General features: G+C 45.4%; 8 protein-coding genes across 9 annotated transcripts; 4 read left to right on the top strand and 4 right to left on the bottom strand.

The window, feature by feature from the left end:
• Window positions 1-22,158: 22,158 nt before the first annotated feature.
• Window positions 22,159-31,568, top strand: LOC136315222 (acidic mammalian chitinase). The gene is made up of 11 exons (XM_066246654.1): window positions 22,159-22,219; window positions 23,949-23,978; window positions 24,558-24,759; window positions 26,396-26,452; window positions 27,592-27,757; window positions 28,064-28,188; window positions 28,590-28,713; window positions 29,401-29,586; window positions 30,054-30,173; window positions 30,278-30,419; window positions 31,168-31,568. The coding sequence occupies exons 1-11, from the start codon at window positions 22,195-22,197 to the stop codon at window positions 31,452-31,454; spliced, it is 1,464 nt and encodes a 487-aa protein (XP_066102751.1). The 5' UTR covers window positions 22,159-22,194; the 3' UTR covers window positions 31,455-31,568.
• A 7,022-nt stretch (window positions 31,569-38,590) lies between these two features.
• Window positions 38,591-43,457, top strand: CIMAP3 (ciliary microtubule associated protein 3). The gene is made up of 6 exons (XM_066247003.1): window positions 38,591-38,609; window positions 38,822-38,964; window positions 39,575-39,670; window positions 40,435-40,565; window positions 41,432-41,549; window positions 42,933-43,457. Exons 1-6 carry the CDS (start codon window positions 38,591-38,593, stop codon window positions 42,999-43,001), a joined length of 576 nt encoding a protein of 191 aa, XP_066103100.1. The 3' UTR covers window positions 43,002-43,457.
• A 7,828-nt stretch (window positions 43,458-51,285) lies between these two features.
• Window positions 51,286-60,293, bottom strand: LOC136315337 (pepsin B-like). The gene is made up of 9 exons (XM_066246854.1): window positions 60,175-60,293; window positions 59,427-59,583; window positions 58,142-58,259; window positions 57,527-57,645; window positions 56,630-56,829; window positions 55,191-55,313; window positions 52,668-52,815; window positions 51,822-51,920; window positions 51,286-51,590 (listed from the first exon to the last, which is right to left on the bottom strand). The coding sequence occupies exons 1-9, from the start codon at window positions 60,237-60,239 to the stop codon at window positions 51,438-51,440; spliced, it is 1,182 nt and encodes a 393-aa protein (XP_066102951.1). The 5' UTR covers window positions 60,240-60,293; the 3' UTR covers window positions 51,286-51,437.
• A 4,431-nt stretch (window positions 60,294-64,724) lies between these two features.
• On the bottom strand, window positions 64,725-75,011 carry OVGP1 (oviductal glycoprotein 1). Its single transcript, XM_066246894.1, has 11 exons — window positions 74,987-75,011; window positions 74,598-74,627; window positions 73,962-74,166; window positions 72,914-72,970; window positions 71,148-71,313; window positions 70,545-70,672; window positions 69,118-69,226; window positions 68,839-69,024; window positions 66,746-66,862; window positions 66,198-66,333; window positions 64,725-65,014 (listed from the first exon to the last, which is right to left on the bottom strand). The coding sequence occupies exons 1-11, from the start codon at window positions 75,009-75,011 to the stop codon at window positions 64,725-64,727; spliced, it is 1,449 nt and encodes a 482-aa protein (XP_066102991.1).
• A 9,376-nt stretch (window positions 75,012-84,387) lies between these two features.
• Window positions 84,388-91,780, bottom strand: WDR77 (WD repeat domain 77). Its single transcript, XM_066247639.1, has 10 exons — window positions 91,500-91,780; window positions 91,071-91,256; window positions 89,941-90,082; window positions 89,707-89,756; window positions 89,036-89,106; window positions 88,845-88,899; window positions 87,450-87,521; window positions 86,650-86,758; window positions 86,064-86,132; window positions 84,388-85,550 (listed from the first exon to the last, which is right to left on the bottom strand). Exons 1-10 carry the CDS (start codon window positions 91,612-91,614, stop codon window positions 85,391-85,393), a joined length of 1,029 nt encoding a protein of 342 aa, XP_066103736.1. The 5' UTR covers window positions 91,615-91,780; the 3' UTR covers window positions 84,388-85,390.
• Window positions 91,781-91,875: 95 nt separating this feature from the next.
• On the top strand, window positions 91,876-103,976 carry ATP5PB (ATP synthase peripheral stalk-membrane subunit b). Its single transcript, XM_066247640.1, has 7 exons — window positions 91,876-92,029; window positions 92,306-92,342; window positions 96,297-96,442; window positions 98,400-98,563; window positions 98,968-99,093; window positions 102,083-102,262; window positions 103,503-103,976. Exons 1-7 carry the CDS (start codon window positions 91,990-91,992, stop codon window positions 103,578-103,580), a joined length of 771 nt encoding a protein of 256 aa, XP_066103737.1. The 5' UTR covers window positions 91,876-91,989; the 3' UTR covers window positions 103,581-103,976.
• An 11,538-nt stretch (window positions 103,977-115,514) lies between these two features.
• LOC136315489 (heterogeneous nuclear ribonucleoproteins A2/B1-like) lies at window positions 115,515-116,798 on the bottom strand. Of its 2 annotated transcripts, XM_066247134.1 has the most exons (2): window positions 115,913-116,773; window positions 115,515-115,792 (listed from the first exon to the last, which is right to left on the bottom strand). In XM_066247134.1, the coding sequence occupies exons 1-2, from the start codon at window positions 116,631-116,633 to the stop codon at window positions 115,608-115,610; spliced, it is 906 nt and encodes a 301-aa protein (XP_066103231.1). In that variant the 5' UTR covers window positions 116,634-116,773; the 3' UTR covers window positions 115,515-115,607. The 2 variants fall into 2 exon arrangements, with proteins under 2 accessions (XP_066103231.1, XP_066103232.1); XM_066247135.1 differs by having other exon boundaries at window positions 115,515-116,798.
• Window positions 116,799-125,045: 8,247 nt separating this feature from the next.
• Window positions 125,046-137,775, top strand: C11H1orf162 (chromosome 11 C1orf162 homolog). The gene is made up of 6 exons (XM_066246628.1): window positions 125,046-125,208; window positions 129,318-129,386; window positions 130,536-130,599; window positions 136,606-136,703; window positions 136,965-137,014; window positions 137,234-137,775. Exons 1-6 carry the CDS (start codon window positions 125,097-125,099, stop codon window positions 137,396-137,398), a joined length of 558 nt encoding a protein of 185 aa, XP_066102725.1. The 5' UTR covers window positions 125,046-125,096; the 3' UTR covers window positions 137,399-137,775.
• Window positions 137,776-140,461: the final 2,686 nt, after the last annotated feature.

Raw genomic sequence — 140,461 nt, 5'->3', positions numbered from 1 at the left:
ATTTAAGTCTGAATGATGTTTTATTTTTATTTTATTTTTTTTACACATTTTTTTTAAATTTTTATTAATTTTACTAGGGTGACATCAATAAATCAGGGTACATATGTTCAAAGAAAACATGTCCAGGTTATCTTGTCAATCAAGTATGTTGCATACCCATCACCCAAAGTCAGATTGTCCTCCGTCACTTTCTTTCTTTTTTTTTTTTTTTAAATAATTTTATTTTTTTAATGGGGTGACATCAATAAATCAGGATACATATATTCAAAGATAACAAGTCCAGGGTATCTTGTCGTTCAATTATGATGCATACCCATCACCCAAAGTCAGATTGTCCTCTGTCACCTTCTATCTTGTTTTCTTTGTGCCCCTCCCCCTCCCCCTTTCCCTCTCCCTCTCCCCCCCCCCCGTAACCACCACACTCTTATCAATGTCTCTTAGTTTCACTTTTATGTCCCACCTACGTATGGAATAATGCAGTTCCTGGTTTTTTCTGATTTACTTATTTCGCTTCGTATCATGTTATCAAGATCCCACCATTTTGCTGTAAATGTTCCGATGTCATCATTTCTTATGGCTGAGTAGTATTCCATAGTGTATATGTGCCACATCTTCTTTATCCAGTCATCTATTGACGGGCTTTTTGGTTGTTTCCATGTCCTGGCCACTGTGAACAATGCTGCAATAAACATGGGGCTGCATGTGTCTTTACGTATCAATGTTTCTGAGTTTTTGGGGTATATACCTAGTAGAGGGATTGCTGGGTCATAAGGTAGTTCTATTTTCAGTTTTTTGAGGAACCACCATACTTTCTTCCATAATGGTTGTACTACTTTACATTCCCACCAACAGTGTATGAGGGTTCCTTTTTCTCCACAGCCTCTCCAACATTTGCTATTACCTGTCTTGCTAATAATAGCTAATCGAACAGGTGTGAGGTGGTATCTCATTGCTGTTTTGATTTGCATTTCTCTAATAGCTAAAGAAGATGAGCATCTTTTCATATATCTGTTGGCCATTTGTATTTCTTCCTGGGAGAAGTGTCTGTTCATATCCTCTTCCCATTTTTTTATGGGATTGTTTGTTTGTTTGTTGTTGAGTTTTATGAGTTCTTTGTATATTTTGGATATTAGGCCCTTATCTGAGCTGCTGTTTGAAAATATCACTTCCCATTTAGTTGGCTTTCTGTTTATTTTGTTATCAGTTTCTCTTGCTGAGCAAAAACTTCTTAGTCTGATGTAGTCCCATTCATTAATTTTTGCCTTCACTTCTCTTGCCATTGGAGTCAAATTCATAAAATGCTCTTTAAAACCCAGGTCCATGAGTTGAGTACCTATGTCTTCTTCTATGTACTTAATTGTTTCAGGTCTTATGTTTAGATCTTTGATCCATTTTGAGTTAATTTTTGTACAGGGGGAGAGACTGTAGTCCAGTTTCATTCTTTTGCATGTGGCTTTCCAGTTTTCCCAGCACCATTTATTGAAGAGGCTTTCTTTTCTCCATTGTGTGTTCTTGGCCCCTTTATCAAAAATTATTTGACTATATATATGTGGTTTTATTTCTGGACTTTCTATTCTGTTCCATTGGTCTGAGTGTCTATTTTTCTGCCAATACCATGCTGTTTTGATTGTCGTGGCCCTATAATAGAGTTTGAAGTCAGGTATTGTAATGCCCCCCGTTTCATTCTTTTTCTTTAGGATTGCTTTGGCTATTAGGGGTTTTTTATAGTTCCATATAAATCTGATGATTTTTTGCTCTATTTCTTTAAAAAACATCATTGGAAGTTTGATGGGAATTGCATTGAATTTGTATATTGCTTTGGGTAATATAGCCATCTTGATTATATTTATTCTTCCTAGCCAAGAACAAGGTATATTCTTCCATCTCATTATATCTTTTTCAATTTCCCTTAAAAATGGTTTATAGTTTTCATTATATAAGTCCTTTACATTCTTTGTTATGTTTATTCCTAAGTATTTTATTTTTTTTTTGTTGCAATCGTGAAGGGGATTATTCTTTTGAGTTCGTTCTGAATTGTTTCATTGTTGGTATATAGAAAGGCTATTGACTTCTGTATGTTAATTTTGTATCCTGCGACCTTACTGTATTGGCTTATTGTTTCTAGAAGTCTTTTTGTTGATTCTTTGGGGTTTTCGATGTATAGGATCATATCATCTGCAAAAAGTGATACCTTTACTTCTTCTTTTCCGATATGGATGCCTTTTATTTCTTTGTCTTGTCTGATTGCTGTGGCGAGAACCTCTAGTACCACATTAAATAAGAGTGGAGAGAGTGGACAACCCTGTCTTGTTCCTGATTTAAGGGGGAAAGCCTTCAGTTTAGTGCCATTTAATATGATGTTAGCTGATGGTTTATCATATATGGCCTTTATCATGTTGAGATATTTTCCTTCTATACCCATTTTGTTGAGAGTCTTAAACATAAAATTGTGTTGTATTTTATCAAAAGCCTTTTCTGCGTCTATTGATAAGATCATGTGGTTTTTGTTCTTTGTTTTGTTGATATGGTGTATTACGTTAACCGTTTTACGTATGTTGAACCATCCTTGAGATTCTGGGATGAACCCCACTTGATCATGATGTATTATTTTTTTAATATGTTGTTGTATTCGATTTGCTAGTATTTTGTTTAGTATTTTAGCATCTGTATTCATTAGAGATATTGGTCTGTAGTTTTCTTTTTTTGTGCCATCCTTGCCTGGTTTTGGTATGAGGGTTATGTTGGCCTCATAAAATGTGTTTGGAAGTATTGCTTCTTCTTCAATTTTTTGGAAGACTTTGAGTAGAATAGGAACCAAGTCTTCTTTGAATGTTTGATAAAATTCGCTGGTATAGCCGTCAGGGCCTGGACTTTCATTTTTGGGGAGGTTTTTAATGGTTTTTTCTATTTCTTCTCTACTGATAGGTCTGTTTAGGCTTTCTGCTTCTTCTTGACTCAGTCTAGGAAGGTTGTATTGTTCTAGGAATTTATCCATTTCTTCTAGGTTGTTGAATTTAGTGGCATAAAGTTTTTCATAGTATTCTACAATAATTCTTTGTATATCTACGGTGTCTGTGGTGATTTCTCCTCTTTCATTTTGGATTTTGTTTATATGAGTTCTTTCTCTTTTTTCCTTGGAAAGTCTTGCCAATGGTTTGTCAATTTTGTTGATCTTTTCAAAGAACCAGCTCCTTGTTCTATTAATTTTTTCTATAGTTTTTCTGTTCTCTAATTCATTTATTTCTGCTCTGATTTTTATTATCTCCTTTCTTCGGCTGCTGTTGGGTTGTCTTTGTTCTTCTTTTTCTAGTTCCTTAAGGTGGGAAGTTAAGTGGTTCACTTGGGCTCTCTCTTGTTTGTTCATATATGCCTGAAGTGATATGAACTTCCCTCTTATCACTGCTTTTGCTGCATCCCATAGATTCTGATATGTCGTATTGTCATTTTCATTACTCTGTATATATCTTTTGATCTCTGCACTTATTTCTTCTTTGACCCATTCATTTTTTAAAAGTATGTTGTTTAGTTTCCACATTTTTGTGGGATTTTTTTCCTCTTTTTTGCAGTTGAATTCTAGTTTCAAGGCTTTATGATCAGAAAATATGCTTGGTACAACTTCAATTTTTCTGAATTTGCTGATGTTGTTTTTGTGGCCCAACATATGGTCAATTCTTGAGAATGATCCATGTACACTGGAGAAAAATGTATACTCAGTCACTTTGGGATGAAATGTCCTGTAGATGTCTATCATATCCAGGTGCTCTAGTGTTTTGTTTAAGGCCACTATGTCTTTGTTGATTCTCTGTTTGGATGACCGATCTAGAGCCAGTGTATTGAGGTCTCCAAGTATGATTGTATTTTTGTCAGTTTTTGTTTTAAGGTCAATAAGTAGCTGTATTATATATTTTGGTGCTCCTTGGTTTGGTGCATATATATTAAGAATTGTTATGTCTTCTTGATTCAGTGTCCCCTTAGCCATTATGAAATGGCCATTTTTATCTCTGAGTACTTTTCCTGTCTTGTAGTCAGCATTATCCGATATGAGTATTGCTACACCTGCTTTTTTTTGGATGTTATTTGCTTGCAGTATTGTTTTCCAGCCTTTCACTTTGAATTTGTTTTTATCCTTGTTGCTTAGATGAGTTTCCTGTAGGCAGCATACAGTTGGATTTTCTTTTTTAATCCATTCTGCTACTCTGTGCCTTTTTATTGGTGAGTTTAATCCGTTTACATTTAGTGTAATTATTGATACTTGTGAGTTCCCTATTGCCATTTTATAGATTGCTTTCTGTTAGATTTGTGTCTTGTTTGATCCTTCTCTTTCGTTTTTCTATCTTTTGTTTTTATTTGGTTGTATTCCATACATCTTTCCTCTGTTGCTATCTTTTTTATCTCATGTGCTTCTGTGGTGGTTTTTTCAATGGTGGTTACCTTTGAGTAATGAAAAGGGTCCCTACCCTGTTCATTGTAGCAAACTATTTTGTGAGTACTTTTGCACTCCATCGTCCTTTGCTACTGTTAATCTCCATCTTCTCCCCCTCTTTCTTTTTGTTGTAGTCACAGTTTAAATTTGGTTTTATTGCGTTCTTCTTGGAGCTTTTACTTGTGGCTCTGTTTTTTTTTTTGTTCTTTGTATCTCATTGGAGAACCCCCTTTAGTAATTCCTGGAGTGGGGGTTTTCTGATAATAAATTCCCTCATCTTTTCTGTATCTGTGAATGTTTTTATTTCTCCTTCATATTTGAAGGATAGCTTTGATGGGTATAGTATTCGTGGATGAAAGTTTCTCTCTTTCAGGACTTTAAATATTGGGGTCCACTCTCTTCTAGCTTGTAGAGTTTCTGCTGAGAAATCTGATGATAATCTAATGGGCCTTCCTTTATATGTTGTATTCTTCTTTTCCCTGGCTGCCTTGAGAATTTTTTCTTTGCTGTTGGTTTGTGTCAATTTCATTATGATATGCCTTGGAGTAGGTTTGTTGGGGTTAAGAAAATTCGGTGTTCTGTTTGCTTCTTGAATTTGAGGCTTTAGTTCTTTCCACAGGCTTGGGAAGTTCTCATCTATTATTTGTTTGAGTATGTTCTCCATTCCATTTTCTCTCTCTTCTCCCTCTGATATACCTATTATTCTTATGTTATTCTTTTTGATGGAGTCAGATAATTCTTGTAGGGCTATCTCATTTTTTTTTAATTTTTGAGTCTCTTTCTTCTTCTCTCTGTTGTGCCTCAAGTTGCTTGTCTTCTATTTCACTAATCCTCTCTTCTATCTGACCTGTTCTATTAGCTAAGCTTGTTACTTCGTTTTTCAGCTCGTGAATTGAGTTTTTCATCTCTGTTTGATTTGTTTTTATAGTTTCAATTTCTTTGGACATATATTCTTTGTGTTCATTGAGTTGTTTTCTGAGCTCCCTAAATTGCCTTTCTGTGTTTTCTTGTATATCTTGGAGGATTTTTAGGATTTCTATCTTGAATTCTCTGTCATTTAGCTCCAAGGTTTCCAATATATTAAATTTTTTCTCCATAGATTTTTCCTCATCTAGCTGTGTTACCTCTCTTTCTTTTGTATCCATGATATTCGATTTTCTCTTCCTTAATGGCATCTGAGGGTGGTTTTGTTGATAGTATTAATGAGATTTAATAAAGAATAAAAAGTTAAAAAAAATAAAAAATCAAAAAGAGTTGTGTTTTTTTTAAAAAAAATTAATAATGAAATAAAGAAAAATAAAATAATATTTTTTTTAAAAAAGGAAATTATTCCCCCTCTCCTTTTTTCCTCTCCTCTCCCCTTTTTCTTGAGAAAATCTTGTGGTGAACTGTGAATTATAACAAACAATGCCTGTGATGGAGGTCCTGAATTGGGGAAAAGTAATAAAGGGGCAAAAAAAAAAAAAAAAAAGGAAAGGGGGGGCGGTATGGACCCACAAAAAGCAAATAAGGAAAAAATTTGGGTTAAGAATAAAATTATTTGCTTTTAGGTGTTGGTTGTCTAAGAGTTATGATGAGAGGAATAAAAGGAGAACAGAAAAATGGGGGGACAAATTAAAAAAAATACTATTGTATTTAGTGGAACAAGAACTAGATAAAATGGAGAGCCAGGGATGGGAGCACTGCTAGTGAGTTAAAAAGGTGAAGTAAAAACCCCCCAAATTGCCACAAACATAAGTTTGAGTCCCAGATAAGATAATTTGTTTGTTATTGAGGTTTGAATAAGAGGAGATGTAAAGGAGAAAGGAAGAAACTAATATAGAGGGAGAAAAGAAAGAGAGAGAGAAAAAAAGAGGGAACCACTAAAAGAAGAAAAAAGAAAGGAGAGAGAGAGAGAGTTAAGGGTTTTGGAGTGCAACCCTCATAGAGAGAAAGGAAGAGGAGAAAAAAGATAATGGGAGATGTAACACTTATGGGTAGTGTAGTTCAAGGAGAGGAGAGAGTAAGACCGGCAGAGAGTTAATCGGCCAAATTGGAGGAGGAAAGAAAGTATCAAGAATGAAGATAAGAGAAACAAACGAACAAATATAATAAAATGAGATAGGTTATAAAGTCTGCAGATTATTCTTGATTTTGAGAGGTTATCTTCTTGTTTTTTCTTTTCTCTCCCTCTTCCTGGTCGGTGACTCTGTACCCCAGGTTCTGCCCCTTTGGCACGCTCAGGTAGAGGTTTGCAGTTGATAAGTCTCTATGGCAATGTCATGTATTGTGCTTTATTCTCGTTGGGAGTCAAGGCTCATTAGTATTCATTGGCTCCGACAGTGAGAGAGTCCATGTTCCTGGAGCCTTTCTCCTAGTCTTTCCTTCCTCAATTAGTAGCCTGATAATCCAGCTATGGGGTTGTTGCTGCCTCTGCCTGGATAGTAAGAGGTTCAAAGAGCTGGCAACTCCCTACTCTATTCCCACTCAGCACAGGGCTCTGGGTAAGGCTCAGTCAGTCAGAGCTGCTAGCATAATCAGGCGGGCTTTCCGCCCACTCAAAGACCTCTGACTCCGCCACTCTGTCCGGTAACACAGGCGGGCACCCACTTCCGGGGCACTTGGAGGAAACTCTCATTCACTATCTGCGCGCGCAGACCAGGATATCCGGCCAGTAGTCTCACGCTCTGAGTGAAACCCCCAACTGCATGGAAATTTGCAGCGCTGGAATTCGCTCTCGCTTCGTCCCCGTGCGTGGCTTTTGCAAGGCGCTGGGGCGGCCCGAGATTCCGCTTTTGCCCACACAAAGGCCCCTGACTCTGCCCCTCTGTGCGATAACACGGGCACGCACTGCCGAGGCACTCGGAGGAATCGCTCACTACCTATCTGCGCGCGCACACCAGGATATGAGGCCGGCCGCGTTTTCCTGAGTGAAACCCTCACCAGCACGGAAAATTTCCACTGTTGGAATTAGTTCTCGCTCCCTCCCGTGCGCGGCTTTCCCAGGGCGCTGGGGCTGCCCAGAGATTCTGCTTTCGGCCCACAGAAAGGCCTCTGACCCTGCCTCTCTGTGGGGTAACACGGACACCCACTTCTGGGGCTTAGGAAGAGATCTCTCGCCCACTAACTGCACACCAACCAGGAGAACGGGTAAAATGGCTGCCCCGCTTGTCTTTCTTTCTTTGGGTTTGGCGCGAGTGTTAGCTTGTATTGCCCGGCTTGCCACAGGATCAGTTTTTCCTCCGCTAGGATCTCCGTGCCACAGCCTGGTTTGGCCGTTTGTGCGCGGCCTGGATGTATTCACCCCCTTTGCCCGCCTCAGTTTCTATATTCACAGTTACCAGAGAAAGCCGCCCTGTTTAGGTTAGTGAGGAAGGCGGAGCATTTCTTACTCCCTATTTCCTTCAGGATTTGGTTATATATTTAGCCAATTTTTCACTCGACCATACCTTCGGGTGTATTGTGAAGCATCTGGAGGCTCCAAGTATAGGTTTTTCTGTTTCTGGTTGAAGATCTTGTTGAGTTTTGGGGGAGATTTATCGGTATCGCTTCCTACTCCGCCATTACTCTCCTCCGTCACTTTCTCGATGTTTTATTTTTTTAAAATGACCAGATTCCCTCTGTTACATCCATCTAAGACTCATTCTTGACACTTGTCTCGTAAGTTCGACAATTATATAATATTTAAAAATACTACAGTTTTTATACCGGTCACATAATTTTATTTTGTGCATTTATCCGTCCCACCCTAAAGGCTGGTCTGTGAAAATATTTTCTGACATTAAACCGGTCCATGGCCCAAAAAAGTTTGGGGACCATTGTTCTTGATGACAGCCATTCTCATGGGTTTGTGGTGATATCTCATTGTGCTTCTGATTTGCATTTCCCTGATAGGTAGTGATGTTGAACATCTTTTCACGTACCTGTTGGCCCTTTGGATGTCTTCTTTGGAAAAATGTTTATTCCGTTCCTCTGCCCATTTAAAAAATCGGATCATTTTGTTGTTGTTGTTGTTGTTGTTAATGAGTTGTATGAGTTCTTTGTGTATTTTGGATATTAACCCCTTATTCGATATATGGCACACAAATATTTTCTCCCATTTCCTAGGTTGCTTTTTCATTTTGTTGATTCTTTCGCTGGGTAGAATTTTATTTGTTGCTTAATTCCTTTGGCTAAGACTTCCAGTGCAATGTTGGACAGTGCAGAAAGGTGGCATCCTGGCCTCACTCCTGATGTTATGTTAAAAAAAAAAAGGTTTTTAACTTTTTGCCGTTGACTATGACATTAGCTGGGAGCTTTTCATACGAGGCCAGGGGCCTTAGTTTTTAACAACAAATTATAGTCTGGCTAATTTAAGGAGTAATGGGACTTTTAAAAAGGTATTTGTTCACTCATAGACTCTCTGAAAAGTCAAGATAGCTAGAAACAAGTGCCAGTCTCTACTATGGGAGTGGCTTTAGTTGTGACACCAGAGTTCACTGTCTGGCACCAGAGTTCAACCAATGGCACCCAGCAGCTCCCCAGAAGAACAAGTCTCATCCACCGTTGCACCTCCGTATGTGGCCACCTCTCACAGTGCTTAATATAAAATCCAAGACTCACACATATTGGCAGAGTCTGGGTCACAAGCCTGCTCCATAGTTGTGAACAAGACAGGAAATGTGAGTTTTCTGACTTCTACTTGGGAAGATAGGATTCATAAAGCAGAAATTATCAAAATATAGGGAGTGTACAAAGACAATGGGTAGCCACCAGTGGCACTCACTACAGAAATAGAAGGAATAGGGCTAGTAGGTGTATTTCAGGTGAACAGCACACTTTCTGACTCCAGTGGAATTCAAGAAAATTTTCAGTGTGGATAGTACAAACTCCTCTAGAGATTGAGTGCCACTGGGAGGGCAGGGGAGTGCAGATCTGGAAAGACAGGAATTCCTCAACACTTACAAAGTTTTGCACAAGTGAGCAGATCAGATTGGAATCAAATCAAAGAGAACTGTAGAGAATGAGTTACTTTCTAATTTTGCCCATATTTACCACCAAGATCATCTCTCTAATAACCAGGAATGGTTCTGTCTGAACAGCTTTATGTTGGGGGTTTTGAAAATAAGATTTCTTTTTTTTTTTTTTTTTTTTTCACTTTTTTTCTGAAGCTGGAAACGGGGAGAGACAGTCAGACAGACTCCCGCATGCGCCCGACCGGGATCCACCCGGCACGCCCACCATGGGGCGACGCTCTGCCCACCAGGGGGCGATGCTCTGCCCATCCTGGGCGTCGCCATGTTGCGACCAGAGCCACTCTAGCGCCTGAGGTAGAGGCCACAGAGCCATCCCCAGCGCCCGGGCCATCTTTTGCTCCAATGGAGCCTTGGCTGCGGGAGGGGAAGAGAGAGACAGAGAGGAAAGCGCGGCGGAGGGGTGGAGAAGCAAATGGGCGCTTCTCCTGTGTGCCCTGGCCGGGAATCGAACCCGGGTCCTCCGCACGCTAGGCCGACGCTCTACCGCTGAGCCAACCGGCCAGGGCCGAAAATAAGATTTCTTGAGACGCTGGCCAGTTAGATCAGTCAATTAGAGCATCATCTAGAAAAATACAGGCTTGCAGTTCAATCCCTGGTCAGGGCATATATGGGAAGCAACCAACATGAATACTTCTCTTTCTCTCTTTCTCTCTCTCCCCCTTCCTTTCTCTGTCTCTCTAAAATCAATTAAAAAATTAAATTTAAATGGATTGAATAATCCAATCAAAAGACATAGGGTAGCTGTGTGGATAAGAAAACGACCCATACATATGCTGTCTACAAGAGACACACCTTAAAACAAAAGATGCACATAGACTGACAGTAAAATGATGGAAAAAATATTTCATGCAAATGGAAATGAAAAAAAAGCTGGGGTAGCAATACTTATATCAGACAAAATGGAGTTTAAAACAAAGTCTATAGTAAGAAGATAAAGAAGGTCATTACATAATGATAAAGGGAGCAATTCAACAGGAAAATATAACCATTATAAATATCTACACATCTAATATAGGAGCACCTAAATATATAAAGCAGACTTTGATGGATATAAAGAGTGAGATCAACAGCAATACTATAATAGTAGGAGATTTCAATACCTCACTAACATCACTAGATAGATCCTCAAGAAAGAAAATTAACAAAGAAACAGCAGACTTAAAGGACACACTAGATCAACTGGATTTAATAGATTATCTTCAGAACCTTTCACCCTAAAGCAGCAGAATATAAATTCTTTTCAAGTGCTCGTGGTACATTCTCTAGGATAGACCACATGTTAGGGCACAACAGTGGTCTCAACAAATTTAAGAAGATTAAAATCATATCAAGCACTTTCTCTGATCACAATGGCATGAAACTAGAAATCAACCACAACAGAAAAACTGAAAAATACTCAAACACTTGGAAACTAAATAGCATGTTATTAAATAACAAGTGGGTTAACAATGAGATCAAAGAAGAAATAAAAAAATTCCTAGAAATGAATGATAATGAGCATACATACAATAACTCAAAATTTATGGGCCAATGCAAAAGCAGTACTGAGAGGGAAGTTCATAGCACTACAGGCATACCTTTAAAAAAAAAAAAAGATTTGTTGAGGTCTATGTCAATTTAATCATTATTACTTTCCTCCTTCTCAGGTAACTTTTACCATGTCTCTTCATTCTTGAAGTTTTGCACTTCCTATAGTTTAATTTATTTTTAGTTGTATGATTAAGTGTTTCTTCTTCTTCTTCTTCTTCTTCTTCTTCTTCTTAGTTCTGAAGGCTCACTCTCAATCTGAGGACGCAGATCTCTTTTTAAATTCTCAGCCTTGATCACTTTTTAAATTTAAATTTTAGGTTTGGTCAGTATAATACATGGTATATAATTAAAAAGTCAAAAATACTTCACAATTCCCTAGAGGGTCAATTTCATCCACTGTATTTCTTAGTATTTATTAATATTATGTAACTACTAGCTATTATATGTATAAGTGAAGAAATAGCCAGACAGAAATAATTTTGTATATTCTAGTAGAAATGCTTTTTTTCAACAAAAATTGTACACTTAATTTTATTTTTAAGATTAGAAAAATAAAACAAAATATGAATGAGATAATTTGTTGAATTTCATGTACTTTTTTCAATAAAACTTATTACAACTACTTATTGAGCATCTACTATATTCCAGGAACTATTTTATATATTTGGGATACAGTAGTGAAGGAAACAGACAAAAATCCTCATCCACATGAGTCTTATATTTTTAGCAGGGAGAGACAGATATTAAATAATAAATGTAATAATACATAAACCATATAGTATGTTGGATGCTGAAAAGTGTTATAAAAAATGTAGAGGAGAGTAGGGGCTTGGAGGCTGATGGTGAAGGAGTTGCAGTTTTATTTATTTTCTTTTTTATTTATTGATTTTAGAGAGAAAGGATGAGGGAAGAGAGAGTAATATCAATTAATTGTTTCAGTTATTTATGCATTCATTAGCTGATGCTTATATGTGCCCTGACCAGGGATGAAACCCACAACCTTGGTGAATCAGGACAGTGCTCTAGTCTAACCAGCTGAGCTAACCGGCCAGGGTGGGGTCTCAGTTTTAGATGAGGTGGTCATATAGACCAGTGGTCCCCAACCTTTTTTGGGCCACAGACCGGTTTAATGTCAGAAAATATTTTCACGGACCAGCCTTTAGGGTGGGATGGATAAATGTATCATGTGAACAAGACAGGCGTCAAGAGTGAGTCTTAGATGGATGTAACAGAGGGAATCTGGTCATTTTTAAAAAATAAAACATTGTTCAGAATTAAATATAAATAAAACGGAAATAATGTAAGTTATTTATTCTTTCTCTGTGGACCAGTACAAAATGGCCCACAAATCGGTACCGGTCCATGGCCCGGGGGTTGGGGACCACTGATATAGACCACTAACAAGAGGATATATGAGCCAGACCAGTTTCTCAGGTTCACGACCTATACACTCAGTTTTGTACTCTATTGTTGACATCTTGGAATTATTAATACTTTCTGAGGATGGGGTCCCGTATTTTCATTTTATACCAGGCCCACAAATTACCTGAGCAAAAAGATAAGGAAGAGAAGCTCTTAGCTGTCTGGGGGACAGCACTATCTTGTGGCTATCTGGGCAGTGCTATCTTGTGGCTATCTGGGGACAGTGTGGCCTGCAGAGGGAAAGATCAGTACAAAGGCCCTGAGGAAAGAGACTTCCTGGAGTCTTAAAGGAACACTAGCAAGAAGGCCCAGCTGGTTGGAGACAAGGGATCAAGGTTGGAGGAGTCTTGGGGGACGTCATTGGAGATGTGGTCAGGAGAAAGCAGATCGGCACATTTTTTCTATAGAAGGCCAGTTGGTAAATATTTTAGGCTTTGTGGGCACATGATCTGTTTGTAACTACTCAGCCCTACTGGTGCGGTAGCGTGCAAGCAGCCAGAGACGATATGTAAATGAGTAAGCATGGCCATGTCCCAATAAAATGTTATTTATGGACACTGACATTTGAATTTTGTATAATGTTCATGTGTCACAAAATATTCTTCTTTTTATTTTTTCCACCCATTTAAAAATGTAAAAATTATTCTTAGCTCACAGGCCACTGTAGAAAAACAAGCAGTGGGTTGGAGCTGGCTATCAGACATTAGCTTGCTGACCTCTGGTTTAAGGCCTTGTAAGACTTCTGCTTTTACTCCAAAAGAAACAGGAGCCTTTGAAGGTTTTTAAGTGAACAAATAATTTTAATTTTTTTTTTCTGAAGTTGGAAACGGGGAGGCAGTCAGACAGACTCCCGCATGCGCCCAACTGGGATCCACCCGGCACACCCACCAGGGGGCGATGCTCTGCCATCTGGGGCGTTGCTCTGTTGCAACCAGAGCCATTCTAGTGCCTGAGGCAGAGGCCACAGAGCCATCCTCAGTGCCCGGGCCAACTTTGCTCCAATGGAGCCTTGGCTGCGGGAGGGGAAGAGAGAGACAGAGAGGAAGGAGAGGGGGAGGGGTGGAGAAGCAGATGGGCGTTTCTCCTGTGTGTCCTGGCTGGGAATCGAACCTGGGACTCCTGCACACCAGGCCGATGCTCTACCACTGAGCCAACCGGCCAGGGCAAGTGAACAAATAATTTGATGTGATTTTTGTTTTTAGGTCAGCAATGTAGCTGCTTTGCTGAGAATGCCCAGTTTGGAGGCTGCTGCAACAATCTGGGAGAGATGAAGGCTCAGAAGAGGGCAGCCAACATAGAGGTGGTCGGAAGTGATTGAATTTAGGCTTTTTTTTCTTTCTTTTTTACAGAGACAGCGAGAGTCAGAGAGAGGGATAGATAGGGACAGACAGACAGGAACGGAGAGAGATGAAAAGCATGATCAATTATTAGTTTTTCATTGCGACACCTTAGTTGTTCATTGATTGCTTTCTCATATGTGCCTTGACTGGGGGGCTAGAGCAGACCGAGTAACCCCTTGCTCAAGCCAGCGATCTTGGTCCAAGCTGGTGAGCTTTGCTCAAACCAGATGAGCCCACGCTGAACCTGGCAACCTCGCGGTCTCAAACCTGGGTCCTCCACATCCCAGTTCGATGCTCTATCCACTGTGCCACTGCCTGGTCAGGCAAGATTTCTCTTAGGTTTCTAAGTAGAGATGTTGAGTAGGCATTTGGACATACAATTTTTGGAGGTACCATATTTTTTGCTCCATAAGACACACCTGACCATAAGACGTACCTAGGGTTTTAAGGAGGAAAATAAGAAAAAAAAAATATTCTGAACAAAATGGTGTGTTAAAATATTTAATAAAATATACCACAATATTATTTCCACAATGTAAACTCAACAGCAGTATTAACATCCATTAGCACTGTTATTAACAAATACAGTTCAAATACAGTTTAATGTTCAAATACTCTTCTAGTTGTCCATGAACCCCAGGAACTCATCATCGCTAGTGTCAGAATTTAAGAAGCTCAGTAGCTCACAATCACTGGTATCACTTTCTTAGCCATTTTCATATATGATACCATCTTCAGTGACATCTAAGGTATTGCTAATGCCACGTGTTTTTTTTTTGTTTTGTTTTGTTTTTCTGAAGCTGGAAACAGGGAGAGACAGTCAGACAGACTCCCGCATGCGCCCAACCGGGATCCACCTGGCACGCCCACCATGGAGCGACGCTCTGCCCACCAGGGGGCGATGCTCTGCCCATCCTGGGCGTCGCCATGTTGCGACCAGAGCCACTCTAGCGCCTGAGGCAGAGGCCACAGAGCCATCCCCAGCGCCCGGGCCATCTTTGCTCCAATGGAGCCTTGGCTGCAGGAGGGGAAGAGAGAGACAGAGAGGAAAGCGCGGCGGAGGGGTGGAGAAGCAAATGGGCGCTTCTCCTGTGTGCCCTGGCCAGGAATCAAACCCGGGTCCTCCGCACGCTAGGCCGACGCTCTACCGCTGAGCCAACCGGCCAGGGCAATGCCACGTTTTTTGAATGACCGTACCACGGTTTCATTCTTCACTGACGGCCATGATGTTTTCACCCACTCACAAACTTGAGTGATAGTGGGTCTCTTCATTGGTCCAGCTGGTGTCAGATCATGGTTACCAGCAGCCATCCACATGTTCCATTCTTCTCACACAAAGACTTTAAATGGTTTGTTGATGGAAACATTGAGAGGTTGCAACTGGCTGGTAAGACCCACAGGAATTACAGCTAGATGAGTCCTCACTTCTTTAAAGTTTTGGGGTGTTTTTTTTTGTGGTTTTACTAATATGTGCTCTAAACTGGTCAAGCACTAATAAGGCAGCAAGTGACATCAACATTTCACACTGAGCTCCAGCAGCTGCAGCGCAGCCCTCCACTGCTGCAGCGCGCCTCTTGCATCTGCCCTCAATGATGTCAGATGAATGCACTCACACAACATTGCTCACCTTCCCTCCTATGCTGCGTGCAACTGTGGAAACTGGAACCAGGAGATCACTCAGCAGATGCTGGGGTTCCCCACGCTGCCATTGGAGGTATGATTACGCTGCTGTTGGCACTTATTCTACATATGTTTACCAACACAGCGCCCACAGCAGCTTAAAAAAAAAAGAACATTCACTCCATAAGACGCATGGGCATTTTCCCCTCCACTTTGGGGGGGGGGGTGCGTTTTATAGAGCAAAAAATATGGTAGTTGCTATGTAGTTGGTGTTTACAGTCAATAGGTTGGAGAGATCAGTAAGGGTGTGACTATGGATAGGGAAGGAGAGAATCCAAGGACTGAACCCTGGGCATTCCAGCATCCAGAGGCTGGAGATAAGAGTAGGACTAAGAGAACTGGGATTAGAAAAGTCTTTCTGGAGTGTTGTGGCCCATTCCCTTCAATGATTATTATGGCATGAAGTGCAGATGTTGCCGGTTCAATCCCCAGTCAGGGCACACACAGGAATAGCTTGATGTTCCTATCTCTCTTTGCCTCTCTCTTAAAAAAAAAATTTAATTGTTACGGCAGTCACAGAGACTAGACCCCCAATTTCTTATGGATCCAGAGTGATGAAAAGAGATTGGATGGTTAAGATCCATGGTTGTAACCCTGGCCAGTTGGCTCAGTGGTAGATCAGCCTGGCATGTGAATGTTCCAGGTTTGATTCCCGGTCAGGGCACACAGAAGAAATGACTATCTGCTTTTCCACTCATCCCTTCCCCCTTCATTCTCTCTCTCTTTTTTTCCTCCCACAGCCATGGCTTAATTGGTTCAAATGCATTGGCTTGGGCGCCGAGGATGGCTCTGTGGCATCTCCGCTTCAGGCGCTAAAGAGAACTCTGTTGTGAGCATGGCCCCAGATGGGCAGAGCATTGGCCCCAGACGAGGGTTGCCAGGTGGATCCCAGTTGTGGTGCATGTGGGAGTCTGTCTCTCTAACTCCCCTCCTCCCACTAGGAAAAAGCAGAAGAAAAAAAGACCCATGGTTATTATTAATGACGTTGCAGGAAGTTGCTCAAAGGAGGACTGAGGGGAGCATGAATCAGTATCTCTCTGATGAAATAATTTGAAAGCTCAGATTGATTGAATGTGAAATCATTTTTTAAAAATACGACCTTGCCCTGGCCGGTTGGCTCAGTGGTAGAGCGTCGGCCTGGCGTGCAGAGGTCCTGGGTTCGATTCCTGGCCAGGGCACACAGGAGAAGCGCCCATCTGCTTCTCCACCACTCCCCCCCTCCTTCCTCTCTGTCTCTCTCTTCCCCTCCAGCAGCCGAGGCTCCATTGGAGCAAAGATGGCCCGGGCGCTGGGGATGGCTCCTTGGCCTCTGCCCCAGGCGCTAGAGTGGCTCTGGTTGCAACAGAGCGATGCCCCGGAGGAGCAGAGCATCGCCCCCCAGGGGGCATGCCGGGTGGATCCCGGTTGGGCACATGCGGGAGTCTGTCTGACTGTCTCTCCCTGTTTCCAGCTTCAGAAAAGAAAAAACAAAACAAAACAACAAAAAAATACGACCTTATGCAAACAGGATCAAACAACTAGTCCACTTCTCTGACTCTCTTCCTGTGACTGGTAAGATCAGTTCAACATGGTGCAGGTTGTTAGGATGTTAAGGTTACTTATGTTATTAGCTCCCCAATACATGTGAAGGCTAACCCCAGGTAGGGGCGGGCTATCCTTCAGAACTGCTAGACTCCTACTGACATTCCATCTTAGAAGTTTATGTGATTATGGCTTTGAGATTTAAAAAAAAATGTAAACATGATGAAATTGATGATGGTTCCTATCCTTATTTTTTTTATCCTTAATACCAGTTGGTGGTACCCTTCCAGTGACTGCTAAAGGGACGAGTGCAATTGGACTGATCACTCAGTGATTAAACCAGAGGTAGGATGAGGGAATGGAATATGCAGAACTTGTGATAATGAGGAACTAAAAATCATCCCCAATTTCTATAAGATTGGAAGTGGTTGATCAAATGGGGTGGAACAGATGGCTTGGCATAGCCAACCCTTGCCTAGCACCTCCTGACTTGATGAGTTGGAGGTATCATTAACTTTCTGACTAGAGATAATCTCCACACATGTCAAGCATTGAAGAGATTATTTTAATGTCTGTTATGGACAGAATAGTGTCCCCCCAAATCCTCATGTTGAAGCCCTAACCCCTGTGACCGTATTGGATAAAGAACCTTTAAGGAGATATAGTATTTTTTGCTCCATAAGATGCACTTTTTTCCCCCAAAAATGAAGGAGAAAATGCCTGTGCATCTTATGGAGTGAAAAATACAGTATTTTATTAAATATTTTAACACACCATTTGGTTCAGAATTTTTTTTTTCTTATTTTCCTCCTTAAAACTCTAGGTGTGTCATATGGTCAGGTGCATCTTATGGAGTGAAAAAATATGGTAATTAAGGTTAAATAAGTTCACAAGGATGGAGCCTTGATTTAATAGTACTGGTATCCATATAAAAAGGAAAAGACACTTGATATCTCTCTCTCTCTCTCTCTCAATCTCTCTCATTCTCTCATTCCCCCTCCCCTCCCTCTGAGGAGGCAGCCAGAACGTGGCTGTCAACAAACCGGAAAGAGCTCTTACCAAAGATTGAGCCCTGTTGGAAACTTGATCTTGGACTTTCCAGCCACCAGGACTGTGAGAAAATAAATGTTGGTTCTTCAAGTCACCCAGTCTATGATATTTTGTTATGACAGCCCAAGCTGACTAAGGCAATGTCCAAACCTACTCTGATGGCTACTTCATCTCTTATTACCCACAGAGGGTGAGGACAAAAGAATGCCATAAAGTCAACTCAAAGGCAAATCGCTTAAGCCTAGTGTTCACTTCTACATGGTAGGCTAACTAGATTGCTTGCCCAGGGCTATAAATGTCCTAAATAGAGCCATTCCCAGCAACAGTCCATCTGTTCTCAGCCATCTGTTAGAAACCTAGAAGTCTGAGGACAGGAAGTTTTCTGGTGCCAAACAGCTATGATTTGAGATCCCAATCCAGGTATTTTTTTCCTTTTATTCCCCCAGCCCTGCTGTCCTGGTATTGAATATGAAATCAGAATCGCACCCTGTGCTAAGGAGTGAGCGGGGAATAACCGGCATCACTGCTATCTCTACCTGGCTGTTGATGGTCTACCCAGCTGCAGCCATGTCCATTATTTTACCTGTATTTCGAACTCCGCCATGTGGACACTGAGAAGTCATTCTCATCGTGGTGCTGGTGCAAATAAAGAGCTCCAGCCATTGCATGACCACGGGAATGGGAAAGTGTGGGTGCAGGGTTTCCACCTAGAGATGGCTCCAGGTGGAGGAAAACGGCATGGATATTTACGGGAGGAGAAAAAGTCTCTTCCTAGGTAGGAAGGACACGTCTGAAACCACGGGAGGTGGGGTGGTGATGCATTCTCAGCGCCTTGCTTTAGATCTGCCAGGTCATTTGTCACCCAGGTCGCCCCAAGATCTTAGATGCAACCCTCACTGGTGGTGGACTCATCTGCTAAACTTCACAGTGCTGAGTCTGTCACCTGATGCTGATACCACAATCCTGAGTCGGCACCCACAGAATGAAGCGCAGTCAGGGAAAACTGGTGGCCATTTCAGTGTCTCCTAACATCACTATCTTTCTAGAATATTCTATTGAGTTACAGTACTCAGTACATGCCAATGGAACAAACTATCAGAGGATCCTGACAGTTCTGCTGAGTCCTAGGCCTAGCAGGTCATGCAGGAGGAATTTTCTTCCCTGTGGGATGGTACTGGCTTCCTGGTCACTGCAGCTGATTGGAAACTAATGCTGTAGTCATTAGCCAGTTACTTCTTGACCTTTGTACTGTAACTACCAATGAGGACCTATTCAACTCCACATAATGATTGTGCCTATCAGTAAGGAGAGCAACTAATGGCTAGTTGACCCTGGTTATACACAAGCTTCTCTGGGCTGTATAACTTAAGAGATATAAACTGAAACTACCCACCACAAGGACACAAATTTTGAAATCTGATAATACCAAGTTTTGGTAAAGATGTGGAATAATAGGAACTCTCAATTATTGTTGGTACTACAAACTGATACAACTACTTTGGGAAAAGGTTTAACTAATAGTAAATTTTAAGATGCATATGCAGTTTCACCCAGCAATCCCATTTCTAGATGTAAACCCTGGAGAACTTTGCAAATGTCCAGCCAGAGACATGGACAGGAATGCTTATTGAAGCATGTAGGGGGGAAAACTGGAAATAAGCCATAGATTGTTCTATGCAGAGAGGATAAGTGAATCACAGCATATTCATACAATGGAATAGCATGCAGTATTACTTAGGGACACGGGCATATATGTTAAAATTCTAAATAAAGCAAGAAAATGGTTAGCACACAGTCCAGGGGAGTGAGAAGTATTTAACTGAGAAAGGACATCTTAGGTAATATTTAAAGATAAAATTATCTTATTTAAGCTGGCTGGTGAGACAGGGTTTTTTACTCTAATATTTTTATTTAAGAGTATATCTGGCCCTGGCCGGTTGGCTCAGAGGTAGAGCGTCGGCCTGGCGTGCGGGGGACCCAGGTTCGATTCCCGGCCAGGGCACATAGGAGAAGCGCCCATTTGCTTCTCCACCTCCCCCTCCTTCCTCTCTGTCTCTCTCTTCCCCTCCCGCAGCCAAGGCTCCATTGGAGCAAAGATGGCCAGGGCGCTGGGGATGGCTCCTTGGCCTCTGCCCCGGCGCTAGAGTGGCTCTGGTCGCGGCAGAGCGACGCCCCAGAGGGGCAGAGCATTGCCCCCTGGTGGGCAGAGCGTCGCCCCTGGTGGGCGTGCCAGGTGGATCCCGGTTGGGCGCATGTGGGAGTCTGTCTGACTGTCTCTCCCCGTTTCCAGCTTCAGAAAAATACAAAAAAAAAAAAAAAAAGAATATATCTAAACTCATGTGAATAGCACATTTATCATAAAGTTGGGAGAGACTAAAAATAATACAGACTTCTTGAAAAAATGGAACAATATGAAAGGATACATAATACCAACATTTTGAAACTTCTATTTATTCTACAAATCTTATGATGAGAGTCATTCTTTCCAACACACAAGTGCTCAGATGCGGGCAAGCTTGCTGGGGAGTCACCTGGTACTCTTTAGCAGTTATCACGAAGGGATGCTTTATCTGCAGGTCATTCATATAGCAACAGGGGTGCCAAATTCAATAGAAAATATATCACTAAGTCTACACAGCAGCTAGACCTGATAGCCAGAGAGGATAAACCTGGGACTACTGCCTTGCTCCTTGTGTTGTTTTTTTTTCAAATCCTTGGTATAACTTTGATTTGACACAATTCTGGCTCTTTGTCTCAATGATATTTTCTTAGGTACCTCAGGGAAATGCCTATTCCATTTCAACCTAGATCACTAACCAGCCTACTTAATTAATATAAGTAGTGCAGTATAAATATTAGATTACCATTCTAGTGGCAGCTAATTTGGGTACTGAATCCTGGATCTGATGCTTAAGGTCTGACCCATTTTCTCATCCATAAAACTGAGCTGGTAGTAATAATCCTTTCCACAGGCTAAATGAAATAATGATGTGGAACCTACTGATGAATGTTCGTTGCTTTTCGGTCAGTCAGTATTCACTCTCCACTCTTTTAGATTTCATTTTGTGAACAGTCCTGATGAAAATGGAAGTCCAAGTGCTCCATCCTTTCCTGCATCTAGTCTGGATTCACAGTGAGGCTGCTAGGGTGCCCACATTCCACGATGGGGCTGCCCACCAACTGCATTCCAGGTGTTGCCACAAGAACGTAAGAAGTACGGATGATACAGATTAGAATCCATGAAGCATTTCAGCAGAAGGAGAGATCACGGAGTTTTGAAGAGAGGATCTGAGCTGGGCTTTGAAAAATTGTAACGTTGGGTTAGGTGGTGAGGAGGAGGGAAGACGTTACAGCAAAGGATAAAGGAATAGTGGGAATAAATGCATGCGACATATTTAGGAATAATAAACTGACCATTTTGGCTGCATCAGAAATTTATTATAAAATAATGGTAATGGATAATGTTTGGAAAGGTGGGTTGGAATAAATTTCAAACAAGATTCTAGAAATAGTCAAGTAGCAAATATTCCTATTAAAAGAGACTCCTTTCAATATGATAACCATCCTCTCTATCAGCAACATGAGATATTTTTAAACAATTTGGACCTAGGGTACACTAGAAAGCTTTTGGTGACCTTTGGAGGAGATACTTAGGGTAATTATACATTCTTAGATAAAATTATTATATAATAATGACTTAAGGTCATTCCAAAGAACAGGTGTAGGTAGAATGTTTGAAAAGTAGCACCTAAAGTGGAAAAATTCCTTAGGCACTGATTGTACAAATTACATATAAATAAACCCATTTAAAATGTTTAAGAACAGCTAATAACTTCCAAAGGCTTTTATTATGTACTTTCCAATAAAGACATGCTTTGATGCCAGGTACAAAATGTCCACAGCATGAAAATCTCACCACAATGTTGGAACAGATGCTTATCAGCCCTGGGAACTGCCAAAAGGGCTATTAAGCATGGTGATGGTCTCCACCACCCTGTTGCGAGACATGGCATTGTTTTGTCCTCATGGTGCTGGGAAAGTAGTGGTTGTAGGAGAACGTAGGTCGGAGGTCCACCAAGTCATGTTTGTAGGAAAGGAGATCTGTTAATTTACTGATTAGCTATCAGTACATCTGAGCAAAGCGCTCTCCATCTGGAAAGCCTCCTGATAACCAACCACTCGAATGGCATAAAAAGTCAATCCGGGCTCTGCTAGACCAGTACCGACGGCAACCATGGCAAAGCTTATTCTCCTCACAGGTGAGCTTATCACCAGAGATAGAGCCTCACTCTTTTTTGTCTGATTTCTTTTTCTCTCTAAACCAGGCAGCCTTGAGGCAGTCTTCACATTACACCTCAATTCTCTTCCATCCGTCTTCATCGTTTCAGATCTCCAGGAGATCCTGATATATACGGACCAGTCTACCTCTCGTTCTCTTCTTTGATTCTGATCACAGCTCCGCCTTCATTCATCCCGTAGGCGTGGTCCTAAAAGAAAGTCTTGTTGTCTTCCAGTGTTTGTCTTATTCCCTCATCTCTTATTGGGTTGCTCCTTTGCCCCATTCACCTTCCTGCACCCCTCATTTTAAGGGTATTATTTTTACTATACATGCTTGTGTCCTTGGTTTAGCATTCCGGGATGGAAATCAGTAGGAACTGAGACAGAGGTTAAGCAAGTTATCTCTTTTTTCTAAGGTTTTCAGAATTATTTCTCTCTCATCCCCTACTGTCCTACTGAGTTGTTGATATGTCGTAAAAATGGCACAGTTAGAAATTCAAACATTCAAAGCCATTGATTCAGTAAATTGTTTAGAGCCAAGTTGTCCCATAGTTTATTCATTGCTCTGGAGCTGTGATTTACATTTTTTATAACTTCAGAAACTTTTTGAAATGAAAGCCTCTGGCTCAATTTGTAAAACAATCAGATCGCAAGTGCTTTCACAGAAGCCAGGGAGAGGCTGGAGTCTGGCTTCACAGTTTCTCATTCTCTTCTGTTATAAGAGCTCCTAAAAGTTGGTTCCGAAAAATAAAAAATTCAAAGGTTCCAGGAGATACTGAATTCACTGCTTCAGAGAATTGTTTTATCTCTGGAAGGCTGTACTCATCCAATTCAGGGGTGGGTAGTGAAGCATATATGCATATGTAGTCCTTCAATAGACTGAATTTCGGGTAATTTTAGTCAGCAGAGTTCCCATAGATAGTAGACATTGGACTCTTTATTCAATAGTAGTTATTTCTGACATGGAAGGTGGAAGAAGAGAGAGCCTTGGCCACTTTTGACTGAGAGAAGGGAAGGGTAGGTCTAGTAGTGACTTCATGGAGAAACCTACTCTTCAGCATGTCCCCTAAGTGCCACCTGGGCTGTAACAACCTATGACAAATAAGATGACATCCAAGTCCTCAGAATTAGACTCTACAGCAGTGGTCCCCAACCTTTTTTGGGGCCATGGACCGGTTTAATGTCAGAAAATATTTTCACAGACCGGCCTTTAGGGTGGGACAGATAAATGTATCACGTGACTGAGACAAGCGTCAAGAGTGAGTCTTAGACAGATGTAACAGAGGGAATCTGGTCATTTTTAAAAAATAAAACATCGTTCAGCCTGACCTGTGGTGGCGCAGTGGATAAAGCGTCGACCTGGAAATGCTGAGGTCATCAGTTTGAAAACCTGGGCTTACCTGGTGAAGGCATATATGGGAGTTGATGCTTCCTGCTCCTCCCCCTTCTCTCTCTCTCCCTCTCTTCTCTCTCTCTCTCCCTCTCTCCTTTCTAAAATGAATAAACAAAATAAAATTTAAAAAAAAAACATCGTTCAGACTTAAATATAAATAAAATGGAAATAATGTAAGTTATTTATTCTTTCTCTGCGGACCGATACCAAATGGTCCACTGACCGGTACTGGTCCGCGGCCTGGGGGTTGGGGACCACTGCTCTACAGGATAGAGAACTGGTTCAGAATACATGTTTTGTTTTGTTTTTCCCTCTAGGTCTGGTCCTTCTGCTGAATGCTCAGCTAGGTAAGTTATGGACTCTGTTTTGTTTTTGTTTTTTTTTTATCTTTGACATCATCTTTTCCTGCCAGAAACCTCAAATTTTTATGGATTACTCACATTGTAATCGTCTCCTAATATAGTGATTTTTAAATATTTTAATAATACTTTCTTAAAAAGTATATCCAGTGATAAGCCATACTAGGGAAAGAGAGCTCCTATCTACTTCACGGACAGATGGGTTTGACGTTGAGAGAAGCTAGGGGTTGGATTGGCTGTCATTGCTATCTTCTTTGGCATGACCACCTGACAGCTGTAAACTGGTATTCACCGGGCTGCATAGGACTACTGGGCATCTCTCCTCCAATGGTCCCCAGGCTTATACAAAATCCCCAAATGAATCCGTCAGTGTTAAAAATAACCAATCCCAGTCTGTGACTAGTTCCCAAGTCAGAATCTTTGAACTTGTCTGCAAGAGTGTTTCTACTCAAGGATCAGGCATGTGAGGCAAAGAGGGGGGAGGGGAACAGAGGCGGGGCCAAAACCCACAGCATATTTCAGTGGTGCCTAAATCAGGCCATCATTCTTACTCCTTACTACCCACAGGTTCTGCCTACCAGCTGATATGCTACTTCACCAACTGGGCCCAGTACCGGCCCGGCCTGGGGCGCTTCAAGCCTGAGGACATCGACCCCTGCCTCTGCACCCACCTCATCTACGCCTTCGCCGGGATGCGGAACAACGAGATCACCACCATCGAATGGAACGACGTGACCCTCTACCAGGCTTTCAACGGCCTGAAGAACAAGTAAGAGAAGGGGGAGAGATCTAATTTGGTATCTCTTAGTGGAGTACTTTCCAAACATTATGTGCAAACAGATCACCTGGGGTCTTCCTGAAATGCAGTTCCAGTTCCCCGAATCGGAGCTGGGGACCAAGAGGCTGCATCTCTAACAAGCTCCCAGATGCCAGGATGCTCCTGGCCCAGGGCCACACTCTAAGTAGCACAAATAGAGAGAACAGAGCACATTGCCTGCTCTAGCAGGTATTCAAAAATCTTACCTCTGTTTCTTCCCTTCTTTGTCAATATCTTATTTATGACCCAGGAAACCAGCCATCTCAGCTACTCGCATCAGAGATCAGAAGGCGGAAGATACTAACAATTAGGCATTCATTGTCAAACCCGAGAAATCAGAAGAGTTTGCTGTATTGGAAGAGAGTTCTGTTTTGTGTAAAAAAAAAACAAATCAATTAATCAAACAAACCAAAACCCTGGTGCCTTTCCACTTCTGATTTGTTCAGTTTAGTTAAATGTAGGAGAAGTAAGGCTGGAGGCCATTGCTACCTTTAGGAGTAGCACATAACTGCAGCTACTTGAATCTCAGTTATGACGCCTGAGAGGAAATAAGTGCCCTTGGAGTGGTGTTTCTTGAAATGTGGTCCATCTGACTACTTGCATGGGCATCACCACCTGGGGCACTTGATAAGAATGCCAATCCCTCCGCCACTCCACCTGCATCAGAATCTCTGGGAAGGGAGCTATGAACACGGCGTTTTAATGTTGTCTTCCTGCTGTGACCACTGCATTTAATTCTTACATAAACTAATATTGAGGGCCCTGGCCGGTTAGCTCAGCGGTAGAGCGTCGGCCTAGCGTGCGGAGGACCCGGGTTCGATTCCCGGCCAGGGCACACAGGAGAAGCGCCCATTTGCTTCTCCACCCCTCCGCCGCGCCTTCCTCTCTGTCTCTCTCTTCCCCTCTTGGAGCCAAGGCTCCATTGGAGCAAAGATGGCCCGGGCGCTGGGGATGGCTCTGTGGCCTCTGCCTCAGGCGCTAGAGTGGCTCTGGTTGCAACATGACGACGCCCAGGATGGGCAGAGCATCGCCCCCTGGTGGGCAGAGCATCGCCCCTGGTGGGCGTGCCGGGTGGATCCCTGTCGGGCGCATGCGGGAGTCTGACTGTCTCTCCCTGTTTCCAGCTTCAGAAAAATGAAGACAAAACAAAACAAAACAAAAAAAAACTAATATTGAGAATGCATATAATTCTAAGCCACATAAAAGCTAAGAAAGTAACTGTGTTCAAGCAATATTTAGCATTTTATTTGATGAAATTTATGCGCTAATTATGCTGATAAAAAAAAGATAGCTATATATGGATATAGATTTCAAAATTATTGCCAATACATTTCTTAAAACACACACACAAACAAAAAACCCAAATCCATAATTTAGATTCCCCAAAAGAATCTTGAGTTAATTTAGGATGGTCACAACACAAAGAATTTTTACAAAGAAAGTTTTCAGTAATGGAGGAAAATTGTTCTGCAATATAACATGTCAAGGCAACATCAAAGGGCCAGGCCCAACACCAAAGCAAGGTTATTTTAAATAGAGAGAGGCTCGTACATTTTGAAGTTTCTCTTTTCTATCTTTTACTTTACAGGAACAGTGAGCTGAAAACTCTCCTGGCCATCGGAGGCTGGAACTTCGGGACTGCCCCGTAAGTCCTTTACGGGAAGGGCTGGTGATTATTTGCTATTGAAAACAATGTAACTTAGTGTGACCTGTGTCCCTTTAGACCTCACAATCTCATACAGGGGATTAAGGACACATATTAAACAAATACACTGCTGGTGTAGTCAAATAAATGACTACAGCAGAGCCTCTATGTTACGTAGGACACAATATATATATTTTAGACATCTAAATTTGGATGGATATTCTAGGACCCTCGTGACCTAGTCGGTGGTCAGCAAACCGCGGCTCACGAGCCACGTGCAGCTCTTTGGCCCTTTCGGTGTGGCTCTTCCACAAAATACCACGCACAGGTGCTAGCTACCTCGATAAGGAATGTACCTACCTATATAGTTTAAGTTTAAAAAATTTGGCTCTCAAAAGAAATTTCAATCGTTGTCCTGTTGATATTTGGCTCTGTTGACTAATGAGTTTGCAGAACCCTGACCTAGGTTTAGTTCACGAGATTCCAAAGTAATCTCTTCTTGAGGTGTTTCCAGAGTGTAACCTCTGAGGAACCGGTTAGGACAGTGGTTCTCGACTTTTCTAACGCCGTGACCCCGCAATACAGTTCCTCATGTTGCGGTGACCCCAAACCAAAAAATAATTTTGGTGGCTACTTCATAACTGTAATTTTGCTACAGCTATGATTGGGAATGTAAATACCTGATATGCATTATGTATTTTCTGATGGCTTTAGGCGACCCCACCGGGGTCGCGACCCGCAGGTTGAGAACCGCTGGGTTAGAACAATGTTCCCTATTTGCCTGCTGGGGGAAGGGAAAAGAAAGTCATATAAATAAACAAGGCTTCTCTGAGGGCATATGAACCTGGGAGACTATTAGGGGAGAGATCGTGGTAAGCAGACACATCCAGGCAGTCAAAGCAGCTCGTGCAACTAGAGAGAAAGATGAGAGTTAGGGTGATAACACAATAAAGGCGCCATTGAGGTACTACGCACGGACAAGGTAGTGATTCCAAAGGAGAGGAAAAAACCAGGAACATACTTTTGTTTGGGTTCTGGGTCCTACTGAAGAGCTATGAGGCAAAAATGAGTTTGATGTCATGAAAAGGTGTTGGGACCACTGGAGCACACCCTCACCCACCTTCCTGGGTCTCCCTCAGCTTCACTGCCATGGTTTCCACTCCCGAGAACCGCCAAACCTTCATCGCCTCGGTCATCAGGTTCCTGCGCCAGTATGACTTTGACGGGCTGGACTTCGACTGGGAGTATCCCGGCTCCCGGGGGAGCCCCCCTCAGGACAAGCACCTCTTCACTGTCCTGGTGAAGGTGAGCTGCGTTTCATGGCATTTTTCAACAGTTCAATTTCATTTTAAAATCAGAGTTTACACTCAATATTATTTTGTGTTTGTCTCTGGAAAGCACACAACCAATCTCACTCATACGGAAGATCACTGAGCCCGTACAGATCACTTAGCTCCCGACAGTCTCAGTGGGAGGTGAGGACTGGATACCCTATTCCAGGGAGAATGCTGAAGAAGGAAAGATGGAAGATGAATTGAGTTAAATTCAAAGAGTTGTCATGAAAGTCGACTTAGAGTTCATGTTCACAGACGTTCTCCTACTCTTGTACAGGAAATGCGTGAAGCTTTTGAGCAGGAGGCCAAGCAGGTCAACAAACCCAGGCTGATGGTCACTGCCGCAGTAGCTGGTGGCATCTCCAACATCCAGGCTGGCTATGAGATCCCCCAGCTGTCCCAGTGAGTGTCTGAAAACTCCTCTGTGTGTCACTTTATAAGACATGCTTGTCCTTAGTCAGTCTTGCTATTCAGGGACCTTGTTGAGGTGTTTGGAAATGGTGTCTTAGCGTGCAGAGGTGTGGGAGATGACCATCAGGGATGTTTTTAATACAATTTTTTAAAGTATTTTTTTTAATTTATTATTTATTTTAGAGAGAAGAGTGAGAGAGAGAGAGAGAGAGAGAGAGAGAGAGAGAGAGAGAGAAGGGGGAGGAACAGGAAGTATCAACTCCCATACGTGCCTTGATCGGGCAAGCCCAGGGTTTTGAACCAGTGACCTCAGCGTTCCAGGTCGACACTTTATCCACCGCACCACCGCAGGTCAGGCAGGAATGTTTTTAACTCCTTTACCTGGACTGCAGGTACCTGGACTACATCCATGTCATGACCTATGACCTCCACGGCTCCTGGGAGGGCTACACGGGAGAGAACAGCCCCCTCTACAAATACCCCACCGACACTGGCAGCAACGCCTACCTCAATGTGGTGAGTCCCTACACAGACACAGTACACACCATACACGGAGTCATAAGTCACATGAAGATTCGGGGACAAAACAAACATAGATTCTGTAAATGTCTCACTTGTTCTAATTATCCTCTGAAATGGTTGATCCAGTCTCCTTAACTATAATTCCACCAAAATGTTTTTTCTTTTAAATACTAAAAATTCTCTGTCATTAACATCAATTAATTACCTGACCAGGTGGTGGCACAGTGGATAGAGCATCCACCTGGGATGCTAAGGACCCAGGTTTGAAACCTCAAGGTGGTCAGCTTGATCATGGGCTCATCCAGCTTAAGCATCAGGTCACTGGCTTGAGTGTGGGATTGTAGACATGACCTCATGGTTGCTAGCTTGATCCCAAAGGTCACTGGCTTGAGTCCAAGGTGGCTGGCTTGAGCAAGGGGTCACTGCTGGAGCCACTGCCCTCCGGTCAAGGCACATATGAGAAAGCAATTAATGAACAACTAAGATGCTGCAACAAAGAAGTGATGCTTTTCATCTGTCTTCCTGTCTATCTGTCCTTATCTGACCATCTCTCTCTCGCTCGCTAAAAAAAAAAAAAAAAAAAAAAAATTAACAATTTATCTGCTAGAACAGGGGTCTAACATAACTAAGCCCTGGGTCATCAGCCTGGTGGGGCCCCTCGCTAACACTCTGCCATTGCAGGATTACGTCATGAACTACTGGAGGGACAATGGGGCCCCAGCTGAGAAACTCATCGTTGGATTCCCAACCTATGGACACACCTTCATCCTGAGCAACCCCTCCAACCATGGAGTTGGGGCTCCTACCACCGGCCCTGGTCCTGCTGGACCCTACACGAGGGAGTCTGGGTTCTGGGCCTACTATGAGGTATGTATGCTCCTTGAAATCGTAGACAGACAGAGAAAAGTGGCTTTCTGCAGGCCATAATTGAACAATATCAACAATTCAACACTTCCTGGCTCACTTAACAAGGAGTTGAGGCTGAAAGTGGATGCTCGTGGCTATTTGCAGGGAAGGCAAGATAGGGGCTAGGCTGGTTTCCAGATACAGAGAGAAGATATCATCACTGAGATGATATTAGTGTAGAGGCACTTCTCACTGCCTGCCAAAGCATTCTTTGATTTAAGAGCTTCTTCCACATTGAAAAGAAATGACCCAGATGGGACAAAGATTCAAAATCCTAAGTGAACTGAAACATTTGCTGATAGAGCTCAGACCTTCCTTCTCAAGTAGCTTTCAGTTATCCCTTCTCTATTTCCCACCCTAGGCCCTATTCCCGCTGTCACATGGGTAGGCACAGCCTACTTCTTGACTTTTTCCTTCTCTTCTCTTAGATCTGTCCCTTCCTGAAGAATGGAGCCACCGAAGTGTGGGAGGGTGCTCAGGATGTCCCCTACGCTTACAAAGGCAATGAGTGGCTTGGCTATGACAACACCAAGAGCTTCCAGATCAAGGTAGAACGTGTTTCTTGCCTGTGAGTTTGTTTCCATCTGGAGCCCTGGAGCCCCAGGCTGGCCTTGGCGTCTGCGCTTCATGGGGTTTCTCTGAATGACCACAGGCTGACTGGCTGAAGAAGAACAACTTCGGAGGCGCCATGATCTGGGCCATTGATCTGGATGACTTCACAGGCACCTTCTGCAACCAGGGCAGATTCCCCCTGACCACCACCCTGAAGGAGGCCCTGGGCCTGCAGAGTGCAAGTGAGTGACAGTGGGAGGGTGCTCAGGGACCTGTCAACACTCCTCCAACTCAGAAGACAGTTTTCACCTTCTCGCCTCCATTGTCCAGGGAACCTTTGCACATTCCACCTCCTTGCTCTCGAGAGACGGTTGCTATAATCTTTCCCTACCATTAAACTTCCATGTCAGACGTGTCAGACTGTTATGGGAAACCAGGCCAAGCTGGGTGGGTTTTCCAGGGCTTTTATGTCTGAACGGTGTGGCAAAGCCTCAAGTGGTTAGGCTGCCCTTGCAGCAAAAGCATTTACTTTTTTATGATTCCCTTCTTAAACAGTCTCTCTCAGCCCACCCGGGGAAATTTAACAAGAAGCCCTCAGCAGTGCTCACATATTTCTAATCTGTAATTCAAGAAAAGTACCAGCTCCCTGCATTTTTCCTAGATTTTTCTCTTAGAGCTTATTTGATCAAGACTTAAGACTGAGATCCTAGAAAAGTCTTTGGCACATTTGGGTGCTCAGTAAATTTAATGATTTTGACATAGTAAGGGAAGAGAGAATTTTATAAATTACAAACCAGCCTGGCTTGAAGTTACAGCTTTCTCTGTTCCTGAGAATGGAGCTATCCTGCGGTCTTTTCAGTTGTAGGGATCCAGCGCTAACTGTACCCCACCTCCCAACCTCGCCCCCAGGTCCACTAGGCTCTGCACCTCCAGGCAAAGCTGGGAGCCGCTACCAGGCCGGGTCACTAGTCTGCTCTCGTGTTGTTCCAGGTTGTACTGCCCCACCTCAGCCCATCTTACCAACAACTCCCAGCAGTGGAAGCGGAAGTGGAAGCGGGAGTGGAAGCGGGAGTGGAAGCGGAAGCGGAGGCGGAAGCGGAGGCGGGGGCAGCGGCTCTGGGGGCAGTGGGTTCTGCGCCGACAAAGCCGATGGCCTCTATCCTGTGGAGAACAACAGAAATGCCTTCTGGCACTGCCTGAATGGAATCACATACCTGCAGAACTGCCAGGCCGGGCTTGTTTTTGACACCAGCTGTGATTGCTGCAACTGGCCATAAACTGACCTGTCTCTGTTCCCTAGGGTTCTCAGTAGTGGCCTTTGTCTAGCACAGCCTTTGTTGAACACGTCTGGCTTCTACCTGGAGTTCTGCAATAAAATCCATCAGTCAAAACATGCATGGGTTTGGTGTTCAGTGAGCTGGTTTCACCTCTCTGGAGGTGAAATCACAGGCTGGGGAGGGGGGGCGGGGAAGAAGGGAGTGCGTGAGGCAGTGCTGGGACAACCACACAGGTCTGTGTCTGCCTGAAGGTTGGAGGCTGTCAGGAGGAAAGGTTTGAAGGTTTGGTGCTGGGATAGGGTGAGGACATGAGGATGTATCTGTAGCCTGGTGACTGTCCTCAAGAGGACCAAAGTGATTCCCTGAGACATAGGTGGGGGGGGGGGGGACTGGTCTGTGTGGCTCACTCAGAGAGAAGACCGGGGAGTTCCCTTCTTGTCTACGGGGGGTCTCAGAGCTGGCCCAGCACCTCCTGGATTGGCAGCTTTGGGAAGACCTATGCAAGGGGACTCCTTTTGGGGTGTCTGCCTAGCCCTTGGGCCAAAAGTGTCCCTTTCTCAGGAGATTGCCCCTCTTTTTTGAGCCCAGAGCACCAGCATTATGTCTTACACTGCATTGCGTCCTCCCCTGGCTCAGCTGGTGCACTGAGGTGGACATCCGACTTCTCGGAGTCAATCAGATCATCACCTCTTGGAATCTGCAACCAGGAACAAGACTGGTTGTCAGTCCTTGAGTGTGGCTGGGCCTGTAATACGTCAGCTGTAGTAAAAGACTGAGAAGGGAAGGTTGCCCTGGACCAGAGCAAGGACACGAAAGGGGGACTACAGAGAAAAGCCACCACACCATGGAGCAAGAACACTTACCAATGGCTTCCCAGCTCAAGTCTAGCCCCTTCCTGAGGCCCAGATGCGTTTCTGCCTGTGGCCTTTGAAACTCCCCCATAACTATATAATAAGTGCTTTGCTGCTTAGGATGGCTCAAGGTTCTTTCTTTTATTTGAAACTAAAAGAACTTCAACTAATAGAAAACAAATGCATTGGCTCCTGTTTTCTTCCTGGCATGCTTCCCATGTGTCAACCTCTGTTTTAAGTGTTTTACATGTATTTACTTATTTAATTCTCCTGGCAACCTTGTGAGAAGATACTATTAAACCCAGGACACCGAGGCACAAAGGAAGTAGGTGACCTGCCCAACATCACACAGCTAATAAGTTGCAGGGCCAGATCCAAAGCCAAGCAGACTGGTTTCAGAGCTCACAGTCCTAACAACTGCGTTTTATGGCCTCCCCTGACACAGACCTCAGTATCCTCCTGGCAGGGGCAGCATTCTGGTAGTGATGAGGATGGATACACAGGCAGCTTTCTGGGCAATGACTATTCATGAGCTCACGACACTTCCTGGTTATTTATTATGCACCAGCTAATGTTCTAGGTACTAAAGAACATTAGCTTTGGTCGGTCAGGTTTGGATGTTATTATAAGTGAGCTGCGAAGCCATTAGGAGGATGTAGCAGGGATGGAGGGGTGGTCACAATTCAACATTCAGAAGAGAAGACTGAAATAATAGAGCCACAGAGCATAGGAAAACAATGCTCACTGTGACTGCAGCTGATATGTTGACTTCTGAGCTCTCACAGGACACACCTTGGAGATCGAAGACATAGATATGGAGGACTAGGATCCTCAATGGGCAGGTGAAGGGAAGAGCCAGTCATTTTTGGTATTTTTATAAATGTAATTGCATTTCTAGCCAAAGAATGATAAAGCTAGGAGAAAAATAAAGCATAGGAATTGTGAGGAGTCTTTTTGGAAGGAGTTTCCTATTTAGATCACTACTAAGATAACAGCACTGAGGAGGGGACATGAGAATGTGGGGCGTTGGACTTGATGAAGCACTTGAAAGAAGCTGATGACTGAGGAAAAGCATCTTTGAACAACATAGTGGCCAGTGGCTATCAAAGTGGTTTCCAGACTAATGCCATTTCCAATGTCACTATTTTCCCATAAAGATGAATTCTGTCACCATTTCTAGAATGTAGATATTACTGCAGCCTAAAATATGGTGCCTTCCCCCATTTCCTGCTACATTTACATCAGTGGTCCCCAACCTTTTTTGGGCCACGGACTGGTTTAATGTCAGAAAATATTTTCACAGATCGGCCTTTAGGGTGGGACAGATAAATGTATCACGTGACCGAGACAAGCGTCAAGAGTGAGTCTTAGATGGATGTAACAGAGGGAATCTGGTCATTTTTTAAAAATAAAACATCATTCAGACTTAAATATAAATAAAATGGAAATAATGTAGGTTATTTATTCTTTCTCTGCAGACCGGTACCAAATGGCCCATGGACCGGTATTGGTCCACGGCCTGGGGGTTGGGGACCACTGATTCACATGTTACTATCTCATTCAGATGAATGTTTACTGTGTACCTACTATGTGCAAGAAGAGGATGGACATGATCTAGCCTTCATGACCACTCTACCTCACCTCCCTGCCCTCCAATTTAACTATGTTGAACTCTTTGCTGTTTTTTCAAATACTCTAGGTGTGTTACTGCCTCAGGACCTTTGCACAGCCAGAGCACTTTCTCCTGAGACTCTCATTTGACTTTCTATTTTACTTCCTTCAGGCCATTCCTCAAAGCCACCTTTTAATGACAGCACTCCTAGCTATACAACCTAAAAAAAACTCCTTTCTCCTCTCTTTGGTGCCTATCAGTACCTGACATAGCATACATCTTATATATTTACCATTTTATTGTCTGCCTACATTATGAGAATTAACCTCTACAAGGACAAGGATTTCTGTTCAGTGCTATATTCCCATTGCCTAAAGCAATGCTTGACATATCACAAGAATTTAAGAAATACTTGTTGAATGAATGAATCAAAGAAGGCAGAAAAAAAAGATAGGATCTAACAAGTTGAGTATTTCAAGCATTGGACTAGGTACTTTATATAGGTTATCTTTTGTGTGGTGACGAAATTGAGATCTTGGGTAGAAAAGTCTCCAAGAACGTGTAGGTAATAAAGCTGCTTTTCAAGGTTGGGCCTTTCTGGCCCCTTTTACACCACAATGTGTTGGTTTGCAGAAAGCCATGTCATAATGACTTGCAAGGGGACTTCAAGGGTGGGGCTATTTATTGCCAAGCGACCAGTTTTATTTATACCCTTCATTTTTCTTAGTTAAAGTTCCGTCAGGAGAAGGGTGATTCATGAAGACTGAATATGACAGACAGAACCTGGAGTTTTGAAAGCTCCTCTGAGGCGGAGATCTGGCCCAGCGCTGAGTGGATCACTTCCAAGTCCCTGCCATTTGATCTACCTAAGAACAAAAAGGGCAACCAGTTGAGGCAGGCGAACTCCCTGCCATTCCTTTGGAACTTTGCTAATGGTAATCGTGTTCCTGAACTCTAGCGCACTATGAAAAGGCATTCCTTCAGTAATGAAGTCTAACTAGAAAGAGGTGCAGGTATGCACAGGATTACGTAAGGACCCTGATCCAGGTGGAGACGGGGAAACGCTCTTCCCATCAAGTCATGAGCCTTGATGTGGGGTGGCACCCACCCAGATGCAGGGGCATCATTTTTTAAAATTTGCACAAATGTCCCCTTGGAGTTAGCTATAGCCCTGAGCATAGAGGTGACAGATTGGAAGTGCACTGATGTTTGTTAAATGCCAGCTATATATAGGTCAGTCCCTTGTCGTGCAAGATTTGCCTCATGTTGTCTCCTAAATTCTCATGGCAGCCTCAAGAGGTAAGGATGAATGGAGTCATTTTATAGAGGAACCAAGGCTTAGGTAGATTGAGGAACCTCCACAAGGTCCTATAGCTAGTCAACAACAGGCTAGGTCCTGTTGGAAACCAGTTCTGAGTAGCTTCCAAGCCTATGTTTCTTCTACCCCCAGATGAGAGAGGTTGGTAGTTAAAGCTATAAAGTGGGATTTAGAAAGTCTATTTTCCTCTCTTCTAGTATAGATACATCCATCCTTCAGCAGATCTGGGTCATGGCTTCTCGATCCTGTTCAGACCCAAATCCCCAAATCCTGCTTTGAATGACAAATTATTTTGTAACATTTTGGGTAACATTTCAAATTATTATTTTGTAACTATTGATATTTTCTCCTAAAATCAAACTCTTGGATAACATAACTTGCCACACAGAATTTCATAAACAACATAATGCCATAATTTTAATGTAAAGGTGAAAAGTAATTCCTAATAAAATCAAGTATATAAATGCTCAGATATGACTACATTAGAAGACAGTAGTCTGGCTCTTGCATTGTGTAATGACTAATGAGTAAGTCTAGAATTAAGACAGATGTTCAAATGCCATTTTGTAAAAGCAGTGTAGGAAAATAAAAGCAGAATTATAAATGTTAGGGAATTAATAACACTCCAGATTTACTGGTTTCTGGTAACAGAAAATGGTAAACAGCTTTAGTTAAAGTAGGGGCAATACTCGACAAATTACAATTGAAGTTTTAGAAAAGGAAAAAGGTGTCACTATGTTATTTTTTAAAAAATAATGTTAATATACTGCTCACAAAAATTAGGGGATATTTCAAAATGAGTATGAAGCAATAAAAAAAAGCATTTGATTTTTTTTTTATTAAAGAACATCAGAAAAGCAAACGACAAGTCAAAGAAAGTTCAATTATGCAAATGAGATGCAAAACTAACTATGATTTCATTGGTGAAAATGCACTATACAAAAGACTGAAAGTACTGGAGTCTCTGCACGTTCCCTGATCTCCTAATTTTTGTAAGCAGTGTATGTTTCTTCGAGGGTGGTCAGATTTTTAAAAATAAACTTGAATTCGTTTTTCATATATACCAAAGAAAAGGACCAAATTATAACTGAACGGATTGATGAAATATACAAGTTGAACACAGGCATTAGCTCCCTGTACCCAGCCCAAGAAATGGACATCATCACTATCACTTCAAAAGTCCCTCTGATGTCCCTTTTCAGCTACTCCTGTCACCCTCCTTTATAATGCCAGTGTCATTCTAACTTCTAGCACATAGACATTTTTGCCTATTTTTGAACTTTATGTAAATTTGGTGTATAAATGTTCATGTCTGAATTATTTCGATCAACACTGTGAGTTTACTCTATCTCAGATGCAGAATTTTATCATCCTCATTGCTGTATAGTATTCCTGTGTCTGAATATTGCACAACTTGTTTCAATTCGACTGTTTCTGGACAATTGGTTGTCCCAGGTTGGGACTACTGCGGATAATGTTTTCAATGTTCTCATCAATGTCTTTTGGGAGGAGAAATTATTAGATTATAGGGATGTAGATGTTAAGCTTTAGTAAATATTGCCAGTTTTCCAAAGTGAATGTGTCAATTTACACTTACACTAAAAGTGTTTTCAAGATTTCCAGTTTGATGACATCATTAGCAGCACTGTATCTGTCTTTATAACAGACCAATAACTATCTGGGTATCTCATTGTGGTTTTCATTTGAATTTTCTTTGGGACTACTGAAGTTGAGCACTTTTCATATTTTTACTGGTAATTTGGATAGTTGTTTTTCTGAGGTGCCTATTGAAGTCTTTTACCCATTTTTATTAGGTTGGTTTTTCTTTATTAATCTGTAATAATATTTCACATATTCTAGATGAGCATTATCCAATGGCAGTATAATGTGAGTAATGTATTTAAAATTTTCTAATAATCACATTAGAAAGAGTAAAAAGAAACAAGTACAGTTAACTTTAATATTGTTTAATTTAACCCAATATATTTGAAATATTATTTCAACATATACCAACAGAAATTGTGTGTGTGTGTGTGAGAGAGAGAGAGGGGGGGGGGGAGAGAGAGAGAGAGAGATGAGAAGCATCAACTCGTAGTTGCATCACTTTAGTTGTTCACTGATTGTTTCTCATATGTGACTTGCTGGTAGGGGGGGAGGGTTTCAAAAAGAAGCCAGTGACCCCTTCCTTGCTCAAGCCAATGACCTTTGGGTTCAAGCCAGTGACCATGGAATCATTTCCATGATCCCATCCTCAAGCTGGTGACCCCACGCTCATGCTGTCGAGCTTGGGCTCAAGTCAGATGAGCCCACACTCAAGCCGGTGGCCTCGGGGTTTGAACCTGGGACCCCAGTGTCCCAGGTCAACTCTCTATCCACTGTGCCACCACCTGTCAGGTCCTACATTAGATTTATAAAAATCATCCCCTGCATACAATGATAGCCCAGGGTAAGTGTGGATCCCAGGGTCATCCTTAGGGGCAAAAATGTTGTGTGGACTAGTCAAACCATGTGTTCTGTTGCCTGCCACACCGGACAATTCCTAAAGCCATCCTAAAATCAAGTTAGCAATAAGATCCAGGACAAAGGTAAAGAAGTCAATACACACCCTGGCGCTTCTTGGGTTAGGATGGAAGGGAGTGCTCCTGAGCTGGCTGGATATTGTCCTCAGGAATAACAACCTCTTACATTGTCACCTACCAGGTACCAGACACTGAATTGCTTTAATTTCGTTATTTCAACCCTCTCAACAACCCCATAAAGAGGAATTATTCCCAATTTAGGAAACTGGGACTTAAGACACTTAAGTGACTGCCCAAGGCTTTACCGTTTGAGGGTGGGGCAAGGAGACAACCTTGGGAAGAGCTTATGTTAAAGGGAAAAGGGGTCCAAGCTGGGCCTAATACAGAACATCTAGGCTTCATTCGCTCTCCACCTCCCCAGCCCTGCTCCTCGCCCTGGAGCGAGGAGCCCACCTCCATAAGCCATCCCTGCAGCGGCTGCGTTTTCCTCGTCCCTGATCCCGGTAGCCCGAATTTCCAGGCACCCTGAGCCCCAGTGTCCGCTCTCTCCTCAGCCATTTCCCGGTGGCCCAGTATCAAAAGTCTTTCGATGCACCCTTCACCCCCGCAGCTCCCATAACCACGGGTCCTGCAAAGCCATCTACCGTCACACCAGCCGCAGAACCTGCGCTCCCCGGGGCTCCCGCCGGGAGGGTGACTTCTCGGGCGCCCCAACTTGCTGCGCAGGCGCGCTCGGGGCCTTTCTGAGCCAGGGGGTGGCGGGTAGAGAGGGCTGCCAGGCTCGCCGCCGTTCCCTTGGCAACGCAGTATACAATTACTAACCCAAACGGCGCGCGATGGGCTTCACCAGAGCAGGTGAGCAGGGTAGAGGTGGAGGGGTCGATAGAGGGAAAGACAAGTGCAGGAAATGCAGTTCGCTCCCGTCGTGGATTGGGTCGGGTTTTTGCTAAGAGTTCTGTGGGGCCGGGTCCCACGCTCCACCCTTCCCACCTCCCTACCTGCCAAAGAACTCACTTGGGTTGGGGTCCTTTACTCACGTGGAGTTGCTCCTCTTCCTTGATCTTCAGAAAAGCCGGGTAACTACTCCTTTGGAACATGTCAACATAAGAAGATTTTTCCTCATGATCATCCCCACAACTTCTTGGGGAACAAGTTTCTCCCTCTTAGGGGAGCACCCCACAGAGGGCCCGGATGTTACACAGTAGAAAATGTGAGTACTGACCTCCCCTTCCCCATCTATTATGAAAGACAGCAAGTTTAGTGGAAGAGAAACTTCAGAACTTGTGATCCCAACATGAGAAAGTGGCCATGTTCTCCGCAAGCAGCTGTCAGGGTCCATGTCAGAAACTGAAGGACCATTGCTTCCCCCTTCCAACCCCAACCAAATGCAAGCCTTGCTTCTATAGTTACCAGGAGAGTGCCCACTCCATTACCACCTCTAAAGACTGGTGAACTAATGCCAGTTATCCTCCCAGGAGTCCAAACATGGATTGTGGATGTGCTGGTAGATGAGTTTGTGAAATAATACCGTCAGACACACTTGCGTTAGAGCAAATTCTGTTCCGTAGCCCAGAGGACTGAATTCGAGGGAAGGCATAGAAATGTCACTTTACCTATCCAGGGACACTTCTTTGCAGAGTTAATTAACGTCTACTTATGTAATTGTTTATATGGTCTTGACTCAGAAAAGTCAAGAGAGAGCAACTTTTTTGCAGAGACTTAAAAAAAAGAGCATTCTAAGGTTCCTTGTTTTGCAGATTATAACATTCTGTGTTTTTCTTTCTTTCTTTTCTTTTTCTTTTTTTATATTCTACCCAAAGAGGTATAACTGGGTATACAATCTCTCCAAGATCCCAACCAGTAAAAAAGGATACACTTTGGGAGCCCGAACAACTGCGAGGTTTAAGACAATCAAGGTTAGAAATGGCCGCCTGGGCTTAAATTTTCGTGTGTGATCCATGGTGTTGCAGTATTTGCACAGGGCGGTGGGTGGGAGGTTACCTAAACAATATGCTCTGAAATTCAAGAAAATAGACACTTAGGCAAAGGCTATTAAGCCTATCTGAAAAACTTGGGTGTGGTTAGCATTGCAAATATGTGTGTGAGTGTCCTGGGAGAGTTGGAAACAATTCTTGGAAGAAGCATTACGATACCAAATCAGAGTTTCAGTGCTGACTGAGACACTTGATGTTAAAAATACTGAAAACTTTGTTTATATGCAGAATATCTTGTCAGTTAAAAAAAAAAAAACACAACAAATTCTATTTTTTTTTTTCATCCTTTTGTGTGATTGGATTTCAAGTCTAAAAACCTTCAGTATAGCATCCTAATCTCTTGGACATTTTCCTAACACTTAAGTTCAAGAAGTTGAAGGAGAGGGATCTCTGAGTGGGATGGTGAGGATAGGAGCTGCAACAAGTTACCTTGTGTGTCTTCTTGGTGGAGGTAGGGTTGTACAACCTAAGCATGGTATACCTTTAGGTAGCTTGGTTTTCTACTCATTGTAGGCTTATTTCTGTAGCTCGAATCCTCTTCCGGTTCATGGATCAGCTATGGTTTAAGCTGATTCATGAACCAGAAGAGGATGATACTGGTTTGTTTGTTTGTTTTCTACTTAGAAAGCTGTCAATGCATACCTATGGACCAACCTCTAATATATCGATCTTTTTCTTGGAAACAGGATGTAACACCTCACCCTGGCACGTACCAGACAGTAAATCTTCAGGAGCAAAAATGTAAACAAAATTTTGCTCCATTTAATGTCATATTGCCTCGATTTAGGACATATTCAAAGGACATGTATAACCCCGGGTACGTCTCCGTCTCCTCTTTTCTGGGGCACTTCGACAAAGAGCAATGGGAAAGGAAGGACAAAAAGGGGTTACATTCAAACCATGCCAGCTGAACAGCCGCTAGATTCATTCAACCTCCTGCCTTCCAGATCTTTGGCATCATAGAAGTGTAAATCATAGTGATCCATTTAATAAATACTTAGAAATGTGCCACATAATTTTGTAAGTTCCAGCGATTTGCATTAAACCTATCATGCAAGGCTTCTGATTTCCTGGAGCTTACATTCTAGGATCCAGATAGATGAGAAGCAAATAAACAAGGAAAATAGTAATGAGGAGAGTAGCCCTATAATTCACTAGTCTGAATGTGACACATCTGAGGGTCAACGGGAGCCTTCTGAATAATTACACCAAGACAGTAGCCATAAGCTAGGACTGTTATGAGCAAATGATGACCTGGTGATGTGCTCTGAAGAAAATAGAACAGCTCCAGCCAGGTAACTCAGTTGACTAGAGCATCTTCCTGACATGCTGAGGTTGCAGGTTCGATTCCCTGTAAGGGCACTTACAAAATCAACCAATGACTACATGAATGAATGAAACAATAAATCGATGTTTCTCTCTCTCTCCCCACCCCCTCCTTTCCCTTCCTCTCTCTCAAATCAATAAAATAAAATAAAATAAAATAAAACAGGGTGATGATAAGAGTGAGGGCCTGGAAGCTCTCAATGCTTTATTTAAAGATTGTCAAGAGAGTTCTTTCTGAGAAAATAACATGATCTGGACCTAGAGCTTCCGACCTAATTCAGGGATCGCTTTGGTACTGATGTGGTTCGCATACAGTCACTAACTCATAGACATGATGTTACATATTTTTATTTCTAGCCCTGGCACATACAACCCAAAGATAAAGCCACCCCCAAAAGTCTCCTGGCCAATGAAATTTGGATCTCCAGACTGGGCTCAGGTTCCGTGTCTTCAGAAAAGAACCCTAAAAGCTGAGGTAATAAGACTGAACTTCTGTAGTACACTACCCTGTTCTTCCTTAGGGGTTCCTGCCTGCGAGTCTGGGAGTGAGCTTTAGAAAGTCCCTGTCCCCCTGAACTTATATGCACAATTTTGTGTGTCTAGGCATATGGGAAAATGGGGAGAAAGTTGCATAATTTTTAGATTTTTTAAAGATATGTATGACTGCCCAAAAGTTACATTTTTAAATTTACTCCTGTGGTAGGTACAGGAGAGTTATATGGTAGAGCAGGAAATTGAGACTCAGGTGAGTTAAGTAACTTGTGCAGGCTGCACAGCATGAATCTAGATCTTGTGACTCCTCAAGCCCCTGCCCTTTCCATCACACTGAGTGAGTATTAGATCATTAGGGGCCTGTAGAGCATTCTAGAAAGAGCATGGATTCTGGTGACAGACTGCCTAGGTTCAAATCCTAGCTCCAGTACTTATTTGCTGTGTGATCTTGGAAAAGTCCCTTAATTTTTCTAAGCTTCAGTTTTTTAAAATCTTTAAAATGAGTATAATAATAGAATCAATCTGATAAGGTTGTAAAAATTGAGATAAGATAGAAAAGCATTTATAGTACATATAACGTAAGAAATGGTATCTATCCATGTTAGCTCTCATTATCCCAAAGGTGCCTTTTATTTGCTGGTGGCATTTTGTACTCATTTCACAAATATTTATTAAATGCCTGATGTATTAGTATAATTGTGCTAGAGCCTAGAGGTAATATTCAAGAACATATCAGCGCTGGTCAGTTAGCTCAGTGGTAGAGCATTGGCCCAGTATGTGGACTTCCCGGGTTCAATTCCCAGTCAGGGCACACAGGAGAAGTGATTATATGCTTCTCCACCCCTCCCCCAGCCTCTCTCTCTCTCTCTCTCTCTCTCTTCCCCTCCCACAGCTATGGCTCGATTGGTTCTACCGCATCGGTCCCAGGCACTGAGGATGGCTCAGTGGAGCCTCCACCTCAGGTGCTAAAAATAGCTTGGTTGTGAGCATTGGCCTTAGATGGGCAGAGCATCAGATGGGGGTTGCTGGGTGGACTGGTCTGGGTGCAGGCAGGAGTCTATCACCCCTCCTCTTAGTTGGAAAAGAAAAAAGAAACATATTATCTTTTTTTTCAAGAAGTTTACCAGCTAACTCTTAGAGATTTACCTAATAAAAATAACTCTTAGTGCCATAGACACCAGAGTAAGATGACTAAGGGTCAATGTACATAGAAAAATTGAGAGAATCCCCGAGGCTAGACGACTACAGGGTGGGGTTTGGCTAGGCCACAACAGCTGCAGTGAGAGGTTCTATTTTGCACAGCTGGGAAGACCAGAGATAAGATTCTCATCACTATTCGGTCTGAGACCACATTCTTTCATTGCAGCTCCCCACCGACAAGGACTTCAGAAAACATCGGAACCGTGTGGCCTACTTGAGTCTGTTTTACAATTGAGAAGCGGATGCTTTCTTCACGTGCTCCTCCTGACCGCAGAATTTTCTGGATGGAGGACAGGGCGGCTCTTCTCCCTCTGCGTGGCTGCGGTCCTCTGGTCTGCCAGCAGGGGGCCCAGGGAGGGGCAAGGGCCTCATAACTACCACGGGAGAGCATAAAGATGAGTTCGGACGGTCTCTCTCCATGCGCTGGTTTCTTGTGTACAAACGTGGATGGGTCTGGGGGTTCCTATTGTGTGTTCCGTGAGGTGGCAAGTAGTGCTAATCATCTGTCAGTCTCTGAATTGTCAGCACGGGGTTTGACTAAACGCAAATCATTTGAAGTTGGAAGGGAAATCAAATCATTTGCATCCCTGGACTAGACTATTGGCATCTTTCTGCCATTGACATGGACGTAATAAAAGTGAGTACAGCTTCGGGGCTGTGGGAAAGATGGAGCCATACACTTCAAAACCCCCAAAAGAAATTCTGGCCTGACCTGTGGTGGCGCAGTGGATAAAGCGTTAACCTGGAAATGCTGAGGTTGCCGGTTCAAAACCCTGGGCTTGCCTGGTCGAGGCACATATGGGAGTTGATGCTTCCTGCTCCTCCCCCCTTCTCTCTCTCTCTCTCTCTCTCTCTCTCTCTCCCCCTCTCCCTCTCTCTCTCTCCCCTCTCTATAATGAATAAATAAAATCTAAAAAAAAAAGTTACAAATCTTAAAAAAAGAAATTCAGATTGATTTTTTTAAGTGAAGCCATCAACCTGCCCATTTCCAGCCTGTTTACGGTCAGAGCTGTGAGAAGACAGGGTGTGGGATCTCAAGAGTAGAAGGGTAGAAAGAGGACATAGAGCAGGGGTCGGGAACCTTTTTGGTTGAGAGAGCCATGAACGCTACATATTTTAAAATATAATTCCGTGAGAGCCATACAACGACCCATGTACTTTATGCATTATCCAATAAAAATTTGGTGTTGTCCAAGAGGACAGCTGTGATTGGCTCCAGCCACCCGCAACCATGAACATGAGCAGTAGGAAATAAATGGATTGTAATACATGAGAATGTTTTATATTTTTAATGTTGTTATTTTTTTATTAAAGATTTGTCTGCGAGCCAGATGCAGCCATCAAAAGAGCCACATTTGGCTCATGAGCCATAGGTTCCCGACCCCTAAGAGAATAAAAGGATTTTCCCCAGAGCATTTTCAACCTGAATTGGCATTGTTGATTATTTATAGTAAGCCCAGATGTCAGCCTCGTGTGTGTCAGAACCGCATGACCCTGCTCCAGAGTCTGGGGCACAGACTAAGGGGTCACAGTGCCAAGACAGCCGGAGGGTCCTCCCATCGGAGGGGAGCCCCATGATGCGCTTCCTCTCAGGGACCCCATGTCTGCCCAGAACTTCCTGGTGTATTCCTGAATCAGGCAGCATGGACCTTATTTCCTCACCAGTGTTTGTCCTGTTTGATGAACAAAGTCTAGCTACTTGTTCCCCAGAGAGAAAGCCTCTTTCCCAACAGCAAGGCTCTCCTGAATCTGCCCTCTTCTTATGACTTGAGGCCATTCTTTCTTACGCAGTCAAAATAAGGCACGTTGCCTTGTGCCTTGAATCCTAGATGTGGGGCACTGTTGTGTCCTAGCCACTTGGAAGTCATAGGTCATCACATGAAACCAGGGAACCTGAAAGTGAGATTTTGAGCCATCAGGATCCTGGAAGGCATCATTTTATAGACAATTTAAGAAATGGTAGCAATGGAAAACCATAATATCAGGAAGATGTCCATATGGCCCCATCAATGTGGCTTCCTGGGGGCCTCCGGGGAGCAGGTTATTTTCTGTGATCCTCATAGGGCTACATAGGATGTCTCCTTTACCTCCTTGGAAAAACAAAACAAAAAAACAAAACAAGGAAAACCAGAGCTGAAGGTTAGAAAATTATGGGTTCTAAGTCTGTATCTAAGAAATGCCTTAGGGCCCTGGAAATCATGGGTGAGTAGCTCTCCTATTGCTCTGCCAGTAATAGCTTCCTTCATTTTAGAGCTTTTTTCAAAAGAAACTGCCAACGAGGATTGCTATTATAAGGATTTGCTGTGGTTTTAAATGATGTTCCTTTTCTTCCCAAAGCCCACCACAGTGACAATTTAAAGGGGCCACCATCTTATACCAAAGCTACTAAGTGCCCAAACCTATTTGGCAAGCTCTCACCTCTCAACACGATGTTTAACACAACTGCTTGGGATGCTGCCCTGAAATGTTTAGGAACGTCTGCTCTGGGTTTTGGAGGCCCGGGGGACCCCGTGCACTCCCTTCTCAGTCTGTAATTTCACATCCGGTATCAATGATCCTTTTGCCAGCAGATATAGCCGCTGTGATCAGGAGTCTGGGGTGTCCTGTTTTCTTTAGCTTCTTCTCCATAAGCCTAGAGCATTTCCTGGAGAGAGAAAAGAGGGTAGGTTTTAGTGGCTGTCTTCATTATCTATTTCCTCTACGTAGTAAGTACCACCTGGGTTCATTTCTAGCTCATAGGAATTCCCCTGTTTCTGGAAAAAGCCTGTAAAAAAAATAAGGATAAGTCTTGGTATATACTTTGGAACAAAGAGACAGAGACACCAAGAGTCCTTAAATCCAAGTCACATTTAATGGCAATTCTAGAGAAAAGGCCCCGGAACTCCTGGCCAAGGGTCTAGGAGTTGTCTGACTACTGTGACTTCACCCTCCTTCTGAAGCTCCAGCCTTCTGTTTGTCTGTAGCCACGCCAAGCTCTGTCCTGTCTCCAGGCCTTTGCTATGCTGTCACCACTTCACTAGAAAATTATTCTTCTTCTTCTTCGTCTGCATGGTTCCTTCTAATTCTTTATATCATAGATCAAATGCCATTTCTTCTAAAAAGACTCCTCTGACCATCCTATTTGCTGCCATCATTACTCTTAGCACCATTTGCAATTACTTGATGCTTTCTTTGGTTCTCTGCTTCTTTCCTTCCTTCGTTCCTTCCTTCTTTCCTCCCTTCCTCCCTTCCTCCCTTCCTTCCTTTCCTGTCCTTCCTGCTCCGTATTCTCCACAGTGCTTTAAGCTCCACAGAAGCAGGGATCATGTTTTTGTCTGCTGCTCTATCTCAGTATGAAGCACACATCTGGGTCACAGTAGTTGCTCAATAAATACTTACTGAATAAATAACGAATGATTCCATCTCCTCAATTCAAGAATCTCTTTCTTGTGTTCCTTCAGATACCTATATCTTCCAAGAAATTTTTTTGTGGGCTTAAGCCAGCCAGAGAGTCTATGTCTGTTCCTTGCAACCACAAACACCTGAACCGCTGTACGCTCCAGTGGCAGTACCTTTTGCTATCCCTGGGAAATGCAACTCATAGAATATCTACTAAGAACACCCAGAGCTAGTGCTCTATTCCCACCTTAATCAAGGTGGTAAATCACTGTTTGTTCTCAGGTGGGCTTCCCTGGGTCCTTGGCTATTGCATACCCAGGTCAGTGCCATCAAATCCATGTTGACAAAGGAAGTCAATGACAGGACATGAGATCTGTGGTCGGCAGCTGTGAAGACCACGGTGGTGAGTTAGACAGAGAGTCTGTCTGTGGTGACATCCTCGGATCCCAGGAATCATCTCTGATACCAGTTTTCATTATGCATTTCATAATAACCCCTGTTGAATTTTTACAGTTAAGACAAACTCAAAAATGTTTATGTTAACCAATAAATATTCTTAATTGAAATGTAGTTCCCTTCAGTATACACATTGAATAGTTTTTCTTTTCTATTCTTAAGATAAAAGGTTCATGTTTATTTCCTGTACTAGCGGGACCTCTCAGACACAGTGGTTCAGATATTAGATTTCTTTGATTCTAAGATGTTCATTTTTTTTTTATATTTACTATTTCTAAAATTAAGATGTGATTTACAATCTGTGAATACATTTAATAAAGCACTTCTGACCCAAAGAACGTACGATTAAATATATTCTAAATTGCTTCCTCAAAAAAATGTTTTTAGCAGTGCAAGAAGGTGGTATATTTCTCCATTTATATTTTCTTTCATTCCTCAGTAAAATGTTGCAATCTGGGATGGATAAGCTTTGCACATCTCTCATTAGATATAATTCTATTTCCTCAGCTTTAATGTTTACTCCAGTACTTTTTATTGTGTGGCACGTGTCCCTAATGATCTTTTTAATGTAATTTCCACTTGTTTTTCTTTCTGCTTCAACTTTGGACATTTTCTTTTTATTTCCTAAATTTTTAATCTATAATATATTCTTAAATCTATCTAATACACTTATGTATGTATATATTCTAATATGCCACTGTGAGCCTTTTGAATGGATTTGTGAGTCTTTTTTATATGGGTTGTGTTGAATTTATAGTTGATTTGGGGCAACATGGTCATTTTAACATTGGTAATTTTTCCAAACCATTAATACAGGGTAACCTTCCATGGGCTTGTGTCTTTCTCAATTTCTTTCATCAAAATCTTGCAGTTTTTTTGGTGTATAGCCTTTCACTTCCTTGGTTGTTTAGTATTTTAATTTTGATACTATTATAAATGGAATTGATTTTATTACCTATATGATTCTTTGCTTGACTTCATTCAGGTAAATATTTTTATTATGTCATTGTTCTCATATGTTGGCTACAGTCATATATATACATATTTCCCAGGGCTGTGGTAACAATTAAGTCCTAAGTCCCTCACTCAATAGTCTAATAGAAATAATTACTTATACCTCCTCCTTTAGGGGTTAATACCTTAGAACACTTTGCATTCTCTTTTTCCCTTTTCCGCCTTTTTCATTATTCATGTTGTGCATTTAATTCTACTTATTTTAATCTTTATGTGACACTCTAGTATTGCTTTATAAACATTTGTTTACATTTTTGTAGGTTTTAACCCCCTTCATTTGCATTTGCAGTGGGATCATTGTCCTTGGGCTAGAGAACTCACTATTACTTTTTTCTAATTTAAGTCTTCTAACAAAGAAAAATTTAAATTTAATTTTTCTGAAGATGTCTTTATTTCACCTTTGATTTTGAGCAGTATTGCTATTGGTTTATTAGGTACTTCTTTTAGCCCTTTGACTCATTCTTTCTTTACTGATTGCCATGAATTCACATTTCTCCATACTTAAGGCAGTGGCTGGCACAATTCACCTTGTATTTAAACCCCCTTGGTAAGTGTCAAGTGCTGATACCTTCTCCACTCCTACCCCGAAGGTAAGAGGCAATTAATCCTGCCTCAGATCCAGTTTTCAATTTTACCTCGTAATTCTAACATGCTGAGAAACTTCGAAATGAGAGAAGTGCCCTTCATCTTTCAGTCAAAAAGTTTGGAGTTCTTCAAAAAAATAAATTTTGATTTCCTGGCCCCTGCCCAGCCATTGTGATACACTTGGTGAGAATACGCCCAGTCACCCTCTCGTTCAAAGTGTGTTTCATGCAAACCAAGGTCAAGAACCACAGCCTCCAAAACAGCATGAGGACACGTGTCATCCTTGGCTGGCTGTCCTTTGGGCCCTTGGAAATGGTAAAGTCCTGTACACCAGACTGCACCCCACATCGGCAGCTAAGAATGCCTGGGACTGGACGCAAACATCAGTGTTTAAAACTCTCCAGCTGGTCCCAGTGAACATCCAAGCTGAGAACAATTCAAGTAGATTGTCTAACTCCAACCACAACTGAAATCAGGTGATGCCAGATGGTAGACCTGGATTTTGCCATTTTCCCGGGGGATTGATCTGCAATGGGAACCAACTCCCTTTTCTCTGCACGTGCACGTGAGGACACGCACGTGAGGACAGACACCCGGGCTTTGGGCTGCTTTGAGAGGAAACAGGAGTTTTGGAGGATAGGCTCTGAGATCAGAAAGTAAGTACCATGAACACACAACAGAGTGCTAAGAAGAACCCCCAGGTAAGTGGGCTTCTGGGCCCTCCACGTCCAGTGATGATGCCGCTGGTCACTCGGTGCTCCCTGGGTACTCACTGCCCCTGGGTACTCACTGCCGGGATGCAGAGTTCTCCGGATCATCAGAACCGGCTCAGATGTCTAAGGAATCCCACCTCCTTGCTTTACTCCACTGAGTCTCAGGTCAAACTGGGGAGTCTCTGGCTGGACAGGCTTGTCCTGTGCTGTAACAGGACCACAGATTAATTTTAGTGTTTTACGTGCATGCAAGGGACCCAGAAGTATTTACTGTCCTGGGAGGGATTCCTGGTAGGTGTGTGGGGTGACTTCTCAATGTCGTGTCTGCTGTTATTTGAGAATTTCTATTGCTGTGCGCAGTTCCGTTGGGGGCCGCGAGCACGGGATTTGTTCGCTGTCCTGCTGATCAGTCGCTGGTTGGTTCACAACACAGCACTGTCATGACCCAGGTGCTGGGCCACACCAGTCCATGGTAAACACGAGCACACAAGTATGTTGTGCTTTTTTGTGTGCAGGGAACAGGGTAAGCATAAATACAACTTAAGTAGATGCTGTTAAAGATGTTTCCAAATTAAACCAAAGATAACCAAATTGGCTCGAGGCACACACTCCCACCAGGTGCACGTGAGTGATCTGAGGAGCCATCACCTGGGTTGCACAGGCATAAAGACGTGTGTTTATAAGAGTATCTCATTATGATTTTTATTAGCCTTTCTCTGAAGCTAAAGATGTTAAACTATTTTTTAACATTTTTATTGGCCTTTATTTAACCCTTTTTTTGTAGTGTCTATTCAAATTTTTAACTCAATTTTCTAATGGGTTCTTGATATAAATATATATATAAATATAGTTTATTTTAAAAAATTTTTATCTTTCAATTACAGTTGACAGTCAATATTATATTTGTTTCAGGTGGAACAGTATAGTGGTTAGACATTTATATAATTTACAAAGCGATACTCCAATAACTTTAGTACCCACCTGGCACCATACATAGTTAATACAGTATTACTGATTGTATTCCCTGTGCTGTGCTTTACATCCCCGTGACTATTCTGCAACTGCCAATGTGAACTTCTTAATCCCTTCACCTTTTCACCCAGTCCCCTAACTCCCCTCCCCCTGGCCACTATCAGTCTATTTTCTGTATCTATGAGTTTATGTTTATTCATTGTGTTCTTTAGATTCCATATATAACTAAAATCATATAGTATTTGTCTTTTCTATCTGACTTATTTCAACTTAGCATAATACCTTCGAGGTTCGTCCATGTTGTCGTTAATGGTAAGAGTTCATTCTTTCTTATGGCTGAGAAGGTAATATTTTATTGTAAATATATGTACCAGTTGTCTTTTGATGGGCTCTTGGGTTGCTTCCATATTTGGGCTATTGTAAATAATGCTGCATATATCTTTTTCAATTAGTATTTTGGATTTCTTTGGATAAAGACCCAGAAGTAGAATTGCTGGGCATAAGGCAGTTCCATCTTCAATTTTTTGAGGAACCTCCATACTGTTTTCCACAGTGGCGGCATCAATTCGCAATCCTACCAACAGTACACGAGGGTTTGCTTTTCTCCTCCACATTCTCGCCAACGCTTGCTGTTTGTTGATTTATTGATGATAGCCATTCTGACACGTGTGAAGTGATATCTCGTTAAGTTTTAATTTGCATCTTCTGGTGATTAGTGACGTTGAGCATGTTTATGTCTACTGACTATCTGTATGTCCTCTTTGGGGGGAAAAATGTCTATTCAGATCCTATGTCCATTTTTTAATTGGATTTTTTGGTTTTGGAGGGGGTTTTTTTGGTGTTAAGTTGTAGGAGTTTTTAATATATACAATGTTTTGGATATTAACCATTTATCATATGTATCATTGGTGAGTATCTTCTATTCTCTAGGTTGTTTTTTTGTTTTGTTGATGGTTTCCTTTGCTGTGCAAAAATTTCTTCGTTTAATGTAGTCCAATTTGTTTGTTTTTCTTTTGTTTCCCTCACCCAGGGAGACATATACAAAAAACATATTGCTAAGAGCAATGTCAAAAAGTTTTCTTCTAGGAGTTTTATGATTTGAGTTTTAAATTTAAATCTTTGATCCATTTTGAATTTGTTCTTGTATTTGGTATAAGAAAGTGGTCTGTTTTCATGACCCCCAGCCGAGTGCCTCATACAGACACCCCCCCAGACACACACACACACACACACACACACACACACACATCCTTACCATCTGAGCCCACACCCGGTGTGCAGAGACCTGCTCTCCTGGGTTCTCTCCTGTCAGTCAATCAGCAAATCCCCTGAAATAGCTACTGCTAAGTTTCCATTTAGAATGAACTACTTAAAGGAGAACACACATATAAAGACATTTTGGAAGGGCCTTCAAAGGCGTTTATTGGTGCAGAAAGTAAGACTGTAGCGAGCAGAAGGAGTCAGGGTAGTCACACGGGCTGCTCTGAGCCCACAGAAACAGTAGGGCAATCCCAGAGTCCTCGGGGAATGTGCAGACAGCTGCCTCTCGCTATCTAGGCGGAGAAAGCAAAGCCCACCCTGTTGTTGGCCATGTCGTAGATGGAGTAATACTCCTTGAGGAAGACATCTCCCAGAATCCACAGGGGCTGCCCACTGGGGGAGGGCAGGTAAGTGGCCTCAATGCCAAGCCTGCAGTAGCCATTGTTCTGTGGAGACAAAGGACATGAGGATATAACATGCTGCACTGTAGAGACCTTTACCCACCGGAACTCCTCCCACCTACATTCCATGGCACCTGTTGAGGTCTCTAAATTCTTGTTCACCCTTAGCCCTGCCCCTGGGGGGGCCCTCATAGCTGCCCAGGTGTGAGCTGGGACACGGGACAGCTGTTGGGCCCATCCAATCACACGTCCAGGGAGCCTGGAGTGCCTACGTACGTTGAAGACATAGGCAGAGGGAGGCAGAGGGAACTGGGACCCGCTGATGATGAAGGTGATGGTGGGCAAGCTTGGCACGGAGTTGCAGTTGACCACAAACTGGGGGACAGAAAAGGCAAAGCTGTAGAGTTCCAAGGGTATGGAGCCCCACGCAGGGCCTGAGCCCCCCTTGACCTGCCGGCAGAGGCTCTTTCATGGACTGCAGGGCCCGACTTCCAGGCACAACGCTAACCAGACCCTCTCGCTTCCTGAATCCTCGCCCTAAACACATCTCAGCTCCTAGATGTGGGTGGTACTGATATGGCCATAAGGAGTTAGGCTCATTCCAGAACGCAGTCTCTAACCTCAGAAAGTACAAGTTACAGAACAAGGGCGTGGACACACACTTGTAGAAGCATATTCTCCCATACTTGTGTAGTATGGGAGGGAACAGGAGGCTTCTCGGAGTAAAACCCAAAGATGTGTTCCTAGTGAAGACGGGGACCCAAGGAATGGGAAAATGCATTGTGCCCTGATGACAGCACAGTCAAATGGCAGTGGCCAGACCAAGCTGTCAGGGGTTGCTAGGACCTGTAATGAATTAGCAATACCTCCTGACAACCACTGAGCCCTTACTCACGGTCTGGATGGAATGGGTGTTGCTCATCCCCTTACCCTTCCTTGCATTGAGGTTGAGGGTCCATGCCTGACATGCCATGTGGGGTCCCCACCTGACCTGTCCAGCCAGGGGCTCAGGGGCCCACCCATCCCTTCCTCCTCCCTCTCATGGACCCGCTACCTGAGCTCGGGTTCCTGTGTTGGCGCTGCCAGAATGTACAGGGAAACCCACAGCTCCCGGTTACTCACGTCACCGTTCTGCGCCTGCTGGGCTCCTGTGGCCTGCAGGAAGGAGCCCATGTACTGCTGGGGAACAGCCAGCAGGAAGGTGCCCGTGTCCACGATGGCCTGGCAGCCCTGGGAGCACCAGCCCGTGGCCTGGTGACCGATGGCGAACCTGAGGGGACACCAGTGCAGAGTCAGGAGCCCCTGCTGCGGACGTCATCCATGACACCCTCATCCCCCCAATGCTCGTCCCCCCAACGCTCATCCCCCCAACGCCGCAGCTCCGACGGGCTGGCTCTTCTAGGAAGGCAGGCCACCCTGAGCTACTCTGCCAGCTCAGGCTTCTGTGCCCCTGTGATCGCTGGAGTGAGAGCCTCAGTTTTAGGCTGGCAACCCCGCCAGCTCTGGCTGACAGCTCCTGGAAGACAGGAAGACAGGAACTGGATCTTGTCTTCTTCTTCTTCTTCTTTCTTCTTTCTTCTCCTTCTCCTTCTCCTTCTCCTTCTTCTTCTTCTTCTTCTTCTTCTTCTTCTTTCCCCCCCCCCCCGAAGTGAGAGCAGGGAGGCAGTCAGACAGACTCCCACATGCACCCGACCGGGATCCACCCAGCATGCCCACCAGGGGGCGATGCTCTGCCCATCTGGGGCATTGCTCCACTACAATTGGAGCCATTCTAGTGCCTGAGATGGAGACCATGGAGCCATCCTCAGCACCCAGGCCATCTTTGCTCCAATGGAGCCTTGGCTGCAGGAGGGGAAGAGAGAGACAGAGAGGAAGGAGAGGGGGAGAGTGAAGAAACAGATGGGCGCTTCTCCTGTGTGCCCTGGCCAGGAATTGAACCTGGGACTTCCACATGCCAGGTTGATGCTCTGCTGCTGAGCCAACCAGCCAGGGCTGGATCTTGTCCTCTTGACTCTACCTGTATGCACCTGTAGGGAGCCCAGAGCCCATGCCAAACAGTCAGGGCTTGGAATCAATGAATAAATACATTTTGAGTACCTACCACGTGACAAACACTCTCACAGGGATCAAGGTGATGTAAGGAGGGAGTAAGATGTACCTACTGTTTTTAAGGATCTCATTCTAATAGAGACGAGACCACAGAACACAGTAAGCCATGGCTAACACCATGAGGCGGTAGCTGCTAATTTCCCTATTGTGGTGCCTAAAGCCCTATGTGTTTCAGCCCCTGGTTCCTCGTCCAGCTTTTTCTGCTGCTCTACCTTTCCTCCTTATTCCCATGTGTTTGTTCAGCGCTGTCATGAGCCAGGGCACTTGGAGACACAGTGGTGCACAAGACGGACATCCCAGTCCGAAGGGAGAGCCAGGCGCTTCACAGAAACACACAGATAACGCAGCCCTGACGAGCGCCGAGCGCCATGAAAGAAATGCCGCATGCCAGAGGAGAGGAGGTGCGGTCTAGTCTGGGCTGGGGATCAGGCAGAATTTTTCCTGAGCAAGTGACACTTTGAAAAGGGTGAGAAAAAGATGCCTCTATTCCAAGCACATTAAACTAGTCCTCAGACATACCAAGCTCTTACTTCTCTTTCATACACAGTGGGCCATTTCCCAAAGTCTTAACCAATGATTAGGACATATAAATTGTGACATGAGCACAGGTAAATACTACAGGCTTGAGGGGAGAGAGAGAGAGAGAGAGAGAGATATCACTGTGGACTTCCTGAGAAGACTTTTTGGAAAAAATAGGAATCAATCTAGGCTCTGAAGGATGCCTAAAATTCAAGCAAGCACAGAGGAGAGGAGTCAGCCACGTGTCAGGTGATACATCCCAAAGAACAGAAGCAGCGAACTCTTGGCAAGGGGCAAGGGCTTGGCACTCTCTGGGCGGAGCAGGCAAAGCCCACCCTGTTGTTGGCCATGTCATAGATCAGGAGTCATGGGACGACTGTATAGACGGACAGAGCCTTGCTTCTGTATGGTCTTGAGGACAGGCCCAAGGTGTTTTGTCTTTGATTTGCACATGATGAAGAATTTTGGAGGACCTTGGGTGTAGGCGTCACTCAGTCATGATCGTGAGCTTTGGGATCAAATATACTTTTGCTTGAATTTTGATATCTGTGAAATGCGTGCCTCAGGGAAGCTGCTTAACCTCTGAGCCTTGGTTTTTTTTTTATCTGTGGAATGAAATACACATTCTGCTGACCTTCTTATGTAGTTGTGGAAATTATATGCAATCGTATATGTAAAATACTTTGCATTGTATCTGGCATGTAGAAAGCACCAATGACAGCTGTTACTTTTACCGATGATGGAAGTGGTAAAGATGATGCCAATTTAAATAAAGAAGCTTCCAAGAATAAAGACAGGCACTCACAATGCCTAAGAATGGGCCAATCAGCTTGCATGACAAGGCTCAGTGACCAGTTCAAAACAGCCGGTCGAAAGCTAGATGCCGGAGTCTATCTCAGCCTGAGGGTTTGGTGATTCTTCAAGAAAACCATTCCATGACAGGAACAAGAATTCTGTCACACAGGAGAAACACCCTAGGCATGTCCATCATCCATAGGAACTGTCCTCTCTACTTACTCCTGGATGGCAATCTGCCAGTACAGTTCCTGGGTGACAGGGGCCCAGATGATCTGACCGGAATAAAGTCGGTTGTCCACGCCTCCCAGGATGAGCTCTCCGCCGTACTGACGGGTGGGTTGTCTGAAAAGAAACATGGATGAGCGTGAGTTCCCATAATACAAATGGGTCAGCCATCCCTCTCTCTCCTTCCCTTCCTCCCTCAGACACAGAGGGACCGTGGAACAAGCTGGTACTCTTCAGAATTCACCTGGCTCACGCTACAGTGGGAAAGGCAATTCTCAGAGAAACACTCCAAATATCGGAGAATTGGAAACACAGACTGTCGCTAGAGAAGATGGAGTTGGAGACCGGGCACCTAAAAAGTAACTAGAAAAGTACCCCAGGGAACCCCTGCCAGGGGCACAGTGAGACTTCCCTCTGAGAGTGCCTCATCCCAGGTGTGCTTTGATGGGGATACTTTTGTGGTGAGGCTGGTCACGAGACAATGTTACGAGGATTTAAGTTAGTGCGTTCACTACCCTGCACCTGCCAGTCATGGGAGAAAGGCATTTGGACCGCTGGTACCCTGAGGATCATGTGTTTAGGGATAAAAGGGGGGAGAGCAGCATGTCACAGAAGTTCGAGGCCAGATGGAGAGGGGACAGCACTGGATTTCAGGACAAGGTATTTGTGTCTGAGTCTTGGCTTTTTCCCTCCCAGTGGGTGACTTTTCTCAACATTCACACCCTGTCCGAGCTTCCATTTCCTCACTGGCAGACTGAGGCTAATAACAGGATTTTTAAGACGCCATTCGAAGTTATTGCTACAGGGGCCCTTTGTGAAAGCCACAGGTGTCATTATAATTATCATCTCATTATTGTTCTCTTCACTAGCAAATGTCCACAGGGCTTGTGCCAATCTGACAGCAATCTCCAGATTCACCAAACAAATATTGAGGAACTAGTGCTTATTTTTACAAAAATAAAATAAAATAAAGTCATCAATATTCTTTATGACCATTGTGACCATTGTTTTAAGTTTTTCCAGCATCTTTTCTTTTGTGTGTGTGTGTGTGACAGAGAGAGAGTCAGAGAAAGATACAGATAGGGGCACACAGACAGGAAGGGAAAGAGATGAGAAGCATCAGTTCTTCACTGCAGCACCTTAAGTTGTTCATTGATTGCTTTCTCATATGTGCCTTGACTGGGGGGGGAGGGAGGGCTCCAGCAGACTGAGCGACCCCTTGCTCGAGCCAGCGACCTTGGGATCAAGCTGGTGAGCCTGTGCTCAAACCAGATGAGCCCACGCTCAAGCCGGCGACCTCGGGGTCTCAAACCTGGGTCCTCTGAGTCCCAGTCCCATGCTCTATCCACTGCATCACCGCCTGGTCAGGCTCCTCCAGTGTCTTTAAAATAAAATTTCCCCTAAAGTGTGAATATGATTTTCTGGCTTCTTACCGGGAGAAGTAGAAGCTGAAGATGGGCAGGCCGAGCTGGCCCTGCTGCAGCATGCTCTGCATGACCGTGGGGGCGTTGCCCACCGCCATGTTGGGGTAGGCCATCCCCAGGATCCCATCAAAGTCTGAATAGTAGAAGGGGTTGCTGGGCTCGTTCTCGCTCAGGCCAAACTCCTGGTTGCTGACGACGACGTTCTGAACCTGGGGCGAGCAGACAGGGGGGCTGAGCAATGCACGTGGGCGAATCCGCCCCGGACGGAGGTGCCCAGGGCCTGGAAGCCAGCAGCACCTCTCCCCAGAAGACTTGTTGTTTTTTTTTCATGCTGAGCTCACTCGTGGGCGTGGGCGTGGGTGTGGAAGGACAACCGCATCACCCAACCACGCGTGTTTTGGAAAACGTGTGGGCGCTGGGAAGGCAGTAGCGGTTGTGTTCTGGAGTTACAGTTTCCACATCCAGGGTTTCATATTGAACAATCTGTGCGCAAGAATGATCTAGAGAAACCGTGGGTGTTCGATGTAAAGACAGAAGAGACCAGTGAAAGGACAGGTCTTCAAAGATCCAAAGTGAAAGTGTGGGCGGGAGGGTGGGGGGTGGGGGTGGCGGATGTGTTCTGTGTGGCTCCGGAGCAAACAGGTAAGACCAGGGAGCAAAGTCACAAGAACACACAATGGCTTTAAAACAACAGGAAGAGCTTTCTGTGGCCAGGACTGAGAAGGGAGCAGTTCCTTTCTTGGGAGGAAGGTTGAGATGGATGGCCTTCACCATCTTTTCTAGCTCTCAGCTCCTGGGAAGGTTGTACCTGACTTGTAATCATGAACTTCTATGACAGCTCAAGGCTCTAGAAGCAGGACAGGAGCCAAACTGCAGACCCTCAGAGGCTCTGAGAATATCACTCACGGTCACCGTGTCATATCCCAGGACCACGCTCAGGCTGCCACTGCCGTAGGACAGGGTGTAAGTCTGCCCGTTGTTTCTGAAGGTGGAAGACAGGCTGGGGTTGAACCTGTTGTGATTGGCTGTAGAAAGACAGAATGAGCCATTAGCATCATTTACTGCTTCCCAAGATACTTGGAAGCACCACACCCTCAATGGCCTGGGATCATCAGACCAAGACTGGACTGGGGCTCAGCCTGAGATCCTCTGTGACAAACTGTGTCACCCCCAGCACAGTCTGTCCCCCTGGCTAACAAACATTGCCCAAATTCCTTCAGGGAATGATGGATGGGTCCCTCAAAGATAGCAGGAATTCTGGCTCACTGGAGAGGGCTGAGTGGAAGGGACCATAAAGAAAGAAAGGGAGGTTGTAGTCTATTTCTGAGGTCTCTCCAGTACTTTCAGCACCTCTGAAACATAGACTGAGGGCAAGATTTCTAGATGTTCTGAATTTAACAAGGATCAGACAATGGATACACACCAAGAACTCTGGACTTGGCGTTAGAAGGCTGGGCTGACTCTACCCCCCACCCCCCACCACGCCCATTCGCAGGCAGGTGGCGATGGCGCCCTACTCACCGCATGCCGGGCTCTGGCAGTAGGTGGAGGGCACCCACAGGTTGGAGGAGCCCGTGTCAAAGAGGACCAGGAAATTTTGGGGTGGTGTCCCAATGCTGATCTCCCCAAAATAGAAAGCCTGCCAAGAAAAGTATGTCACCATCATTAAGCAGCTCAGCCTTGTCTTATGGAGGGAGAAGTTGACCCACCGGAAGTTACATTTTACCCAGGTCACTTCCTTGGGGGAGTAAGAGGCTTCTCCCACACATGTCCCATGTCAGCTCCTCTCAGTGTTTTCCTTTTTTTTTTGTCTCTAGTTGTCAGCCTCTGACCAGCTGAGACCATCTTGCAGAAAACATCCTCTCCTCAATGTGTTTTCTACTTTGCAATATGGTGACACCACCGCGGAGTTAGCGTGCTACGCCAGAACACGCAACGGTGGGGAAGCAATCACTTTTTCTTCTTTCCAAGTGTTGATCTACCCTTTACATCTCTCTTTCTCTCTCTCTTACACACACACACACACACACACACACACACACACACACGCTTCTCCCCTTCTCTTCCAGCGTTAGATACTTCCACCACCATTCTCCTCCCTCCTGGTCACATACTAGCACAGAGTGCCCGGATATCCAGGATGAGAGGTCATGTGGAAAGCAAGAAACGAATTTCACTGAGAGGCAGTTTAAGTTCTAAGTGAATGGGGGCCAGTCGTGCCACTTCCCTGCCTCTGGCACCTCCACCTATTATACAAGGAGACACCCCTACAGTGGCTTCCAGCTCGGATGCTCTATGTAACTCCTCGCTAAGAACAGTCCACAGGGCACCATGATAGTTGAGATGCCCTGAGCAGACGTTGTTGCCCCAAGAACATCCACATACTTTCTCTGGACACCTGTGTATCTTTCCCAAGGCGGAGGGATGTCGTCTGCAGCCACTGGGGATTTTTTTCCCTGGTGGTCCTGCCCGTGTTTTCCTTCTGTCTCCTGCAGCTCAGTGCTAGGACATCCTTGGCAATTTCTTAACTGAATTGAACATTTCCACTGTGAAGCTCTTACCCGTATCAATGGGGCTTTGTAGAGACGGGTCAGCAATGAGAGGAAAGGGGGGAAGGGAAGGAAGCTACTGTCCTATTGGATGGTTCAAATTCATAATGTATTCAGATACTTTCCATAGGAAAGTGAAACTTAGCTTTCCTATGGAAAAGGAAATCAGAGCTACTGAGAGATGTACATGAGCACTTAGAAATGGTTACCAGCCCCGAGTTATGTATGGACACCCCCCGCCCCCGCCCCTCGCTCACATCCAAGTAGTTGGTGATGGGTTCGTAAGCCACAGCATCGTTGTTGAAGTGATACTTGGCGGCTGGGTCAGCTTTTGGGTGGTTCTTTAGAAATGTCTCCAGGACACCCTTCTCCTCCATCGTCTGGCGGATGGACTTGCCTTTTTTCAGAATGATTCTGCAGGGAATAGGGTGAAAAAGAGGCATGAGCTTCACCTTGCCCCAGGAAAGCCATTTCTTCACTGATCACCCAGAGTCTGCAAACCTCCCCAGTGCTCCACTCAGGAAGAGCCGTTACAGGAAGTCCTCCTGGATTCCAGCCAGTGCTGACCACAGCAGTCACCCCGGGATTCCCAGCACAGAAATGCACCACATGATAATGTTGGGGGGGTTTAAGCTTATATATTGTTCCTGGAGAATAAATATATTTTTCTTCCTAGTCCCTCCTCTAAGCTGGGAACAGGGATTATCCATCCTTCTAAGCCAACAAAATACCCAACACACCCTTAAACACACACACACACACACACACACACACACACACACACCATCCATCCATCCATCCATCCATCCATGCATCCGTCCATCCATCCATCCATCCATCCATCCTTTTCAAGTCCTGGCCCCCAGCGGGTGTCCAGCTCGTGGTACCAGGAGACGCTCTGGCTGCCTGTCCAGGGGACGTGCGGAGGAAGCCCTCTGCCCTTCCCTGGCTCGTCACGCCCCCCTGGGGCTGGAGTTCACGATGAGGCTGAATCCCCATACACACCTCTCCACACCCTCTGAGAGGTGTAGACAAGCCAAGACCAAGGCCAGGATCTTCATGGTGCTCATTCTCCAGTGCCCGCCAGCACGCAGCACAGTGACAGCCGCACGTATTGGGACGCGTGGTGGGAGGTCGGGTCCCTCTCTTATACCCTGATCTCCCTGAACTTATCTCTGGGCACGTGGGCTTTTCCGCCTTGGTAACAGCCTGCTTCCCTCCACACCCACGGACTGTTTGTCTTTCCCTTCGGCAAGCCTGAAGGACCTCCGTGTCCACTCTGGGTCTATTTACTCAACAATTAATGGCTTTGCTGATGGAATGTAAAGGCTGGGATGTGATAGCCAATGGAAAGTGTACCGGGACAAGAGACCCAGGTGCTCATGTCTACTGGAAAGCAGGTGCTGGCCCCTTCTGCCGGAGCAGTGGGACGGCTTTCCCCTTAGCTCCAAAGGGCACGTGCTTTTTTGAGATTTGCAGTCTACTTTCTACTTCTTCTCTTTTTCCTCCCCTTCCTCTGACTAGTCACATTCATCGCTTTCCTTGTAGGATTCTCACTGTCCCTGACTCTATGCTCTTTATTGTCAACTCAGTTCACAAATTAGCCAACATGGATGGAATGCCTGCTCTGTGTTCGCTCACCTCTGTTCTAAGCTCTGGAAGTGCAAAGATAATTAAGAAACGGTCCTTGGGCCCTGGCAAGGTGGCTCAGTGGTAGAGCATCAGCCTGGCATGTGAATGTCCCAGGTTTGATTCCCAGTCAGGGCACACAGGAGAGGCATCCATCTGCTTCTCTACCCCTCCTTCTCTTTCTTCTCTCTCTCTCTCTCTCTCTCTCTCTCTCTCTTCCCCTCCTGCAGCCATGGCTCTATTGAGCAAGCTGGCCCTGGGTGCTGAGGATGGCTCCATGGCCTCCACCTCAGGAGCTAAGAAGAGTTTGGTTGCTGAACAATGGAGCAACGGCCCCAGATGGGCAGAGCATCACCCTTTAGTGGGCTTGCCAGGTGGATCCTGGTCAGGGTGCATGTGGGAGTCTGTCTCTGTCTCCCCTCTCACTGAATAAAACAATTTTTTTAATTAAAAAAAAAAAAAGAAATGGTCCTTGGATACAAATGCCTACATTCCCACTGGAATGACCAACACATCATCAAATTATGAGGCAATGCGATTATTCTAGGCGTTCAAATGTGTGTTGAATGAATAAGTGGTGTAATAACAGTTTTCATAAAGCATGCGGAGAGAGAGACGATGGCTCCTGGTGGGATGGGGAAGGCTGTACAGAAGAGGTCATTTGAGTAAGGGCCATGCAGGACTCCAGATGGGGAAGTAAGAGAAGTGGAAAGCCATCGGAGGCAGGAGGACAGCTTGACCGATGGCCCAAAGGAACAAAGAAGTGAAACTGGTGTTGAATGCAGAGAACATTGTGACCCATGTGGCCGGAAGAACAGTTCTCACTGCGTATCTGCACAGTTCTCATCATGCTGTTGCTCTGAAATGATCTTCTCAAGAAGTCATTTGAAGTGGAAAGGACTGTAATGCTAAAACAGCAATACTCTGAGTCTGCAGTGCTATATTAAAGCAGTTCCTATTTAGTATTGTAACTATTATTCTACCAAGTTACTTATGACGTGCCTCATAACTGATTACAACACACCATGGATCAACCCCCTAGACGGTAGGAGGTGTCTATGTGGACATGACCAGATTGTGAGGTAGACCCTACATGTCATGCTAAGCAATATTGACTTGATTCTGTAAGTGGTAAAGAGCTGTTAAAGTTTTGTGGTTTTTTTAAATCCAGAAAACAACACACTTAATACCTTCTATCTATCATTTTATACAATGTGGTGTTTTAGAAGCATTAGTGGAAAAGGTCAGTTGCCTACATAATTCTCTAAGTGACATCGTAGCTGGCACGAGAGAAGTTACTAGAACTTGGTCATGAATCTACCCTTGAAGCTGTTGAGCTATGCACAAGTGGAAAGAAGTTTGCAATTTCATGTGTATGATTAAATGTTTCTTTACAGAAATAAATTCTTCAAGGGAAACAAGAGTGACAGAACATCTGCTTATAAAATAACTCCCACTGAGTGAACACTGACTTTGGCTCAGGCACGTATTTCATGTAACCATTGCTAATTTAACTTCCTCCATGATCACATAGTTAGTTAATAAACAGCAGATCTGGGTCTTAAATCTGATTTGACTGAACTGTCAGCCTCTATCTAACCACAGCCCCTCCTCTAAGCCTGGTGTGCACAAGTTCTCTTTGCCTTAACGTACATGAAACTATTGACTTTGATGATAATAACAATATAGATATTTATTCTTGATCTCCCTTTTTTTGTAGAAAAAGACTCTAATTGTTTTTTTCATACTCCCAAGTTTTCTTCCTGTCCACATAAAAAGTGTAACCCTGTATGCTGCTGCCCCCTGGTGGCAGTATTTCCAAGTTACAAATACAGTGTTTCAAACATTCACATTGATGTGACAAAAGCTCCTAACATCTTCACCTGGGCTCACTTTTCTGGCTGTAGACACTGTGCCTGTTCATTATTAGTCTTTCCTGCTTGAGCCTGCACCCTGCTCCTTTCCCACCCACGTCAATCAGCCAAATCATCACCTCGTCCGTGGTCCCGAGACTTCTGTCCCACAGTAAAATTCCTTAACACCCCGGACTCTTTCTTCTACATTTGTTAACTGACACTCTATTGTAAGGAGCAGCTGTCACTTCTTCCCCATTTGTTTAGTCAATTATTCATTGATGACATATGAACTTATGATATTTATTTTATGAACTATAATCCATTATTAGCCGTATTTTACTGCTCAAATTGTCCACATTTTGGCCATTGGGGACTCCTTCAAGGTGACTCTTGTGTCCCCCTGATATAGCCTCATCATTCTTTGAGTACTTTCTCACTTCCTGAAAACGTAAGACATTCCAGTCTTGTCTTATACCTTTCCTGCTCCAGCCCAAGAACCAGCCATCCCTTCGAGGGTCCCCAGTTCCTTTTATTGGAAAACAAGATTTAGATATCAAGTTCTGAGCATTAGATGTACTTACCGCTTCTGAGATGCCATTACTTCTCGGCCCTCTCAGAGGTCCAAGCTAGGGATGTATTTATGTATATACACACTGTATTTCTATAGGAACTTTTCTATTGACCGATCTGCATATATTTCAGAAGGATGAGATTGATACCTCTGATTCCAACATCACAGAGTTCATTCTAGCCTCTCCCCATCTCTCCTCTTTCATAAGTCACTACGTGTTGGGGTTGGACTGTTATGCAACTTAACTGATTTGTGATTTGTACTGTGGTGACACGGGCCTGTGACCCTGAGCCCCCACTGTGTGGGTACACCCTTTATCTGTTTCAGTCACTTTCGATAGGTGCCTGGCTCCACGGGCATTTTAATTTGTGACTCCTATCTTAAAAACTAGGAGGCTGCACTTCCAAACAAAAAGGTAACACCGGTGTCGGTGTGACACCCACTCTGAGCATCATCGTTCCCTAGAAGGGGAGAATTAGAAATCGGTCCCGTGTCTATGCTAACTTACGAGCGCCCATATGCCCAGGAGACACCCCCTGGGGAGACCACAGTACGTAGTAAGTGAGAACTGGTGTTTCTGGAGGAAACTAGAAGAATCATGCAGGTAACACAGAAATACTAGGTTTTGCCTTCCTCTCAACCACTTCTTATGGAAAGAGAGCATAGGGATAGTTTTTCAGAGACAACTAAGATTGTACCAATCAGGGAACGCACTGGGAAGATTCAACCTTTCCTCTCCCAGCCTCCCTGGAGGATGGTGGAACGCTCTAGAGGAGGTTCCGGGTCCGCCACCGTGAAGTGAGAGGCGGCTCCTGGCGGAGAGAGCAGCGCAGTGGGAGCCGGCAGTGTGGGCGAGACGCACACCCTCTTCGCAACAACAGCAGGCGGGGACAGGGGCCCCAGAGAAGCTGAAATCGGGTCGCACAGGCCATTTCAGGAAAATAACTTCAGAGAACACAGACAGATTCTTGCATTTGCGATTTATTCAGCAGGAAAGAGATCATGCTCAGTGTGGCTTTGGGACCCGCTTTGTGCCATGCATGGTTTATGAATGGCTGGACACAGGTGGCTTCTGGCAGGTGACCTGGAAGAAAAGACAAGGGCTTTCCCCAGTGCCGGCCACCAACAGAGCTTAGGCTCCTTGATCCACAGCAGAGTTTTCTGGGTTCCCTTCCTTTAGAGAGAGAGGACTTGTTGGGAGGGTCACCAAGTTAACAAAATGGTGTCCGTCCACAGGAACAGAGAGACCTTGTCCTGGGGACTAGAGAGTAACACACTGTTTTCAGCTTCCGTCTAAAGACCGGAGTAACCTAACAGGGAGTCAGTGTCCACCTCCGATGTCAAACTGTCTCCTCTTAGAGTCTTAGTCTTTCCATCAGGGGGACGGTCACCTCTCCCAAGGGGACAGTCATCTTTGCAGGTGCTACAGCCTTTCTTCTATGGATCATGATCTTCACTTCAGAGGTCTCGGTCGGAAGACGCACAGAGGTCATAGTTATTTATCCAGTGGTCACAGGTGTCATGGTCCCCTCCTGAGGGGTGTCTGTCTCCCCTTGCATAAACACAGTGTGCCTGACAAAGGCTGCGATTCCCCTTGCAGGGGTCTCAACCCCACCTGCGGGGACTGTAGTCAGATGTTCCATCTTTCTCTGGGTCTCGGTGGCCGTACTCTCTCCTCCTGGTAACAAAACCCCCGAGTCAGTGGTCACAGTCAGCCTGCCAGGGCTGGTTGTTGAAGAATTCATCGCAGACGGGAGACACAGTTTTGATGAAGCAGTTGAGCTCGACTCTACAGAAAGTCATCAGAAAAGGGTGAGTGTCCTACCTCTCTCCCTCTCCATCCCATAATGACTGGCAGAGATCACGCCACTCCAAAGCTGAAGGGCCTGCTCCTCAAATCCACTGGGGGAGCCCATAATGCACCCCCCTGAGGACAGAGATACAGTCCCACCACACGGAAGCCCTGCTCCCCACCTCATCATGTTAAACACCATCCGAGGCACCGAATGGATGGGCTCCATTCCCGGTGAATGCCCCCAGAAGGGGCCTGCCAGTTCTCTAGCCTGAAGCCCACACTTTGACCTCTCTGGTGATACCTTTCGCAAGACTTGCCCCCAAAGCCTAGTTCCTTACTTCTGGAATCTTCAAGGAGAAACCGCCCTCCAGGTCCCCCATTGTAGGAGGCATCAGGATCAGCCATGAGGTCAAGAAGGCGGTTCTAGACAGCGTGTCATAAAGAATCAGTCTGGAGTCTCACCTCCACCCGGGACTAGCTGTGTTACCTTTCTTTCTTTTTTAAAGATGTTTATTTATTCATTTTAAAGAGGAGAAAGAGAGAGAGAGAGAAAGAGAGAAAGAGAGAGAAGTGTGGAAGAGCAGGAAGCATCAACTCCCATATGTGCCTTGACCGGGCAAGTCTAGGGTTTCAAACGGGCGACCTCGGTGTTCCAGGTCAATGTTTTATCCACTGCGTCACTACAGGTCAGGCTGTGTTACCTTTCTGAGCCCCAATCCCCTTATTCATAAAACAGGGATTATGAACCATCCGCCCTAGGGCGCCAACTTCTGTCTCCTAACTGCCAGGGAAGTCTTTACTATCAAAGAGATATCAAAGGAGATCTATTTCCTTTTGTGGCCCCTGCCCATGAAAGCAGGAGGGGAAAACAGAAATCAACTCACACATACTGAGTGCTCACTATGAGCTAGCACAGTTTTCGTTCCATTATTTCACTTGGTTTTTATAATACTGTCAGGAGCACAAAGATTGCTCCCCTTTCACAGGTACAGAAAACCAAGCTCAGAGAGGTCAGGTGGAGCACACAGCAAACCGAGGAACGAGACAGGAGAGCGGGGGCGTGTTCTCTCCCCACGTGTCACGTGGCCTCGCCAGAGCCTGTAGACCTCGCGGAAGGGACCCCTAAGGCGCCTGCGCACACACTCCCGACCCCAGCGCCCAGGTCACAGCTGCTTACCGTCCTGCAGAAGGAGGCTATTCAACACGCAGACGAGGGGGAAGGGGCCGGAGCCACAGAACGTGCCCCTGACGTCATCCAGGTCCAGCGTCCATACCATGGCCCCCCCAAAGTTCTCTCTCTTTATGAACAGTGCCTGCAAAAGGGAGCAGTCAGTCGGCCTGCTACACCGGCCATCCTCCAGATGGGGCACGTGGCCAGAAACAGAAGACGGACTCCCAGGAGGCAGCCCGGCCACATGGTCAAGAGGATAGCCTGGATAAGAATCTAGCCTCCACCACTGATTAGCGAGGGGATCGTGAAACACAGAGATTTCCTCTCTTCAAAATGAGAGGGTTGGACCAGACGGGATTAGAGAACCCCACTGAGTTCAGACGTAGCTGGAACTCCCCTGCTATAGTCCTCCCCACCTTTTCCTCTTCTACCCAGCACACACACACACACACACGCACACATGCACACACGCACACACGCACACACACACCAGACAAGGGCCTCATGGCTGCCAGAAAACTATACGCTGGATCAAGAAAAAACCGAGGCCTCACCTTGTGTTTGAAGCTGATGGCGTCATCGTAGCCAACCCACTCCTCCCCCTTGTAGGCATAAGGGACATACTGGTCATCGAGCCAGCGCTTCTTCGCTCCCTGGAGGAAGGGGCAAACCTGCCAGGAGGGCCACGGGTTAGTCCCGAGGAGGGCCAGGCAGAGAGGCGGCAGCAGGCACGCTGTCCCTCGTCCAGGAATGAGGAAGCCAAGAGTCCCTCCCCAGGCCCTGAGGAGAAGGTAGGCCAGCAAGGGAGTGGGGAAGCCGCTTGCAAAGAACCTCCCTCTATTCTGAATAAATTCCCCCTATGATACATCCCTTCCTCTAATGTCCAGGATGGAAGAAACAGAGAGAACCAAGGAGGAGGTGACTTCCTTAAGCCAATACAAGCCATCCCTGGGTTATGAACAAGATGGGTTCTGTAGGTTTGAAAATGCTTAAATATTTATAGGTACAGAAAGGTAAAAAAAGAAAAACAACAGACTACGTTAAGACAACAGGTGTCTAAGCTGCATTTAACAGGGAATGTGCCTGTTCCAACTCACATACAAATTCAACCTACGAACAAACCTACTTCGTTTGCCACCTGGGGCTGCCTGGACCATGGGGCTAATAGCACACCTGACCTCTGACCAAACCCATAGCTTTTTTAAAGAAAAAAGTCCCTCCTCTGTTCATGAGAAACTGGCATAAGCTGGTCCATCTAGGTAGTTATCAAACTAGCTTCCGACCCTCTAATGAACGTCAAGTTCTCGAAGGCAAAGGGAAGTAGGTTATTACAATCACTCAAACAGCCGACCGTCAGCAGGGTTTCCAGCGCTGCGCTGTGTTCAAGTTGGGCTGCGGAAGTTAATGTCTGAGTCGGCATGTGGGATTCTTTAAAACTTCTATCAAAATAGTTTGACCCATGATAACCCCTTAACAGCATTACTATACTCTGCTATCATTCATCACTATGCTTCATCGGGTTAGCAGGAAAACATCCCATCGGGCCTGCACAGAGCAAAGATGGTTGAGGCTCTGGCCCCCCCACTACTAGTTAAGGCAAAAATCTCTCTCTCTTGGCTCTGGCCAGATAGCTCAGTTGGTTAGAGCATCATCCTGAAGTACAGAGGTTGGTGGTTCGATTCCTGGTCAGGGCACATATAGGAAGAGACCAATGTTTCTCTCTCTCTCCCTCTTTTTCCCTTCTTCTCTCTAAAATCAATAAAATAAACATTTAAAAATCACTTAAAAAGATACAGCTCCCCACCTGGCACCCCTGCACACCTGGTACCTCTGCGCCCGCTGCCCTCTGCCTGGAAGCTCCTGCCCATCTTGTCATTGCTGCCCACCAGGATTCCACCTATGCTGCAGCGCTCTGCTCACGACCCAGCCGCCCCCTGAGACCGTCCCAGGTCCCACGGCCACGCTGTGCCTCGCTGTCTTCTCCTGTATTTCCCCTTCCCTTGGGCTTTGTGTCTCTCCTCCAGAGAAACACCAGGCTTTGTTGAGACTGGGGTTAAGGAAGTGGAATTGGGGTAGAGGAGAAAGAATGTGTGTAGGATGTTTTTGGAATTGCTTCAAAACAATCTCTTAGTGGGGAGGGAGAGTATCAGGGAGCAGAGATGAAACATGATTGGCCAGGAGGAATTGATGAACGGAGCAGAGTGAGGGGTATGGAAGTGGGGGAAGGGAAAGGAGGTTATACCATTCTTTTACTTTTGCAGATGTTTTAAATTATACACACATGCCCACGCACACACACACACACCCCAAATATATATATTGCTATATATCTGGCCATATATAGCATTCTTTTTATTTAGGCCATATAGTAAGCCAGGATTGACTTGTGTGACATTTAAGATTCTTTAAGGGGTGAAATGTCTGTCCCCTCTATTTGGATTTCGCCTAGCCCCTCGCCCCTTACCAAGGACTCAGCGAACTTCCCCTGGAAGGAGAGGCGCTCCCTGAGCGTGGATTTCCCTCGCCCCATTAACCGTCTCCGCTCCCGTCTCCAGCCCTCACCCTTGCCTTTGCCCCTTGTCCTGGCTTTTGCCCTGGCTGCAGGGGGGGGGGGACCTTAACTAGTAGAGGCTCCTAGTCCTGTCACCTCGTAAGAAGCCAAGAAGCCAGGTTGCTTGGTGTACTTCCCTGGAGACGCAGGTCCCACTGCGTCAGCCTGCAGCCGATTCTTAGAGGCTCTGAGGAGGCGGAACGTCCGTCCGTAGGTGGGGAACCCCATGACGAGCTTCTCGGAGGGGGCCCCCAGCTGTCGCCAGTAATTCATGACGTATGCCTGCACGCGGGAAGAGCACGAACCCCTCCGTTACTACGGCCGAGGCTCAGGGCCAGAGGGCCAGGTGGCCTCTGAGACCTCTCCTGCTCTTACCGAAGATTTGGGGTCTCCCGGCAGAGAGAACAGGGGGCTGTTGTGTCCCGTGAAATTCTCCCAGCTTCCATGTAAGTCGTAAGTCAAGACATTGATAAAGTCCAGGGATCTGTAACGGGCAGGAGGAGGAAGTATGTATAAAGTTTGGGCTAGCTAGATTATCGAGTCAGATCATCACAGTGCTAACTAACTAGCTGTGTGGTGGCCACCCAAGCTGGCCCGCCATTTCTGCCCGAGGGACCCGCCCAAGCTGTGCCATCCACTGAAGACACTGCTCCCAGAACAAACTGCTGGCTAAGGACAGCTGTGCCTCGGGAACTATGCCATTCTGAGAGTATCCATGGAAACAGGCAGGGCTTGGACAAGAAAACAGCACTCAGGCCTGACACCAGCACGGCCCAAGGTCTACAAACACTGTCGCGAATAGCGCAGCACCTCCCCACAGCAGCAGAGCCTCCATCTGTCTGCCACTCAAGGGACCACTGACACTTACCTCATCCAGAAAGCTGTCACAGGGACGAAGTGTGGTTGAGCACTTACCAGGTCCCTGGTAGAAGGGTCCACATGGATTATCCAATTTAATTTCAACCAGCCAATAACCCTAAGGCCGTGATGGCGAACCTTTTTATAAAAACCGCCCACCTTTGCAGTGCTGGTCAACCTGGTCCCTCCCACCCACTAGTGGGCGTTCCCAGCTTTCATGGTGGGCGGTAGCGGAGCAACCAAACGGCGTTTAACAAGCTCTATGCCCTCTGTGTCTGTCACCTTAACGAGCTCTATGCTCTCTGTGTCACCCTCGGCTCACATGGAACCCCTCTCCCCAGCGTCACCACACACAGGGGCACCCCGTTCTCTCTTTGTTCTGCATCTGCCTCCATTTTCCCAGTGTAAGGACTTAATTCTTGACATTTGAGCACATGAGTCCAGAGCCGGCCAGTCCAGGAAGAATGAGGAGCCATTCTTTGTGTGTCTTTGTAACTTTCCCATGAAGATGTGCTCCGAGCACCGGGCCTCAGTGGACATGCCTACCCTTGGTTTGGGGGCAGTGGTCCCTGGTTCGGCTGCCTCACAATGCCAGCCACCTGCCAAATGACCAGTGTCCACCGTCGTACTTGGGGACAGTAGAGGCCAGGCCCCTGGGACTCTCTCCTGGGATACCTAGCAATGGGCTACACAGAAGACTGTCCTAGAGATGATGTTGTGGGGGCTGGTATGACACCAGCTCCCTCGGACTCCTAGAGAAAGCCGGGGGCCTCCTGGCGCCACCCTGATCCCCGCCCACGCTCCTCAGCCCGTTTCCAAACCCACGCTCACACCAGGGCAGGCAAATGGGAAGCTCAGGACAGTTTGGGGTGCAGCTCCGGGGTCTGAGCTCGAGATGTCTCCTTCCCTTCAATGTCCTGCCCTCCAAGGCAGCACGCACTCACCTTCCTAGTCGGGGCACGTCGTCGTAAGCCTTCTGGATGGCGTGCGGGTGCCCGGAGACAGCGGCGGAGAGCAGCAGCCTCGGACGCCTGCTCAGACGCGCCTCCTGCTGGAAGGCAAGCAGCAGCTCCTGGGAAGGAAGAGAGGCGGACGCAGAGAACCAGGTGAACAGTCAGGGAAAGAGGGCACCGTCCAGGAAACCTGTGTTCACGGAGCCCCCTGAGCCAGGCTCTGAACACATAAAGGTGAGTCAGACGCCTTTACAAAGGCAGACATGAGCCAATATGGTAGGTGACTTGATAGAGGGGTGGCAGGCAGGCTCAGGAGTGCAGGGTCGGACCCGGAGTCGGGAACGCTGCCCAGAGAAGGCATCGCTAGGCTGCAGGACTGGAGCAAGACGCGGGTGCGACAGAGAAAAAGAGCCACCGTGGGACGCCTGCTCCGCAGCGCTGTGGCCCACACCTTTAGGGTGGTGGCAGGGAAAGAACATTCTGGTACCGCCCTCCTGCCCTGGCCCTTGGCCTCCTGCTCCTCCTGTGCCGTGAGCCCACCGAGGATAAGAGTAGCATCATCTCCAGTTTCCAGAGCTGCCAGACCGGCCTTACTTCAATCAATAAGAGGAAATTCTGCCGGTCACTCCTGGGGCTGCCTCTGAGTCCAGGGTACAAGAAGCAGAGGTCCAGGCCATCGAAGCTGTGAGCCCTCAGGAGGGTTATAGCTGAAGAGGCAAAGCTCTCCCGGCTGGCAGATGAGGACAGCATAGCGGTGAACCTGCAGAGAGACCAGCGTGAGGCGAGCGAGGAGCGCCCTCTGACCAACGCTGACCTGCTGGGAGGTCTCTTGGTTCCCGTCCCGTGAAGGGGACAGGGACGGGGCCGGAAGGGAGGAAGACAGGTCTTTGAAACTCTCAAACCTTTTTAATATCCCCCCCCAGCCCCAGGGGCTGAGTGCCTAGAAATGGGGACTCCAGCAGCGGGAGGAGCCGCAAACCACAACCTGGCCCTGAGCAGAGGGCACAGGGGGCAGCGGGCAGCCTGTGGGGAAAGGGGGCTTCACCCAACAGCTGCGGGAAACGCGGTGCCCCTGGCCAGGCACGCTGCTCCTCTGCTGGCCTCATGGCGACTGTGCAGTCCCTACCACCTGTCCTAGCACTGGCACTCCTCTGCGGGCGGAACAAAGGGAGGGGACCCAGCCAAGAGCCAGCCAGCACTTCCACCAAGATCTCTGAGCTAATCTGTGTCCGGGCTGCAAAACGTGGTGCAAGGGGCCCAGGCTCTGACAGGGCTTCTGGCCGCTTTGCTCTTTGGGTCATTGCTGTTTGATTATATTCTGTTTGTTTGTTTGTTTGGGTTTTTTTTTTTTCTGTTATTGGAGAACTTCTAATTTATTGGAGTTGAACTTTAAGCAGTTCTGGGCCAGTTCTGTGTGCAATGGTTAGACACTTTACCAGATTCCAAATCAGGCAGGCCTGGGTTCCACGACCTCCTGGCTGGGTGATTGCTGAGGGCCACCTGAGTGAAATGTGGCAAGTTCCTCAAGAGATCTCTCTTTTACTTTCTCTCTCTGCAAATGTGGGTTGCAAACAGCAACTCCGTGAGCCTCTTCCAAGCGATCATGAGGTGTGGTGGGTAAAGCCCTGCCCAGCTCTGGCACACGGCGAGTGTTTGGAATGTGGCCAGAGGGGGAGAGGCGAGGCCCAGGGTGGGCAGAGCCAGTGCGCTGCCAACTGCCCAAGTCCTCCCTCCACTGTCCCACATGGGTGCGTCCGCTCACACCCCCTGGTCACCGGGTCACCTGCTCCTAAGGCTCCTTCCTTTAAGGTAAGGAGGCAGGCGTGCCTCTACCCCTGACCTCGGCCGTGAACTCGGGGAAATGCTTCTCCAGAGAACACGAAGGCAGGCTAACGTGCTCAGAGAGCAGCCACCATGTGCCAAGGGCCATTTACCCCTGTCACCCTTACAGGTAGATATTTATAAATATGCATTTATAAAGTGAGGACACCCAGGCCCTGGGAGGTTTGAGGGTCCTTCTTCTTGTTCTAAACAAAACTCCTCCCCTATCTAAAAAAAAAATCACTTGCTTCCTATGGAGGGTTGAGGGGACAGTTGTGAGGACCTCATATTGTCCCTCATTCCCTCCCCCACCCCTTTCTTATCACCTGCTGGAACCTCCCTGTCTCTCAGTCAGCCTGGAGGGAGGGTCAGGGGCCCTTGAATCCGGGGCCAGGTCAGGACTGGCGGATGTGTCTGTACCGGCTTTTCTCCCCATGGCCAAGCGGGCTTCCCCACCCTGCCCTCACTTCCAGCCTTCTTGCCCCCCCACCTGCCACCAGCCCCGCCCCAGGCAGAAGGTGAGGATGGCAAAGTCTCACCTGGATGTGCCGAAGTTCCAGCCTCCGATGGACAGCAGAGTTTTCAGCTCCCTGTTCCTGTGACGTGGGAGAGAGTCAGTGAGCTGGGGCCACGCTCCAGTGGGCAGCTGCAGTCACCACTGTTCATTTCATTCATTTGGGGGGACAATGGGGAGCAGGGGGTGGGAGGGAGGAAAAGTGAGGGGACAAGTGGAGGGAAGGACAGATCAGAGCACCAGGAAAAGGGGGGCAAAGGATAAGAGGGCAGCGTCATCAACCTATAGCCACCACCCCAGGAAGCCCCAGGCTGTCCAGGGTCTTCCCAAGTCTCCCCAAGTTCCTTCAAACTCCATAATGTCCCCATGACAAAAGAAAAAGTCTGAAATGTTTCTCTTCACTCATTTCCTTAGTCAACAAATATTTATTGAGCAATAACTATGTGCCATTGAGTGCTTTAGGAGCTTGAAATACAATAGTGAACAAGACAGACAAGCTCCTCCCTGATATCAGGGAGCTATAGTCTAGTGACACGGGACGTCTGCCCTGCTCATCGACAACCATTGGCACCGTGACAGAGAGAGGAGAGTCCAGGAGTCATGGAGAAAGGAATGCTCAAACGAGCACCCACTGAGTGCCAGCTCTGTGCTGGGCACTGACCTGCGCAGAAATTAAAGACGGAGGAGATGCTGCCCCTTCCCTTGGGGGTTCACAGCTGGGGGGTTGCAGGTGACAAGTAGCAATAAAGACGCCAGCATTTGAGAAGCAGTTGTGATGGGCAGGCCCACTGTGAAGCCCTTGAACTGAATGAATGCCTGCACTCCTCACCACAGGATTTCACCCAGGCCCAGAGGAGTGGGAAGGACACTCCAGGCAGAGGCAACAGCCACCAAGGAAGGGGGGCAGGAAAGAGTGCGGGGTGTTCATCACCAGGGAGTCCCCAACTCGGGGTGCTTTGCCATCCTGCTTGAGGGGAGGCTGGGACCAGTAGAATCGGAGGGAGGCGGACCAGTCACAGGAGGAGGCTTCCTTCTAAAACCTGAACTGCGGCCCGCACTCGGGCTGAACGCACCTCTCCTTGAGCTTGTTGAACTCGGGGTAAAGAACCGCCTCATCCTGGAGGTCCTTCGCCACCAGCTGATGGTTGCTCATTGAGGCAAAGGCGAATATCATGTGGGTGCAGAGAAAGGGGTTCAGGTCACGGGGCAAGATCGAGGCAGGGCCGGGTCGGCCGTGTGCCCAGCTGGTGAAATAGCACACCAGTTTCTGAGCAGCACCTGGCAAGGGAGAGCACGCATTAGTCGGCAGAGACCACAGGAGGGGACAGAGCTCGGCTTCCTCAGAGCAGAGTGGACACGGCCCGAGAGGCCAGGCCACTGTCACATTCCCCCTCACACACACACACACACACACACACACACGCACACCCCAAAGCTACAGTGAGGTCCCCCACTGCTGAGGTCCCAGAAGGAACAGAATGCCGTGTGACCCTGGTCAGAAAGGACCCTCAGGTCTGGATCCCGGCACACAGAGCGTGACAAAGAGCTGGTGACCGAGTAGCCTCTGTTGAACTGTGTTGGATCAGCGACCCCTGACACAGGACCAAGGTGAAGATGGACCAAGGTGAAGATGCCCGGGCCACTCACGCAGGGCACACCTTGGCCAAAGCATCAGCCTGGCTCTGGAGAGTGGGGTACGGTGACCTTACCATTGTGGGGGTTCAGCGCCAGGAGCAGGCCTGCGGGGAATAGAGAGGCGGGAACCACACAGGTCAGTGGACTCGGTGCCCGCCCAGGCGCAGACACGCACAGGGACACACACACTGTTCACTCGTTCCCTCGTCTCTAAGATGAGTCACTGGAGCCAGACTCATCTATCTAAACTCCTTCTCACTCAAACAGATACTACATGTACACATGCATGCTGGGCCCAGGGACAACCATGACTGTCGGGGTCCCAGCAAAAGTTCCAGGTCAGTAATTCTCAAGCCTGGCTGCAAATCGACAAGTAATGCTATCCTGACTCCTCCCCACAAAGTTTCTGATGTCGTCCGTCAGTCCGAGGTGGAAACCAGACAGCTGGGACCTGCGCACTCACCAGCCCACAGCAACAGCCTCCCCATCTCCACGGTCTGAGAGCCGCGGGACTGGAGCTCAGGCCCCATTATATGCGCCTCCCAAGGTACAACCGTGGGACAGCCCAGCTACGCACACACAGCACTGGGGACAGTGATTAATGGGCTGCTGCCCCGGAGTCACAGTGACCCCGGCACCTCCTGTCCTCCCTCTCTGGGGCTCAGAGCCAACAAAGGCTCCGTCACATGGTGGCATGGAGTGGGTGTCACCGTGGGCCATGGTGAGGGCAGGGCAGTGTCCCCACCTCCTCCTGATATTCAGGCCACGGGCACAGCGTGAGAGGAGGAAACGCTGCTGGGGGGCAGCAATTCTATTGCTATAAGATCATTAGTTAGGGACGAGGGTGATGTCAAGTTTTAAAGACCCAGCTGGGGACTCAGGCAGACCACAGTTGGAATCTCAGTGTCACCAACTAGAAGTTTGATCATCTTGGGCAAGTTCCTTAGCTCTTTGTACTTCAGCTTCCACACTCGTAGGATGGAAATAGTAGCTCAGACTTTCTCCATAGGGTTTTAGTGGAATTAAAGGGATAATTTCTGAGAAGTGTTCTGTCAGTGCTTGGCTATACCAAGGGCTCAGTGAATGGCAGTTCTTATTAGGGAGGCTAGGTGAGTTGCCCAGCAGAGCAGGGCTCTCAAACTCAAATGCTGACACTTGCCAGGCAAGTGATACAACAGGTTGGAGTGGACACAGTAAAGTAGCCCACTGTCCACTTCAGTAGAAGAATAATAGTTCAAGCCCAGGGATACACATCAGCTGACACGTAGCGTCTCGGTCAGGAGAGGCAGAGATTGGTATGAACAGGGACATAACTCATTAGCCGTGGACAGCAGCCACGCAGTGAAATAGACCCAAGGTTGGAAGATTCTTTGATTTCTCAGTAGAAGGCAAACACTTGAATTTTTGTATGAGTGAGCAGTGTTTGAGCCGGTACAGGAACCGATGGAGAAAGTGTGTGATGAGCCTAAGGAATATAGTGAGTACAGCTGTGGTTGCCTGAGAGCTAAATTTTACAAATAAAACAGAGCCATATGAAAAATAAAATCGGTCTGCAGCCAGATACATTAATGACCCATCAGTTTCCTTTTTCTGCTACAGATCTCAGACCACGGACAGGTCCCAGATTTCAGGGTCTGGATCTCAATTGTAGAGGACCCGAAATCGGATGATCAGATGTGCTCAGCGTCTCCCGTTCGCCCACCTTCAGGGCGACTCTGTCACCTCATCCACAGGCCACCAAGGTACTTGCCAGATGTCAATAGAATAAATGACACAGAAAAATAACAATGACTAGTGGTTGAATCTGCTTCTCTTCTAGTAAGAAGAAACCAAGAGAACCAAACTCTTATCAACCAAACTCTTATCAATAGTTTGCTTGGATACCATAGAATAAAAGCAACAAATGGTATAGTATAGAATGATTAAGGTGAGGAAGCCTCACAGAAACCCTAAGAAAGCCTAATGGAATGCCCACCTAACAGAGACTGTATCTCCATTTGTTCAACATATATCCTTGAGCATCACCAGGCCCTGCCAGGCACTGCAGATAGGAGGGTGAGCAAGGCACAGTTTGCGCTCTTAAGGGGCTTAGAGTCTAGTGAACAGATAGATCACACCTCTAAGAGCTGGTCTGTGTTTCTCTTTCTTGGAGAAGTGTGTGTGTGTGTGTGTGTGTGTGTGTGTGTGTCTCATTGCTCTTGAATGGCTGCAATGCGGAAAATATGAATTTTGTTGCCTTGAGATCAATTCCTGCTGTGCACCATTGCTGGGGCCCCTGGAGACCCACCCACACACTCAGCACCATCCTGGGTTCCCTGGGTTATTAACCTGAGTCAGGAGATAATGAAGCCTCCTGAGAGCAACAGTGGATCAGGTCCGGCAGCAACTTGCACCGCTGGTTAGAGCGCCCCGTGTGGTTTCTGAGCCTGATGACCTTGCCCTGACTGTGTCTAGCCCATGTGCCCTAAGGCGTGTTGCCGGGTCTTTGCTTGGATTTCTCTTCCTGTTCTGTACATTGTAGGCACCACAGTTGTTTCTCAGGGCCTGGGTCCTGACCCAGTCTCTCCAGGTTTCTGGGACCGTGCTGATTGTCTTCAAAGACCTCCTTGATATGTTCCTGCCTCTCTCTTCTCAGGAGCCTCCCCTCACCTCACCCCTGCGCCCCCCCACCCCCAATTCCACATCACTGAGATTCCCCACCAGGTTTGTGCCCTTCTACCCAGACTCCTGCCAGGAACACTGGCTGTTAACCACAGAGCTAAGTTTGCCCATCTGAAGCTCCTTCGCCTGCACCTGGCTCAGTCCTCGGCGGACAAGGGGGGAGCTCAGACCTCAGCTTTCTGCACAGACAAAAGCGACCGGTGTTCTCAGCTGAGAATGCCGAGATAGAACAATGGACATTCGGGGATGACCTCAGCTCCGTTCAGGGGTGACCGTGCCAGAGAGTTGGCAACGCTGACTCCATGTGAGCAACAGATGATGAATAGTCAGAGGCTGAGTGGGGGCCATGTTGCTCTTTTTGTTCTCAATCCTTCTCCTTGAGTTCCTGCTGTCAAGAAATACAACCATTGCTTTTCATCTTTACACGCCCGCCGATACTTCACAATACGCCTCTCGAGGGCTTAGCCTGTTCCCACGAAATGAGAAAAGACATTTACAAATGTCTGACAGGTGACTTACTGAAGACGTCCCTACACCAGGGCAGCCCCTTCTGTACTTTGTAACACTCGGTGAGATGAAGGTAAGAACACAGACTTTAAGTGGCTTGGTTTTACAAGCACTTGGCCAAATCTTTCATGAGTATCATGAAAGAATTGGAGATGTATCACTTAAAATCAGTTGGTTGAATGATATAAGAACTCACAGTGCTGACTACAGATCAGCGTAAACGTCTCTAAAATGAATATACTAGAGCAGTATTTTCCAACATTTAATATAAAAAATGAGTTTTGGTTGTGCCTGAGGATTTTAAAAATATTTATTTAATATATTAGAAAATGTGTATTATCAAAAACAAAAACCACACCATTATTTCCTAGCTATTATTTGTTTAATAACTGGGGCAATTTAAAAAAGACGATTTTCATAAAGTAGTGAAGTACTATGTCCTAACAACCTTCATTGTGTTCAGCTTGAGACCCCAGGTGAGAGTTTCTACTGAAATGGAGAAGTTTTATTTGACACTGAACATGGTGCTTCAAACATGGTGCCCCCCAGAGGGCCAGGCCTGGCCGAAGTCTGGCACCCAGTGTGGGACAGGTGTGATAGAGCTGTCGTCACTTAGAGAACTTTCCACCCATGGCACTGGCTGGGCCCCTCCAGGCCTGGCCGAGGTCTGGCACCCAGTGTGGGACAGGTGTGATAGAGCCGTCGTCACTTAGAGAACTTTCCACCCATGGCACTGGCTGGGCCCCTCCAGGCCTGGCCGAAGTCTGGCCCCCAGTGTGGGACAGGTGTGATAGAGCTGTCGTCACTTAGAGAACTTTCCACCCATGGCACTGGCTGGGCCCCTCCAGGAAGCTGCAGGATGTTGTTTGGGGTTAAACTCTTCATGGACCAATCTTGTGAATTTTACAATCTATTCCATCTTGAAGTTGTAGCATATTATTTATTAGACAAGGAATTTCCAGAACACATTGAGGATTACATTAAACCTTATTCTAGGTAATGAATGGATCCTGTCATGAATAATAAAAATGAAAGGCTTCATAACTGTCCTCCCTTTTTAGTGAAGGGGATAGAGAGACAGACAGGAAGGGAGAGAGATGAGAAACACCATCTCGTAGTTGCAGCACTTTAATTGTTCATCGCTTTCTCATACGTGCCTTGACCAAGGGGCTCCAGCTGAGCCAGTGATCCCTTGCTCAAGCCAGCAACCTTGGGCTCAAGCCAGACAACATGGGGTCATGTCTATGATCCCACGCTCAAGCTGGCAGCCTTGGGGTTTCAAACCTGGGTCCCCAGCATCCTCGGTCGACACTCTATTCACTGTACCACCACCTGGTCAGGCCATAATTGCCCATTTTTGACGGAGAACTCAAGAAAATGTACTTTAGGTCCAAGATTGTTCTGTTTACTTTTTAAAAACCATGCTATATGGATGGCTGCTGTTCTTCAGAAATTTTAATTAACTCAAAATTGAGATTCAAGCTAGATTACTCTTTTCTAAAACAATCAGTGTCCTGCCCAAGTAATTCTAACAGTGAGTTCAGTGTGACCCGCACGTAGGCAGTAAGAAACTCCCGGTAACAGGCGATTGGTCATGATTCTCGCAGCTTCTTTCACGTGTGCTGGCTTTCCTTGAATGCCAGTCTCCTGGAGCACATCAGAGCATTTGCTGGGAGTCTTACTGAGAGAAATACTTATGTAAGCATACTTTGGAACAAATCTTCCTATCCTTTAGTTTGTAGATACAAAGTTATTAAGTGAAGCAACTACTGAAATACAAAGGATCCGGAAGGCACAGTATTCATGCTGTCCAAATGTAACAACACCCTGCCTTGTAAAGACCGGAGCCTTTACTTTCAGGTCTAGATGTGGCAAGTTTTGGAGCCCTCAGAAATGAAACTACAAACACTTCCACCTCCCCATCCCCCAATCTCCTGCCCTTTCTGACATGCAGCTCAGAGGAAGCAGGGCTGGAAGCCAAAAAGCAGTCAGAGCTTGGGTGACTTTGCTGCTGTAATTGTGAACCAATAGGTAATTCTTGTGCAGCTGTTTATTAAAGAACCAGCCCCCCATGGTCTTGTGGGGCAGGAGAGATACCTCAGACACCAGCCCACTGTCCGGTTTAAAAATCTACTTTTGCCACCCCAACCCCCACTTCCTTGCCCATAGTGGGTCAGGTCAGTGGACTTCCGAAGGTAGGGAAATGGATTTACTAGTGTTCAGACATTTGAACCAGTGGAATTAAAAATTAAATAAATGCTTGTGTGGCTTTAAACACAAATGAGGCCCATCACACCCACACCTGTCATCAGCAGGTCCACACTCTATGAAACTATTCTTTTTCTTTTTTTTCTTTTTTTTTTTTTTACAGAGACAAAGAGTGAGTCAGAGAGAGGGATAGACAGGGACAGGCAGGAATGGAGAGAGATGAGAAGCATCAATCATTAATTTTTCATTGCGCATTGCAACACCTTAGTTGTTCATTGATTGCTTTCTCATGTGCCTTGACCGTGGGCCTTCAGCAGACCAAGTAACCCCTTGCTGGAGCCAGCGACCTTGGTTTCAAGCTGGTGGGCTTTTGCTCAAACCAGATGAGCCTGCGCTCAAGCTGGTGACCTCGGGGTCTCGAACCTGGGTCTTCCGCATCCCAGTCCGACGCTCTATCCACTGCGCCACTGCCTGGTCAGGCTCTATGAAACTATTCTTGAGTCAAAGGACCTAGTGACAATTCTGCATGTAATGTTTAGATTTCAGGGACCTTGTTTTGAGCCACCTCTTTTGGTCACACACAACCCAAGTTGTGATAGTCATTCCTACACTCACTTGGTTTCTTGGGGGCAAGTATCACTGGGGAACAAATTTTTTTTTTTCATTTTCTGTTGCATGAGGTTTTAGAACTGTTTCTATATATTTCTGCATCGCTGATTCCAAATCTGAAATCCATTTTTTTGGTGCATGCTCTAGCTTTTATGCAATTTTAATTTCTTTTTTTACAGTTAATGGCATGCATTGGTTTTTAAATTGGAGTTAAAGGGCAACGACTCTTGGATTGAACATAACCACAAGGCAATTAATGTTTTACAAACATCACTTTTACATAATTGTCGTCTTTAAATGTAAAAAATTATCTGATAAAAACACCCTCTTATTTTGTTTCAAGATTGAATCATGGCTTCTTCGAGTAGGCGTAAATGTAAGAATAGTCCTGACACCTTCTGTTATATATGTGGCTGTTACACACTTCAACGTCAAAGCGCAATATTTCATCATTTGTGACACGTGCATATATTGTCTGTTTTCAAGTTCCCCTTGGCGATCAAGACAAGAATTGGGCTCCTCAAATTGTGTCATAATTGTGAGGAAATGCTTCGTGACTGGATAAAAGGAAAATGCAAAGGAATGCCTTTTGGTATTCCCATGGTTTGGCGTGAACCTAAGGACCCCAGCAATGACTGTTATTTCTGTCTGATCCACATACAAAGGGCATCAGCAAGAAAAACGGCATATGATCACATATCCTAATATTCCTTCAGCAATACGACCTACCCCACACTCTGAGACACTCCTGGTTCTGGTTTTCAATGGTTTTATTTCTTCTAAGGATGAAGAAAGTGAATGTGGTGATCAAGTGTATTTTGATAAGATGCATGAGGAAATGGTTATAGAATCTGAAGGTTCTTCTGATGCCAAGCAGTCATCAACCCCTCAGCAGTTTAGCCAACCCGAATTGAATGACTTAGTAAGAGATTTGGGCCTATCAAAGAAAGAAGCTAAGTTATTAGCCTCCAGGCTTCAAGAAAAGAATGTACTTCACCAGTCAGCTAAAGTATCCCATTTCAGGAAGTGTGAACAAATTTTTGTGGACTTGTTTTCCGAAGACAAATACGTTGTTTACTGTCATGATATCAGTAGTCTTCTCAGCCAGCTAGGTGTTAGCATTTACAGTCCAACAGAATGGCGGCTATTTCTTGACAGCTCTAAATGGAGTCTGAAATGTGTTCTCCTACACAACGGTAATGTTTATGCAGCAGTTCCAATTGGTTATTCAACTCATCTGCGAGATTATAATGACATAAAAATTGTCCTCAAAGCCCTGACCAGTTGGCTCAGTGGTAGAATGTCAGCTTGGTGTGCAGGAGTCCCAGGTTCGATTTCCTGCCAGGGCACACAGGAGAAGCACCCATCTGCTTCACCACCCCTCCCCCTCTCCTTCCTCTCTCTCCTCTTTCTCCTCTCTCTCCTCCCCTCCCACAGCCAAGGCTCCATTGGAGCGGGGTTGGTCCGGGCGCTGAGGATGGTTCTATGGCCTCTGCCTCAGGTGCTAGAATGGCTCTGGTTGCAACAGAGCAATGCCCCAGATGGGCAGAGCATCACCCCCTGGTGGATCCTGGTCGGGTGCATGCAGGAGTCTGTCTGACTGCCTCCCCGTTTCCAACTTCAGAAAAATACAAAAAAAAAAAAAATTGTCCTCAACGTTCTCAATTATGAGCATAACTGGATCATTTGTATGGAGGATCTTAAAATGGTAAATTTCCTGCTAGGACAACAGAGGGGTTTCACAAAGTATCCTTGCTTTCTGTGTTTGTGGAATAGCCGAGCTCGGGAGGAACACTGGACATAGAAGGAATGGCCGAAACGTGAAGCTCTGGAAGTAGGAATGCAAAATACTGTGAATGAACCTGTAGTTAATCGAGACAGGATCATTTTCCCCCCACTTCACATCAAACTTGGCTTAATGAAGCAGTTTGTTCAGGCTTTAAATAAAGTGAATGCTTTCAACATATTATTTCTGCTTTTCCTGCCTTGTCTTTCGAGAAGATAAAAGCAGGTGTATTTGATGGACCTCAAATTCGAACCCTCATATGTGATGAAGAACTTGCCAGGAAGGTGAACAAGGAGGAGAAAGCAGCATGGCAGTCTTCTGTGGCAGTTACAAAGAACTTCCTTGGCAACAAAAAAGCAGAAAACTATGAACTTCTGGTTCAAAGGATGCTGTTGACTTTCTGCGACATTGGATATAACATGAGCGTTAAGATTCACTTCCTGGACAGTCACCTTGATAAGTTTCCTGAAAATCTTGGAGCTGTTAGTGATGAGCAGACTACTGCTGGAGCATCAAACAAGATTGTCCTCAACAAGTACACAAACGCAAGAGCTACAAACGCAAATTTTTGCCTGAATAGAATTTAAATAAGTTTTGGGCACATTTTGATTAAAATAAGTGTTTTAGCCCTGGCCGGTCGGCTCAGTGGTAGAGCATCAGCCTGGAGTGCAGGAGTCCCGGGTTCGATTCCCAGCCAGGACACACAGGAGAAGCGCCCATCTGCTTCTCCACCCCTCCCCCTCTCCTTCCTCTCTGTCTCTCTCTCTTCCCCTCCTGCAGCCGAGGCTCCATTGGAGCAAAGATGGCCCAGGCACTGAGGATGCTCTATGGCCTCTGCCTCAGGTGCTAGGATGGCTCTGAATGCAACAGAGCGACACCCCAGAGGGGCAGAGCATTGCCCCCTGGTGGGCATGCCAGGTGGATTCTGGTTGGGCGAATGCGGGAGTCTGGCTGCCTCCCCGTTCCCAGCTTTGGAAAAATGCAAAAAAAAAAAAAAGCTAAATGTTGAAAATTTTACAAGATGAAAACCGAAAACCTTTTAAATTTTATTTATTCATTTTAGAGAGGGGAGAGAGAGAGAGAGGGAGAGAGAAAGGGGGGAGGAGCAGGAAGCCTCAACTCCCATATGTGCCCTGACCAGGAAAGTGCAGGGTTTTGAACCGGCAACCTCAGCATTCCAATTCAATGCTTTATCTACTGCACCACCACAGGTCAGACCTGAAAACCTAAAATCTTGAATTGCAAAAAAACACACTGTATCTTACAGAGAAAAACTAATGTCAGATTTGAGATCAGCACACTCGAATTAGGTAAGAACAAGTGTTTTTGTGGATGCAACAAGAATTTTGTTTCCGTGTTATTAATAGATGTGAATTACTCTATCAACACAGACCTGAATGCAAACTAGTACTTTTTACAGGAAGATAATATGGTTCTTCAAAAACGTTTTCCTTCTTTGATGTCATTTTAATCACCTTAACACACATGTCCCTGGGTTCTAATCTCTCCCGGTTTTCTCTCTGCCCCTCTGCAGGCCATGAATAGGGCTATGCAAATTCAATACCTATCCACCTCAGCCCTGGCCAGTTACTATCTCTGAATGATCACGAACTTTAAGCTCTTACCTCTGGAGAAAACTTGTTTTCTTACCAAGTTACTCTCATACTATACAACCCAAGTTGTAGTGGAAAAACTGGCTTTATTCCTCCTTTCCCCACCTGGTAGATCACATGACCACCATGCCCATGGATTTCTATGAACAGAGCTCAGGCTTGGCCAGGGTGAAGCATGAGTTTCACTTACAAATATGTTGTCACCATTCTTTCAAACTGCCCGATTCCACGTGATTTCAGCTAAGCTAATCTTGCAAAGCACATAAGTAGGTAACTGATTTTATTTCGTTTTAATATAATCAGTAATTGACCCGTGATTTCTGGCAGCCACAGCTAGTCCACCAACCCGAGCAACCAAATGTTTATCTTTACTTCCAACCAGCTACTCTGGGGGCTGGGAAAGGAAAAATAAAAAATAAAAACCAAGGGACAGGAAGACCAATGCCCTGAGAAGGGAAATACATCTCACTGCACATAAGACACGTTTCAAGACAGGCCAGCAAAGCCTAAACCTTTTATTCCACCAACCAGGATTTCTGATTCTCTAACGCTGCAATTTAAAATCTCCAGAGTCCACAAAAACAGTCTTCACCTTTGCTGCATCCCCAGAAAAGGGCCAGGGCAGGAGCGGTCAGGCCCAGGCCACTCTCAGGTAAGAAGCACAGACAATTCTCTGCAGGTACGTGTCCGTCTTTAACTGAAATGCCTTTAAACCCTCCACCACCCCCTACGTTTTTCTATGGCATGTATGACAGGAAAACACTCATCTCCCATATATACAACTCCATGGGAGGGGGCAGGCAACACACAGGCACCAATCTTTTTATTCGGCCAGAAAATACAATAGTCTGACTTGGGTTAATGGCAAGGAGATATGCAGAACCGTGTGTAACTGGCCCCCAGGGTGGGCTGGGCTGGAGTTTTGTGAATGGAAGCACTGCCCATGTTGGAGGTGAATTCAGTGCTACAAAAAAACCAAGTCGCTCCTGTCACTGAGCAGTACATGAGCTGCTTCCTAGAACCCAGGAATGCTATAAAATATCAAATATCAAGTGGCTCGGTCTCTGAGCAGTATGAGCTGCTTCCTCGAACCCAGCAACGCCCACACCCCACACCTCATCCGGACCCCGTCGATTCCTCACACACAGCTCCATGCAAAGCAGAAAACCCTTTTGTGACCTCTTCTCTAGGGGGCCAGGAGGGTGGGCCTCGGGAATGATGTGGGGTGGGCTTTTATTTTCCTCCCCACCAAAAACTACACACACACACTCAGACATACACACAGAGCCATTTCCCACAGTCTGTCTTCCCCACAACCGCAGGCTCCCGGACCGCGGCCGTCCTCGGGCTGAGCCACGCCTGGTGCTGCCCAGGGCTGGGGTGTCCGCACGCCGCGGAAGGCCCCGTGCTGTCTCACAAACCGAGAGGGCAGGCGCAAGGGGCATGGCTACTCCCGGGGACTGCTTTTTGTCTTAAATCCAGTCTACTCGGCAACACTGTTAGGTCCCGGGGCCGGGAGAGGCTCTGTGGGCACGACGTGGTGCACGACCTGGTGGTCCCAGCCCACCGTGGTGAGCAGGGAGTGATTGAGCGGAGACCAGGTGGCGTCTCTCACAAAGTCTCTGTGGGCATGGCTTCTAAACCTGGAAAAGAAGAGACAGGTGTGAGCGTGGTGCGGGACAGGAAGAAAACACGACTGGGAGGCGAGCCCAGCACTGCCAGGCACATCTTTGGGTGTGTTACACACCTATTACATACAGAGTTATCACATGTACAAGCCCCAGAGGGCTTCATCCATCCCTGTTCTTACAACCGAAGAAACGGCGGCTAGAACAGGAGCAGTGACCTGGGCGAGCCAAGGTCAGACAGTGCATGGGGCAAAGAAGGAAGTGCCACCCAGACCCCGTCGGGCGCCTTCACCCGCTAACACGCTGCACTTACTCTGGGGTTCTTTCTGTGACAAGGGTCGACTGCCCCCCGGGAGACAGCTGGAATGCCAGCCTTGACCTCGCTCTGCCGGGACAGGGCTGGCTGTGAATGCGCCCAGGCCCAGGGAGGTGGTACAGCCTGTCTCCATCACCAGTCCCCTTGGAAGAGACACTGCCCCTCCTGTACCCTCCCCGGTGCCTGATCACAGGGCACCGCCGTGCACTTACACCTCGGAAAGGCCCGAGTCCAGCACGGTGAGCGAGCAGTCTTCGCTGACAGAGGCCAGGAGGGGAGCACTAGGACAGGAAGAAGGGTGTGAAAGGTAAAGCCCGTGGGTCACAGGACAGCCCTCATGGGCCGGCTCCACCCCTCTAAAGGGACCCGGAGAAGGCGGCCTGACCCCACACTGGGTTAAGGTCTGGCTCCCACTCCAGTCCACATGATAAGTTCCGAGGAAAGAGCAGGGAAATGGAGGAAAGCCAAGGTTGACAATCATCCTGGCAACTAACCATCCCATCTGGTCCCTCCCTGCAGCTGCAGCAATTACCCAGAAACACATGCTTTCAGCCACACTGTCCTAGAAGCCCACAGTATCAGTCACTTTGGGTGTTGAGCAGGGAGTTAGCCATTTGCAGACAGGAACTGTACAACCCAAAAAAGGACTACTGCCTTAAGAGACTGTGACCTCCTCAAAGCTTAGCAGGGCAGTGTCTGCCTTATGGAACCGCCCAGTTGGCTGACGCCTGGGCAACACGGGCATGAGCCCGCGCTGTGCCCATTCACACCCAGCAGGCCCTGGCGACAGCCCAGTACCTGTGTGGGGAGAACACCAGCCCAGTGACACACTGCGAGTGCACAGTGGCACTGAGGGCCCAGCTTGCACTCTTGGTGTCCATGAGGTGGACAGTGCCATTCTCGTCACCTACAGAAAGAAAAGGCACAGAGGTTGAGGGCCCCGGCTTCAGCCTCTGCCAGCCCTGGACTGGAAGGCTAGTCCCTCCATCTCGGACAAGTGAACCACTCCGAAGATCAGCTTTCTCTTCTGTTGAGTAGAAATAAGTAGTCATTGGGTGGTTGTAAAATTAAATTAATGGATGATGCAGTTATTATTTTAACCTCAAACTGTATCAACTATCCACAGTAGAATGAAATTCCCTACACAGTAAGTCCTCTCTTAACGTGATCAATTGATTCCGTGATAGTAAGTGAAACAATGTAGGACACCAATTTACTGTCAGCTGAGTGGTATAAACAAGATTTAAGTTCCCGTGGCATCTCATCAGCTCCACGATGAGACGATGCTGAATGAAAGGCCATTATTCAAAGACCTGCCGTATAGTAGTAATCCATGTGCTTTGTGGCCCTGACTTCTAACCATGCCAGGGATACAAGAACCAGAACAACCAGAACTCAGACCCACTGGGAAAGAAATCACCATGGTGTCCAAAGCTAAACTAAAACCACTGCTCAGTCACCCCCTAGCCCCCAGCCCCCATCAGCACAATTCACCTGCTGCCCAGGTGTGCTGAGACGGAGCAGCTGGAGCCTGGTGCGTATGGAGTCAGCGCTCCCCCCCACCCCAGGTCAACATCCAGTTTGAGGCGCGCCCTTACCAAAGACAAAAACTTCGCTCTGCTGAGGATGCCAAGCCAGGGAGGTAGGGAGGTAGCCAGAGGCACTGCAGCCTGCAAAGGAGGGGGGTGGGTTCGGAACAAGACTCAGAGCCCAGCTCTGAAAAGAAGCTTCCCAGATGAAGACACTCTAAACCCCAGAAGCACTTTACTCGGTTTCCCGAACCCCACCAAGGCAGCCGTGTCCTCATCCCTGACCCTCAGAACCTCCATTTCTCCATCAGCCTCCTGCCCTTCCTAGACGCAAGCCATAGGCAAGCCTCCAGCACACAGCACGAAGATACCAACTCTGGCTCCTCTGCAACCCGTCTAGGAAACGGAGTCAACACCACCCCGGACCCGGCCCTTCCTCTGCGACCATCTAGGAAACGGGGTAAACACCACCCCGGACCAGCCCTTCCTCTGGGTACCCATCTAGGAAACGGGGTCAACACCACCCCGGACCCAGCCCTTCCTCTGGGTACCCATCTAGTAAAGGGAGTCAACTCCACTCTGGACCCGGCCCTTCCTCTGGGTACCCATCTAGGAAACGGGGTCAACACCACCCCAGACCCGGCCCTTCCTCTGGGTACCCATCTAGGAAACGGGGTCAACACCACCCCGGACCCGGCCCTTCCTCTGGGTACCCATCTAGGAAATGGGGTCAATACCACCCCGGACCCGGCCCTTCCTCTGGGTACCCATCTAGTAAAGGGAGTCAACTCCACTCCGGACCCGGCCCTTCCTCTGGGTACCCATCTAGTAAAGGGAGTCAACTCCACTCCAGACCCGGCCCTTCCTCTGCGACCATCTAGGAAACGGGGTAAACACCACCCCGGACCCGGCCCTTCCTCTGCGACCATCTAGGAAACGGGGTCAACACCACCCCGGACCCGGCCCTTCCTCTGGGTACCCATCTAGGAAACGGAGTCAACTCCACCCCGGACCCGGCCCTTCCTCTGCGACCCTCTAGGAAACGGGGTAAACACCACCCCGGACCCGGCCCTTCCTCTGGGTACCCATCTAGGAAACGGGGTCAACACCACCCCGGACCCGGCCCTTCCTCTGGGTACCCATCTAGGAAACGGGGTCAACACCACCCCGGACCCGGCCCTTCCTCTGGGTACCCATCTAGGAAACGGGGTCAACACCCACTCTGGACCCGGCCCTTCCTCTGGGTACCCATCTAGGAAACGGGGTCAACACCACCCCGGACCCGGCCCTTCCTCTGGGTACCCAGTGCAGAGTGGGCAGCAGAGCCTCAGCAGGGAGGAAGCGGCTATGAAACTTATGTCACAGCCAGTGGGCACTGGGCAACTTTTCCTCTGACTCTGGCCAAGGAAGGCCTCTTCCAGGTGGGTTCCCAGTACCTCTCCCACCACTGGCTCCCAGGCTCACCCAACTGTGACGCTGGCTTGGGACAGCGGGTATCCCAAAGTAAGATTCTACTGTCCTGGAGGCAGAGGAACAGAAAAAGGGCTTCAGAATCCAGAGCAGCAGCTGCGGGCCAGGAGTTCTCCACACCAGACTTTGGCCAAGGGTCTGAGCATGGTTGGGGAGAGGGCAGGGAAGAGGAGGCTGTACCTCACCTCACTGCAAGAAAGAAACACGGAGTCCTGGTGCGGAGAGGCAGCGACACAGGTGACCTGCCCAGAGTGAGCTGGAGAGGAGAAAGAGAAAGATGAAGAGAGGGAGCTGGAGGCACTGCTACAAAGCAGCCCAGCTCCTACTGAGGGGTAGCAGGGAGGGTGTGAGAAACAGGTCCCGTCTCAAGATGCATTTAATCAATTTCAGGAGAGATTCTGAATTAGACAAAACCTAAGAGGAAATGTTGCTGGGGTTATAAAACCAAAAAAGGCTTGGGGGAAAGTTAATTAGCAAAGACAATGAAAGAGAAATCAGGCCTGACTGGTGGTGGCACAGCGGATAAAGCATTGACCTGGAACGCTGAGGTCACTGGTTCGAAACCCTGGGCTTGCCGGGTCAAGGCACATACGACAAGCAATGAACTAAAGTGAAGCAACTATGAGTTGGTACTTCTCGCTCCCTGTCCCTCACCCTCCTCTCCCTGTCCTCTCCCTGTAAAATCAATAAATAAAATCTTCAAAACAGGAAAAGAAAGAAAGGGCCAGGAATGGCAACTAGGGTTTAATTTGAAAAGAAAGCCCTCAGGCAGGAGAGCAAGGACTTGCTGTCTCAAAGAGAAAAATAAAAACAAAACGGCCCAGGCCAGGATGGGAAAGAAAGAACGGACACTCACCCCGGTATGAATTCAGTACCATTTGCTGAGCGAGGTCCCACACCTTGATGCTAAGAAGCAAAAGGAAACAGAAACTTCAGTAGATTGCAAAATCTCTAGGAAATCTTACAGACATGTCATAATTAGCCACCGTGTTCTTATAACGGGTCCAAAGTGATCTATAAGAAGGCTACTCGAATAGGAAAGCTACCCAAAGGAGATCCAGAGAGAGGAGTGATGAGAACAGGGACCCACCAGAAGTCTTTGCTCCCACTGACAGCTTGCGTGCCAGAGCTCAGAACACTGACCGTACACACTATGTCATCGTGCTCATACTTGCAGAACTTGCTGACAATGAGTGTCTCATTCTCATCCAGCTCCCACAATTCAACAGCACCTGTTACGGATGGGATGGAGGGGGAAGGAAACAAGCTTGAATTATACCAAGACAGTAATTCACTTCTGGGATTCAAGCGGTCCAGTCACTAAACTAACCAAGTTAAGTTATTTCTATAAAAGCACAGTCCATATTATTAGAGGGTTTAGCTAACTTCCAAGCCATTTGCCTTTAAGCTGGCATTACTCTTTTCCTAATGACAGTCTAGATAATAAGGTGGGGAAGGCTTCTAGGAAAGGACAGAAAAAAGGTGGAAGGGTGGCTTACAGTAAGAACACACTGGAAAATAAGTGCCCAGGAGGAAAGGATGGCATCTCCACAACTTTCTATGTAACATACAGGCCAGTGTGGTTAAAGCTGCCCAATTATAATAAATATTTATTGGAACAATTTCAATACATGTCTCACAGCATCTTTTTAAAATGTGATGAATAACTCAATGTCTTCCACAGTGACTGGCTAAGTACTGAAAATGCCCCCAAAATTGTCCTGAAAATATGTAGTGTTCAAGCTCAACTGTCGGAGAGGGGCTCAATTTGTAATGTCCACAATTACACCTCTGTGTCATGCCTGCCAACACCCCAATTCTGACATTTTTTTAATAATTTGATAAAGTCTCCACTGCTGAATCTGACATACAAAACAAAGCAGAATGTAGACATTTAAGAAGAAAATGGGAAGATACGGGAAGGGACAGCAGAGATTGGCTTCAGCACCATCTTTAAGATTAAGATTAACCTTGATCTGGATTGGGGGGATAAAATGGTTCCAATCCATTTCTTAATTTTATATGGATTTTGTTGGGAATTCCCATAGGGCAATTGATCATCTTGGAAAGGTATTTCCACCTACACAGAAGTTCTCCTTAGGGACCGACATCCTCTAGCTACCCCAAGCACTGAGTGTGGGGCATGAAAGATTGAACCCTGCCCGACCCGTACCCATTGGCCTTCATTCCCCCTGTGAGGCTGAGAACAGAGGGACTCACCTGAATCGGAAGCCACTAGGATACCTCTGTCGCCCACCCATGTGAGGTCAGCCACTCCGGCTTCCGTCTGGACTCCAGCGGAGCAGAAGCCTTCGTTGGGGGCGGCACAGGGGTCCTTGAAAAGCCAGAGGGAGCCAGCCCAGCAGCGGCCACTCAGGCTGGAAGCCCCAAGCAGGAGCGCCGCATCTAAGGGAGGTATAAGCTGTCAGAGCGTGCGAGTTTAAGGGTTCGTCTCCGTGGTGACCGCACGGAAAACCACGCGGGCCGAGTCTGGATGTGAGCTCAGGAACGCGGGGCACGTTTTGGGACTGAGCTCAGCGAAGGAAGGGTCAGGATGGCAGGCGGGGCAGGGACGGGCTAGGGATTAGCCTTCAGAAGGGTCACCCCGTGCCGGGGTGAAGGAGCTTCAGGCCCGGGATCTCGGCTCACCCGACCGGTACCGCGCAGCCTCCAACTGCCGCTCCATGCAGGCGGGTGCATTAGGGGGCAGGTTCCACTCGCGGGCCGCCGGGGGCACTAGAGGAGGTGGGGTTTCCTTCTTCATCTCCCCGGTTCCAGTGCCAACCTAGACTCAAATTGGACGCCCGCGGGAGAGTCAGCTTCAACAGTCCCCACGTGGTACCCTCTGGGCCTCCGCCCCTCTGGACAGGCTACAGGCACTCTACATCTCGCGAGAATTACTTCTACCGTTCCCATTCCGCTTTCTGGCTGCCGCCCTAGGCAACAGGTTCTCCGCGCCGTTTGCCTCCTGTCGCGAGAAAAAAAAAAAAAAAAAAAAAGCGAGAGGAAGTTGAACGGAAAGAGGGTTCGTTTCTCTTCTCGCGAGACTTGCGAGCGACCATCTTGTTCCTGCCCCTGACAGATTGTCTTGTCCAGGTCAAGTGGGACGCCGAGACCGCTGAGCGGACCCTTGCTGACCATGCTGTCTCGGGTGGTCCTCTCTGCTGCCGCCACAGCGGGTGAGAAGTGAAGACCCTGGTCCGGGCTATCAGAGTAACTGTAAAGAATGGCGTTTAAGGTTGCTTAGACGGGATAAAAGGAAAAGGGGTGAAGAAAGGCGCAGCGAGACTTGGGCCTGAGTGGGGTTATTAGCGCCGCTCAGAACGTGAGCGTGGGGTTTCGGGGGACAGGAAAGAGGGGTGATTGCCTTTAGTGATCGAGCCCCGCGGCGGCCGAGGCAGGGGCAAACCAGATTTCACCTTGACCTTGCTGACCCGCGCCTTGTGTGTTTGCAGCCCCCTCTCTGAAGAACGCGGCCCTCCTCGGTCCGGGGTAAGTGAGAGGGGCGTGATGCTCCCCTTCGTCCTTGTTTATCATCTCGTTCCAATTCTTGGTGACCCTTTAGTTTGGGGCCAAGAATTACCTTTCTGTAGGTAATTTTGGAACGCGTAAAGCCTCATTCAGAGGCAGGCTTTTGTAACTGCCTGGAACATCGTCTTCGCTTCACATAATGGCAAAGATGAAGAGTGTAAGTGAGGTGTTGTAACTAAACTAGAAACTGGGTTTTGTTGTCTTCTAAGCCCCGCCCCTCTCCCTTGTGACCTTCAGCGAGACGGATCAGCCAAAGGCCGAATCAGAGTTCCTAGAACCAGAATTTTTGCCTACCCAAAAACAAGGTCTAGGTCTTATTTTTAATTTAATTTATTGGGGTGACATTGACTTTTAATAACATTAAGCTGCAAGTGCACCATTCTATAATACATCTATCTGTATATTGCATTGTGCGCCCACCACTCAAAGGTTAGTCTCCTTCTCTCACCATGTGTGTGACCCCCTTTACCCCATCATCCTTCCCCACCCCCTTTCCCTCTGGTAACTGTTGTCTGTGTCAGTGGTTTACTTGTTTTGTTTGTTTGTTGCTTTCTGTTTTCTAGTCCACACAGGAGTACGTTTTGTTAAATAAAAACAAAGAAGCTCGTTTTGCACCTGTCTCCCAGATTAGGACTTTTACTGCCAGATCATAAGAGAGAAGTTTATTGATTCAGTAGGTACTTATTTGCCACCCATGTAACCTGAGAGAGAAGAATGAATCAGGCTAAGTACCTGCCTTTATGGAGCTCACGCAGGCTAGAGAGGAGGCAGCTAGCTACAGAGCAGTGGCTGAGAGTGAGGGCGCCAAAGCTGGAAGAATGAGGTCCACCTGGCCTCTCCACTTTCCCGCTCTGTGACCTCAGTTTCCTCATCTGCAAAACGGAGATAGTAGTACATTATGGGTTATGAAAATTAAAAGACTTAATTCCTGTGAAACTATAAAACCAGTTTCTGATACATATAGTATGTGCTTAGTAAATGTTAGTAGCTGTTATTGTTAACATTATTTCATAAATACGTCAGTTGGGGAGGGGGGGCCTTAGATTTTTTTTTTTTTTTTTTTAGCCCTAAAACTTGCAAAATATGATAACTATGGCTTGAAAAGTGGCTTTAATATCTAGTTATTTTTTGTGTAGGTAATAAAGGGAGGCTATATGACTGCTTCCAACTTATCAGAAAAAAATATATATTCCATATAGACAAGTAAATAATCACACATAAGTGCTAAATAAAATACACAGGAAACATACATAAGATTCAGGAAACGTCCCTGATAATATTTTCTTTCACATTCCCTGTGATCTGTCAGCAGGGCTCTCCCACCGTGTGGACTCTGACCACTTCTTCCACTGCCACTGCTGCCGTGGTGGGATCCTCCGTCAGCTTCCACCGGGGCTGTTTCCGAGGTCTCTTCACTAGTCTGCGTCTCCCCTTTCCCGTTACTGTACACCCCATTCTCACAGTAGCCATAGGGATTATGTCAGTCCCCTCGCTGCACCCCCACAAACGCTTCAGAGCTCCCCATCCCCCTTGAAATAAAACCCAAACTTATCCCAGAAGGCCCAAAATGAATTGATCCCATCCTACCTCTTTATTGATCTCCTGTCTTTTTAGCTCATTCTGTGGCTATGTTGGCCTTCTTGCTGTTCCTTTGAAAACTGCCAGGCTTATTTTTGAGTCAGGATCATTGTACTTGCTCTTCTCTCTGTCCCCCAGGTCACTGGCTCAAATGTCCTCTGGCCTTCTACCGGAAAAGCTTCTCCCTCACCGTTGCTCCCTGTCCCCTTACCTTACTCCCATTTTTCTTCATAGAACTTAAAACAACTGCCTGAAATTGTGTGTGGAGCTATACACACACACCTCACACCCCTGTTAGAGAGTTGAAGGCCGGGACTTAGTCTGCTTGTTGCTATGGTTTCTGGGCCTCACATAAGTAGAAAGTCAGTGAACGTTTCGTGGAATGAATGAATGTTAGCCCAAGATTGGAGAGGCCTTTATAAAGGATATACATGAAGTGATCTGAAGGTTGGATGGGCTTGACAGTTGTTTAGTGAAAGGCCTGCCAAGCAGAAGGAGCAGTGTGAGGCATGTTCTTGTTGTTATGTTTGTATTTGAGAGCTGTAAGTGCTTGCATATGGCTAGAGGGTAGGAGAATGAAGGAAGGCGAGGGTATAAAATGTGACAGGTGCTGAATCCTATTTGCTGTATTAAGTAGCTTGTTTTCTGAAGGCAGGAGAGAGCCTGTGAATTCAAATTTACATTTAAAAAACATTGGCAGCAGTGTGAAGGGGGCAGGTTTAAGGGGTATTTGACCAAAAGAGAGACCTTGTTTTGGATTATTAAGTTCAGGCTAGAGATGAGCTCTTGAACTAAGACAATGAATTGGGGAGAAGATTTGTATCAGGCTGAAGTAAGTTCTCTGGTGCTGTGATTAAAATCAGTGGTTCTCAACCTGGGGCAGTTTTGCCCTCCATAGAACATTTGGCATATGTCTGGAAACATTCTTGGTTGTCAGCACTGGTTGGGAGTGGGGGATGCTACTCTAGATGCCTCTGGTGTGTGTAAAGGCCACAGGGATACTGCTAATCACCTTACAGTGCACAGAATAGTATCCTACAACAGAATTGTCAGTGGTCCAAAATGTCAGTAGCACTGAGATTGAGGAACCCAATTTAAATGTAAAAACCCTGATTTAAATCTGGAGCATGAGTCTCAGATTCCAAGATTTGTTGGGGTAGCTAATACATTGGGAGGCAGAAATAATATCCACACTGCTGTATACCTGAAACTACTGTCATACAAAATACTATTGAATGCAAACTGTAACTGAAAAAAATAAAGAGTAATAATATTCAAAAGACAAACAAAGGCCCCAAATCAAAGGAATAATACAAACTCTTAACATTGCAAATGGATAGAGGTACAGAGTGGGGAGGGGGAACAAAGACATGCTGAATATTTGAAGAGAGACTAAGCTAGACAGTAGATTGGTTAATGAGACACCAATTTGCTCTAACTGCTAAAAAGCAGTCTTAGACTACATCAATACAAGAAGAATTTGCAAGTCCCCTATCATACAGTAGTTCAAGCCCAGTAAAATGAGTGATTTGGTCATGTTGTCTTCGAGTCTTATGTTTAGTTCTGCATACCTCAGTTTTGTAAACAAAACCAGAGAGCGCCTTACGGTAGACAGCCAGGATTGTGGGGGAGTGAGGTAAAGATAAGTACATAAATTATCTTTCTTACAGTGAACAATAAAATGAGAACCAACAGGAGGAGGTTTCGAGGACATAATTGTAGTGGTTCAGTTCAAAGATGAACATGGTAGAGTTCCCTAGCGCTGGAAAAGCCTGTTCACACAGTGCTGGTCAGCACCCCTCACAGCGGTCGTTCCTCAAGGTCAGAGTTCTTGGCATCGGGGTCACAACAGAGTGGATGTGTGAGAGCTAACCACATATGCCAAGCCCCGTTCTAAATACTCTGCGTGTATTAACTCAGTTCTCACGACAACCCTGTGAGGCCTTATCCTTTATTCCCCGTTTACTTAGAGAAATTGGAGATTACAAAAGTTTAAATCACTTGCTCAAAGTCAAGTGGCAGGTTTAGGATCTGAACCCAGATAGCCTGGCTACAGTCTGTGTTCTTAGATGTTTCTTTGCTGATAAGACACACAGCGTGCTAGACGGGTGACTGAGGATGATTTACAGAAGGGATTCTAGTAGGTTACATGCGGCTTTCCTCGTGCGTTTGTCACACCGCTGATTGTGAGCCCCTGACCTTCTTGTTCCTGGTCTCTGCTTTCTGTTGTGACACTGGGAGACTGCCTCAGTCCTCGTCCCCATTGTTTTACTAACTGTTCGTACACTGTGTTCTCTTTAAAGAATAGGCTTAAGTTTGTGTGATTGCTGCTTGTAGGGTGTTGCAGGCAACACGGATCTTTCACACTGGGCAGCCAAGTCTGGCCCCGGTACCGCCTCTTCCTGAGCATGGAGGGAAAGTTCGTCACGGGCTGATCCCTGAGGAGTTCTTCCAGTTCCTTTACCCCAAAACTGGTGTAACAGGTGAGCATTTGCTAGGGTTCGATAGTATGTTCAGATGGTACGGTTTATGTGAACCTAGGATTTTGGTGGCCTCTCATCTCTACATATACCCCAAAATCAGACCAGCTGTTTGAAAAGTAAATTGCGGAAGTGATTCAAAATAAGTTCATTTAGTTGCTCTAACTTGTCTTTGGAATAAATTTCTTTGGGATTTTAACTTGATTTTTAGCGGGTCTCCATTTGTTGATATACCAGATTTATTGAGTGCCTGTTTCATGCCAGCCCTGGGCTGGGCATGCAGTGGGGAACGAAGGCGCCCACATGCATTCTGTTGTAGGACGGACGATAAAGAAACGAGTACCTTGTAATGTACTGTCAGATAACGGAAAGGGCTCTGGACTGAAATAAATCCGGGCTAGGCAGTAGAGAATAAACTGTACATGTAAGTATGAAAACAGAAGCTGGGCTTTTGGGCTGTATTTGTCAGGGGCTCCCCTTTCAAAAAAACATTCTGAAATCTTGCATTTTTATAATGCAATATGCTTCTACTTAACATCATTTAATTCTTACAACAGTCCTATGAAGACATTTTTATTCCTCAGAAAGACTAGAAAACCAAGAATTTGCCCAAGTTCTACTTGAACACGGGTTCCCCGCGTAGGCTCGGTGTCCGTCCTGCTGTGCGCGCTGTCTTCCTTGCTGCACTCACGTGCGGCTGTCACTGGGGAATGTTGGGAACCAGAGATATGTTTTAATCCTCCCAGCAGTGTCCTAAAATAGCATTTTCCTAACTGAAATTGCAAGTAACATTACTGTCCTCAGATCTCCATGGATTAAAATGTTACATGTGATAATCACATTTAAAATTAATATATTTAAAGGCAAAAAAGCACTTTTTTGGGTAAACTGTGTATGAGACTACAGTTGGCCCTGACATGAGTTTGATCTGCCTGGGTCTACTTAGACGCGGGGTTTTTATTGGGTGACACTGGTTAGTATAATTCGCACACAGGTTTTAGGTGCCGGATTCCACACACACCTCAGCACACCGTCTGCGTGTTCGTCCCGCCTGGCAGACACCCCGCTGCTCTCCATGTCCACGCGGTTTTTCTTTTCCTTTTTTTTCTTTTCTTTTTGTCCTTTTTGCTCAATTCCCCTACCTCCCCTCACCCAGCCTGCCACCCCCCAACAGCTGTCCGCCTGCTCTGTGTTGGATATTTTTCAGTAATACCCTAGATGTATTTTGCTTATGGTTTTCTTAACATTTTTCCCCCTAGCTTCCTTTATTGTAAGAATACAGCTTGTAATACATAAAACATACAACATATCTGTTCATCAGCTGCTCATGTTATTGGTAAGGCTTCTGTGAACAGTCGGCTATTAGTAGCTAAGTTTTGGGGAGTCAGAAGTTACATGCAGATTTTGGACTATGCAAGGGGTCAGCACCCCTGAGTTCCCTAGTGCCCACCATGTTGTGCAAGGGGCAGCAGCATAACCCTTTTATTCTCAGAATACAGCCCAGCGTCCTTTGATAGTAGCGTTGCTCAGAGACCGGGAAGTAAGCAGTAGTAGATAAATTTTATCCTGACCGAAGTTCTCATTTAGTAAATTACACATTTTGCTGTGCAGATTACTTCGGAAAGTTACCTGACATCCTTGTGGAATAATTCCTGTTCGTTGAGCAGTTGTGCTAGGCAGTTTGCATACATTACTTCTAATTTCATCAACCCTATGAAAAGGTACTGTTCCTGTTTTACAGATTAGGAAACTTAAGCTCAGAGATCATTTATATGCTCAGTTTCTTACAAGTTTCAGAGGCAGGTTTTCTTGAGTCTCAATCCAGTGTTCTGTCTTTGAATCCAGTTATTTTAATTTTTACTTAACTTTGCCTTCAACAAATTAAATGCAAAAGTACCTTTCTATCTTCCTCCTTTAAGACTTACCATATCCATCATAAAATAACTTTTTCTTCTTTTAGGACCCTATGTACTTGGAACTGGGCTTATCCTGTATTTTCTATCCAAAGAAATATATGTGATTACTCCAGAGACCATCTCTGCCGTATCAACAATAGGGTTGCTTGTCTATGTAGTTAAAAAATATGGTGCCTCTATTGGGGAATTTGCTGATAAACTCAATGAGGTAAGAACCATAAACCTTGCTTCACAGTTTAGAGCCTAGTAGAAGCATCAAGGTTATCGAGATGTTTTTGAAGTGAATGTATATATATTCAGTATAATTAGAAATAAATTATAATGAATATGATTATAGGTGTTAACACTAGCAGATTTGAGACCGAAAGTCTAGGTAAATTTTTGAAAAGCTACCAACTTTCTCCATAGTTTCGTTCATACAGCAAGATACTGTGTTGCTGTCATGGGCTGTTCTTTTAGGGATTTGTGCATTTCTTCCTATGTGTGTGTGATTCTTTGTGGGTGTTTTTATAAATGAGGGGGCATAACTTTGAGGGAAACCAAATGAATCTGTTCTTCTTAACCTACCCTTGGTGCTTCCACTGATCTTTGTTATCAATATCATCATTGCAGCAAAACATTGCCCAGCTAGAAGCAGCAAAACAGGCTTCCATCAAAAGCATCCAGGATGCAATCGACCAGGAGAAGTCCCAGCAGGCGCTGGTACAGAAGCGCCATTACCTCTTCGATGTCCAGAGGGTAGGTTTCAGAACTTCCTGAGGAGAATGAAGTTACTGGTTTGTGTGCTTTAAAATAAAAATGGAGACTCTCACATGAGGAGTGGCTGACTAGGTGGAGCATATTTTATTTAGGAGAGAGAAGATGTGGGTCAGGTTTGGCAATTCTGGCTGTTAGACATTTAAGACCTGTCAGGATAAAGGGTTAGAATTATTACTCTAAAATTAAAAAGTAAAAATTATAAAAGAGCATAGTTTGGACGCACACATAAGGAAAATAATCATTAAGTTACAGTTGATTAAAACAGGGTCAAAGGCAGGTCATGAGGAAACATATTTGGCTATAAAAAAGTCCAGTACCTTACATTCCAGACTCACAGAGCAGACTCGGATAGCAGTGGGGTTTTTTCCTCAGTCAGATCACAATTAGATTCTAAAGTGTAGATTCTAAAGTGTTCAGTTTCTAAAGCAACTTTAGGAACAGGTTCAAGTGTGTTCTTATTTTACTTTATGCCTGATATGTAAAGTGAGGTTTTCTTATGCCAGAGTTTATGTCACAGAGGCCTCTGTGAAATTAAAAATAACATGCTAAGGCAGGGGTCTCCAAACTTTTTACACAGGGGGCCAGTTCACTGTCCCTCAGACCATTGGAGGGCTGCCAAATACAGTGGTCCTCTCACCACCAATGAAAGAGGTGCCCCTTCCAGAAGTGCAGTGGGGGCTGGATAAATGGCCTCAGGGGGCCGTATTGCGGCCCGCGGGCCGTAGTTTGGGGACGCCTGTTAAGGTAAAGTAAGAATCTGAATAGTAAGGCTGTCGTCTAGTATTTCTTTTTTGTGTGTTTTAATTTTTATTTATTGATTTGAGAGAGAGAGACATACATCAATTTGTTCCACTTACTTGTGCATTCATTCCCTGGTTGACTCCTGTGTGTGCCCTGACCAGGGATTGAACCCACAATCTTGGCGAATCAGGACGACACTAACCAGCTGAGCTGCCCAGCCAGGACCCCAGTTCAGTGTGTGTCAGCATGGTTTTAGTATCACATGTGTATTAGCCGCTTAGCAAAGGTTTGGGACCTATGGATTTAGGACCTGATTCTAAGACCTGTGGAATCAGAACCTCTGCTATAGCTAGCCAAAAAGCTTATATTTTTAAAACAAAGATCCCTAAATATTCTTAAACACACGAATGTTTGACTCAGGAAATAGGAAAACCCCTTTCCATGTGTATTTAGGTTGCAGCCGAGAAGGCTCTCTGCCTCGCATATCCTATGTACACACTAACAATCTGGCTTAGAAGATGCAACTTTTTCAAAAAAATCAAATGATAGTCATTAACATTTTTATTTATTTACTAGATATTTATTGAGTTCGTCCTGTATGAAGACACCAGTCAAGGCAGGGTTCCGGGGTGACAGCAGAGAGCAAAACAAAGTCTGCCTTCCTAGAACCTGCTTTCTAGCCCAGGGTTGAGAGAAGGCCGGGAAGAAACTGATCAGACATGAGTGTCAGCTAGTTTATCCTTACATGTGAGCATCCGATAGAACTTAGTAGAAAGAGAAAAATTAATGCAAGAAGGGCGGGGATTTGCTGGAGCAATGTCCTTCCACAGGCAGAGGGCTTGAAAGAGCGCCGAGTGGAGCGGTGGCTTCCCGGGCTTGGCGAGTAGAAAGGAGGCGAGGGGCCCGAGGAGAGCTCCAGTAGCCTGCTTTACGTGGTCGAAGTTTGTGGAAACCCTTCTGCTGCTTCCTTTTTCTCGGTGAGACGGGCCAGAGGGCCATCGGCCGAGAGGTGGAAGCGGTAAAGGAGGGCGAAGAGCAGGGGGCAGGGGCCGCAGGGCTGCACCCGGAAGCAGTGCCGGCCTGCTGGGGCGGGAGAGGCCAGGGGTGGTGTCACAGACCGGAAGTGACGTGTCCCTGTCACCGTTCATTTGACACTGTTCTGGAGGCAGTAGTTGATATTATTAGAGAAGAGAAAGAAACAAGAGGTATAAAAATTCAAAAAGGCATAGTTTTCGGACTTACAGATTACCTGGTTATATATCTAGAAAACCTAGGAGAACCAACATAACTCTTAAAGCAATAAGCAAATTCCGTAGGGTGTCTGGGTACAAAAGGGATACCAGACAAGCCCGGTAGCCATCAGTGTACAAATGGCTGTCCATTAGGAAGCACTGGGAGAAGAGACACCATTCAGGGGAAGATGCCTAGGAGTAAACTGAACCAGAGTGCACAATCTTTTTTACTTTGCGAAGTGCTTATGAAGGTTCTAAGGTCAGAACTCTCATAAAGACATCAACTCTGCCCACTTTAATCTCTAAATCTAACATATTCTTAGAAAATACTGACAGATGGGAGCAGCAGGGTGTTGGGACTTGGACAAATTGATTTATAGAAAAGTAAAAAGACTATCTAGGAGTGTTCTGAAAAAGTAGTCATGAGAACAGCCCTACCGAACATTAAAGTGAACTGTAAACGAGAATGCACTTGGAATAGCGTGGTGCGCTGTGTGAGTAGAAAGGCAGACGGCACGGGGCTGAGAGGGTCAGAGATGGACTAGACACAGAAGGCACTTAGACGGACGGCACTTTCACCTCGGTGGAGGAAGGACAGGTGGGCACCTGCGTCAGTAGTGGAAAGGGAGTTTCCTGCCTTTCTACCTTATAATAAAATAAACTTCAAATCAATTATAAAGTCTTTGAGAAGTAAAATCATAAAAGTAGAAAAAGAACATGAAATCGAGCATCCTTGGAGCTGATAGGGCCTTTCTAACAAAGACAACATCGGGAACTTAGGTATGGTGGCCGATGTTGAGTAGACTCACTGGGAATCATGTCAGAGTGTACATGGATACTAAGTCATTGTTTGTATATGTGAAATTAATATAGTATATGTCGATCATACCTCAGTAAGAAAAGTAAGTTTGGAAACTGAAAGAGGCAGAAGCCTCAGAATGGACGTGATCTTCAACCGTGCCAACAGTCTTGATCACGTCTTCATTTTGCTTCAGAATAACATCGCTATGGCCTTGGAGGTCACGTACCGGGACCGGCTGCACAGGGTGTACCGGGACGTGAAGAGCCGCCTGGACTACCACATCGCTGTGCAGGACATGATGCGGCGCAAGGAGCAGGAGCACATGATCAACTGGGTGGAGAAGCACGTGGTGCGGAGCATCTCTGCCCAGCAGGTGCGTGCCGTCTGGAGCTTCTGGAGCGGGGCTGCTGCGTGAGGGCAGGAAGGGCTGGCGGAGTCCTCAGCCGTGACAGCTCCGATGGCTTTTCTGGGCCGTGGAGCCTGGAAATGCTGCAGAGCATCCACGGTGCTCCTCCTTCCTCGGAATCCGGTCGGGGTCCCTTACTTCCCAGGTTGCAGCGGTAGAAAATGTTCAGAACGCTGGTTGTCGCAGACTTGTGTTCAAGTTCCATCATTTGGGAAACATTAACCAACATGTTCAATTTCCCTGACACGGAGACTGCAGGCGTCTCCGAGCCCCGCCCGTTCCCTCCGCCCATTCCTCTTGCCTCATTCGCTGGTCTGGAGCAGATACATTTCTGTTGCTTACTTAAACTTGGTTTCCTTTTTAAAATGTATATTCTTATTTACTTATGACATGGTTTCTTCTGTACCAGATATGTATTATATTAAATGAATTGTTATTTTATTTTATTTATTTTTGTACAGAGACAAAGAGAGAGATAGAATAGACAGGGACAGAGAGACAGACAGGAACAGAGAGAGATGAGAAGCATCAATTGTGACACCTTAGTTGTTCATTGATTGATTTCTCATATGTGCCTTGACCGGGGGCCTTCAGCAGACCGAGTAACCCCTTGCTCGAGCCAGCAACCTTGGGCTCAAGCTGGTGAGCTTTTCCTCAAACCAGATGAGCCCGTGCTCAAGCTGGCGACCTCAGGGTCTCGAACCTGGGTCCTCCGCATCCCAGTCCGATGCTCTATCCATTGCACCACCACCTGGTCAGGCTAATTAATTGTTTTTTTTAATTTACCTTTTATGTAAAAGCAAGGAACTTAGAAAAATACAAAAAGTCCAGTTATGAAATCAGCAATCTTTTTCATTAACATTTCTGTATTACCAGTGTTAGTTTGGGCTTTTTCAGGCAGCTAGTAGCTGTATAAGCCAACGCCGATGGCACATGGTTAGTGGAGTATCTGGCTACAATTTCCAGTTAGTTTTCACTCAAAAGCTATGAGCCAGGGATTTTAATTAAGCCCTGGAATAGCTTAATATCAATTGCATCTTCCTTATGGAAATAATGAAGCAATTCCTAGTAGTCATATTCAGCCAGTAACCCATGTTGAGTCTGTGGGAACCTTGAGGTCTTGTAAGAGGCACCCTTTTCAGTTACGGTGTTTATAGCCTTCTGCGGTTTGGGAAGGTCTAACCAGACTTCTCTTTCCTTACCACAGGAAAAGGAGACAATTGCCAAGTGCATCACCGATCTAAAGCTGCTTGCAAAGAAGGCTCAGGCACAGCCCGTTATGTGAATGCAGCTGTCCGGACTGAGACAGTAGAGACACTGACGGACTCAGGAAGCGAGGCTGTGACACCCTCTGGGAGCTGCTGTCGGCTGGAGTTGACCACCTGAAATGAAAGGCTTGCGTTCATCTAGTGAGGGAGTTAGAAGTCTGTTGGCCAGTGATATTGATATGGTTCTTGTCCCTGTTCTGCATTTTGAGTTCTGTGATCATTTTTAAATAAGCAGTTTGCTTTTAATAAAATTTGGTACCTGACTAAAGACTACCAAGTAATAATTTAAATTTGTAATTAATTCTACTATCTTATAGGAAAGTGACAGTTGAAACAAGTTTTTCAAATTGCATAATCTTCTGACTTTCAACACCTGTCATGGGTAGAAATTAAAAATGTCATTGAACTGATAATCTTGTTGTTTGAAAGACTGTTATTGGTAAGCTGCTTCTGGCTGATAGGTTATGGGAAATTTAAAGCTTTTTAATAATCTTAAAAAAAACTAAAGGAAATACTGTACATCAAATTATTATCATTGACTTTGTTACCATGTTAGTAGTATGTCTATAGAAAGTATAGATTTGCCCTGGCCAGTTGGCTCAGTGGTAGAGTGTCAGCCTGGCGTGTGGAAGTCAAGTCCTGGGTTCGATTCCCAGCCAGGGCACACAGGAGAAGCGCCCATCTGCTTCTCCACCCTTCCCCCTCTCCTTTCTCTGTCTCTCTCTTCCCCTCCTGCAGCCAAGGCTCCATTGGAGCAAAGTTGGCCCAGGCACTAGAATGGCTCTGGTTGCAATGGAGCATCGCCCCCTGGTGGATATGCCAGGTGGATCCTGGTCAAACACATGTGGGAGTCTGTCTCTCTGCCTTCCTGCTTCTCACTTCAGAAAATAAAAAGACTCAATGTGTTATGGAGTCACTCTTAAGAATCCAGCAGATAAATCAAATTCTGCACTTCCATAGGTCTGTCTGCATTTAATTAATACTTGTATAAAGATTTACTTGTGCACAAATGGACAATTTCTAGGATACGTGTGAGAATGTGTATCTTGGGTTATTGCTATATTCTTGACTTCCTAGGATTTTAATTTAGTAGCAGTCATTTGGGTCAATATGGATGGCTAGTGCATTCATCTATAGAAATCAAATTGATCTCTTTATTGTTTGTTACTTAAAAGAGATTTTGATAGGGTCAACAGAGGTGTTCTAAATTATTCATGTAACAATTATAAACACCTCATTCTTCCTAAGCACCATGCTACACAGGTCATCCAGAGATGAACCTCAAGGAGTTAAAAATTTACTAGAAAGGCAATAAGAACATGTGATACATGATCGGAGAAACAGATATACCAGGATATAGTTTATGTAGAAGGGCTTTGACCTGAGGCCGTGGTGGGAGCTGGTTAAACAGTCTCTGGAAGGCTGTTATCTTTGTTTCTAATGCAGGAGCTTGAGGTTCATGGGAAGTTGAGACAGGAAGATGGATGTGAAGTAAGGGGACGAGTTTGTGGAGATCACAAACATATACTGAGGTTGTCAGTCTCTGGAAGGCTGTTATCTTTGTTTCTAATGCAGGAGCTTGAGGTTCATGGGAAGTTGAGACGGGAAGATGGATGTGAAGTAAGGGGACGAGTTTGTGGAGATCACAAACACATACTGAGGTTGTCAGTTTTATCACCTCGGACCTTGACGGTAAGATTGTCTTGCAAGCCCCGAGGCCCTTTGTCACGCGTAGCTGGTGCAGAGGTTGAGTTGCTGAGGGCCGAGCCAGGGAAAGGTTGGACAGGCGCGGGCCCAGCAGCAGCTGTGAGCCTCAGCACGCATGGGCCGCGGGACAGTTGCTGCCTCGCATCCACCCTCAAACTGCTTAAGAATCTCATGCAACTCACTCGCACTAGAATGTTCAGGGAAGAGAGTTCTGGCAAGTGTGCAGCCTAACCAAGTTGACATGTTAATGAACCACCACAACTCTCGAATGTTAACCTGAATGAGGAATACATAATGCAAGAATTCCAGTCCCCAGAAGGCAGCGAAGCATCCCGTAAAACCCGGGGAGACAGAGCAACAGGTCGGAAGGAACGGTGTCTGAGCTGGCGTTTGAGAGCAGGTCAGCCAGGCGTGTCGAGACGAGCCCAGCAAGATGGAGCAGCACCTGTGATGATATAGAAGCCACTGTAGAAGAGGAACATTTTTTTTTTTTTCTGTATTTTTCTGAAGCCGGAAATGGGGAGAGACAGTCAGACAGACTCCCGCATGCGCCCCACCGGGATCCACCCGGCACGCCCACCAGGGGGCGACGCTCTGCCCACCAGGAGGCGATGCTCTGCCCCTACAGGGCGTTGCTCTGTTGCGACCAGAGCCACTCTAGCGCCTGGGACAGAGGCCGAGGAACCATCCCCAGCGCCCGGGCCATCTTTGCTCCAGTGGAGCCTCGGCTGCGGGAGGGGAAGAGAGAGACAGAGAGGAAGGAGAGGGGGAGGGGTGGAGAAGCAGATGGGCGCTTTTCCTGTGTGCCCTGCCCGGGAATCGAACCCGGGACTTATGCACGCCAGGCCGATGCTCTACCACTGAGCCAACCGGCCAGGGCCGGAACATTTTTTAAACTGGAGAATTTAGGAATATAAATAGTAAGGAGTGGCAGATGACGTCAGAGTAATGGCGGAGTAGGAAGCGATACCGATAAATCTCCCCCAAAACTCAACAAGATCTTCAACCAGAAACAGAAAAACCTATACTTGGAGCTTCCAGATTCTTCGCAATACACCCAAAGGTATGATTGAGTGAAAAATTGGCTAAATATATAACCAAACCCCGAAGGAAATAGGGAGTAAGAAATGCTCCGCCTTCCTCACTAACCTAAACAGGGCGGCTTTCTCTGGTAACTGTGAATATAGAAACTGAGGCGGGCAAAGGGGGTGAATAGATCCAGGCCCCCGCAGCAAAAACGGCCGAACCAGGCTGTGGCTCAGAGATCCAAGCCGAGGAAAATCTGATCCTGTGGCAACCCGGGCAATACAAGCTAACACTCGCGCCAAACCCAAACAAAGAAAGACAAGCGGAGCGGCCATTTTACCCGGTCTCCTGGTCGGTGCGCAGTTAATGGAAGAGAGATTTCTTCCTAAGCCGCGGAAGTGGGTGCCCGTGTTGCCCCACGGAGAGGCAGGGTCAGAGGCCTTTCTGTGGGCTGAGGGCAGAGTCTCTGGGCAGCCCCAGCACCCTGGGAAAGCCACGCACGGGAGGGAGTGAGAACTAATCCCAACGGTGGAGATTTTCCGTGCTGGAGGCTGTTTCACTCAGAGGGAACCGCGGCTGGCCTCATATCCTGGTTTGCGCGCGCAGATAAGGAGTGAGCGATTCCTCCGAGTGCCTCGGCAGTGCGCGCCCGTGTTATCGCACAGAGGGGCAGAGTCAGGGGCCTTTGTGTGGGCCAAAGCGGAATCTCGGGCCGCCCCAGCGCCTTGCAAAAGCCGCACACGGGGACGGAGCGAGACTCAATTCCAACGCTGCAACTTTTCCCTGCGGTTGGGGGTTTCACTCAGAGCGTGAGACTGCTGGCCGGATATCCTGGTTGCAGACAGTGAGTGAGAGTTTCCTCCAAGCGCCCCGGAAGTGGGCGCCCGCTTGTGTTACCGGATAGAGTGGCAGAGCCAGAGGTCTTCGAGTGGGCGGAAAGCCCGCCTGATTATGCTAGCAGCTCTGACTGACTGAGCCTTACCCAGAGCCCTGTGCTGAGTGGAAATAGAGTGGGGAGTTGCCAGCTCTTTGAGCCTCTTACTATCCAGGCAGAGGCAGCAGCAACCCCATACCTGGACTATCAGGCTACTAATTGAGGAAGGAAAGACTAGGAGAAAGGCTCCAGGAACACGGACTCTCTTACTGTCGGAGCCTATAAATGCTAATGAGCCTCGACTCCCAACGAGAATAAAGCACAATACATGACATTGCCATAGAGACTTATCAACTGCAAACCTCTACCTGAGCGTGCCAAAGGGGCAGAACCCGGGGTACAGAGTCACCGACCAGGAAGAGGGAGAGAAAAGAAAAAGCAAGAAGATAACCTCTCAAAATCAAGAATAATCTACAGACTTTATAACCTATCCCATTTTATTATATTTGTTCGTTTGTTTCTCTTATCTTCATTCTTGAGACTCTTTTTTCCTCCTCCAATTTGGCCGATTAACTCTCTACCGGTCTTACTCTCTCCTCTCCTTGAACTACACTACCCATAAGTGTTACATCTCCCATTATCATTTCTCTTCTCTTCCTTTCTCTCTATGAGGGTTGCACGCCAAAACCCTTAACTCTCTCTCTCTCTCTCCTTTCTTTTTTCTTCTTTTAGTGGTTCCCTCTTTTTTTCTCTCTCTCTCTTTCTTTTCTCCCTCTATATTAGTTTCTTCCTTTCTCCTTTACATCTCCTCTCATTCAAACCTCAATAACAAACAAATTATCTTATCTGGGACTCAAACCTATGTTTGTGGCATTTTGGGGGGTTTTTACTTCACCTTTTTAACTCACTAGCAGTGCTCCCATCCCTGGCTCTCCATATTATCTAGTTCTTGTTCCACTAAATACAATAGTAAGTTTTTAATTTGTCCCCCCATTTTTCCATTTTCCTCTTATTCCTCTCATCATAACTCTTAGAAAACCAACACCTAAAAGCAAATCATTTTATTCTTGACCCAAATTCTTTCCTTATTTGCTTTTTGTGGGTCCATACGCTCTTTTTTTTTTTTCTTTTTTCTTTTTTTTTTTTTTCTTTCTCTCTTTTTTGCCCCTTTATTACTTTTCCCCAATTCAGGCCCTCCATCACAGGCATTGTTTGTTATAACTCACAGTCCACCACAAGATTTTCTCAAGAAAGAGGGGAGAGGAGAGGAGAGTAAAAAAAGAGGGGGGGAATAATTTCCTTTTTTAAAAATTTTTATTTTATTTTATTTTTCTTTATTTCATTATTAATTTTTTTTAAAAAAAACAACTTTTTTCGATTTGTTATTTTTTTATTTTATTTTTTCCTTTTTTCTTTTTTTTTAACTTTTTATTCTTTATTAAATCTCATTAATACTATCAACAAAACCACCCTCAGATGCCATTAAGGAAGAGAAAATCGAATATCATGGATACAAAAGAAAGAGAGGTAACACAGCTAGATGAGGAAAAATCTATGGAGAAAAAATTTAATATATTGGAAACCTTGGAGCTAAATGACAGAGAATTCAAGATAGAAATCCTAAAAATCCTCCGAGATATACAAGAAAACACAGAAAGGCAATATAGGGAAATCAGAAAACAACTCCATGAACACAAAGAATATATGTCCAAGGAAATTGAAACTATAAAAACAAATCAAACAGAGATGAAAAACTCAATTCACGAGCTGAAAAACGAAGTAACAAGCTTAGCTAATAGAACAGGTCAGATAGAAGAGAGGATTAGTGAAATAGAAGACAAGCAACTTGAGGCACAACAGAGAGAAGAAGAAAGAGACTCAAAAATTAAAAAAAATGAGATAGCCCTACAAGAATTATCTGACTCCATCAAAAAGAATAACATAAGAATAATAGGTATATCAGAGGGAGAAGAGAGAGAAAATGGAATGGAGAACATACTTAAACAAATAATTGATGAGAACTTCCCAAGCCTGTGGAAAGAACTAAAGCCTCAAGTTCAAGAAGCAAACAGAACTCCAAGTTTTCTTAACCCCAACAAACCTACTCCAAGGCATATCATAATGAAATTGACACAAACCAACAGCAAAGAAAAAATTCTCAAGGCAGCCAGGGAAAAGAAGAATACAACATATAAAGGAAGGCCCATTAGATTATCATCAGATTTCTCAGCAGAAACTCTACAAGCTAGAAGAGAGTGGACCCCAATATTTAAAGTCCTGAAAGAGAGGAACTTTCAGCCACGAATACTATACCCATCAAAGCTATCCTTCAAATACGAAGGAGAAATAAAAACATTCACAGATACAGAAAAGATGAGGGAATTTATCATCAGAAAACCCCCACTCCAGGAATTACTAAAGGGGGTTCTCCAATCAGATACAAAGAACAAAAAAAAAACAGAGCCACAAGTAAAAGCTCCAAGAAGAACACAATAAAACCAAATTTAAACTGTGACAACAACAAAAAGAAAGAGGGGGAGAAGACGGAGATTAACAGTAGCAAAGGACGATGGAGTGCAAAAGTACTCACAAAATAGTTCGCTACAATGAACAGGGTAGGGACCCTTTTCATTACTCAAAGGTAACCACCATTGAAAAAACCACCACAGAAGCACATGAGATAAAAAAGATAGCAACAGAGGAAAGATGTATGGAATACAACCAAATAAAAACAAAAGATAGAAAAACGAAAGAGAAGGATCAAACAAGACACAAAACTAACAGAAAGCAAGATATAAAATGGCAATAGGGAACTCACAAGTATCAATAATTACACTAAATGTAAATGGATTAAACTCACCAATAAAAAGGCACAGAGTAGCAGAATGGATTAAAAAAGAAAATCCAACTGTATGCTGCCTACAGGAAACTCATCTAAGTAACAAGGATAAAAACAAATTCAAAGTGAAAGGCTGGAAAACAATACTCCAAGCAAATAACATCCAAAAAAAAGCAGGTGTAGCAATACTCATATCAGATAATGCTGACTACAAGACAGGAAAAGTACTTAGAGACAAAAATGGCCATTTCATAATGGCTAAGGGGACACTGAATCAAGAAGACATAACAATTCTTAATATATATGCACCAAACCAAGGAGCACCAAAATATATAGGACAGCTACTTATTGATCTTAAAACAAAAACTGACAAAAATACAATCATACTTGGAGACCTCAATACACCGCTGACGGCTCTAGATCGGTCATCCAAACAGAGAATCAACAAAGACATAGTGGCCTTAAACAAAACACTAGAGCACCTGGATATGATAGACATCTACAGGACATTTCATCCCAAAGTGACTGAGTATACATTTTTCTCCAGTGTACATGGATCATTCTCAAGAATTGACCATATGTTGGGCCACAAAAACAATATCAGCAAATTCAGAAAAATTGAAGTTGTACCAAGCATATTTTCTGATCATAAAGCCTTGAAACTAGAATTCAACTGCAAAAAAGAGGAAAAAAATCCCACAAAAATGTGGAAACTAAACAACATACTTTTAAAAAATGAATGGGTCAAAGAAGAAATAAGTGCAGAGATCAAAAGATATATACAGACTAATGAAAATGACAATACGACATATCAGAATCTATGGGATGCAGCAAAAGCAGTGATAAGAGGGAAGTTCATATCGCTTCAGGCATATATGAACAAACAAGAGAGAGCCCAAGTGAACCACTTAACTTCACACCTTAAGGAACTAGAAAAAGAAGAACAAAGACAACCCAAAACCAGCCGAAGAAAGGAGATAATAAAAATCAGAGCAGAAATAAATGAATTAGAGAACAGAAAAACTATAGAAAAAATTAATAGAACAAGGAGCTGGTTCTTTGAAAAGATCAACAAAATTGACAAACCCTTGGCAAGACTTACCAAGGAAAAAAGAGAAAGAACTCATATAAACAAAATACAAAATGAAAGAGGAGAAATCACCACGGACACCGTAGATATACAAAGAATTATTGTAGAATACTATGAAAAACTTTATGCCCCTAAATTCAACAACCTAGAAGAAATGGATAAATTCCTAGAACAATACAACCTTCCTAGACTGAGTCAAGAAGAAGCAGAAAGCCTAAACAGACCTATCAGTAGAGAAGAAATAGAAAAAACCATTAAAAACCTCCCCAAAAATAAAAGTCCAGGCCCTGACGGCTATACCAGCGAATTTTATCAAACATTCAAAGAAGACTTGGTTCCTATTCTACTCAAAGTCTTCCAAAAAATTGAAGAAGAAGCAATACTTCCAAACACATTTTATGAGGCCAACATAACCCTCATACCAAAACCAGGCAAGGATGGCACAAAAAAAGAAAACTACAGACCAATATCTCTAATGAATACAGATGCTAAAATACTAAACAAAATACTAGCAAATCGAATACAACAACATATTAAAAAAATAATACATCATGATCAAGTGGGATTCATCCCAGAATCTCAAGGATGGTTCAACATACGTAAAACGGTTAATGTAATACACCATATCAACAAAACAAAGAACAAAAACCACATGATCTTATCAATAGACGCAGAAAAGGCTTTCGATAAAATACAACACAATTTTATGTTTAAGACTCTCAACAAAATGGGTATAGAAGGAAAATATCTCAACATGATAAAGGCCATATATGATAAACCATCAGCTAACATCATATTAAATGGCACTAAACTGAAGGCTTTCCCCCTTAAATCAGGAACAAGACAGGGTTGTCCACTCTCTCCACTCTTATTTAATGTGGTACTAGAGGTTCTAGCCAGAGCAATCAGACAAGACAAAGAAATAAAAGGCATCCATATCGGAAAAGAAGAAGTAAAGGTATCACTTTTTGCAGATGATATGATCCTATACATCGAAAACCCCAAAGAATCCACAAAAAGACTACTAGAAACAATAAGCCAATACAGTAAGGTCGCAGGATACAAAATTAACATACAGAAGTCAATAGCCTTTCTATATGCCAACAATGAAACAACTGAGAAGGAACTCAAAAGAATAATCCCCTTCACGATTGCAACAAAAAAAATAAAATACTTAGGAATAAACATAACAAAGAATGTAAAGGACTTATATAATGAAAACTATAAACCATTGTTAAGGGAAATCGAAAAAGATATAATGAGATGGAAGAATATACCTTGTTCTTGGCTAGGAAGAATAAATATAATCAAGATGGCTATATTACCCAAAGCAATATACAAATTTAATGCAATTCCCATCAAAATTCCAATGACATTTTTTAAAGAAATAGAGCAAAAAATCATCAGATTTATATGGAACTATAAAAAACCCCGAATAGCCAAAGTAATCCTAAAGAAAAAGAATGAAGCTGGGGGCATAACAATACCTGACTTCAAACTCTATTATAGGGCCACGACAATCAAAACAGCATGGTATTGGCAGAAAAATAGACACTCAGACCAATGGAACAGAATAGAAAGTCCAGAAATAAAACCACATATATATAGTCAAATAATTTTTGATAAAGGGGCCAACAACACACAATGGAGAAAAGAAAGCCTCTTCAATAAATGGTGCTGGGAAAACTGGAAAGCCACATGCAAAAGAATGAAACTGGACTACAGTCTCTCCCCCTGTACTAAAATTAACTCAAAATGGATCAAAGATCTAAACATAAGACCTGAAACAATTAAGTACATAGAAGAAGACATAGGTACTCAACTCATGGACCTGGGTTTTAAAGAGCATTTTATGAATTTGACTCCAATGGCAAGAGAAGTGAAGGCAAAAATTAATGAATGGGACTACATCAGACTAAGAAGTTTTTGCTCAGCAAGGGAAACTGATAACAAAATAAACAGAAAGCCAACTAAATGGGAAATGATATTTTCAAACAACAGCTCAGATAAGGGCCTAATATCCAAAATATACAAAGAACTCATAAAACTCAACAACAAACAAACAAACAATCCAATAAAAAAATGGGAAGAGGATATGAATAGACACTTCTCCCAGGAAGAAATACAAATGGCCAACAGATATATGAAAAAATGCTCATCTTCTTTAGCTATTAGAGAAATGCAAATCAAAACGGCAATGAGATACCACCTCACACCTGTTCGATTAGCTGTTATTAGCAAGTCAGGTAATAGCAAATGTTGGAGAGGCTGTGGAGAAAAAGGAACCCTCATACACTGTTGGTGGGAATGTAAAGTAGTACAACCATTATGGAAGAAAGTATGGTGGTTCCTCAAAAAACTGAAAATAGAACTACCTTATGACCCAGCAATCCCTCTACTGGGTATATATCCCCAAAACTCAGAAACATTGATACGTAAAGACACATGCAGCCCCATGTTTATTGCAGCATTGTTCACAGTGGCCAGGACATGGAAACAACCAAAAAGCCCATCAATAGATGACTGGATAAAGAAGATGTGGCACATATACACTATGGAATACTACTCAGCCATAAGAAATGATGACATCGGAACATTTACAGCAAAATGGTGGGATCTTGATAACATGATACGAAGCGAAATAAGTAAATCAGAAAAAAACAGGAACTGTATTATTCCATACGTAGGTGGGACATAATAGTGAAACTAAGAGACATTGATAAGAGTGTGGTGGTTACGGGGGGGAGGGGGGAATGGGAGAGGGATAGGGGGTGGGAGGGGCACAAAGAAAACAAGATAGAAGGTGACAGAGGACAATCTGACTTTGGGTGGGTGGTGGGTATGCAACATAATTGAACGACAAGATAACCTGGACTTGTTATCTTTGAATATATGTATCCTGATTTATTGATGTCACCCCATTAAAAAAATAAAATTATAAAAAAAAATAAAAAAATAAAAAAATAAAAAAATAAATAGTAAGGAGTTATGTTAGGGTCCTAAAGCTTAGGGGTTAGATGTTGTTCTAAGGACAGGGAAGCCAATGAAAAAGGTCTTAAGCAGAGGACGGATGACGATTTTTGTTGGAGAGCAATCACTAGCACTGGAGGGCGGTTTGGAGAGGTGCTGGCCCGTTTTAACTATAGGACATTGAAGACCTGAACTCAAGGCCGTGGCAGTGGAGAGAATGGAAGGACTTGAGAAATGTAAAGACAACAAACACTAGGAGGACTTGAGTGGGGAGAATATGGAAGGAGGGATGAATTAAGTTGAGTCACAGTTTTCTTGATTTAGAGAAAAGGAAAAGGAGGCGCTCTTCACTGTTGGGGGGTATAAGAGGAGCCACGGAAGGACAGGTCTTGCAGGAATGGCAGGGAGAGGGCTCTGCACAAGAGGGAGTGGCCAGTCACTGGAGGAAGATGAGAGAGTGGTGTCACGAATTCAAGAGACTGGAAAGTTTCATGTAGGAAGAGCCGCTTCTGGGGGGAGATTCAGAGGGTTGAAAGTACCCACGGAGTCGATAGCTTGGAGTCTTGGGCGGCCCTCCTCCAAGTAGATGTGGTGGAGCGGCAGAGCCGGTAGGTAGAGTACAGTGGTGTGAGGCCTGGAAGGCAGTGAGGAAACAACCTGTGTGGGAGGACTTCCAGGACCTACTCACCGCCCTAGATGGTAACCAGAGGGAGCCACAGGTCGGCTCAGAGGACTGTTTGAAGTTGAGACAGGCTGGATCAATAGCTGTGAAGGAAAAGTCACAGAAGGAAGAGGACAAGATGAACAGGGATGAGAAGCAATCCAATCCTTAAGCAGAGGGGGATGTTCTCAGATAACAAGTGGAGGAAGTAGCCTTCAACAGAAGGGAGACTTCCCACTGAAACTGGCAAGGTAAGGATGAAGCTTTTCAGCTGGGAAACGGGAAACTCCTTCCACAATCATAAAACACTCACTATGTCAGGCACTGCTCAAAACTAGGGTTAGTAGGACAGCATCCTTTTTTTTTTTTCCTTTAGAATTATTTTATTAAATCATAAATGTACAACAGCTTCTTAACTCGACACACGCACTTAAATTTTTTAAAGGAAAAACGTTATGTCTTATTACACCATGATCCTGGCTAATAGCTTTTCAAAACTGAGAAAAATCTTTAAAAAGGTTTCACATGTCACCTGAAACTTACAAATTTAACATTATCAAAGAAGGAATGCTTCTACACTCTTAGAAAGACCACTAGAAATAAACAACAATTAAAAAGCTAAGAAACTGTCTCAAAGGCATTTTTTTACAGTCCTTCCTCCACAGTAAGGTAATGTTATTAAATAATCCAATCCATTCACAAAATGGCTCTCTGCATCTGCTCTGGTGTCTTCTGCCATATCACTGCATACTTATGCATGACCGAGATAAGAGTTTCCTTAACATTGTTATTTCGATAACCTGAAGCTGTTCTGTTACCTCTGGGCTCTCATCCTCTCCTATTTATACAGTGAAGCCCATGGCAAATAGAAAGAAGCTCAGTTTCGGCTTCTCCCTCCATAACCCCCACTTCCTCCACTTCCTCCAGGACCATAGTTGCCTCCACCATATGGTCCCCCCATGTTCCTGCTACCGCCAAAATTTCCACTCTTCATTGGACCATAGTTAGAAGGTTGCTGGTTATAATTTCCAAAATCATTATAATTTCCACTCCCATAATTTCCTCCTCCATAGTTGTCATAACCACCTCCGTAGCCCCCACCCTGGTTGCCATATCTAGGTCCTCCACCACCATATCCTCCTCTTCCTCCTCCATAACCAGGGCTACCTCCAAAATGGCCACCTCCAGGTCCTCCTCCGTACCCATTATAGCCATCTCCAAATCCACGACCACTTCCATAGCCATCAGATCCTCCTCTAAAGTTACTTCCCGGTCCTGGTCCAAAATTTCCTCCACCACCACGAGAATCTCCAAACCCGAAGTTGCCTCCTCTTCCACTTCTAGAACTTTGAACTTCCTGCATTTCTTGTCTAGACAAAGCCTTTCTTACTTCGGCATTGTGGCCATTGATTGTATGGTATTTCTGCAACACAATCTTATCCACAGGATCATGGTCATCAAAAGTAACAAATCCAAAGCCTCTTTTCTTTCCAGACTGCCTATCAGTAATTATCTCAATGGTATCAATTTTTCCATATTCCTCAAAGTAGTTTCTAAGATGATGTTCCTCAGTATCTTCTTTAATCCCACCAACAAAAAGCTTTTTCACAGTTACATGAGCGCCAGGCTTTCCAGATTCCTCTCTCGCAACAGCACGTTTTGGCTCCACCACTCTCCCATCAATTGAATGAGGTCTTGCTGTCATGGCGGCATCGACCTCAGCCATGGATGAAAAAGTCATGAAACCAAATCCTCTTGATCTTTTGCTTGCAGGATCTCTCATTACCACGCAGTCTGTAAGTTTCCCCCATTGCTCGTAATAGTTCCTCAAACTTTCTTCTGTGGTTTCAAAGCTCAAGCCACCAATAAAGAGCTTACGAAACTGTTCCTTTTCTCTCTCCATCGCGGACTCAGTCGCTTCAGCCCGATTGCCCGCAGCCGAGCGAGATGAGAGAGGTCTCCGCGGTCGGACGCGAACCGGACTCGTCCTGGCGCTGTAGTGAGAACTGCCGCCGCTGGAGAAACAACAACGCTGGGAGAACCTCCGCACGGCCAGCCGGCGCTGCAGCTACTCAGGACAGCACACTTGTATCCAGAGCTTACAGCCTGGCAGTCTGGACATGGAACAGAATATGTTTCTAATGTTAAAACGGGAGGAAGGGAGTGGGGGGAACAGAGGCATATAAAAGTGAACTCATTCTAGTATAGGAGATTGCGAAAGGCCTTGCAGAATAAATAATATTGAATTTGATATCTAAAGATAGGGAGAAGTTAAAACTAGGAACAGTTTGTGCAAAGATCCTGAGGTGAGAAAGAGCATGGCACCTGGAAAAACAACCCTGGAGCATGAAAAGGGAGGAGGGGAGAGCAGGAGGCAGTGCTGGAGGGGTAGATTGCCCCAATCATACACGTTCGTGGCCTTTCTAACTGTATTGAAGAACATGGTCCTGGCCGGTTGGCTCAGTGGTAGAGCATCATCCCAGCATGTGGAAGTCCTAGGTTCAATTCCCAGTCAGGGCACACAGGAGAAGAGCCCATCTGCTTTTCCACCCCTTCCCCTTTCACTTCTCTCTCTCTACCCATCTCTCCTGCAACCATGGCTCCATTAGATCAAGTTGTCCCCAGGTGCTGTGGATGGCTCTATGGCTTCCACCTCAGGTGCCGAAAAGAGCTAGGCTGCTGAACAACGGAGCAACACCCAAGATGGGCAGAGCTTCACCCCCTAGTGGGCTTGCCAAATGGAATATGGTCAGGGTGCATGTAGGAGTCTGTCTCTGCCTCCCCTCCTCTCACTGAATTAAAAAAAAAAAAAAAAAAAAGAACTTCATGATCTTAAAAAAAAAGGGAAACTAGTAAAAATGGTGTCAAGTATAGGGAAGTATCAGTAATGTATTAAAATAGCAGTGAGCAAGTTTTTCTCTAAAGGGGCCAAATAGTAAGAGTTCAGACTTTGCAAGCCACATGGAGTCTCTGTCGCATATCCCGCCTTTTGGGTGGTGAGAGAAGTTAGGACGCTGTCTAGGTAGGAGCTGATGGGGGCTTGGGAGAAGGCTGATACTGAGGAAGAAGTAGAGTTGACATAGATTTTTGAGCTGACAGCCTGCTCATGGGATAGGAGAGCAGAGTGTGGGGTTGAGAGGCGTGTGAATTGCCTCCTAGCTTTCTAGCTCATGTTGGTACCTTGAATTGAGATAGAGGGCAGGTGAGAGGAAGCAGGTTTCCAGGGAAAAGGTACTGCGTTCAGTTTTATTATTGAACATCATACTGAATATGAATGTGATTGAATATGAGTGAACCACATGGCCTTGCAGTGACACTTTTACCAGGTGCTCTGGTAAAAATTGTGGCTAGAATCAAAAGTTAAGACATCAGTGGCATACAGACAGGTCCTGGGAATGGATGAAATACCTAGGAAAATGTGTGGAGTAAGAAGGGACGGCTGTCTCAGAGTAGATGCAGAACAAGCAGGCCAAGGAGGGAAGTCTGGTGCTAAGACATGCCTGTTCAACTCAACGGCAAGGCCGTTGCTGCTCTTAGTGGGAGCATTTTGTTCAGGAGCATGACTATAAAGAAGGAGAAAAATAAAGGCAACTTCTGAGGACAGACTCCAGCTAGCAGCCAGGAAGAAGTTGGGACCCTTAGCCCACAGCTGAAACGAAATGAATAGAGGGAGTTTGGAAGAGGATCCTGCCCAAAGTCAAGCCTCTGATTAGACCGAGGCCATAGCCAGCACCTGAACTGCAGCCGGGTGAGACCCGAAACAGGGAACCCGAAACAGGGAACCATGTTAAAGCTGTGCCCAAGCCTCTGACCCACAGACACCAAGACAATGTGGGAATTGGTGATTTTTTTTGTTACGCTGCAATACAAGACTGACACAGCAAGACCCCTACCATTTCCATCTGGGCATTGGGCTTTTCCTAGTTCACCCACTCCCCAGTGCACATCCCCATCCTTGTGCAGGCTTTACACTTGGTTTCCTGACCTCGGGCGCCTGGCCTTGAGGCGGAAGCTCCAGGTCACCAAAAATTGGTGGTTATTTTCAGAGCAAACACCAGCTCCAGGCTTCACTGAAGTCTCTTCCTTTCCAACCTTTGAGGATTTCCAACATCTAGTACAACCATGTATTCTTAAATTACAGGGTTTAAAATGTTTTAGCCAGCAATTGTTGGTCTGTATGTAACAAGAGGCTTTGCATTCACTCTTCAAGCCAGTGGAGGCTTACTCTCCACCACTGCCGCACCCAAGCTGCTTTAAGCAAAAATGATTATGATCTCTTTATTTCCAAACCCAAGCAGCTCTTTCCAGCCCTCGTCAACTTGACCTCTCTCAGCAGCATGTGGCATTGTGGCCACAGCCTCTCCTTCCTTCTTTCCCTTCCTCCCTTCCTCCCTTCCTCTCCTCCCTTCCTCTCTGCCCTGGCTTCTTCTAGCGTTTGTTCACTATGCCTGTTTCCCCTCTGTTTCCTTGGGTGACTCCTCTTTCTCTGCCTCCCTCTTCCACATCATAGTTCCTCAGTTCCACCCTAGGGATGTTTATTCTCATTCTACACATTGTGCCTGGGTGACCTTCTCCATTCCCATGGCTCCCACTGCCGCGTGTGTGCTGATGACTTCATCTGTGTCTCACATTGTATTAAGCAGCATTGGTTAGATTTTAGTGCATTGTTAAGGCAGTGGTCCCCAAGCCCCGGGCCGCGGACCGGTACTGGTCCGTGGGCCATTTGGTACCGGTCCACAGAGAAAGAATAAATAACTTACATTATTTCCATTTTATTTATATTTAAGTCTGAACAATGTTTTATTTTTTAAAAATGACCAGATTCCCTCTGTTACATCTGTCTAAGACTCACTCTTGACGCTTGTCTTGGTCACGTGATACATTTATCCGTCCCACCCTAAAGGCTGGTCTGTGAAAATATTTTCTGACATTAAACCGGTCCATGGCCCAAAAAAGGTTGGGGACCACTGCGTTAAGGAACTAGCCCAGAATCTCAGTGGAGTAACACAGAAGAGTTTCTTTCTTGCTCATAAAGAATCCACCGCAGGTCCTGGTGACCCTCCAGGGAAACTGTCCCCCAGCTGATTGTAACCAGGAATAAATATGCTATGCTACTGATTTGTTGATGTTCATCTAACTAGCTATAAAATAGAACTAAATAAGAATGTATTTCCCGGTTTTGATTCCCGGCCAGGGCACACAGGAGAAGCGCCCATCTGCTTCTCCACCCTTCCCCTCTCTTTTCTCTCTGTCTCTCTCTTCCCCTCCCGCAGCCAAGGCTCCATTGGAGCAAAGTTGGCCCAGGCACTGAGGATAGCTCTGTGGACTCTGCCTCAGGTGCTAGAATGGCTCTGGTTGCAACAGAGCAACGCCCCAGATGGGCAAGACATCACCCCCTGGTGGGCATGCTGGGTGGATCCCGGTTGGGCTCATGCAGGAGTCTGTCAGACTGCCTCCCCGCTTCTCACTTTAGAAAAATACAAAAAAAAGAATATATATATATATATATATATATATATATATATATATATATATATATATATATATAAACAAAGCTTATAAAAGAATTTCTGTAATCTGTTCAATCCAGTTTGTTGCTCTTATAACCATGATTCAGTAATACTAGTTTAGTGATCACAGTTATGTTCTCTAGTACATCAATAGTATATAACCAATCCTGTGCTTTCACCTCTGGCCCAGTTCTCATGACAGTGAGAAGGCCAGTTCCCCTCTGGCTGACACACATCAAGGGTTAATGTGGAGCAAGAGGAATAGCCACTTCCCCTCACCCCTGTGCTGAGGTTGGCAGTTCTATTTCTCACTTACGGCCAGAGGACAGCTGGCCTGTGGAAATCTATGGACACCTGTTACAGAAAACAAATCCCAATTTATGTTACTTGCTAGTTTCAATTCCTTTAAAAATGGAACAGACTCCGACCTTCAGATATGCCAGCTCTGAGACATAGGCAACCTTCCTCCACTTATCTGAACAAATTGTGTGGAGGTCCCTGAGCAAAGACCTCTCAATGTTGTTGTGAGTTGGGGGCGCAGAGAGAGAGATCAGCAGACGAAATCATCGTGGACTAGCAAAGGACCACCGCTCGCTCAGGCAAATGGCGCCGAGTTCATGCTGTATCCTATTTTTATTCACAAGACTTCAAAAAGCTTGTTTACTGAGAAATTGGCATAACATCAAGCGTAACTTTTATTTAAAGATATATGGAGTACACCTGCATGATAGTTTAATAACAACATAATATCAAAAGGCATTAATAGCTATTGCTTCTATGGTTTCCACAACATTCTCTCTTTATCTCAAGGGATAACCTTGGAAGGTACAGAAATCTTATGAGAATGTTTTACTAAGAAAAAGCCCAGCAACTGCCTTCAGTCACAGACCTGTTTCAGTGACCTGCCTTCAAGTCACAAAACAATTCTCTCGGCAAAACATTCTTTTCTTGTTGGCTGTGTTCCCATCCAAGGCCATGCAATGGGTTATTCCACTACATCTCAACCCCCTCATTTTGATTCCTTTGTTCTAGTTTTGCTCATTCCCCACCCCTTCCTCTTCCCTCCTTATACAAACCATTGCCTGCACCAGAAGGGAGTGATGGGTTTTGAGGACAGGAGCCTCTCCAACTCAGGCAGCCAGCACTTGAATAAACCTTTCTCCTTCTCACCAGCTCCCGTGTCACGTGATTAGTTCCCAGGCCTACAGGCACCCAGACCTGCGGGCCATCTTTCCATTTTATGACACTTCAGTGGTCCAGCTTTAGAGATTTCCTCATTACAAATCTCCAAGTCCACCCTGGGGAAGGGGTCAGAGGAAGTCTTCGGCAAGTCAGTGACTCAACTCAAAGGGACATACATCACTTTTACTTGTGGTGCATTGGCTAGAACTTGTTACAGGGCACTACCCAACCACAAGTGAGGCTCTGTGACGACAGGAGAAGACAACTGGCTGCGGGCGAGCGCTAGTACTGTCTACCACACGAGTCTAGATCGCTTTCACGAGCCCAGACCTGCGCCTCCAGCTACCCTCTCGGCATCTCTACCTGAGTGACCCGCAAGCATCCTAAACTCACTGTGTCCAAAAGCAGGCTCATTACTGATGCCCAATTCTACACTCCCTTCTTCCGTACTCACTACTGGTCAGTGCCCTTGTGGAAAGCTGGGAGTTATCCTGCGTCCTCGCTCGCCCTTACCTTCCTCTCACAACTAATAATACACAGATGGAACATTCATCATCATCAGCGCCACAGCCACGGCCTCTGGTCAGCTCATCCCTGTGTCTGGTCTGGACCTCGGCGATGCTGCAGACCCACTGACTGGCCCTCACCTGTCCCTCCTCCACTCCGCTGCCTAAGCCCGAATGCCATCGTGCCACTCCTCGTCAGCAGTCCCTCACCTCTGCGGTCAAGTTCATTAGTGTCCTCCATCACATCCAGCCTCTCCTCTTCTGGCCTCCCCACCCCCACCCCATAGCACACAGCGGTGACAGCATGCCTTCGCTCACACTGGGCCTCTGCCTAGAAGACACTTCCTTCCTCTGCCTGGAGCATGAGTCATCTTTCAATGTACAGACGTCATCTGTGTGATGTTCTGAGTTGGGACGTCATCTCCAGGATGCTTTCCTTGACACCCCTTCTCCCTCCTTGTTGGGTATCCTGACCCCTCTCTCTTTTGGGTCCCACTCCATCCCAGGGAGATGCCCAACATCGCATCTACGTTTCCTTAGGCTTATGTTTGGGTCACGGTAGGTGGTCGGTGAATGGCTGACTCATTCATTCATCCTCACTCAAAATCTTGAGCTGCCGTCGTTTCCTCTTCTGGCTCCCTTACCTCCTCTGGCCCTTTGGTGATATCGAAGGGTCCCAGTCTTTGGTGTTGCACCCTCCCTTGTTTGCTACCACTCTCCTAAATGTCTCTGAAATGAATCCATAACCCTTCATTCATCTCTCTACCGCCCGTCCAAGCCCCGGCTGTGCCTCGGCCAGGTGACGGCCGCAATCCACCTCTCGGGCTTGTCGGATCCGTTCTGGCTGCCTTCCGATCTGCTCTCTGCCAGTTCTGGTGATTCTTCCAGGCTGCACGTTTGGCCATGCCACCCTCGGTTAAACGCCTTTAGGGTCGATAAACCCGCTTCTCTCACAATAAAGACGAAAGCTGAGGCAACTTCCCGCCTCTGCAGCCTCGTCCCCTCCATGCTCCATGTCCCCCAATGGCGTGCGCCATTCACTCACTCGCTTCCTTGCTGGAAACGTTCTCTGTCACACTAGTTTGCTCTTTTCTTTGGACTTCCTGTCCTTTCTGACACAGGCCTTTCGAGTTTTAATGTTCTGTTCCCTGTAATCATCCCCACCCCTCGCCCCTGCTCTTGGTCTAGTGACACTCCATCTCACACCTCAGATTTGGGCTTGTGTTCCTCCAGGAGGCCTGTGTCTCCTGTCACAGGCACACACCGCCCAGGGGTCCTGCTCCCTCTCAGCTCACGGAATTGCTACCATCTACCATTTTTATATAGGGTCACAGCCTCCTTCATTCGTCGGGAAAGGAGTGAAGGCTGGAAAAGGGCTGTTTTGTGCTCACCATTACAATCTCAGGACTTAGGCTCACATGGGACACAAAGTAATTGCTCACGGCGGAGCGAATGAAAACATGGATTCTCTCAGCTGCTGAGAATCAAACACTTGACGTAATCGTATACTCAGTTCGCTATTTGGTTAGCTGTGCCCAGTCTCACCGCAGGATTCCTGTGTGTTCCTCCCCACGCCTGCTGCTCACGCCTGTGTTAAAGATTAAACCACTCCCCTACTCTCCCACTTATTTCCCTGTCTCTTTTTCTACCCACAGTTTATCTTCTGGGATGTGTACAATCTTCCTCAAAGGCCAATTCGAAAACCTTTAGTGGTTCCTTATTAACACTTAAAATATACTTTTTTCTTTTTTCCTTTTTCTAGTGAGAGAGATAAAGACAGACAGACAGGGTCAGACAGGCAGGAAGGGAGAGAGATGAGAAGCATCAATTCATTGTGGCACCTTAGTTGTTCATTGACTGCTTTCTAATATGTGCCTTGACCAGTGGGCTCCAACAGAGCGAGTGACCCCTTGCTCAAGCTAGCAACCTTGGGCTCAAGCCAGCAACCTTGGGCTTCAAGCTAGTGACCTTTGGGCTCAAGCCAGTGACCATGGAGTCATGTCTATGATCCCACGGTGAAGCCAGAGACCCTGCACTCAAGCCAGATGAGCCTACACTCAAACCAACAGCCTCAGGGTTTCGAATCTGGGTCCTCTGCATCTGAGGCTGACACTCTATCCACTGCACCACCGCCAGGTCAGGCTAAAATATATTTCTTGCTTGGATTGAAAGACCTCCACATCCTGGCTGACATCCACCTTTACTTTTGATTTTTACTTCCCAGCCATTACAAATGCCCACCCTTGAACCATGCTGATGTCTCAGAAACACATCACTTGAATCCCAGCAACGAGTCCAGGGCCTGGTGCTCTGCTCACTAAGTTTCTCCTCCCTCCATCCAAGCCCCATCCACACGCAGCCTCACGTGACTTGCTCAGCTCTGCTAGCTCTTCCCCTGGACCTGTGGGTGGCCCTGCCCCCGTCCTGCCTGGGCTCTGGCCGACTCCATCCTGCCCTCTGGCTCTGGGTGTACCATCTGCTCCTCACACAGGCTGCCCCAGGTCACCCATTTTACCTGAAGACATTCTCCCGTTTACTCTCAGCACGGCGTCCTGCTTTTCTTTATGGCCCGTAACAGGGCCCGCGGCTCATCTCTCGCTCACCTGGCCATTGTGTCTCTTCTCAGTTCCACGGGGCTCTGGGAGGCACTGCTCTGCCTTGCGCTCAGATTCAGCACCTAGCCCGCTGGACGATGAATTGTGTTCACTTAATGAGCATATTTTTAATACTGTTTCATGAAAAAATGTTTATAAATGATTTGCTTTTCATTGAAGAGCTCCCCACGCTCCTAACACAGTCTGCGCAACTGGTGCTTAACCCTGACCACTACTGTCGGGGACTTTTTTATTCACCTCATCTCCGTGGTTAGAATAAAGACCACTATACGTACGATGCTTGATGACAATGAGCGTGTCATACCGCCGTGACCCCCACCCCCATAGTATCTGGCATGTGACGTATACTTAATTAGAAATGCACTTGTCTTATCCCTTGCGCTCTGACGTTCCTGCCTCAGAAGATACAGAAGTGCTCTACTTATAGGATTACAAAAATAGTGCTGGCCTCAAAGAGGAAGTGTGCTCTCAAGTTCTGTAGATTTTGCAACGCGTGGCTTGATGGTGGCTGTGGCAGGAATTATTTCATCATTTCTGAAAACTAGGAGGAGCTATGAAGCAAGCGCAAGACCACTTTCAGAGCGTGGCTTCGCACAAAGGGACTTCCTACAAGGTAAATGAGTTTACCCCGTGCGGCTGCGCAGGACGGGACTTCATCTTACAAGGTAAACGCGTTTACCCCGTGCTTTTCACCTGGACAAAATAATCGTTCACCAGAGGGGAGTGACATCGGGTTGTTAGTGGTTTCTGTCATTGTTTTGTTCTTTTCAACTTTACTTGGTGGGGAAAGGGCTGTGTTTGAATGTCTGCACTGAGTTGAATTTAATGGCAATCAGGAAGATTCTCCGGTGCCGGACAAACTGTGAGAAGCTGTATTTAGCATTGTTTCGACTTGAATTGATGCTTCTATCACGTGCGTGAGTGTTATTTTTACAAGGAAACATGTTTCCTTCTCTTCTCAGCCTGGATCTCGGAGTAGCTGTCACCCTGTGGCAGCTTATATGATGGTTTTGTCTTTCAGGGTGGGGTGGCCCAAATCTTCTTCGAGGTACCTGTGCTCCCATTTCTTTGGGAAGTTGTGAATTCAGAGCACCTGATGCGAAGGTTAATTTTTTTTAAATTATTGTTTAGTGATTGATTTTAGAGAGACAGAGAGGGAGAGAGAGAAGGAGAGGGAAGCATTCATTTGTTCCACTTATTTATGCATTCATTGGTTGCTTCCTGTGTGTGCCCGGACTGGGGGACTGGGGATGGAACCCACAACCTCGGCGCTTCAGGACGATGCTCCAACATACTGAGCTGCCCGGCCAGGACCTGAAGGTTGAGATTTTACAGGAACCTACTATCCCCTTCAGTGGTATGGTCTCGCAGAAGTTCATAGGATAAGTTCATACTCTGTTTAGGACAAACGCATATTTCAATACATTTAAAATGGTCTAGGAATATTGTGCGGTGCTTTACAAAGAGCACCGTCCACTTGTAAATGAAAAAGGAGCAAAAAAAAAGAGCTGGAAAGATCGTTACCACTGCTGAATCTGCCGCGCGCGGTGGGCTGCCTGCTCTCCTGGCTCTGGGTTCTCACCTGATTCCTCTGTTGGCACCTGTCTTACTATCCTACGTGCATGATCAAAAAAAGTTTGGCTGAATTGTACGGCCCTTGATATAACGTTGCTGTTGCTACTGGTCCGTGGCAATGAGGTCCTGCTCCCAACCCTCCACCATGTCGAAAGACTTGGAAATTGATTCACTTTTGAGAGCTGAACAATTAAATAATTGATGGCATTTGTTGTCTAAGAAAATTACCTTAAAATACAACCGATAGAGTAGAGCCAAAAATTCTTACCATGGATTTACTTAAATATGAAGTAAAATGGTGGCCTCCTATAATTGTTTTATTTTATTATAAAATAGTAAAACAGGGCCCTGGCCGGTTGGCTCAGTGGTAGAGCATCACCCCAGTGAGTTGACATCTTGGGTTTGATTCCCTGTCAGGGCACACAGGAGAAACAACTATCTGCTTCTCCACCCCTCCCCCTCTCCCTTCTTATTATCTCGCTTCCCCTCCTGCAGCCATGGCTCAATTGGAGCAAGTTGACCCCAGGCACTGAGGATAGCTCCATGGCCTCACTTCAGGTGCTAAAATAGCTCAGTTGCTGAGCAATGGAGCAATGGCTCCAGATGGACAGAGCATCACCTGGTAGGGGCTTGCTGGGTAGATCCTGGTTGGGCACATGCAGGTGACTGCCACTTTGCCTTCCTGCTTCTCACTTAAGAAAAATAATAATAAAACATAAATCATAATAAAAGTGAAAACAGCACTTATCAACAAGCAGGGAACTGGTTAAGCAACCTATAGTACATAGCTGTAACAGAAAGTCCCATCACCATGAAAAATGCTTACAGAAGGTTTTCAGTGGCATGGGAGAATGCCTATGATAAAAAGCTTAGTCTAAAAAAAAAAACAGTATATGAAGAAATATCTTCACTAGTCTTTTTTTTTTTTACAGAGACAGAGAGAGAGTTAGAAAGAGGGATAGATAATGACAGACAGACAGGAACAGAGAGAGATGAGAAGCATCAATCATTAGTTTTTCGTTGTGACACCCTAGTTGTTCATTGATTGCTTTCTCATATGTGCCTTCACCGTGGGGCTACAGCATATCAAGTAACCCCTTGCTCAAGCCAGCAACCTTAGGTCCAAGCTGGTGAGCTTTGCTCAAACCAGATGAGCCCGCACTCAAGCTGGTGACCTTGGGGTCTCGAACCAGGGCCCTCTGCATCCCAGCCCAATGCTCTCCCCTGTGCCACCGCCTGGTCAGGCACTAGTCTTTTAAAGATACATAAAAGACACACACTCTTATGATCTCACTTATATGTAGAATGTGTGTGTGTGTGTGTGTGTGTGTGTGTGTGTGACAGAGACAGAGAGAGAGAGTCAGAGAAAGGGACAGATAGGGACAGACAGACAGAAAGAAAGAGAGATGAGAAGCATCAGTTTTTTTGTTGCAGCACCGTAGTCGTTCATTGATTGCTTTCTCATATGTGCCTTGACCAGAGGGCTACAGCAGACTGAGTGACCCCTTGCTCAAGCCAGTGACCTTAGGTTCAAGCTGGTGAGCCTTGCTCAAACCAGATGAGCCCGTGCTCAAGCTGGCGACCTTGGGGTTTTGAACGTAGGTCCTCCTTGTCCCAGTCCGACACTCCATCCACTGCACTACCACCTGGTCAGGCTATATGTGGAATCTTTTTTTTTTTATATGTGGAATCTTTAAAAGTCAAATTTGTATATACAGAGAACAGATGTCAGAGACTGAGGGAGGTGGAACGTGGGGTGGGGGGAGAAAGTTTGAAGGTGGTCAAAAGTACACACCTGTAGTTACAAGATAAATACGTAGTGTACAGCAGAGTGATTGAAGTTGATAATACTGTATTATGTATTTGAAAGTTGCTAAGAAAATAGATCTTAAATATTCTTATCACAAGAAAAAAAAACTTGTAACTCTGTGAGGTTATAGATGTTAACTAGATTCATTTGGTGATCATTTTGTAATATATGTGCACATCCAATCATTAACTTGTACACCTTAAACTAATACAATGTGATATGTCAGTTATATCTCAATAAAACTGGAAAAAAGTAAAAAAACAAAAAACATTTTAAATTCATAGAAATACAGCCAAAAGGAAAGACATTGAAATGTTAACCGTGGATAGTGGAGTTTGTATGATTTAACTTTTCTGCTTTTTGGTACTTTATATGGGTTTTTTTGTTGTTTTATTTTTTTACAGAGACGGAGGGAGAGTCAGAGAGAGGGATAGATAGGGACAGACAGACAGGAATAGAGAGAGATGAGAAGCATCAATCATCAGTTTTTCGTTGCAACACCTTAGTTGTTCAGTGATTGCTTTCTCATATGTGCCTTGACCGTGGGACTACAGCTGACTGAGTAACCCCTTGCTTGAGCCAGCGACCTTGGGTCCAAGCTGGTGAGCTTTTTTCGCTCAAACCAGATGAGCCCGCGCTCAAGCTGGCAACCTCGGGGTCTCGAACCTGGGTCCCTCCGCATCCCAGTCCAACGCTCTATCCACTGCGCCACCGCCTGGTCAGGCGGTACTTTATACATTTTGATACAAATAAATAAATCAAAGAGGGGAAATGTAGAAGGCTTGACATAACAAATAGAACCATAGCCTAGGCCAGGGTATTGACGCACTCGAAAAGACAGTATGTGAACAGAATAGAAATGTCTGGGAGGACCTCCAACAGCAAGTTTGCCCAGTTTATTCGATACCTCCAGGGGAGAAGGAGGTGGACGCATCAGATTTAGACAACAGTGTTAAAAACTTTCATTCTTCTTTCCCCATTCTTACTTCAATTCAATGTTTACCAAGCAAAATTATGGTTTTAATTGTCTACCTTATGTGTTATGAGAGAATGTTATTTATTACACCAATGTGTTCCTTTGTCATTTCAGTTTGTACATCAGTCTCCTGTGAGTGGGTTGGTGGGAGTTAGTTCTGGAGGAATCGGTCAATTCTAGGTGCCCTGATGAGATCAGGCTCCTGGACCTGCAGAGTTGAGGACTGGCTGCTGAGCTGGGGTGACCACACCATGTAAAGTCTGTGACCCCTGACCTCACTAGAACACCTGCCCACAACTTGCCTCTCTCTCAGTTACTGCTCTCCGATTGAGATCACAGCTGACCCCACCTCCACCCATGGCCTCTCCCTCCCAGGCTTTCTCAGAGGTATCATCTACTTTTTTTTCTTCCAGAGGTACCATCTTTATTTTCAAGGGAAGACAACATGGGAGGAAATCAATCCAAAACTGACCTTGACACTGGTAAGTTTGGAATAGAAACCATTACCTGACTCACTGCCAAGTTAGAATGAACTGGAATAACTGGACACCGTGCTGAAAGGTTATAAATGGGACCACATTTCTTGTCTTCTACTTTTTTTTCCAAGTGAGAGGAGGGGAGATAGAGAGACAGACTTCCGCATGTGCCCCAGCCGGGATCCACCCTGCAAATCCTGTCTGGTTGCACAGCCCATCTGGGGCTGTGCTTGCAACTGAGCTATTTTTAGCACCTGAGGTAGAGGCTCCACAGAGCCATCCTCAGCTCCTGGGGCTGATGTGCTCAAACCAATTGAACCATGGCTATGGGAGGAGAAGAGAGAGGGAGACAGAAAGGGGCAGGGGAAGGGTGAAGAAGCAGAAGGTCACTTCTGTGTGCCCTGACTGGGAATCGAACCCTGGACATCAACATGCCGGGCTGACACTCTACCACTGAGCCAACCAGCCAGGGCCAGGACCACATTTCTGAAGTCAGGAGGACCAGAGTTTACCATGATGCAGTAATGCCAAGAGTGTAAAAGGGAACCAGAGAACACTGATCTTCCAAAGCTGAGTGAAGGGTGCCTCTGTGCTTGAAATCAGACCAGCTGGATAGTTTGTGGAAATCCAGTTTGCTTCCCTCACTACCCACCCCATTTGTGGTGTAGGTGTTGGGAAAACTCGCGTCTTTGGCTTCCCTGCAAACAAATAAACAAGCAAACAAGAAAAGGCAACAGGTGCAAGGTCAGATTCCCAAAGACCTTGAGAAACACTAGTTTTGAAATTCAGTTTTGCTACTTGATTCCCTGGCCTTGAGACTCTCGCTTAAATCCACGGGAGCATATCTCCCTCGGAGTCCTGTTTAAATCATTTTGTTTATTAAATATTTTTGTTTATCAAGGAACATATACGGGCTGCCGAAACGCTAGGCTTTCTTTGATTTATGTAGCTGATGGCTTTTTAAAAGTTCCACCTCCGATTTCCATGTGAAAGGATCCAGGATCTAAGGAACAATGTTGCCTCATTTGCAGAGCTGTAGCCCCATTATTACTCTCTGCCAGGTCGCTTCAATAGTGGGGGCCCCCCGGGACACGGAAGCTGGAAATATTCATGAGAAGTGGCAGATACACTAATCCTCTTCCTGTTCTCTCACAGACAGACTCCAAACCACGAAAACTCCAAGACTGACCTGTCCACCCTGCCTCTCCAACAGCCCCAAGTAAGTGAGCGGCTCCCACCATTTCATCTTGTACCACATGGGGTTTGATTTTTTTGTGTTGACAGCTTTGCCTTAGGGACTTGGGGAGGGACGTCTGGGGAAGAGGGGCCAGAAACAGTGAAAGAACTAAATCAGCTTTTTATCCTCATAGCGTTTTTTCTTAACCTAGAGCCCCGAAAGCCTCAAGAGATCCACGAATCGCCTAAGTTTATAAATAAAATTTGCTGTGCGGGGCCACCTATGAGCATTTTTTATAAGTTATAGTTGACATACCATATTATATTAGTTTCTGGTGTACAACATACTGACTCCACATTTATATAACTTATGACACATCCTGACAGTCACCCTCCCATCTGTCAACCATCAATTTGTTCTCTGCATCTATCTGTGAGTTTGTTTCTGTGCTGTTTGTTTATTTTGTTTTTTGGATTCCACATACAAGTGAAATCGTCGCTGTTTTTCTTTCTCTGTCTGATTTATTTCATTTAGCATAATACCTTCTTAGGTCTATCCTTGTTGTCGCAAACGGTAAGATTTCATTCTTTTTTAATGGCTAATATTCCACTCTGTGTGGTTGTCTGTGTATGTGTATTACATCTTTATCCATTCATCTATTGGTGGACAGTTGGGTGGCTTCCATTTCTTGGCTATTATAAACAATGCTGTAGTCAACATCAGGGTACACACGTATGTCTTTCCAAATTAGTGTTTTGGATTTCTTCAAATAAATACCTAGAAGTAGAATCGCTGGGTCATAAGGTGGTTCTATTTTTAATATTCTGAGGAAACTCCATACTATTTGCCACAGTGGCTGCAGCAATTTACAATCCCACCAGCAGTGCAGGAGGGTTCCCCTTTCTCCACATCCTCACCAGCACTTCTAGGTTGATTTATTGATGATAGCCATCCTGACCAGTATGAGGTGGTATTTCATTGTGGTTTTAATATTTTATTTCCCTGATGTTGAGCATATTTTCATATGTCTGTTGGGCCATCTGTGTGTCCCCTTTAGAGAAATGTCTATTCGGGTTGTCTGCCCAATTTTTTTTTCCACTTCATTGTTCCATTTTATTTATTTATTTTTAAAATAATTTTATTTTTTTAATGGGGCAACATCAATAAATCAGGATACATATATTCAAAGATAACAAGTCCAGGTTATCTTGTCATTCAATTATGTTGCATAACCATCACCCAAAGTCAGATTGTCCTCTGTCACCTTCTATCTTGTTTTCTTTGTGCCCCTCCCCCTCCCCCTTTCCCTTTCCCTCTCTCCCCCCGCCCCCATAACCACCACACTCTTATCAATGTCTCTTAGTTTCACTTTTATGTCCCACCTACGTATGGAATAATGCAGTTCCTGGTTTTTTCTGATTTACTTATTTCACTTTGTATAATGTTATCAAGATCCCACCATTTTGCTATAAATGATCCGATGTCATCATTTCTTATGGCTGAGTAGTATTCCATAGTGTATATGTGCCACATCTTCTTTATCCAGTCATCTATTGACGGGCTTTTTGGTTGTTTCCATGTCCTGGCCACTGTGAACAATGCTGCAATGAACATGGGGCTGCATGTGTCTTTACGTATCAATGTTTCTGAGTTTTGGGGGTATATACCCAGTAGAGGGATTGGTGGGTCATAAGGTAGTTCTATTTTCAGTTTTTTGAGGAACCACCATACTTTCTTCCATAATGGTTGTACTACTTTACATTTCCACCAACAGTAGATGAGGGTTCCTTTTTCTCCACAGCCTCTCCAACATTTGCTATTACCTGTCTTGTTAATAATAGCTAATCTAACAGGTGTGAGGTGATATCTCATTGCAGTTTTGATTTGCATTTCTCTAATAACTAAAGAAGATGAGCATCTTTTCATACATCTGTTGGCCATTTGTATTTCTTCCTGGGAGAAGTGTCTGTTCATGTCCTCTTCCCATTTTTTTATTGGATTGTTTGTTTGTTTGTTTGTTTGTTGTTGAGTTTTATGAGTTCTTTGTATATTTTGGATATTAGGCCCTTATCTGAGCTGTTGTTTGAAAATATCATTTCCCATTTAGTTGGCTATCTGTTTATTTTGTTATCAGTTTCTCTTGCTGAGCAAAAACTTCTTAGTCTGATGTAGTCCCATTCATTAATTTTTGCCTTCACTTCTCTTGCCTTTGGAGTCAAATTCATAAAATGCTCTTTAAAACCCAGGTCCATGAGTTTAGTACCTATGTCTTCTTCTATGTACTTAATTGTTTCAGGTCTTATGTTTAGATCTTTGATCCATTTTGAGTTAATTTTAGTACAGGGGGAGAGACTGTAGTCCAGTTTCATTCTTTTGCATGTGGCTTTCCAGTTTTCCCAGCACCATTTATTGAAGAGGCTTTCTTTTCTCCATTGTGTGTTGTTGGCCCCTTTATCAAAAATTATTTGACTATATATATGTGGTTTTATTTCTGGACTTTCTATTCTGTTCCATTGGTCTGAGTGTCTATTTTTCTGCCAATACCATGCTGTTTTGATTGTCGTGGCCCTATAATATATTGATAGTTTGAAGTCAGGTATTGTAATGCCCCCAGCTTCATTTTTTTTCTTTAGGATTACTTTGGCTATTCGGGGTTTTTTATAGTTCCATATAAATCTGATGATTTTTTGCTCTATTTCTTTAAAAAATGTCATTGGAATTTTGATGGGAATTGCATTAAATTTGTAGATTGCTTTGGGTAATATCTGCCCAATTTTTAATTGGTTTGTTTTCTTGGTGTTAAGTTGTATGACTTCCTTATCTTTTTTGGATAGTAACCCCTTATGGGATATCTCATCAAACAAATATTTTCTCTCATTCATTAGGTTGTCTTTTCATTTTTTAAAAAAAATATTTGCCTGACCTGTGGTGGCGCAGTGGATAAAGCATCAACATGGAAATGTTGAGGTCGCCGGTTCGAAACCCTGGGCTTGCCTGGTCAAGGCACATATGGGAGTTGATGCTTCCAGCTCCTCCCCCCTTCTCTCTCTCTCTCTCTCCTCTCTCTCTCTCTCTCTCTGTCTCTCCCTGTCCTCTCTAAAAAAAATGAATAAATAAATTTAAAAAATTAAAAAAAAATTTATTTTTTTTAATTGAGTTTATTGGAGTACAGGCTCAGGCGTGCAACTCAGTAAAGCATCATCTGCAGCCTGCATGGTGCACCCATGGCCCCAAGCAAAGTCTCTTTCATCCCATCCCCCTTTGCCCCCTCCCCTGCCCCCTCACTCCCCTTTTCCTCTTGCTATTGTCACACTGTTGTCTGTGTGTGTGTGTGTGTGTGTGTGTGTGTGTGTGTGTGTATATATATATATATATATCTTTGCTTAATCTCTTTCTTTATGGTTTCCTTTAAAAACTTTTTTTTTTTTTTTCATTTTTCCGAAGCTGGAAACGGGGAGGCAGTCAGACAGACTCCCGCATGTGCCCGACCGGGATCCACCCGGCATGCCCACCAGGGGGCGATGTTCTGCCCCTCTGGGGCGACGCTCTGTTGCATCCAGAGCCATTCTAGCACCTGAGGCAGAGGCCACAGAGCCATCCCCAGCGCCCGGGCCAACTTTGCTCCAATGGAGCCTCAGCTACGGGAGGGGAAGAGAGAGACAGAGAATAAGGAGAGGGGGAGGGGTGGAGAAGCAGATGGGCACTTCTCCTGTGTGCCCTGGCGGGGAATCGAACCAGGACTCCTGCACGCCCGGCTGATGCTCTACCGCTGAGCCAACCAGCCAGGGCTAAAAACTTTTTTGTGCAAAACCTTTTTAGTTTGATGTAGTCTCACTTGTTTATTTCTGTTTGTTTGTTTCTCTTGCCCAAGGAGACACATCCAAAAAAAATATTACTAAGAGTGAATGTCAAGGAATTTACTGCCTATGTTTTCTTCTAGGAGTTTTATGGTTTCAAGTCTTGTTTGTTTGTTTGTTTTAATTTTTCTTAAGTGAGAACCGGGGAGGCAGAGAGACAGACTCCGGCATGTGCCATTACCGGGATCCATCTGGCAAGCCCCCGATTGAGCGATGCTCTGCCCATCTGGGGCCGGTGTTCTGTTGCTCAGCAACCGAGCTATTTTTAGCACCTGAGGTGAGGCCATGGAGCCATCCTCAGCACCCGGGGCCAACTTGCTCCAATTAAGCCTTGGCTGCAGGAGGGGAAGAGAGAGATTGAGAGTGACAAGGGAGAGGGAGAGGGGTAGAGAAGCAGATGGTCGCTACTCCTGTGTGCCCTGGCTGAGAATCAAACTCGAGACTTCCACATGCTGGGCCAACACTCTACTCCTGAGCCAACCAGCCAGGGGCAGTTTCAAATCTTACATTTAGGTCTTTAATCCATTTTGAGTTTATTCTTGTATATGACGTAAGAAAATAATACAGTTTCATCCTTTTGCAGGTGTCTGTCCAATTTTCCCAGCACCGTTTATTGAAGAGTCTGTTTTTACCCCACTGTATATTCTTGCCTCCTTTGTCATAGATCGACCATACAGCTGTGGGCTTATTTCTGGATTCTGTACTCTGTTCCACAGAACTGTGTGTCTCTTTTGATGCCAAAGCCATGCTGTTTTAATTATGATAGCCTTCTGGTGTAGTTTGGTATCAGACATGGTGATACCTCAAATTTTGTCCTTCTTTCTCAAGATGGCTTTGGCTCTTCAAGGTCTTTTGTGGTTCCATATAAATTTTAGAATTATTTGTTCTAGTTCTGTGAAAAATTACATTGGTATTTTGGTAGGGATTTCATTGAATACATACAGATTGCTTTAACTAGTATGGACATTTTAACAATGTCAATTCTTCTTTATCATGAGTACAGTATGGCCTTTCATGATTTGTGTCTTCTTCAATTTCTTTCTTCAACTTTTTGTAGTTTTGGGGTACAGGTCTTTTGCCTCCTTGGTTGAATTTATTCCTAGGTATTTTATTCTTGTTGCAATAGTAAATAGGATTTTCTTAATATTTTTTCTGAGAGTTTGTTATTGGTATATAAAAATGCAACCAATTTCTGAATATTAATTTTGTGTTCTTCTATTTACTGAATTCATTTATTTTAAGTGAATTCATTTATTTTAATAGTCTTTGGTGAATTTTGTTATTGTTCTCTCTATATAAATCATGTCATCTGCAAATAATGACAGTTTTACTTTTTCCTTTCCAATTTGGATGTCTTTCTTTTCTCTTTCTTTTTTTTTTCTTTCTTTTGTCTGATTGTTGTGGCTAGGACTGCCAATACAATGTTAAATAAAAGTGATGCATGTGGACATTCTGTCTTATTTCTAATCTTAGAGAAAAAGCTTTTTGCTTTTCACCATTGGGTACAATGTTATCTCTGGTTTATTATATATGACCATTATTATATGGAAGTATGTTTCCTCTTTCCTCACTTTGTTGAGAGTATTTATCATAAATCAATGTTAGATTTTTGTCCAATGTTTTTTTCTGCATCTATTGATACAACCATATGGGGTTTGTCTGTTTGTTTTCATTTTGTTTCTGTGGTATATCACATTAATTGATTTGTGGCTATTAAACCAGCCTTGCATCCCAGGAATAAATCCCACTTGATCATAATGTATGATCTTATTAATGCATGTCTGAATTCAGTTTATTAATATTTTGTTGAGGAGTTTTACATCTGTGTTCATGGCCTATAGTTTTTTCTCTTTTTTTGAAGCGTCTTTGCCTGGGTTTGGTACCAGGATAATGCTGGCCTCATAAAATGAGTTTGGGAGCCTTCCCTCTTCTTCAATTTTTTGGAATAGTTTGAGAACTAGGAACATTTCTTGAGGGGAAAGAGAGTCCACGGCTTCCACTGAGTCCTCAAATGTATCTGGAACTCGAAACCAAAAACTTGAATACCAGTGGGTGAAGGTGAAAATTAAAATCCAATCTGAGAGCCATTTCAGAGGTTTGCCCACAGGAGAGAAAAGTTACACCCTGGTCTTCAGGAAGGGCCTTCACAAAGCCCAGAAGGTCATCTGCCCCCTTCCTTTGCCCCAAACAGCAAAGAACTTCATTTGGTCTTAGCCTTTTTTGCTGGGATTCTGCTGACCCTGCTGCTGATGGCCCTTGTCCTCCTCATTGTAAAGTGCTACAGGAAAGGTAAGCGGGCTCCAGGAGATGGGGCAGCTCTTCTCTCCTTCTCTAACCGACGAGAATAGACTTAGCCCTGAGTGGATAGCGAGAGGGAGGGGACAAGGCTGCAGATTTGAATCCCCTCATTTCCCGCCTGCCCTCCCAACCCTCCGCCTTTCCCACCTGCAACCCCTCCACCTGGCCCACCCCTTCACCCAAGACTGAAGGAGAGGCTTCCAATTCCTCCAGACCCCACTGGTGAGACTTGTCCCTTTCGCACTGTGGCAGGTCACTCAAATCACCAGGCTCTGGATCCTCACTCGGATTCACTTGCCAAGGTAAGGTGACCACGCGGTTTCCATGACACTGGAGACCCACTGCCGTTGGACGGGCCCTCTGTGCCTTGTCCCCCAGACTAGTGCTGCTGCTTCCCAGATGCCGGTCACGTGGTTCTTCTAACCAAAGCTTTCTAGTTGCTTGTGGAGAGGCCCTGCCTTCTAGAGGGACACAGTCCTCCGAATCGACCTCGCTCACTCCGCCCCCTCCTTCCTCTGCAGTTGTCCTCCAGCCGGGAAAAGCAACCTACCTCCGCCTGCATGGCTTTCAGCATCTCAGCAGAGAAGACAGACCACTCGATTGCAAACCGTTCTGCAGCTTCGGACTCCATTGTCTATGCTCAGATTAACGTGCCAAACTCACCCAGCGTCGCCAACAAAGCTTGAATCCAGGTTCTCTCACGCCAGCTCCATCTGCACACGTCGCTTTCCCTTTCCAGACATCTTGGACCACGATCTGGATGAACCTGCAGATGGAGGTGTTCGGGTGCCATCTGGCAGTCTTAGCCGGCAGTTTTGTGACCCCGGGGTCAGTCTTTTCTGAGAAAAGATTGTTGGCCCTCCCACTTGGACTAACAGCATGTTAGCCCCCTGAGGGCCGAGACTGCCTCCCTCTGTCCCCTTCCAGAGTGTGTGCTACAGCACAGTGCCCGAGGAGTGTTCACTCAGTGCTGTCGATCAACTTGGGAGGAATTCACCAAATGAGCCATCCAGCGAGAGTTACAAATAAAAGCAGACCCCCTTCCGGGTTGGTTCCTTCCTCATCCCGTGTTCCTGTCTCCTCCAGATATCAGGGCCAGAGGTCCAGCGCTCTGCCACAGCTGCAGGAAACTAACTGAGTCCGTGGTGCTCAAGCCCAGGGCGGGACCGGGCATGGGTCTCAGCTCCGCCCGTTAACTAGCTACATTCATCTGGGCAAGTTCATTAAACTTGTAAAGCTTCAATTCCTTCATCTTGAAGACAGAACAGAAAACGCCTCTTAGAGTGAGAATAAATGAGATGTAAATGAGTCCTCTGTGTATCCCGGAGGTCCACAGAAACAGGAGCCCCTGTGGCATAAACCGCTATTCACATGCAGACGTTCACCTCCTCACCATCACATGAGACATGCGTAACATTTCATGGGGACTCAAAATTAATCTAATTATTATTCCCCCAACCCCAATAGGTAATTCCAGACGACCCCAGCAAAAACACCAATAAGATTATTTTTTCCGGCTCTGGCTGGTTGGCTCGGTGGTAGAGCGTCGGCCTGGTGTGCAGGGGACCCCGGTTCAATTCCCGGCCAGGGCACACAGGAGAAGCGCCCATTTGCTTCTCCACCCCCACCCCCTCCTTCCTCTCTGTCTCTCTCTTCCCCTCCCGCAGCCAAGGCTCCATTGGAGCAAAGATGGCCCGGGCGCTGGGGATGGCTCCTTGGCCTCTGCCCCAGGCGCTAGAGTGGCTCTGGTCGCTCGCGGCAGAGCGACACCCCAGAGGGGCAGAGCATCGCCCCCTGGTGGGCAGAGCGGTCGCCCCTGGTGGGCGTGCCAGGTGGATCCCGGTCAGGCGCATGCAGGAGTCTGTCTGACTGTCTCTCCCCATTTCCAGCTTCAGAAAAATACAAAAAAAAAAAAAGATTATTTTTTCCTCAGCAAGATTACTCTAAAGTTCCTATATTAACAATAACCAAAAAAGCAAATCCAGGAAAATAAGTAAAAGTAATATGGGAAGCCTACCCCTAAAAGTTAACTGAAAGTACTGTTTTATTAAGCATATTAAGACTAATTAAAATGATGTGTCAGTAGTACACGAATGAATAAACCATTAGAATAGAATAAGAAGACCCGAAATCGACCGAAACACATAGGAAATTCAGAGTATGATGAAGATGGCATATCCAATCATTTGGGAGGAAATAGCATATTCAACTAATGGTATTGAGACAAGTCAGTAGCCAGGTAGATGAAAATATAGTTGGATCCATTTCTCACTCCTTATATCAAACAGATTCCAGATGTGTCAAAAATTTAACTGTAAGAAAATCATTTAAGTACTAAAAGAAAGTATGAATTTTAAAAATAGCCTGACCAGGCGGTGGCGCAGTGAATAGAGCATTGGACTGGGATGCGGAAGGATCCGGGTTCGAGACCCCGAGGTCGCCAGCTTGAGCGCGGGCTCATCTGGTTTGAGCAAGAGCTCACCAGCTTGGACCCAAGGTCGCTGGCTCCAGCAAGGAGTTACTTGGTCTGCTGAAGGCCCGCGGTCAGGGCACATATGGGAAAGCAATCAATGAACAGCTAGGGTGTTGCAACGAAAAACTGATGGTTGATGCTTCTCATCTCTCCGTTCCTGTCTGTCTGTCCCTGTCTATCCCTCTCTCTCTCTCTGTCTCTGTAAAAATAAATAAATAAATAAAATTAAAAATAATCTCACAATGGAGCATGCCTTTGAATATATGACACAAAGCCCAGAAGCCAGAAAAGATGAACTTGACTTGGGAAATACCATTCAAAGACATAGGACAAATGGGAAAATATTTGCAAAGCATCTCATAGACTGAGGGCTGATTTTCTTAGTATAATTAAGAGCTCAACAACTCAATAGAACAGTCAAAAGAAAAAAAAGAACAAAGGATAAGGTTGGGCAATTCACAGAAAAGAAAATATGACTTTTACACATATGAAGAGATACTCAAATATTTCATCATAAGAGAAACAGGGACAAGAACTATAGATAGATATTTTCCCTCAATAAGACTGGCAAAATTCACAGTGTTTGTTAACAAACTGAGCAAGATTGTGGGAACCAAGACATGTACATATTACTGGTGGGAGAGTCCATTGATGCAACTACTGTGGAAGGCAGTTTGGCAATAGCGAACAATGTTTTCAATTCTATTTCTAAAAATTTATCTTCCTTAAACATGTGGAAAGTCGCCTGTGAAGGGGTTCAGAACAGGTGTCAACCACAATGTGCCACTTTGGCATGTGTATTATTTCATGCTGAAGGCAACTGAGAAACTTTTTACCTCTCCCTTGAGAATTTAAATTAGAGGTCTTGCTCATAATAAGAGTGATCACCAGTCCTGGCTGGCTGGCTCTGTGGACAGAGCATCAGCCTGGCTTATGGATGTCCGAGTTCAATTCCCAGTCAGGGCACACCTGAGAAGCCACCATCTGCTTTTCTTCCCTTCCCTCTACCACTTCTCTATCTCTCTCTTACTCTGTCACAGCCAGTGGCTTGACTGGTTCAAGTGTATGCCTCAGGCACTAAAAATAGTTCAGTTGATTCAAGCACAGGCCCCAGACAGGGGTTGCCAAGTGGATCCCAGTTAAGGCACATGCGGGAGTCTGTCTCACTATCTCCCCTTCTCTCACTTAAAATAAAAGAGTTATCACCAGAAATAACTTTTTATGACCTGTTTGTATGAAAGGGCAAACATTTAATTACTGAATATCTGCTCTTCTT

This window comes from Saccopteryx bilineata, chromosome 11, assembly GCF_036850765.1.
Source record: "Saccopteryx bilineata isolate mSacBil1 chromosome 11, mSacBil1_pri_phased_curated, whole genome shotgun sequence".
Lineage (NCBI taxonomy): Eukaryota > Metazoa > Chordata > Mammalia > Chiroptera > Emballonuridae > Saccopteryx > Saccopteryx bilineata.
Note: the sequence above shows the minus strand (reverse complement) of the source record. Positions and strands in the feature narration are given on the sequence as shown.

What these genes read in the sequence shown, in the direction of transcription:
- C11H1orf162 (XM_066246628.1), top strand. Translation starts at nt 125,097, where the DNA reads ATGAAGCAAGCGCAAGACCACTTTCAGAGCGTGGCTTCGCACAAAGGG. An exon ending in CAAAACTGACCTTGACACTG is followed by an intron (nt 129,387 to 130,535) that starts GTAAGTTTGGAA and finishes GTTCTCTCACAG; the next exon opens with ACAGACTCCAAACCACGAAA. An exon ending in TGTAAAGTGCTACAGGAAAG is followed by an intron (nt 136,704 to 136,964) that starts GTAAGCGGGCTC and finishes GCACTGTGGCAG; the next exon opens with GTCACTCAAATCACCAGGCT.
- OVGP1 (XM_066246894.1), bottom strand. Translation starts at nt 75,011, where the DNA reads ATGGGGAGGCTGTTGCTGTGGGCTG. An exon ending in GACGTGCCCCGACTAGGAAG is followed by an intron (nt 69,227 to 70,544) that starts GTGAGTGCGTGC and finishes TGCCCGTTACAG; the next exon opens with ATCCCTGGACTTTATCAATG. An exon ending in CGGGAGACCCCAAATCTTCG is followed by an intron (nt 69,025 to 69,117) that starts GTAAGAGCAGGA and finishes TCCCGCGTGCAG; the next exon opens with GCATACGTCATGAATTACTG.
- LOC136315222 (XM_066246654.1), top strand. Translation starts at nt 22,195, where the DNA reads ATGGCAAAGCTTATTCTCCTCACAG. An exon ending in GAGATCCCCCAGCTGTCCCA is followed by an intron (nt 28,189 to 28,589) that starts GTGAGTGTCTGA and finishes CCTGGACTGCAG; the next exon opens with GTACCTGGACTACATCCATG. An exon ending in GGTTCTGGGCCTACTATGAG is followed by an intron (nt 29,587 to 30,053) that starts GTATGTATGCTC and finishes CTCTTCTCTTAG; the next exon opens with ATCTGTCCCTTCCTGAAGAA.
- ATP5PB (XM_066247640.1), top strand. Translation starts at nt 91,990, where the DNA reads ATGCTGTCTCGGGTGGTCCTCTCTGCTGCCGCCACAGCGG. An exon ending in CTCTGCTGCCGCCACAGCGG is followed by an intron (nt 92,030 to 92,305) that starts GTGAGAAGTGAA and finishes GTGTGTTTGCAG; the next exon opens with CCCCCTCTCTGAAGAACGCG. An exon ending in GGAGCATCTCTGCCCAGCAG is followed by an intron (nt 102,263 to 103,502) that starts GTGCGTGCCGTC and finishes TCCTTACCACAG; the next exon opens with GAAAAGGAGACAATTGCCAA.
- LOC136315337 (XM_066246854.1), bottom strand. Translation starts at nt 60,239, where the DNA reads ATGAGCACCATGAAGATCCTGGCCTTGGTCTTGGCTTGTCTACACCTC. An exon ending in CCATCACCAACTACTTGGAT is followed by an intron (nt 58,260 to 59,426) that starts GTGAGCGAGGGG and finishes TTTTCTTGGCAG; the next exon opens with GCTTTCTATTTTGGGGAGAT. An exon ending in TGGCAGATTGCCATCCAGGA is followed by an intron (nt 52,816 to 55,190) that starts GTAAGTAGAGAG and finishes GTGTCCCCTCAG; the next exon opens with GTTCGCCATCGGTCACCAGG.
- LOC136315489 (XM_066247135.1), bottom strand. Translation starts at nt 116,633, where the DNA reads ATGGAGAGAGAAAAGGAACAGTTTCGTAAGCTCTTTATTGGTGGCTTG.
- CIMAP3 (XM_066247003.1), top strand. An exon ending in AAGGACATGTATAACCCCGG is followed by an intron (nt 40,566 to 41,431) that starts GTACGTCTCCGT and finishes TTTTATTTCTAG; the next exon opens with CCCTGGCACATACAACCCAA. An exon ending in AAAGAACCCTAAAAGCTGAG is followed by an intron (nt 41,550 to 42,932) that starts GTAATAAGACTG and finishes CTTTCATTGCAG; the next exon opens with CTCCCCACCGACAAGGACTT.
- WDR77 (XM_066247639.1), bottom strand. Translation starts at nt 91,614, where the DNA reads ATGAAGAAGGAAACCCCACCTCCTCTAGTGCCCCCGGCGGCCCGCGAG. An exon ending in CCTAGTGGCTTCCGATTCAG is followed by an intron (nt 90,083 to 91,070) that starts GTGAGTCCCTCT and finishes CATCCGTAACAG; the next exon opens with GTGCTGTTGAATTGTGGGAG. An exon ending in AGTGGGAGCAAAGACTTCTG is followed by an intron (nt 89,757 to 89,940) that starts GTGGGTCCCTGT and finishes TTTGCTTCTTAG; the next exon opens with CATCAAGGTGTGGGACCTCG.